Source organism: Lepisosteus platostomus, chromosome 4, assembly GCF_059453375.1.
Source record: "Lepisosteus platostomus isolate fLepPlt1 chromosome 4, fLepPlt1.hap1, whole genome shotgun sequence".
Taxonomy (NCBI): Eukaryota; Metazoa; Chordata; class Actinopteri; order Semionotiformes; family Lepisosteidae; genus Lepisosteus; species Lepisosteus platostomus.
This window is the reverse complement of record NC_142614.1, coordinates 33,814,731-33,958,909: the sequence shown is the minus strand read 5'-3', so window position 1 is coordinate 33,958,909 and position 144,179 is coordinate 33,814,731. Positions and strand designations below refer to the sequence as shown.

The following is a 144,179-nucleotide window of genomic DNA, read 5'->3' as shown; positions in this document are numbered from 1 at the left end:
TAATAGTATTAATAATGGATGACTTTGGACAAGCTGTATACTCAAAGTATAATTTCTTTAGCACATTTGTACAAGCACTTGGAATCTGTCCAAGCCATACTTTGTCAGGCATTTTGTTTTATTTCAACGGGCATAAAAACTTCCTTGCTTTTAACAGGGCGTTTCATAATTTCTAACTACGAAAATGATTTAAAATGAGACACTTATCATTCAACTAGAGCTTAAAATATCACAAGGATCCTCAAGAGCACAGCAAAGAGTGTATTAAAAGACACTTGTATTTATCAACGCTTTCTTTTCCGTATACCAGATTTTATGGAACCACTTCAGAGGGGTGTCAGCCAGTCAGATTCCAGGAATCGGCACTTTAAAGGAAAAATACACACCGGTATTCCATTTTTCCCTAACGATTTTAAGCATCGAAGTATTTAACTAGCATGTGAAATAGCGTGTGAAAAAGTGGTAGTTTTAAGCTTTTCTGCTAATATAATATGGAATCGCGTATCTAAAGAATTAAATAACGGTATGATTATATCCGTGTGCTGCGACAGGGCTGTGTAGGGCTGTTTCGCCTGCCTGTTCATGCGAGCTGTCTTGTAGCCTACTGGTCTAGGTGCGTGACTAACAACGCACAGGTTGTGTGTTCGAATCCAGCTGGTGCTGGGCTTTTCTTTTAACAAACATTTCTTCGAAAAAATAGAATAGCGATATTATGGACAATCAATTGACTTTTATATTTCAAAATATCGCAACATGATCGATTCTGGGATCAAACGTGGAAGGATTAGGTTGTAATCGTTTTTATTTGTCAAATACGTGATTGTATTTCTGAATGTTATGTGACACCTACAGTAGTTCACTGCTTTAAATACATCGAATTAAGAAAGTTATGTGTAGCACTTTAGATCTTTTTTCTGAACCAGGGAAAATCTGATCATGTTTCTCGATAACAATAATAAAAAACTTTATTTTACATATCGCCTTTAAAAGTGGCATCTCAAAGCAATACAGTAGATCGAAAAACAGTTAAAAGGGACCAAATTAAATACCAGAAAATCGCAAACGCGTTTTCAATAAAATTATTTTATTCATTCACCAGTTTGTGAGAGGGACATCCAGCAGAGAGAGACACACACACCGGTTTTCATTGACAAAATTGTTTTTTTTTTCAATTCCTCTTGTCTAACAGGAATGTTTTGTTTGTGGACAGACTGTTAGACTAGAGGAAAAGAGCGCCTCCTCCTACGAAGCATTAATCGCGTATCTAAGGAAAATTGCAGTATACCTTTGTTCATGCACATCATTATACATTATCTCATTTTGTATTTCGATAAAAAAAATCGTTTGCCCAGCCACTACTGTTGTTATTGTTTTTATCCTGTAAAGCGTTTCCTTTTTCTGCGTTTTCCATTTCCTTTTTCTGATCACTCGCTTTCTGGATACACATCTCATCTGTCCTGTTCTTTGTTTTCCTGGTTTGCTGATTATGCCTGCTGCAGTCCACTCCTACCCTCACACCTAAAGAATACTATTTTAAATTTCTTGGCGCAGTTCATTAACCCTTGTATGTGCTGTCCGCGCCCAAAATGCAATTTAAAAAAAGTCAAAAACCACGCTCAAAATGCAATTTAGAGCTTAATAAGATACACTCCACAGGCAAAATTAAAGACGATTAAAATCTGTAATCTTTCCACTTGTACTGTGAGTCATCGGAAAGTTTCTGCTTTGTGTAAGGATGGTGAGAAAGCTGTGCTCAATGTATTTAAGGGACTTAAAAGTAAAAGGAGATGCTTCATATTGCTTGACTAATTTTAAAAACTAAGTTATAAATACAGACGCTCCCTCGGTGCCGCGCCGGGTATAAATATCAAAGTATACATTCCCAACAAGAATTGTACCCATCTGTCATGCAAATAAAACACCTTGAATTGATTTGAATTGAGGGAGAGAGGGGGTAGGGGACAGAGATACTGTAGACAGGACTCAAGGCAAATAAGATACTTATGGGTACGCAGGCATTCACGACAGCAACATACGAAACGTTTGCACGTACTGTATAGTTAAGTTATTACTTGGTTTTCAAAGTGCAATGAAATACAATATTGTTGTTGCTGCTGTTCTGGTTGTTTTTATCCCGTAAAGCGTTTTGAAAGCCACCTTTAAAGGCGATATATACTGTAAAACCGCTGATTCTTATGGAATGTGTTCCGCAGAAGATTAAAATTTTTATTTATTTATTTTTTACTCGCATATCTAAGGAAATCTCAGTATAACTTTGTTCATGAACAAACAGTGGCATGTTACATTATCATTAGTTTTTTTAACAAGGCTCGCCAGCTAATGTGAATCGAAACCTGTCTTGCTAGCTTTAAAAGTCGTGCATGTGTAAACTGTACTAGAGGGCATGCAAGTTACTCTGCCCCTTTCAGCTGCAGGGAGTCCCTCTGCTGCAACACACAGCAGACAGAACGGGAGACTATTGCCTTTCATATCTGACACCAGTGAAGTAAAAGGGGTGTCTAAAGGGGTGATTTCAGACCACATTTTAGTTACTTTATTTTGTACATTTCTGTAATTTACAGTAGATGTCACAATAGAACCCCGAAGCCTATTATACTCAGTCTAGCCTTGGATCCTCTGAGTCCCATGACTCAGTCTTGTCTGCTTTCCTAGAATAAAACCAGTTAAGTCTTGTGTACTATGCAATTTATATTTTCCGATTCCATGCATTCCCTTAATGTTTAGAGTTTACTATATTCTCCAGACTCAAACACATAAGTACTAATAGCTCTGTCCCTTTAGGAGACTCTTTGCAGTACTGTGTCCCACTACCCCCATGAATTCTTTAGGTTGGGTCTAATATTTTCCAGTAATATACAGAATGGCATACAAAATGCTGTCAGGCAGGTAACAGAAAAGAGAAAAATATAAATATTTTCATTTTACAGACGTTCACACATTTATAACATTTTGGCTCAATAAAAAGCTAACCCAATAATTAAATGTGATAAAGTATAGTTTGGATGTTTATACATTCATGTTAATCATATTCTTGATTTATTTCAATAAGTGTTCATGTTTCATTTGCTAACTTAGAGCATATTGTGCAATGAAGAATAAAATAGCTGCATGACAAGTGACTTCCTTCTCTCAGTGGAAATTAAAAGGTAGCCTGATAAATTATAAGACAGTAAGAAAGGTTCCAATCAGGAGGAGACAATTCTTTCCATTTTTTTTGTTTGATTGCTGGTAGCAAACTGATCTGAGGATCTACTCCAGCTCTTTCTCTTTTTATCATACAGTAAATTTATTTTCTTGCTTTCTGAAACACAATATAACAAAAAATAACCTCACAAACTCAAAGAAAAAATCCTTGCTCCCCCCCTTCCCCTTGGCAGTACTTCCTCCCATGCTTTTAACTAAGGACATCTAAACTACTGTCAAACAGTTACAATGGTATCTCTGTACAAGGCTTTGACTGTGTCAATCACAGCACCTACCGTTCCCTTACCAGCGACAACATGGATTCTAACACTCAGACATTAAAAAAGTCAGGCCAAGAGAGAAAATACTGAGCTTTACAACATGCGGTACCAGTAACATTTTACCCACAGTAGACTCACCAACCAGATGTGTTTCAGTTTCTGTGATAAGCCTAGATTAATCATATCCTCTCCTCTAGTAGGAGTACCAAGTGTAAACATGTAACGTCCCAATTAAAAATAATGGCAAAACAGAAGTTCACTCTTTCTAGAACATACCTTCCTATGGACACTCCTAAAATGTATAAAATAGTGTCCACAGCATCTCATAATAGAGGCAAATGGGGAACTACAAACTCATTTCATACAATGCCATCCATGAGGGGTTAAATACACCCTGAGAGAAATTAATTTCTGGATAATTCAACGGCTGTGATTTCTGGAATATGTATTATCCCAAATATTTTCAAAAGAAATTGAATCATTTCAATGAATCTGTGCCATTCAAGTACCTACTCCAGACAATAACCACTGCTAAGGGTTTATATGAAGCTTGCATTAAAAGACTTTAAAAAAATGTCATGTTCCCATAAAAAAGTCATGCCTTGGAGTATAGACCCCCAAAGGAATGCCATAGACTCAAACTGCAAAATAAACACATACAGAAAGAAAGTATTTGTATTGTAATTGCAAATCCTGGTATGAGTGATTGGTATGACTTTCCTCATTACAAATCTCTTATTAGAATTTAAATTTCTCTGTAACTCCAGGTCAGAACAGAGAAAATGTAACTGCCTTACGGAGTTTACGATTATGAAAAATAGAAGGATAAGCATGATACGTATGTCTTCTGTCATTTTCTAAGTCATGTTACTGAGCACCAAATCTTATTGAGAATATGAATCCATTTAAGGTTTATACCATTAAAGTAAAGGTTTATTCCATGCTGAAAATGTTTGTACCAGACTTTTTTGAGGCCTGTTTAATTGTGTCTGAAGTCTGATGTTGTAAATTGTATTGTTAAAAAGATCCATGAAAATGTCACTACTAAAGTTAGCTGGTACTGTTGGTATTGTAAGTGGCAAGTAGAGCTCATATTTTAGATTTTGTGTAGTTGCTAGCGTTGAACTGTGTGTTGGATGCACATGAATTGAAGGAATGGGCAAACATAGCTGATGCGGATCTACAGAGCCAGCATATTAAGATGTTTATAATTAGAGGCAATTTGTTTAAATAACTAGGTATGGATACTGATGTGCAAGAGAGGTGGAAAGGCTGTTTCCTTAAGCCAGCACTATAAAATATTTTATTCTCAGTGAGATGCTGCCATTTCATGGTGGGTTTCTAACACTGTGTATAGTTCCATCCACACAGTGCCTTTACTTCCATCCATTTCTAATCTCTTTATCCAGTACAGAGGATTTGGAGCCTATCCCAGTAAGCGACGGACACAAGGCAGAATACACCCTGGACATAGCGCCAGTCCATCACAAGACAGACAGACACAAAAACACACACCAGGGCCAGTTTAAATCTAACCTCAGAACCTTTCTTTTCAGAAGACTTAGTGTCTGTATCTGCTTCATTTTCTAATTTTGGTAGCACCTCTAACTGCTTGTCTTTCTTATATGCATTTACTTTGTAATCTGTGGTCCTTTTATCTGTTTTTACATCTACTGTATTGCTTTGAGATGCCACCTTTAATGGTGATATATCAAATAAAGTTTTTTATTATTGTTATAGGGAAACGATCAGATTTTCCCTGGTTCAGAAAAAAAGATCTAAAGTATACTAGTTTGTCACTCTTCTCATTCCCTTTGCTAAATGACTTTTCATACTAATCTGATCAATCTAACTGCCAGTTTTCTGTGCTTTCTCTATCCTGCTAGATTTGCAATTATTCTGAAAATTTTCATCTTGAAATAACTCATTTTCTAAATACCTTTTTCACTGTTAACATCTTGCAGCAACTCTGCGACAAAATATACACTCAGCTCAACCTGACAGTTCATCCTGCTACCAACATTAAATAAAACAAATCTTAACATTTCTATATTTATGTCTTTATTTAGTGGTTTCATTAGTGACAAAGGCTAAACTTTCTTGGAAAAATGTCTTTTATGTGTTGCGGAAAAAACTGACTTGCTTTAACAAAATATGTTTACAAATCCTTTCACCTGGCATTTTCGTAGTTAGAAATTATGGAACGCTCTGTTAAAAGCAAGGGAGTTTTTATGTCCGTTGCAGTTCTTTTGCAACATGAATATAATTATATCGTTATTAATTTCTTGAGATACGCGATTCCATATTATATTCCCTTTTAATCAAATTCTAAAAGTATGCTTGTTGACTCCGGTATCGCGTTAGTTAAAGACTTCGATGCTTAAAATGTTTAGGGAGAAATGGAATACTGGTGTGTATGTTTTCTTTAAAGTACCGAGACCAGCCATATACTGTATGTTTAAGTTCCAAAATTAATATCGTTTATGGACTTCACACGCGTTGCAGTATGCTCCTATTCTTTTTATGCTCAGGCACTAAGATTTCCCTTCTGCTTTGTGTAAGGATGGTATCAAAAGCAATCTTAAGTGGTGAGAAAGCTGTGCTCAATGTATTTAAGGGACTTAAAAGTAAAAGGAGATGCTTCATATTGCTTGACTAATTTTAAAAACTAAGTTATAAATACAGACGCTCCCTCGGTGCCGCGCCAGGTATAAATATCAAAGTATACATTCCCAACAAGAATTGTACCCATCTGTCATGCAAATAAAACACCTTGAATTGAATTGAATTGAGGGGAGAGGGGGGGGGAATACTAAAGTCAATACTGGCTCAATACCCTCAATGGGCTTTGACGTGCTAATGCGTTGGTTTAACAGTCAGGGTGTGGCAGGCTTCCAATGTCAACTCGACTCGATTGGAAGACAATGAACGTATTTTAGCCCTAAATGAATTAATAGCAAACATGGTTTACATAAAATACATTTTTCCAAGAAAGTTTATAATAATACAATCTATAGTTGAAATCTGAGCCTACTGTAAAAATAAAGGAAAAGCATTTTCAGAGAGCAATCACGCTGTGTTTATGTAGAAAAAGCGATTAGGTTTATGAGCAATCTAATTACCTATTCGCTTAAAACGCTATATAAAATAAAGTTTATTTAGAGATGAATGATCAGTGTCGCAGTTTAAATAATTTTTGTAGGAGGGCTTGAACAGATTCCAAGTGCATTTTTGCAATTTACGTTGCATTGTCCAATGTTCTGTTGTAATACAGGCTAGAATACAGTTACAGTAGTCTAAGCTTTATCAGCCTATTTAAAATATTTTTTTTGAATCCCCGACGGAACACACTCCATAGGAATCAGCGCTTTTATACAGTATATCGCCTTTAGACACATATATTTGAACACGCGTTTACGATTTAAATCAAAACGCGATTCAAATCAATATAAATGTATATTTTGTAACGCATAGGTGACTATTCATTGTTATTAAAAAGACTTAAATTCGATCATGTCGTGATATTTAGAAATATAAATTTGTTTGGTGCGAGTGAGGTTTTATTTAATCTCTGACCAAGGGAAACGTTTCATTTTTTCAAAGAAATGTTTGTTAAAAAATAAAGTCATAGTTCCATGGGATTCAATCACAGACCATGTGACATGGGAGTCAGGAAACTAACACACAGCGCCACCGGATTTAATAACACAATAAAAACGCTATAAAATAATGTGACTAGGCACAGAAAAAGTTTACAGCACAGTACAATAATAAATGCTGACCATGACTTTAGAAGCATCAATTACCTTACACTCAATTTAAACACAAGCTGTCTTTCTGTATGAACCTCTAAGCTGGTTCATACAGAAAATGTAGAAATGCATTAGCCTGATTATGATTAAAAAACACATAATTAAACACGCGTTTGCGATTTAAATCAGAACACGATTTAAATCAATATAAATGTTTATATTGTAACGCATACTGTCCAGCCTCCATTTCTCTATAAAAATTTACTCTGTTGCACACACACACACAATACAAGCAGGAACCGCTGTCAGAAGGGAAGATATGTTCAAAATATCGCAAATATCGATCATGTTGCGATATTTTGAAATATAAAAGTCAATTGATTGTCCATATTATCGCTATTCTATTTTTTCGAAGAAATGTTTGTTAAAAGAAAAGTCCAGCACCAGCTGGATTCGAACACACAACCTGTGCGTTGTTAGTCATGCACCTAGACCAGTAGGCTACAAGACAACTCGCATGAACAGGGAGGCGAAACAGCCTTACACAGCCCTGTCGCAGTACACGAATATAATCATACCGTTATTAAATTCTTTAGATACGCGATTCCATATTATATTCCCTTTTAATCAAATTCTAAAAGTATGCTTGTTGACTCCGGTATCACGTTAGTTAAAGACTTCGAAGCTTAAAATGTTTAGGGAGAAATGGAATACTGGTGTGTATTTTCTTCTTTAACGTACCAAGACCAGCTATATACTGTATGTTTATGTTCCAAAATTAATATCGTTTATGGCCTTCACACGCGTTACAGTATGCTCCTCTTCTTTTTATGCTCAGCTACTAAGATTTCCCTTCAGTGGTAAAATTCAATATCTACAACGGGCACAGTAAAGACGTTTACAGTAAGTCTTTCTACGACAGACCAACAGACCACGAGTGCCCCTGTCGGTCAACCAATCACGCACCGCGTCATATTGCGTCATGATACGCGATACTGCAGCCAATTACCTGCGGTACGTGTCTGTACCAAGCACTTTGAATGGCTGCATCTGTATGTGGCCTTTCTGGACTTGGAGAAGGCATATGACCGTGTGCCCAGAGAGGTGGTGTATTGGTGCTTGAGGAAGAAAGGAGTACCAGAAAGCATGGTGAAGTTAGTTCAAGCAACCTATAGAGATGCAACTACGAAGGTGGTCACACAATGGGGAGAGACAAAAGAGTTTGAAATCACAGTTGGAATACACCAAGGATCAGCACTGTCCTTTCCTTTTTATAAACATTATTGACACACTGACAGAGGAGGTAAGAACAGAAGTGCCTTGGGAACTCATCTTTGTTGATGATGTGGCACTGATGGTAGATTAAGAAGTAGAACTAGAGGAGAAAGTGTTCAAATGGCAGAGGAGTCTGGAAAATGAAACTGAAAATGAATGCAGAAAAATCTGAAATAATGGTAATGGAGAGAAGAGGAGATACTATGACCAATGTTGAGGAGACAAATGGAGGAAAACTGAAACAGGTTGATGGCTTTAAATACCTTGGATCAAAAATGGTAAAGGGAGGAGAAACACTGGAGGCAGTAAAACAAAGAGTGAAAGCTGGATGGAACAAGTGGAGAGAAATAATTGGAATAATCTGTGACAGGAAAATTCCTAGAAAGTTAAAGTGCAAAATGTACAAGACTGTGATTAGACCTGTACTACTATATGGAGCTGAACACTTGGCAGTTGGAAAGAGGGAAGAGAACTTGATGAGAATAACTGAAATGAGGATGTTGAGATGGATTCTGCAGATTTCAATGAAGGATAAGATCAGAAATGAAGAAATGAGGAGGGACGTTGAGGAAGTAACAAAGAGGGCAATGGAAATTGAGGTGGAAGGTAACAGGGGAAGAGGCAGGCCTAGAAAGAGATGGATAGATTGTGTGAGAAAAGATATGGAGGTGTGTGAAGTGAGTGAGGAAGATGTGCTCGACAGAGACAAGTGGAGAAGAGCAACCAAAGCAGTTGACCCCAGGACAGTTTGGGACTAAGGCTGTGAAAAAGAAGAAGAAGAAGAAGAAGCAGGAAAGACTGTTTTTAATTTTCTTAATTAAGGGATTCCTTACTCAGAAACTCTAAAGTTCTCTAAAACCTACAGAATAGCAGGCTCTCTTGACAAGGTTCAAATACTTAGCTCCAATCAGGTCTTTTTGGATGATGTTAAAGAAAAGACCCTCCTGGCACAAGTTCCAAGTTCTCTTCTCCTCCCTTCTCTTCTCTCTTTTCTTGTCTGTTCTTCCCTTTTTCTCTCTTTATCTTATCATATATGGTGTCTTTCTGGACTGTTGATCGACATTTCATCATTTACCCAGAACTTATTTAACTGAGGTAAACCAAGATAAACTTTATTTCCTTGATTTCTTTGATCACAGAATCTTGACATCCTGAATCTCAACAAACATCCCCTTTGCTTTGAAGCTGGAAATGTTCATACTGCCAGGCATTACCTATTGTTTCAAGACACACATCCATTGTCACCTACAACTGTACAATATTACAACAAATCATACTTTATATTCATCACAGTAATTTTAAGAGATTGTAAGTTCTGGAAGACCTTTTACCTTAACTGTGTTCCAGTGTAGAAAATATATAGAGTATATGGTTGCATTTGAGCAAAATTTTTTTTAGTTCAGTCTCTGCATCCACTCTACGTTCTTTATTCTTGGGTTGTTCGACAAAATGTATGCTCATTTAAATTTTAATATGGAAATTAATTTGGCAAGTCTAACATGTTTCAATTTTTCTTCTGATGAACTCCTTGGTTGCATTGGCTGTTTGTTTTAGGGCATTGTCATACTACATGCCGAAGAGCCACTCAATAAGTTGTATTGGTAAGGCATACAGTATTATCATAGAAATTAATTTCTATAATAATACTGTATGCCTTATGAAATGGAAATATAATAAGTAAATTGATTCTTAAAATGTAAATAGCCTTAAGAAAAAATATAACAAAAATGTAACTGCTGTGCTATATGCAGATTGTCAGAAGACAGTTTGTCAAGGCAGAACATACTGTCTAGATTACCAAATTAGCCGAATGCAATTGCTGAGCTTTGCAAAAATATGTACTGGCACTTCCTTTTTGTCTCTATGATTGTTTATATGTTGTAATCTTTCTCATCCTAAGGAAAGAGGAAGTATTAGAAAGGGACTAAGTGCTGTATTTTTCCACTGCATTACAACATCTTTATAAAAAGCCTGTGCTGCCTTTAGCAAGTTGAGTCTCTGACGGACTCTGCAGAGTGACAGCAGGGCTCCCAGTATTGCAATATTGAAATAAAGACCTTACTCAGGTTAGAACTCTCTTTCATGGCTTCCTTGACAGGTATATTTCCATGACAATTTTGGGGGCTCGTCCGGGATCACAAACCTGAACGGGACTCAAGTAAAAAAAAGTTGAGAGAACCGTATTTCCTGTGGTTTTGTTGCAGAGAAATAGGAGGCCGGTGAGGGTGTTCTCATGCGGGTTTGATGAGTCTGGGACTCATATAAAGAACTTATCTTAACACAGACGTGTGGTTAGTGCCCTGCGGGGTAGTTAATGTGGTAAGGTTCGGTAAAAAATTCAAAAAATGAAAACGGGACCGAGCGATCCAGCAAAATACATGTATGATAAGTTTGGAGAAATGGGAATAAAGTGTCTTCCATTATGGAGTAAGTTAGGTTTTCCAGAAAATGGTAGTTTTAGTACCAGACAGATACAACAACTAAAAGAACAGTTAAAAGAAAAGGGAACCAAGAAAGTCGACTGGAAGTGTTTGGAGCTGTGGAAAACTGAAGCACAAGTTAGAGAGAGACAAAGTAAACTGGGCAATAGTGGGAAGAAAACAGAAACACCCATGAACATAGTGGGAAGAGAATATAGATGAATATACTGTCAACCTTTTACTGATAATATGTCAGGGTGGACAAGTGAAAGATGGCCCCATGATGGTAGTTTTCAGCCATGGGCCATACAATTATTATACCAAATGACAGACCCAGGGTGGGATTATGAGTATATGTGTAAGTGTGTGGGATGAATGTGCTAAAAGGCATGAACTAAAATGGGGTAAGAAATTCCAACTCGAACAGATGATGTTGAGCACTACTAAAGTGTACCCCGAACTGGATTGTCCTACAGCAGCTACTGCTCCTGTGATTGACCCTCCGTCATCTCCACCATATAGGGGAGATAGGCGACCGACGTCGCCATATAATTGGCGACGGGAAGGAGGAAGGGGTGACCTTAGAGGGGCGCTCTTGCCATCCTGCACCAGAAGAGGGGTGCTGTATGATGGGGGTTGCTCCGCCGTTCCGCATCCCCAGTCCTCGGATGGGGAGGAGGGGGTGCCCAATATGCCAATGATTGAATGTCCTAATCCCTAATCACTGGTGAGGATGAGGAACCTACTGTCCTCGTTTACCGCCCATGGAAATTAACTGAGTTGGCGACAGTTATTGGGGAGCTGCCAAACCCCAAAACCAATGGACACAAGTACACAACAGCCCTGAGACGGCTGGTAGCAAAAAGCAGACCCACAGGCGGAGAGCTAGAGACTATTTTTATAAAGACTTTGAACCATGATTCCAGCTACCTCTCTCAATACACCAATACACTTAATTTTTATTAAATATTTCTAATAATACTTCTGATAAACAGCATGTCCTAAATCTGTAACACAGACTGAGACATTATAAACTGGGTCAGTTTTCAATCTCCTTAATGATGAGTTGTCTAACAGGTTGCCTCTCAGTGTGATACCCATGAAGGGACACCCTCGTTACTAACCATGGAGCATTGGTCACAGTCAATCACCCAAATGATAACGAATGTGCCATGTGGAAAGAAAGACTATACCTGAAGATGTCATAACCAATCACCAACCTGCAAAGCACACTTCTTTGCTCACCCAATCCTCTTCTCTGACTCCATTGAACTTTGCAATCTAACAACAATGCCAATCAGGTGATTGCAGCCATTGCCATCTGAGTCAGGACTTGAACATTAATTCATGGTACCATACTGAAGGATTGAGTCTCTACATGAACAGAATGCTACCCAGGTTTCCCTCTGCAACAAAGGAAATCTTGTGGCCTGCAAACCAATTGTTATTTTGCTTGATCAACAAAATCAATACCTTTCTGTCAACAACTTGAATATCTGAGAGCAAAGCACTATAGTCAGGACAAACTGAGCAAACCTTATCCAGCTCACTTGCACTTCCAGACCTAATTCAGACACTGAGGACAGGCTGTTTTTAATAATCGAAGTTCAGTATGATGCTAACTTTCTAAAGAGCCGTCCTCAGCAGCAGCTAAGCTCTCTCTCTCCATTTATAAAGTTTAATTCACAACAGGAACAGAATATTGTCTTTAGGAATATTAATCTGATTAACTATATGAGGTCAATATTACTTACTGTACAAGGTAACAAATGTTATAGTCGACATATTTTAACTCTGTTATTAACTCCTATGTATGTAATCCCTGGGTGAATAATCAACCATTTGCATCATGGCAGATCATTTAAATATTATTACTCTTGCTGAATTACTATGTATGTTTTGGTGTAAACAGGGATTACAGTCAATCACAGGCTACAAGGGCTGCAGCCAGGAGATTGACACGAACAACGCATCCCTGCCTGACGAGCTGAACCACTTTTATGCCCGCTTTGATGCTCTGAACACGGGCAATGCTGAGAAGACCTCAAGTGTGCAGGGCGAGTTTGTTCTGAAACTCTCAGAGCAGGACGTGCAGAAGACTCTGAGCAGGGTGAAAATCCGTAAGGCTGCAGGGCCTGATGGGATACCACCCCGAGTCCTAAGGACATATGCAGCCCAGCTGACCACAGTGTTTACGGACATCTTTAACTCCTCCCTGTCACAGTCCATGGTCCCCACCTGCTTTAAAAAAACCACTATTGTTCCAACCAGCAAAAAGACAAAAGTGACATGCCTGAATGATTACCGCCCAGTAGCATTAACATCTGTGGTGATGAAATGCCTGGAGAAGCTGGTGTTGTCACACATCAACTCCTCCATCACAGAGTCCCTGGACCCCTTGCAGTTCCAGATCAGTGGATGATGCTCTCTCCCTGGCTCTGCATACAGCCTTGGAACACCTGGACACTGAGAACTCATATGTGAGAATGCTGTTTGTTGACTACAGTTCAGCATTCAATTCCATCATACCCAGTCAACTGGTGACAAAACTCAGGGGATTAGGTCTGTGCAACTCTGTCTGCAACTGGCTGGTGGACTTTCTTATCGAGAGACCACAGGTGGTGCGGATAGGCAATAAAACATCAACACCACTCACCCTGAGCACTGGAACCCCACAAGGCTGCTGTCTGAGTCCAAGGTTGTACTCCCTATTTACTCACGACTGCACAGCAAGACACAGCAACAACCGCATCATTAAGTTTGCCGATGACACCACTATAATAGGACTGATCAGTGATGATGACGAGTCCACTTACATGGATGAAGTTGTACAGCTGCTTAGGTGGTGTCATAGCAATAACCTGGACTTGAACATAAAGAAAACGAAAGAGCTAATAGTGGACTTTCGGAGACATAGGCCATACACTCACAGCCCACTCAGTATTGATGGAACCGAAGTGGAAACAGTCACCAGCTTTAGGTTTTTGGGAATTCACATCTCTAAAGATCTAACCTGGACTGTGAACACTGACTCTATCATGAAGAAGGCTCAGCAGCGCCTTTATTTCTTGAGATGCCTCAAGCAATGGGGGATGCCAATACATGTGTTGGTGAACTTCTACCGCTGCACCATCGAGAGCGTCCTCACCAACGGGATCACCGTGTGTTATGGCAACACCTCTTCGCAAGAAAGAAAGGCACTGCAGAGAATGGTCAATATGGCCTAGAAGATCATCGGCTGCGATCTCACTGAGATTAAACAGCTCTATGAGGACCGCTGCCGTGGTAGAATTCTGGCCATCACAGAGGACAGTCACCACCCCGGGCATGAGCTCTTCACACCACTGCCCTCAGACAAGAAATATAAGAGCATACGGACACTTACCACTAGATTCTTCGATAGCTGCTATCCACAAGCAGTGACACTGGTGAACACATTTAGCCATCCCCCTCGGACCACACCTACACCATCACCATCTACCTCTTTATGATTTCTTATCTATTGCACATCTCCAGTCATTGTTTACACTTCTGTATTGTTTACATTCAAACTGTCTACATGTTTACTTGCACATTGTCTATTGTTTGTTTATACATTGTCTTGATGCACTGTTTGCACTTTGTCTTGTTTTTTACACTTGTTTTACAATCCAGAGACTTTCTGTAAGTAAGAATTCCATTGTACCGGTACCGGTTACATATGGCAATAAAGTTCAAGTTCAAGTTCAAGTGTTGTACTAACAAATTGTAGATTGACTATCTAGAATCTGTGTGACATCTTATTGTGCTTGATTGACACCATTTTAAAATACTCTTGCAAATTACTGTTCCAATATCTAATTGTTTCAGAAAATTAAAAACACTCTCACCACTACAAAGATTAGAAGAATTTTCAGACAAAATGTATCTCTAAACTTCAGAATTCATTTTGCAGCTGCAATTATTAATTATATTATAAAAACTCGAGTGAGCAAATTCTACAGACAAACAAGCCTACCACTATTTGGGCTTTAATTTGGATGTTGTAATTAGTGGAGTACCATAGGGATCTATAATACAACCACTGTGACCAGTGGTTTTCTTCATTTATTTAGCCAACAGTCATATCACCCTGCACCTGACAACCTAGTGAAGCTAAGCAGGTGTGAGCCTGATCAGTACATGGATGAGAGACCTCCTGGGAAAAACTATGTTTGCTGCTGGAAGAGGTATTAGTGGGGCCAGTAGGAGGCCACTCATCCTGTAGTCTATGTGAGTCCCAATACCCTTGTATAGTGATGGGGACACTATACTCTAAAAAGGCACTGTTTTTCGGATAAGACATAAAACCGAGGTCCTGACTCTTTGTGGTAATTAAAAAACGTCATCACTCACAAACACTAAGTTTGTTAGAAGCAATCTATGACAACATTTTGAGGTACATGTTTAGATAGATAAGACTTTATTGATCCCGAAAGGAAACTGATGTGTTACAGCAGTCTAGCCCAAGACAAGCAAAAACAGACATCAGAATAGATGAAAAATTTAAATACGTATAGTAATACAAAATAAATATAAAATAAATACATAGGTGTGTGCAAAATATGCTCATAGTCACTGTAAAAACAATAAAATATGTGAAAAATGTGCATAGGTATACACAGATTGAGTGTCCAAAAAAGTACAATGGAGCAACATGCTGCCCATAGACGAGCAAATGAAGGGCTAACAGTCCTAGCCTAGGGCAGAGTTATACGCCCTGACAACCACCGGGAGGAAAGACCTGCGGAAACGTTCCCTTGAACACCGTAGCTGGAGCAGTCTGTTGCTAAAAGTGCTCCGCTGTCTTATAACAGTCCCATGAAGTGGATGAGAGGCGTTGTTCATGATGGCCATGAGCTTCGTCAGCAATCATCTCTCAGCCACCACCTCCAGGGGGTCAAGGCTCAGCCCCAACACAGAGCCAGCCTTCTTGAAAAGTTTATTTAGCCTATTTGCATCTCTTGTCATGATGCTGCTGCCCCAGCACACAACAGCATAGAAGATGGCCGCTGCCACCACTGATTCATAAAAAATGTGTGGCAGTGAGACCTGAGCCTCCTAAGAAAATAGAGTCGGCTGACCTTTCTTGTACAGGGCGTCAGTGTTACCAGACCACTCCAACTTATCATCCAGGTGTACCCCTAAGTACTTGTAGGACTGCACCCCCTCTATGTCCTCACCCTAGATGGAAACAGGGTTCAGCGGAGACTTATTCCTTCGAAAGTCCATGACCACTTCTTTAGTCTTGCTGGTGTTTAGCTGGAGATGGTTAAGATGATACCACTCCACAAAGTTGGTAATCAAGCTCCTATATTGCTCCTTCCTCCCCTCACTAATACATGTGTTTACGTTGACACATCATTTTCCTCTATTAGGCAATGTAGGTAAGCAATACTTAGGATGTTAATATATGAAGTTAACTGTCTTATTTTGAATAATGCAATTTAAGTGAAAATAATGGTTATTGAGTTAAATTATGGATATTATTGGTATTGTGTTAAAATTGTACAATGCACCAGTAAGGCCTTTGTTAAAATACTGTGTACAATTTTGTTCATGATTAATAGAGAATATTGCTGCCCTGGAATCTGTCTAGAGAAGAGAAAACAGATACTTCTCTTGGGTTAAAAGACTGTACTTTCTACATTGAGAGGCTTAAATAGAGAGGCTTTTGACTCTTAAATAGAGAAGATTATGAAGGGGTGTGATTAAAATATTGAAAACGGTCAATGGAATTGAACTTCAGAATCCACAGTGAAGATACAAGTCAAATAACACAAATGGATACTGTGTGTGTTTCCAAAGCTTTAGAACAGGAAGCACTGTTTAACATAAGGAGTTGTGGGAATCTGGACAACCATGTTTTTTAAACTGATATCTTGGCCTCATTCATGAAATGGATGGATAAGAAAAAAAACAATTGGTCACTAACAATGAAACCAACTGGATGGGCCAAATTGCTTCCTTGTGTTTGGTAACATTTTTATGTTCTTAATAGAACACCAGAAATGAATTGTTAGAAGCACAATCTACAGATAAATGGGTGTACTTCTGCTTTTATAGAGAGCTAGTTCCTAAACACCCTAATGATGCATGGATGGCATGGATGACAAATGAACTTCCAGCTATTTCTCCAATTAATTGTTATATAACTTCTAGTACTCTTACTTTTCTGGGCATAAACCTCACTATTAACTAGCCAGGACTGAAAATGTCTGTATATTTTATTGCCACACTTAATCAACTGTTATCTCTTTTACAGCCCCTTTCATCCCAAAAACTGTAAAAATTATTTTCCTTTCTCATACTCCTTTTTTCAGACTTTGTAGATTATGCATTGATTATAAAAAAACAAGCCTCTTAAAGGCAATCTTTTTCAATTTGATGCAAAATCTCACACTTCTTTGTCAGGGCCCTCACCTCAGCAAAGAAACAGAATAAGGTTATCCAAAACATTTTCTCCATTTAACACAATTACTGTCAGTAAAAGAGTAGTAGATAGAATCATTCTTCTTGTCTGACATACATTCCTCAGAAACCTGTGGGGAATAACCTACCCTCCTCTCTCACCTGACCAATTGATGGAAGGCAAGATGTTGGATGACAGTTAAAACCAAGAAGTGTAGACCTTCAGTGGTTAATCTGTATCTGATATCTAAGAAAGACATGTGAACATCTGTGTCACGAATCGCACTTGCCCATGTAAGCACTCCCACATTCCCACGAGCTCTGTTCTCCCTAAATGTTCACACACCAATCTTCCTTTCCTTGCTCACGATTGAGGTCTCCTCCCTGAGCTCCGTACTTGTACGTTCCCTACCCGCAATACTTGTAATTAGACTCCCGGCATTTCGACTTGACTATTCGACTATGCCTTCGGCTCCCGATTTGGTACCGACAAACCCTCTTACCCTTCCCAGATTTTGACCCCAGCACTAGTATTCGACCATGTCTTCGCATCCTGTCTCTACTCCTAACCTTCCTAATCTGAAGAGCCTCGCATAGCATCCCAATCCTCTGAACTCCGGTCCTCCCTGACAATTTGTTATACACCTCACCAGAGGGAAAGAGGGAAGGAAGTAACCAATCAGTCATATACCTTTATGGGTTAATAATTTTATAGGTAAAATATTTTTTTCATGTGCTACTCCAGAGGGAGAAGGGAAAGAGAAAATGACAGGGTGATTATTCCAGGGATATCATATTGATTTTTTTTTACTTCAAAATATATTTTTACTTTCAGTTTTGATGCTTTCCTGCCTAGCTGTATTGATAGAAAGTATATTTGAGGAGAGCTACAAGAAGAACATAAAAAATAAGAATGTTATGACGTTCTACTGAAGAGTGATTTGTAGCATCCAGGAATGTGAAAGAAACTATTGGATAGGAAAGAGGCAGCCAAGCCAAGGGAACCTAAAAGCAGCATGTAGGGAATAGTCCAGGACTGCCCTTTACTGGAACCAGAGGGAGCAGGGAACATGCAGCCTGGGTATAAGTAGCAGCAGGCTGCTTGCTGACAGGCATGCTGATTTACCACACATGCAGCCAAATGGGGTTTCTTTATGGCTATGTACGGATTACAACCAAATTCAGGAATTATTTTACTATGTAGAAGACTATGCCATCTAGCCATTATAACGGGTGCTAGGAAACTTCTTCCCTAGCCACGGGTTCTATTCTTCTACCAGAATCACCAGTGCATGCACAGACCAATAATGGACACTAGTACTGTATAGTTAAAGTGCCCTTTTATTTTCTAGTGGTGAACAACAGTCAATACTGCCTGTTCAACACCTAGAGCTCCATTCCAAATCAACATAAGTATCCAAAAGGTACCAAACAGATATCTCAAATGGTTATATCATAGCTCTTAAAAGGTATGTTTACAGATAAACTAGGAAAAAACGAACCAGCAAATTTGACTTTTACTAATGGTTCCATTTTATAACTACAGATTTAGAGATATCTCATAAAAAGTACAGTGTCAGGTTCTGTAATTTAACATTCTCCACCTGGTTCTGAACAGCCCATTATCCCTCTTTCAGAATTCCATTAATGTTTTCTATTAGAGACTGAAATTCATATTAATTTTAATTAATTAAGCTAATATGGCCAAAATCAATATTGGAGAACACTGAAAGACCCTTTTGTTCTCCAGGATCGGAACTGGAGACCCCTGATAAACTAAATGGTTCGCAAAATTAACTGGAATTTTTAACAAATTCAGAAGGAAGTCCCCAATTAGCAACAATTATAGATTCTAGGGTATAAATATGGTGCATACTCCAATGACAGAGTTTGTTACACTAACACTAAATCACTAAATCAGTCAATTTTCACATTTCTCCACCTTTCAAGAAACTACAGTACAATGCAGATTACCTTTCAGTAGGAGACACAATGTCAAGGAGAGTTCTTTCTGGACCCAATGCAGACGACACGATCCAGGGTTGAGTGAGAAAACACGAGGAAAAAAGGCATGTAGGATACAGGGATGAAAACAGGGGGGCGTGTCCATGGAGTGCTGGTGGTCGGGGAACGTGTGGTGAAGCCAAACAATCCAGGGATGAGACAGGAAATCCAAAAACAGGGCAAAAGTCCAAGGCCAGGCGATCCATCCGAGACAGACGATTAAAATCCAGAACCGGGTTGGGACCGACAGGGGGCACGGGAACGGGAACAAGAAACAGAAACTAAAACCATAATGGAGCCAGGCGCATCCAGGTCGCAGGCTCGCATGATGCGGGAACCAATGCAGACCCCGGAATAGCGTCAGTATCTGGCTTTTAAGGGGGAACTGAAAAGGGGCTGGAGCAGGGAACAGGTGCAGGAGATGAAACAAACAAGGAAGGGGTGGAGTGCCCTTAAGAGGAGGGGTTGCGATCGTGATCCACAGTCCCTAGTCTTTATACCAAAAACTGATTTACAACTGATCTATGAACAAACCAATTTAACCACCTATTCTTTATTCAGATGACCTGTAGTACTGTACTGTATGCGTCAGTTTTGGGCAGAATATCAGAACAAAACACAATTAATAATATTTATTCACCTTCTGACCTACTGGGAATATAAACATGCTTTTAATCTTGAAAGAGTTGACAATAAACATGTATCATAACATCATGCTTACATCTGTACAAAGATATATTCTTTTCTTTATCAATGCAAATTGCCCATTGATGACAGATGAGAAATAAGCTGAGTCACTAATTAGATGAGGTGACAATTAGTGACACCTAGCCATGATTACTTCTACTCCTACTCAATTTTTAAAAGCACATCAGATCTAAATTCAGTACAATATATTGGAAGAAGTGATTGGCAAGCTTGGTTCTAGAAATCATAACAACTGTGGTACTGTACGTCAGTACTCTAATGTTATGACATGTACAATATATCAGCTAAGCCTTACAAACAAGCTGTTTATCTCCCTGAGTTGTATGAAGCCACCTTTATTTATTGTAGCTTTCCACTACCTGCTGTAGGATCAGAAACTGGAGTCACTACAGTACAGATTCTAGTCACAACCCAGTATTATTCGTATAGTCCTGCAGAAACTTCCTGCACTTTGGACCCTGCTCAAAGGAGAACAAAAAATTCTGCATATTTGTTCAGATTTGGGATTTGCTCTCACCAGAAAAAAGTAAATTTATGCATTAAATTTTTGTATTTTCTCTTGCCATTGACAGACCTTATCTTTCCACTCTGTGTGGCTACTTTTCTTGTTCTGAAAATATCCTCTTTCTCTGTTACACTACATTCACCTCAGGTACTAATGCATGGTTCCTCTTTTTTCATTCCACCATTTGCTCACTTAAGGTTGGTACCTCTATGTACTGTATAGTCACTGGCATGTATTCTGGTTAATCACACCATATCAATCTCTCTTTTTCATAGTCTCCCTGTTCATTCATTTTCTGTCTTTAGGTTTCATTGTGAATTAGTTTTATGGGGTCTCTCTCAGTTCTTTTGATGGTTTCAACAACTTTTAAAGGATTCCAAAAATCATTACATATACAGTACATTGTTGTATAGAACAAACGTGTTTGGTAAAGGACATCACAAAAATTCCACTTCATTTGCAAGACAGGATCACTAATGTTAGTATTCTATATTATGTACTGAAGCAATTTGTATTGAAGCCTATTAAATTAACGCCGAGCTCAGACAGATTGTTTGCCGGTGGAACTCATTCAGTTGGCAGCACATTAAAATATTTTGAATAGTTGCTAAAGCGATCACTAACTCCTTGCAATACTGCCCCACAAACTTTGAGCAGAAAGAAGAGAAAGTACATAAAAATACAGAAAGTACAGAAAAAATTGGGCAGTGGCAGTAACTGAAAAGCAAGCAGTTAGAAACTAAAGCTGTAGTCTTCTAGTTCAGACTTTGACATCATTCACATATTTAACAGCATCTCTGTATCGCACATCGACCTGAGACATGTGAGGATGTTCAGAACAAACTGATCTGTATACCTTCTCAGGTTGTCATTGAGGAGTTCACGTGAGAATTATTATTGTTATTAAAATTCATATTTTAGCACTATAATAAGCCTAAAATTAGCTTCTTGTACTCTGAGTTAATTATTTTGTCAAAGACTAAATACGTTTTCAATTGGTAGTTTGGTTATTGGTTGGTTAACTCATAAGAATGTCTCTCAGCAGTTTTAATTGTAAAATTAGGGTTAATTTCATTTGAAATATCATATTAAAATTAATTTATTACTAATGTATTAAATATAAACAAGACTGTGCATATACAATCTATATACTGTGTAATGTTTCATAGCCGTTCAGGGACGCCAAATATGTAATCATAGCCATAGCAAAATTAAATGTAGTGGCTCTCTGAAGGCACCAGTTCTGTAGGGTTTGGGCATTTACTGAGACAATTATTAATTGTAGCAGTAAATCACAAAGTTGATTCTTTTGATGGCGTTAGAGTCCAACCATGCGACATAACTCAAACAACGCACACACACAGGTGCTAATACACGAGGATACATTTATTAATACATAAAATATGCATGTAAACCTAACAGATCTTATCGAGAGGGTTATCAGAATACAAAAGATATATATTCAATCAGTTACGAAGTGTTACACATATCAAGAGGACATACGTTCAGTATATCATTCATTTAGACCGTTTCATAAATGAACTTGGTTATAACTTCTACATTCGATACTCAAAACAAGTACATAACTCTTAGGAATGAAATTGATATCAACTGGTTGGGATAACAATTGAATTCTCGAGCTGTAATGCATTGAAGTTGAATACTCATCCAATCTCTGGGGATTCAGATCTCCTGCGGGCACAAAGAAACAGTTGCAGGCTTGTTGCTGTCCAATCCGAGCTCTCTGGCTCCGTGCCAGGCTGTGCTGTGCGGTTTGCGACGGTGCGCTGCAGATGCTCACTGACCGGCTAGTTAGTGTTGGCTTTAACTAGCAAAGTTTGTGCACAGGAGAAAAGATGACTGTGGGTCCCAGCAAGTCAGGAAGAGAACCGGTTCGTTCCTGATGAAGAGCTAGTTCTGAATAGCGATTCAGCTGTCCACAGTTCCGACCTGTTCACGAGGCCTGCTGCTGGTGCTAACCTCGGGTGGATCCTCTAGTTACTCTCTGGCAACCTCCGCTCTAGACTCTTAGAACAAAGGAAAGTTCTGGCACTCAGACACACTGGCCGTTCCGTGGTTGTCCGGGCTGAGTCTCAGGATGGTCAGGAGGCGCGCTGCGAGAATGTCCTGCCCTTGGGAGCCTTCTGCTCCTGGGCCCTCCTGCCCTGGAATTCTCCTTTGAATTCCCTTTAGAATTGTCCACAGAATTCTCCACTGAATCTTACTGAATCTCTCAGGCTCTCTGTGTTGCCTGTTTTTACCTGGAGGAACTTCAGCTCGTTGATTGGCTGAAAGTTCCATGGGCATCAGAGTCCCACGTGGGTTACTCGGCCCTACCAGTCCCTGATTGGTTGATCAAGGTGAGATATGAGTCACTTACTCCTGACACTTAGGAATGCAGTCCAGATGTCCATCTGGCACTCCCTAGACAGAAAGGCGCCAATGGATGACCATTGATCATGATAGCCAGGCTTAGCTAAGTGCATCCCCCTTTGGGAGCTTGTTTCTTATCAAAAGAAAACATCTTAAATCAGCCTGCATGAATAGTTTCTCTGTACCACAGATGAGAGATGAGGCCTAATTTGGGAAAGCTCAGAAACACTTAATTCTGCCTTATTAATAAGCCTCACCGCTACAACTGTATGTAGAAACTGATCATCCCCACGTTTGCCACCAAAGCTTATAGTATGTTTGGGTTACTACTACTACAATTACTACTACTTTGGTGTTACTACCACACTGTGACTGTGATTTCCCATTATTGGTGTACAATAGGTTAATCCGAATAAATATTGAAACATTTTGTTTAAAAAATCAGCTAAAATTACTGAACTGATTTTTACAGACTTAACAAAATGTTATCAGACAGATGTACACCAATCATGCTAAAAACAACCTTGACACATTTGCAAATTGCCAAGGGAATGTAAATTTCTTTATTTGAAAGAACAAGTAAAGGTTTATTCCATGCTGAAAAGAGAAGAAAAGAAACACAACGTTTCAGCTGTGGAGCCTTTTTTGGGTGTGAGGAAGAGAGGAAAGTAGATAACCAATAAAACATAGGAGAACAAAAGCTGGGAGTGGAGAGGAGGCGGGAGCAGGAGAGAGGCAGATTGGGCACTCAGGTGGTGTGAAGTTCAGAGAGTTGAAGAGAGGTATGAAGTCAAAACCTGCAAATTAATTGAGAAGGTAGAAAGAAATTAGTCATTGAGAGAAGGGGGAAGGTGTGATCCTAGTTTCAGGATAATGTTATTCAGGTTTGAATATGTTTTTGCAATAATAGTTGAGAAACCCCTCTTTGAGAACACAGGTTTCTCTTTGAGACTGAGAGATCAGTATGATCATGGTCATTAGAGTTGAAATGAGAAACTACAATGTGGGCTTGGAGAGATCTTTGATCCTCACAACCCAGACATGATCCCTGAAGAGGTCTCCCAGTCTCCTTCCTGTTTTCCCAATGTAGAGAGCTTGGTATTTTCTGCAAGTTATGCAGTAAATAAGGTTGCTGGAGATACAAGATGTCATCTGAGTAATCCGGAATTGTCCAGAGGTGCCTTAAATAAATGTGGTTTTGGATATACTGTATATTTACAGGTGATGCAGGGGAAAGTGCCTGCTGTGGATGATTGCTGAGGGCAGTCAAGGGAGCTGTGAACAAGGTTTTGCAGATTAAGTGGTCAGTGATATGAGTTGACGTGGCGGTCAGAAAAAAGGTTACCAATGGAGGGATAATGCTGTTAAATGGGGAAGTTGTCGTTGATGGTCCTGGGGATACAAAGGTTGTTAGGGTGGTAGGGAAACACCATTGGAATGCAGTTGTGAGTGTTTCAAATTGAGTTGATGATCCAAGGGCTTGGGAGAGGGCCCTGTCAATTACATGGGTAATTGACAAGGTCCTCTGTTGATGTGCATTTAAGTGCATTTTGAGGGCTTGGATTTGGAAATCCATGTCTTCACTGCAAAGTCATCAGAGCCTGAGAAACTCCCAATGTTTTCCCAATGTAGAGAGCTTGGTATTTTCTGCAAGATATGCAGTAAATAAGGTTGCTGGAGATACAAGATGTCATCTGAGTAATCCGGAATTGTCCAGAGGTGCCTTAAATAAATGTGGTTTTGGATATACTGTATATTTACAGGTGATGCAGGGGAAAGTGCCTGCTGTGGATGATTGCTGAGGGCAGTCAAGGGAGCTGTGAACAAGGTTTTGCAGATTAAGTGGTCAGTGATATGAGTTGACGTGGCGGTCAGAAAAAAGGTTACCAATGGAGGGATAATGCTGTTAAATGGGGAAGTTGTCGTTGATGGTCCTGGGGATACAAAGGTTGTTAGGGTGGTAGGGAAACACCATTGGAATGCAGTTGTGAGTGTTTCAAATTGAGTTGATGATCCAAGGGCTTGGGAGAGGGCCCTGTCAATTACATGGGTAATTGACAAGGTCCTCTGTTGATGTGCATTTAAGTGCATTTTGAGGGCTTGGATTTGGAAATCCATGTCTTCACTGCAAAGTCATCAGAGCCTGAGAAACTCTGAATAAGGGTGCGGGATTAAATGGGCTGTAAATTGTATATGTGTGGGGTGAAATGAGCCTTCCTGGGAGTCAGCTCTGGCATGCTCACCCCGACACCCGCGGCTCCGACAGGCCCAGGCGACGCCCGCCGCTGCCACCTCCGCTTCCCACTCCGGTCATCCCACACATCCCTGACACCTCCCGCCCCGCTTACCGCGAAACTGATTAGTTCCCCCTGCCCCACCAACTCTCGCCGGCCCAAGTCAAGGCAACCACCCACCTGCTGCAACCAGTCCAACCCCAGGATACTGTCCTCACGGACTGGGGCAAGGTACTGTAGAAGGGGTGTTTCACCCTCGCAGCCCCAAAGTGCACGGTGAGCGCCCTGGGGGTCCGGCTGCCTCGGTGCCCGGCAGGATACCAGGCCGCAGCAGGGTGATGGTCGAATCGGTGTCGACGAGGGCCTGGCAGGGTCTGCCCTCGATGAGGCAGGGAAGAAATAAGCGCCGGCTGTGGCCAACCCTTCCCACGGCAGCAGGCTGGGTGAAGCGCTCCTTCTGGCTTTCCGGAGTGGTGGTAGCGTCGCTCAAGGGCGGCCTTCCCCTCTTTAGGCCACCCCGCTCCCGTTTCCTGATGGCCTCCGGAGTCCCCGGGGCTCCAGCACCCGGTACTCCCTTTCGATGTGTCCCCTCTCCCCACAGCGGTGGCAGATGACCAGCCGTCGTCGCTCCCCCAGCATCGCCGCGCTGGGCGTCTCCTCCTCCCCATCTGATTCCCCTAGCGCCCCTCCGTTGGTGCCCACCGGTATCCTCGAATACGGCATCAGCCTGCTCAGCCAGAGCCAGGGCCTGCTCCAAGAGGACTGGTGCGGCCAGCATCACATGGCACTGCACCTCAGTCGGCGCCAGAGCCCAGAGGAGCACCTGGAGCGCTATCTCCCGGTAGGCCTCCTCTGGGAGAGTAGGGTAACCCTGGCGGGCTAAGTAGGCCACGTCTGCGGCTGTTACCTTCACTGTTACCTGGATACCTCTTTATTTAGAACTCACTCTTCCCCCTGCCTGTCTGGCAGAAAAAAAGAGAAATTAAAAAAAGAGAAATTTCACCAGAGCCCCTTCTCGTGTCTAATTTTTAGTTTAGAAGGATTCAAGCAGGATTTTGGATGAAAGGCAGCGACCTTTATCAAGCCCAAATCATAATTGAACCCATTCAGAGCCTACATTACATTTTAGCGTTTCATTCTGAGCAGAAGACCCTCACACCTGAAGAAGGCTTGTGTTTTCTCCTCTTTTAAGCATGTGTACAATGCTGTAATACAATTTAAAATAATTAAAAGTTTAAACAGTGTCAACTAAACTCCATTAATATAAGTATCGAGTGGTATTAAATAAATACAGCTTTTTAGTATAGATTACACTTTTCTAAAATGTATTTAAAAAATAAAAACGATTACTAATCTAATCTTTCCACGTTTGATCCCAAAATCCCAAGAAAAATAAATCTAAACGGGGAGAAAGCTATGCTGAAAGTTTATTAATATACTTAGAAGACAAAGATAACAATTTATGTTGCATTTGTCTTATTGTGAATCAAAAAATAAATTTAATTAACTGCTCTCAGTGACAGCTGACAATCCTCCATACACTCAAGTGAAAAATTAGTAATGCCAATGTAAACGTCGTATTTACAATTTGTTGGTAATAGAAATGTTAAGTTCTCTAAAGCTTTGTGAGGCAGCAAAAGGCAGCAAACGATTCGAACACCCTATATTGTAATGAGCTGCTGAGCTGAGAATGGGTTATGTTCCTGCTGTCAGAGGGGGTGGAAAGTGCCCGCGGTCATTTAATTAGTATTACAATTCGCACTGATTCCCTTGCGAAGATATGGACATAAGAATATTCCTGCGTGGTCAAAAAATGGCATTAAGCACTTAAAATTAATATGGTTAATAAGAGTAAACTGTAACATGCTGTAACAAGATCAGCTAAACTGGGATCTATCGCTTATGCCTGAAATTGGAGTTGCTCGCCGCGCAGTGAATAGCGACTAATAAGTCTGTTCTGTGGGGGGAAGGGAATCTGATCTGATCTGCAAACCTCCAACAGAGCTGTTCAACTGGTTTTTGTCGGGCACCTCAAGTGTCAGGTGTAAGCGATAAATATATTTAACTGAAAAGCTGTACAATGGAAGACATTTCGTTACTTTAGGTTTCGTGAAAAGCACATTGTGCTGCTGTAATACAGTTTAAAATAATTAAAAGTCTAAACAGTATCAGCTTTTGTATGGGCTGTAATTTAAAAAAAGTCAAAAACCGCACTCAAAATGCAATTTAGCGCTTTCTGGCAAGAGGTGACACCCAAATTAAGAATGTAACATGCTACTGTTTGTGCATGGATATAGTTATACTGCTATTTCCTTAGACACGTGATTCCATGTTTTATTTTGAATCCCCTGCAGAACCGGGCATCCATAAGAATCAAGTACTGTAATAGGTTTATTCCATGCTGAAAAAAAAGAAGAAAGAAAACACATTCCATAAGAATCAGCGCCTGTATATAGCGCCCTTAAAGGTGGCTTCTCAAAATGCTTTACAGGATAAAAACAACAATAACAACAACAACAATATTGTGTTTCATTGCACTTTGACAGATCGTCTTTAAATCAACTGTTGATTTAAAGTTTGACAGTAAATGTTTATATTGTAACGCATACAGCCTCCATTTCTTAATAAAAATGTAGCCTAAGAGGGGGGGTCTGCTCTCACAATCCTCCATATACTCAAGTGAAAAATTAATAACGCCAATGTAAACGTCGTATTTACAATTTGTTGATAATAAAAAAGTTCTCTAAAGCTTTGTGATAGTTTACCCAGTTTACCCATTGTTATTAAAAATGACTTGGATTCGAACATGTTGTGATATTTAGAAATATAAAATTCAATTAATTGTCCATTTCTATATTTAGTGGTTTCATTAGTAACAAAGGCTAAACTTTCTTGGAAAAATGTCTTTGCTGTCTTGCTGATAGGTTAAGCTTTCGAAACTCAGCCCCAAAGTCATGTGACTGATTTTTTGCCCTGTTTCGTTGGTTAAACGCAATGATCACAAGCGCCACCATGGTAACTGGGATGTGTAGTTTTTAATTCAGTTTGAATTATAACTGTACGTACTGTCTTCATATTTGGCCAGGGCTTTAAAGAGAGGGCGCACCAAAAATATCCGGTGCCGTCGTCTCCGCTTTAAAGGTACTCCCGTGCTGGAAGAATTTCCCCTCGAAACGTTTGCCCAGTGTACATATAGGCACATCCCGGAATTTTGACTTCACTGTGTAATGAAGAAATTTTAAAGACTACTTACGTGGATAAAAAAGCTTGGATTCCCATGGACAGTATCTTATACAGTACACATATCTTTTTCTATTGTCTTTGTTGATCTCTTGAGGATCCTTGTGATATTTTGAACTCTCGTTGAATTATAAAAGTGTCGCAGTTTAAATAATTTTCGTTGTTAGAAATTATGAAACGCTCTGTTAAAAGCAAGGGAGTTTTTATATCTGTTAGAGTAAAAGAAAATGCCTGACGAACTAGGGATTGAACAGTTTTTCAGTGCTTGTACAATCGATGGAAATGTTCAAATAAATGTGCTAAAGAAATAAACAAAAAAGTTATTCCTTTATCATATTGGCTAGCTAATGTCCCATCCTTGTTAGTTCGATCAACGGAATGCTGTGACGGGTGTTACTTTTTGTCGATGAAAAAATAAAGTCGTTACAAATAGTGTGGACCAGCGTAATACTTTGAGTTTTACTGGTGGAGCTCATACAGCTGTGTCTGGATATCTTGGTCAAATATTCGGCTAGTGTGTATTGCCTGTTTGGGGTTCTGTAGCATTCCACACAGCTGGGCAGCTTGTTCCCCCCTCCCGCTGTTTAGGGAGAAATTGAGTATTGGTGTGTATTTTTTCTTTAAAATACCAATAACAGCAACATACAGTTTACATAATATGTTTAAGTTCCTAAGTTAATATCGTTTATGACCTTTATGACCTTCGTTATGCTCCTCTGCGTTTTATGCTTAGCTACTAAAATTTCCCTTTTTTGACCGTGGCGGGGGACATTCGGGAATGTGAGTCTGATTTAGAATGAATAAAAGCATTTTATTAAAAACGCGTTTGTCTGCGTGCTGACAAAGTAAAAAACAATTACTTTTTGACAATGAAAAACTGTGTGTGTGTGTCTCTCTCTCCGCTGGCATTTGTAATCGTTTTTATTTTTAAATACATTTTAGCAAAGTCATGTACCATAAAAGTATGGTGATTAAAAACCATTCCCAGTGGGCAGTGATTCATCAAATATATGTATATTCACGGCGAAAATACGGCTATACGTATATATACGTCGCCGCGACATATAATCAACATCGAATTGCAACCGTAAAATCGACAACATTAATAAAAGCATAAATAACGTCGAAAACACATCTAACACAGTGCTTGAGGCTTTTTACTGTATATATTGTGTGTGCCGCAACTAGGAGTAAACCTTGGAGTTACATTTATGAGCAATCTTATTTCTTATTTCTGAACATTATTACGCAGAAGACAAAGGTAGCGATTTACGTTGCATTGTGCATTGTGCTGCTGTAATACAGTTTTAAAATAATTAAAAGTCTAAACAGTATCAGCTTATGTATGGGTTGTAATTTAAAAAAAGTCAAAAACCGCACTCAAAATGCAATTTAGCGCTTTCTGGCAAGAGGAGACACCCAAATTAATAATGTAACATGCTTATGTTTGTGCATGAACATAGTTACTGTATACTGTTATTTCTTTAGATAAGCGATTCCATGTTTTTCTTTAATCCCTGGCGGGACCAAGCGTCCATAAGAATCAAGTTATAGGTTTCATTGCAATTCATTGCTACCACTTTTTATACACGTTATTTCACGTTAGTTAAAGACTGCGATGCTTAAAATGTTTAGGGAGAAATGGAATACTGGTGTGTATTTTTTCTTTAAAGTACCGAGACCAGCCATATACAGTTTACATACTGTATGTTTATGTTCCAAAACTAATATTGTTTATGGATTTCACACACGTTATGGTAAAATTCCATATAAATATTCAATACTTAAATGGGCACAGTAAAGACATTAAATATACATATACATACTGTATACAGTACAGTATACATGTTCCTAAATCAATATCTTCTACGAGCATGTGAAAGGTATGGTGAATCGGAGATTCTCAAAAATTACTGTACTTTGCATGTTTGGAAACAAATGCGTGATTGGATCAACAAAATGCTGTGGTGTTACTTTTACAAAGGTGAATGAAAAAAAGACTGTGGACCAGGGCAATACATTGAGTTTACAGCTTGTCCAAGGTCATTCATTATACTGTAAATACTATTAGTAATATCTTCGGTAAAGACTTTGATGGCGACAGCTCAAACATGAAAGGTTGAGCTTTATTAGCTCCACCTTGCGGAAATTCGGGATACTATTATTTTATTTGCGGTATCATGCGGTTTCATGCGGCGCTATGTGAGAATATACGGTATTAATACCGTAACTTGCAGTATACTGCGTGAAGCGCACCGGAAAATAATGCGGTATTGCCCGCTTGTTTTGAATGGCTGCATCTGTAGAAATCGCTAGGTAGAGCTGTCAAGGAGTTTACTCAATACCAAGCAGCAACATGCGGGTTGGAGACGCTTAAATAGTGCAGCCTGCCGCACGGTAGGGTGTCTGATGTTGAGTTAACACGTGCGGCAGCGTTTGTAATTATCGCCCTGTTGCTGTTACGGATTGGTTCTCTTGGGGGTTGGTTTGGGCAGGTTGGTGGTCGTGACAAGGCTGCCTATTCTTTTAGTTTAAATCTATATCCAAAGGCATGCCACTAGTACAAGGTTAATGTAACTCAGCAACGGTCTAGTTGGCAAGACTTTAGCAGTAATGCAAGATCACTTAACAAACAGTATTTACTTTAGGAGAGAAAGCATACCACGACACACATTATCACCCCACATAATTATCTCAAGCAAGTTGATAACACAAAAGCTAGCTTGTAAAGACTATTCCTTTTTAGGTTCTTGAGGTTGTATGACCAGATTTGCTTTACAAAATAATTGCCACATTGCTAGCTACTGATATTGTCACTAAGAACAGTTTATCAGAAAATAAGAAAGCCTAACTTAAGCTTGGAAAAATACATGATTTTCATGATTGATGTTCATCCATAATTGACATTATGGACATTGACATAAGAGCTATCTTCTAAATGCAATTTGAATACAAGGACAACAAGTTAGGTAAAATAATTTCCAGAAAATTATTGATTATTCAAATGAGCTCAAGGAAATGCTATAGTATGTGGCCCAGATATTAGCTTTTTCTTCTAGACTTTTATTAATGTAAAATAAAGCCTTTTAAGTTCTTGCTTCCAAAATAGTATTAATCCTTTAATCACAAATGCATTGTAACAGTTTTAAAAGCCAATTAGTATCTTATATTAGCTTTATCGATGTACAAATGTAGGATTGTACTTAATTGCTGATTAAGTCATTTTGGAACAAGGCTTATTTTCCAATATTTGCACCTTTACTTAAAAAAGTAAAATATAACAGACAAAACCTTTTGACAACATTGCTGGATTTGAAGCCTAATTTTGTTAATAGCCTCAAAAATCAATTTAGCCATCGTTTTCTGTTTAATATGCATTGCATTTAAAATTTGCTACTGTATGTGGACCCACAGAATGGCTTTTCCATGGAAATCTTGAGCAGTCGTTTTATCTTTGGCTGCAGTGTGTTTAAAGCTGTCTGGCAAGAAAAGCAGGAAAATTAATAAGAACGAAGCAGGCAGTGGGACATGAAATTATATCCCATCTATCAATTTCCTAATTTCAGATCTTCAGATTTATTCCAATGAAAAGCCTGATTCAAAACCATGCATACACCACAGTTCTGTTATCAATGGTATTCTATTTTGAAATGAACAAATTCTGTTTTCTATCATCTATGTAAAAAATATTAGTTACCACTTTCTAGCCTGATCACATCTGATCTCAGAAACTAGGCAAGATGAGCCTTGTCAGTAACGGAATGGTAATGGGATAGTAGATCTCAATGGAAAATTAGGTTACTGCCATAAGTGGTTTTGGTGGTCCACTAGGCAGCACTATTACATCTCTGATCAGAATACCCAAACCATTGCCATGGTATGGGACTATGCAGTAGAGGGTGCTGTCCTTCAGATGAGAAAGGTTGATAAAGATCATTAAAGATCCTGTGCCACTATAAATTAGAGTAGGGGTGTTAATCCTGATGCTCTGATTATATTCCACTTTGGGGTTTGTAGAATTTGTTTTACCTAAATTTTCCTAGGTAATTGAATTGCTGAAGTACATATATTCTTCTGTATCTGATAGTGGGGCTGCAGGTACAAAATTGCCGCTGTGTGTCACTGAAGTAGATACTGGACGTCAGTGGTGGTTGGAGTGGTACACCTTCACATCTAAAGTTCTTTGGTTTTCTTTAGGAAAATTAATTACTATTAACTACTATTAATAAAACTGACTAAAATACTCAAATGGAACTGGACAAACTATAAACAACTAACCATCTTTTTAAGACAAAAAGCCTTTTAATGTGGAAATTAAATCATTGCCAGGATTAAGTAATGGTTCTGCAGAAACACTTTCCCATAAGATCCAAGCCAAATCATTTAAAACAGAAACATTTTATTTAGATCTTGACACCATCTATAAAAACTAAAGCGTATTATTTTTCTAACCAAAGCGTATTGTTTTTCTCACTTTACGATACTAGACCAAGCTCATGTCTTGGAGGATAAGTACAATCATGTGTTATTTAGCCAGATGCACCATAGCTGTAGAAAGCAGTGAGAACTGTTTAATTTTACAATTATGGTGACTATTCTAACTTATTTTATAAAAATAAGACTAGCAACACGATGTTTGCTGATGATCAAAATGGTACAACAAATAAAGTACGAGTACAACCAATACATGTTTTTATTTTCAATTATCTATATTTTACTAAAAACATTTTTATGTAAATTATGTTTCCAAAAATTTCCAATTTGAATTTTACTTTTTGCTATTTCTTAGTCCTTGAATATATTATGTGAAGCAAATATCCATCCATTCATTTTCTAACAGCTTTATCCAGTACAAGCTCAAAAGTAGCCTAATCCCTGCAAGCAACAGGAGCAATGCGTGATTATCCATGGATGGGAAACCTGTCCATCACAGGGAGCACACAGATACAGACATGCACATACAGTACTCATACCAGGGACATACCAGTACATATTTGGACAGTAAAAGGAAAGCAGAGCACCTGGAGAAAACCCACATGAACATGGGGAGAACATACAAATTTAGATAGTATCCCAAGTCCAGAATTGAACTCAGGGTCCTACTGTGCCACCCTGAAACAAATATTTGAAGTACACTGTAATTCAGTTCTAATAGTATACTTTCCTCAAAAGTTTATGTTCCACATTATAGTTTTGAGTGACAACTTTCAGGTAAAAAGAAACCAATTGTTGTCATAATAAATACTTGTTCAGAACAATATTTTAGTATTTGGTGATAGGTATTTAATATCTGTAGGTCTCGCAAAATTATTCACCCACTTCCAGTGTTTGTTCAAACTGAGCATTTAATGAACACTTTCATGGACAAAAGAAATTAAAAATCAAAACTAAAATATTTTGAATTGTTCATTCCCCTGAGTTAATACTTGATGGGAAGACCTACAGTATGGCAAGAACTGTTGAGTCTTTCTAGTTAAATCATTACCAACTTTGCACACAAGGAAGAGCAATTTATAACATATTATGTTCTGATGGTAATATTTGATATTGTACTTAATTGTAATATTGTAATTGTAATATTTGTTATTGTAGTTAATCTCATACGAATCAGTCTCACACGAACACATCATCATTCATGCTACTGTAAATATTCACTCGTTTTGCAATCTTTATCAAACATCATACTTGTATTGAATAATAGCTCTGTTCTCATAGCTATAAGCTATGAAATGCTTTGCCAGATTAGGTTTTTCAAAGTTCTGCAGGGAAAGTAGTGCTGGATCCAGTTGCAGCTTGTCCAATCTTTTGTCCCCTGGTCCTGTGACATAGGATGTCCAATTGGTTCAGAAAACGTATATGCGTTCTGCTTAGTCACTCGTCACAAATTGAACAATCATGAAGTCTTCAGGACTTGAGACCAACCTTGAGTTGAAGCAGATGGGGAGAAACATAATTAGTCTGCTAACCCATATTTTGTAGCCGCTACTTTGAATATTCTGTGATATTCAGTTGTGTCAACAAATGTTCAGCTGTATTATTTCTGTGACAAAATTACAATTTGGAGCTCATCATGAAACTTTTCTTATTGCAGAGGAATTATTGGGCAGAATTCTCTATGGTCTCACATCTTTCACACCTGAACTAATTTAGGTTTGACATAACAAAGGGCTTAAAATTTAATCAATCAACATAATTTACCCTTTTATTTTATTTTGTATTTTTTTAACATTCAAGTTTTGATTAAAATTGCTAACTTTAAAATTGTGTACAGTATACATAATTTGAAATTCAACAACATTATATTGGATGGATACTTTTCCAAGGCAATTTGCATTATTACACAGTGCTTTTGTGAAATGAAACATGGATCATTTTTAAATCAATGGCAGACATACTATATTTAATAGGTCACATACAGTATGGATAACTAGTACATGTGTAATTTTCAACAATAGAAATACAGCAGATATAGCAGAGTATACATTTCCCTCTCTGCAATTAACATAACTTTTATTTCAGAGAACAACTAGGATGTATTAACAGGGCACTAACATTGTCATGAATGTGAGTAACAGTACAGTAACAACCACTATCATTTCCAAATTACTATCCTCCCTCTCATTGTCAGATTAATTAATCAAATTAATCAGCCTGCTGTACACAATATTGTGGCTAGGATGCAAGTATTATGTTAATTTAGACAGTATGTATAGGGTTAAGGTCTTTCATGTTTACTGTATCTGTACTGTATTGTTATGTATTGTAACACAACCTGTATTTTTGGTTGCTGTGTTTAAATTCTCCCTGAGGTTTTCCATGACAAAATTGATCAGTACTTGGATTGAAACTTTGGTTCCCCGTATTTGTGGCTGCAAGGTTTATTATTATAATTAAGTGTAATTAAACATTTATAATAATATTTCTGTTACCATGAGAAAGTAAATTAGGCCTGTCTGTAAAAGCAGATGAATTAAGCTACAAAGGAACCAATCCGATAAGAAAAATCTTCCATATGTGGGCCATGGACCAGGATGTAATAAAGCTGTGTCCATTGTGAAACACCCTAATGATATATGGCACAGCATGACTCCCCTCAGTCTGGTATACTTCTTGTGTCAGCACAAGGGATCTTCAGTCTCTGTCCATCACACACCGACCAATCTGTCAATGAGGAACTGGCAGGGTTGATATCAGGATTATACCTGACAACATCCTTACCAATCATCAGGTGTGTTGTAGAACCTTAAAAGTTAGCATCCAACTTTAATTGACTAACTCACTGACTCCTCTTTTCTCTCCAAATTAATCCAGCACTCTGACTTTTCCAACCACATGACCAATGTGCAAATTGTCCTCAACAGCTCTTGACAAAGCTTTCTCTCTCTTTTCTCTCTGCACCAGGACAGTCTTAGCACAGAGCAAGAGGATCAACCCAGTCCAAGTTTAAGGTCATCAAGGAACTAGCCAATGGATTGTTGAGTATTTCTACTGTAGTGGTTCAGGTGGGTAGTTGCATCAGCATGCGTACTCTGCAAAGGAACAAGTAATAGGTTTATTCCATGCTGAAAAGAGAAGAGAGAAAACAATGTTTCGGCTGTGAAGCCTTCTTCAGGTGTGAGAAAGACAGGGCAGACAGCAAAGATTAAATAGCACAGAAAAACAAAAGCTGGTAGAGGGGAGGAGGGGAGGAGGCGGGAGAGGTTGAGAGGCCACTCAGGTGGTGCAAAAAGGAGAGGGGTGAAGAAAGGTGTGAAGTTAAAATCTGCATTAGAGTAGAAAAGATTACACAAAAATAAGTCTGTCACTGAGAGAAGGGGAAGGTGTAAACCTAGTTTCAGGATGAGTTTCGTTTCTGTTGTCTTTCTGCTATTGAAGTTGAGAAACCCTGCTTTGAGAACAGTGACAGAGAGATCAGTGTGATCATGGCTGTCTGAGGTGAAATGAGAAACTCACAGCCCTGACATGATCCCTGAACAGTCTCCTTCCTGTTTCCCCAACGTAGATAGTTGGGCATTTTTTGCAAGAGATACAGTAAATGAGGTTGCTGGAGGTACAAGATGTCGTCTGGGTGATCTGGAATTGACCTGAGGGGCCCTGAATGAGCATGTTGTTAGATATGTATTTGCAGGTGATGCAGCGAGTTCTGTTGCAGGGGAAGGCGCCTGGTGGGGATGATTGCTGAGTGCGGTCAAGGGAGCAGTGAACAAGTAGTTTACGTAGATTGAATGGTCGGCGGTAAGAGATAATTGGGCGGTCAGAAAAAAGTGTACCGATGGACGGATCGTCCTGTAAAATGGAGTAGTTATTAATAATGGTCCTGGGGATAGAAAGTGTGTTAGGGTGGTAGGGAAGCACCAAAGGAATGCAGATGTGAGACCAGGAGTTCCTGATCGAGGTGATGATCAGAGGGCTGTTTTTGGCCCGGGTGAGGGCCCTATCGATAACATGGGTGGGATATCCTCTGTTGATGAAAAAAGGATGCATTTTAAATGCGTGGTTCTGGAAATCAATGTTGTCACTGCAGAGTCGACATAGCCTGAGAAACTGTGAAAAGGGGAGAGAGTTTTTGGTGTGAGTGGGGTGAAACAGGCTATACAGGAGATAGCTGTGTAAATCTTTGGGTTTGTAATAGACCGAGGTAGGAAGTCGGGGATGGTTAATAGATAAATTTATGGAATTAAATGAAAGAGTGGTGGAAGATATATTAACTGTATATTTGAGGAACGGGTGAGAGTTAGTGAATTGATGCAGGAAGTGCTCTAGCTGGTCATTAGAGCATGTAGTGCCAACGACGCAGTCATCGATGTATCGTTTGTAGGTCAGGGACAAAGCCAGAATAGGAAGAAAAGAAGCGTTCTTCTACCCAGCCGACAACAATATTGGCATAGCTAGGTCCCATTGCCCATGGCGACTCCACTTACCTGCTGATAAAAAAGGTTATTAAATGAGAAGGCATTGAGTGTGAGAACCAATTCCGCAAAATGCACTAGAGTGTGGGTGGGTGGATCAAGCACTGTGCGTTGGTCTAGCATGTGCTTGAGGCCTTTAAGAGCGTCATTGTGGGGAATGACAGTGTAATTTTATTTCTACTGTATATGTTTACCATGGTGGCACTTTCATGCTCTTTTCACCTGAATTTAAATATAATGAATATAATGAACATATTCTGCTCTGCACCACTGTGGAAATACTAAGTTTAACAAAGAAATACAATTAAAAGTATGTTGTGTACAGTACATTTTTGGCAAGCACAGCAAGTTTTGGTGAAACTCACAATCAAAAAGAAGATTTTGAAGAATTTAAGATGCTAGGGTTAGTCAATCATCTGTGGTGACTGCGTTTTGAGATAGCTTCTTTATATTACTTTGAAAAAGCAACATAAAAGTCTGTCTCTAGTGAGAATAAGGGTGAAGCAAGGACTTCAGCCTTTCATAGCAAATAGCTTCTGCAGGGAGCTACTGCTAGCTTTCACAAGAGATGAAGCTAACATGTACAAAAGGCTTTTGAAAGAACCAGTTATAAGGAAAAACTCAAATAATGAGAAAATTGCTTTTTTGAAGAGCCGAAAATACAGATTTTTAGGCTGCTTTCTAAAGCAATATATTGAACATAAAAAAGATCTGGCAAATACTCCTATTTGTTTTAGAAAAGTCAATATGTAAAATTTATAAGTAGTCTATTGGAATGTTTAATTTAGAAATAAGAACATTCAGTACTTATGTTGAGAACCCTTGTAGCATGAACCTTTAATGGACAAGGTGTTCTTCCTTTTTCTATCCATCCATTTGCTAATTTTTTAACTAAACTGAGTGTGTCTGATGTATCTGTGTATGTGATAGACTGTCCCATCTGGGTGTACCCCATTTTGTACCTTTCTAAGCAGCAGTTAGAAAATAGATGAATGGATTTATCATCAATTGAACATCTTGACTGAGCATCTAGAATAAGTTTATATTTATCTTGGATTCTGTTCAGATATTTCAGAGCTGATCAACAATTAGTTAATGCCAAGCAGACCAAAAAAAAGGTACCATAAGATTACGCACTCATTGTCAACTATTTCATATGATATACTCAATGACAATACAGCCCTGACTAGCTCAGTTGGTAGAGCATGAGACTCATAATCTCAGGGTAGTGGGTTTGTGTCCCATGTCGGGTCCAAGGTTCTCTAATAACCCATACTGGGCAGCAGCAGTATGGGGAGGTGTTTGCGGTGGAGGGACAACATCAACAACACTTGCACTATCTGCATGAAAGAACGCCCTAGCAATCTACTTCTGTATTGTGCCAAAAAAACTCTACGGTGGACTGTCCATAGGGTTGCCATGAGTTTATATTGACTCGATGGCACACAACCACCACCACTCAATGACATCAGTGGGGAAAAAAGAGAAACTCCCAAAAATACTGAGCTCTTAAAATTAAAGACAAAACTGTTATATAAAGTTCAAGTGAGAAAGTAGCTTTTATTATGTCAAAAAAAATTTCAAAGCATTCATATACTGTAGATCTGAAAAACTTGATTCATGTTTTAGAAATAATATGAAACCTTGCATGGATTATAATAAAACTTTTTTCAATAATAAAATCATATCCATCATAGTTTAACAAAACTACACAGTAAAAAGTACCCAGAAACATAGTTATATTTTTAAACACATTTTCATCATAATACCTCAAAAATGTATTGCATTCTGATATAAACAATGTTTATAAACAATGTTTTTACACCTAAGTATTGTTTTATTTACATATAAGAAAATAAATCTCAGCTTATATTAAATCACGTCAAGGTTTTGTAAAAGATTTAAAAAATAAGAAGACACAGGACATTTTATTGGTCTTAATCAGTTTTCTTGTTGCACGTTTTTATGGACACTGTGTCACCATTGTCATTTGAATCAGTACTATTTTCATTTGTTTCATGAACACATGAAATGTTGCCATTTGTATCATGGACTGCTGAACCATTGTGGCTCTTGGCTGATTTGACCTTCAGATCTGAGCAGGCAGCTGTAGAATTCCTTTTGGCAGCTCCCTTTGCTTCAGTTACTGTAGACTGCCTTGCAAAAAACAAGTGATACAATACAGCCTCCAGTGGAGCAAATGGGGATTCAGTGGAGTGTATGAGCATCATTCTCACCTGGGGGAAAGAAAGAAAGCAAAAGAAACTCAGTTAAACAAATAAGAAAAGGTTATTTTTCTCACATGTGGCTCATACTGGTTCAGTATATACTCTGTAGAAGAACACATTTCACAATTATTGCCATGATATATAAGGAGCTGCAGGGGTTGGAAGGAAGAGATATTTTGTTTATTGGTCTCTCCTTGTCAGAGGACAAGAACTCTTCTGTTCTTGGATGAATTTGTGAAAGTGCATTGTTATTAATATTAGTATTTTATATTACTAACACCTAACACAGCAATACAAGAGGACTTAACTATCAGTACTTTTCTTATTAGAGCTCCTTATGTCAAATCCCAAAAAATCTACTGTCATCTCTAAATGTTTCACGTCCTTATACAGATGCAGCCATTCAAAACGCGTGGGGTATTTTGCGGTACACCACGGTGGGCATGTCGCATGAAAACGCAGTATCACGCGGTATATCGCGTCATATGACATCATGCTGGAAAGTATCCGGAATCACCTTGTAAAACCGGCAGGAGGAGCCAATAAAGCTTAACCTCTCATGTACATCATTTGAGCTTTTAAATTTAAACTGTGTATTATCATATTCACATATCACCCCCCTCTCTCTCTCTCTCGCCCTACCCCCTGTGTATTGTCTGTTTAGGGCAAGCGAGAGAGAGTGTGCTGTCCTTTGACAAAACAAGGCTCACCAGATAATGTGAATCGAAACCTGTTTTTTTAGCTTTTAAAGTCGTGCGATGTGTAAGCAGGAACACATCATTATATCTTACATATGAAAAATACATAATATAGCTCCCAAACAAACGCAAACGTGTTTTTAATAAAATGCTTTTATTCACTCATAATCTGACAATTTCAGGAAGACCAAGGAAGGACTAAGGAAATTGTCATTTGTTGTTGAAGCTCTGTGAGCTCGGTGACTTTGAGACCACTTGTTATCCCAAGTTGTTTGAATCACCACAATTCAAATAGAGAAAAAAGAGCTGACTGACAAGATTTAAGATGTGGCTGTCATTCTTGGATTAAAAAAAACCCATTGCCCGATGTTAGTTGCATTGCTTGAAAAATATGTTTATTTCGAGAGACTGGATAAGTAATTCAAGTGTTTTTTTAACTTCCTGAAAAACAAATAATAATTTAACAATATGTGCAAATGTTTTATGATATGTCGCTGTTGTGAATGTCTTTGGAGTGTATCTTATTTGCCTGTCCTGGCTGTGCTCTCTCGCTCGCCCTCCCCCCCCCCCCTCTCTCTCAATTCAATTCAATTCAAGGTGCTTTATTAGCATGACAGATGGGTACAATCAATGTTGGGTATTTACTTTGTAATCTGTGGTCCTTTTAACTGTTTTTACATCTACTGTATTGCTTTGAGATGCCACTTTTAAAGGTGATATATAAAATCAAGGCTTTAACTTGCTTTAACTCCGCAAGTCTGAGTTCTTGTGTCCGTCCTTTCCAAACCCGAAAGTATTACAATATGTATCTTTATAGCAGGTGGTGTACAGCTTTTTAGTTTAGATTACACTTTTCTAAAATGTATTTAAAAAATACAGTGATACAGTGATACAGTGATACGATTACAATCTAATCTTTCCACGTTTGATCCCAAGATCCCAAGAAAAATACATCTAAATGGTGAGAAAGCTATGATGAAAGTTTATTAAGATACTTAGAAGACAAAGATATCAATTTATGTTGCATTTGTCTGATTGTGAATCAAAAAACACATATTTAAACACGCGTTTGCGATTTAAAACAAAACGCAATTTAAATCAATATAAATGTTTATATTGTAACGCATAGGTGACTATTCTTTATTAAAATGACTTAAATTCGATCATGTTGTGATATTTAGAAATATAAATTTGTTTGGTGCGAGTTAAGTTTTATTTAATCTCTGACCCAGGGAAAAGTTTTATTTTTTCAAAGAAATGTTTGTAAAAAAAAAGTCATGGCTCCGGCTGGATTCGAACACCCAACGTGTGATGTGTGAGTCGGGAACCTAACCCACAGTGCCACTGGCAAGGTACATGAGGAGTGTTGAAAAAGCCCTACAGAAACATTATCAACAGACAATGTACAGCGTGTACTATTCTTGTGTTGCGGTACATGAATATTATTATATCGTTATTAATTTCTTCAGATACGCGATTCCATATTATATTCCCTTTTAATCAAATTCTAAAAGAATGCTTGTTGATTCCAGTACCACCTTAGTTAAAGACTTCGATGCTTAAAATGTTTAGGGAGAAATGGAATACTGGTGTGTATTTTTTCTTTAAAGTACTGAGACCAGCCATATACTGTATGTTTATGTTCCAAAATTAATATCGTTTATGGCCTTCACACGCGTTACAGTATGCTCCTATTCTTTTTATGCTCAGCTACTAAGATTTCCCTTCAGTGGTAAAATTCCATATAAATATTCAATACTAAAACGGGCACAGTAAAGACATTTAAATCTTTCTACGACCGACCAACGCACCACGAGTGCCCCTGTCGGTCAACCAATCACGTACCGCAGTATTTTGCGTCACGATGCACGAGGCCGTAGCCAATTACCCGCGGTACGTGTCTGTGCCGCGTACTTTGAATGGCTGCATCTGTACGTGATCAGAATATAACCCCATTTTTCAATTACTCTTTATGAAGAGAAAATTAATCTATGTAAAAACAATAACAAACTGACATCAAATCTGTCAGCCTACTGATGCTTCAATGCAAACTGCTGAAATATTTGCAAAATAAGGCAGAAAGTTCAAATGTTATATTTTTGCTTCAGGTTCAGAAAGAAGAAAACTGGTCTCCTTTTTATAATTAGTTAACTGGTACATTTTTCTTGGAATCACCAAAACATTTCTCAATCAACTGTGTCAATAGGAGTTTTGCTGTGAGCTAGGAGATATATACTGATTGAAAAAAGAAACTCAACACTTCATCCACACTCTGGCCCTCTCGTCTGCGTGGAATAGGCTGAAGAGTGACTCATCCGTGAAGAGGGCCTGATGCCACTGCTGACGAGTCCTTTGCAGCCTCTGTCTGGCCGAAGCCAGTCGGGTGTGACGTCTAGGAGGTGTAAGCAGAGGGCCTCTGACAGATCGCCTTGCTCTAAGGCAGGGGTGGGGAACGTCCGGCCCGCGGGCCTTATCATTTGGTCTGGCCCTGCCAAGGCAACCGCAGGCATAGAGCTGGGCGATAATTCAATAACGATAATTATCGCGATTTTAATTTTCCTCGATATAATTTTAACAAAAGTTTGATAAATGTTGGATATATATGTTTATGCTTTGCGCGCGTGCATGTTGCAGACCGGGCAGATTTATTTAATGTTTCTGCTGTTTGGCAAGTGATTGTTGTGTTCTTAAAATAAAAAGTTGTTTGATTTACCAATTAACTGTCTGGTTTCTTCAACTTTCACTCACGAGAAAAAATCTGCCTTTAAACTTGAAAGAAATAATGATTTGACATTTATCGTGATAATTATCTATATCGACTGATATGAAATTTTTTATTATGATAATGTTTTTGGCCATATCGCCCAGCCCTACGCAGGCGGGACTCGAAATTCAATAAATCTAGGAGCTTTTTTCATAGCAACATAAATGTATATTAAGTGAATCATAATAATAACGTACATTTTGAGGGACAAGCAAGGAACGTCCATTACGGGATAGACGGGACACATATGAGTACATGACGGGATAGACACGATAACTCCAATCCAACCTTTATCCACACGTCAACGATCAACAATCCTCGCAAAAACTGAATCTCAGATGAAGATTAAGGAAATTACAGTACACAGAAAAGACCTCAAGAGTCGATGATACGAACGTTGGATATGTTCCAAATCCAGGATGCAGGATTAGAACAGCGATCAAAGCAAAATAATTGCGTCGCTGGCGACACACACACTGGATAGTTATTAAAACGTAAGTGGTGTGACATCCTACAAATGGCGACTACAAAGAAAAGAAAAGTTGATGCAGAGTGTCAATCTTTCCAAGAGAAATGGACAAATGATTATTTTTTTGTTGAAGTCAAAGGCAAACCTGTGTGCGTAGTTTGTGGCGATGCGTTAGCAGTAATGAAAAAAGCCAATCTGGAGCATCATTACAGCTCAAAACATGCTAAACGAAATGAATTGGGAGGCCAAATGCGTCTGGATGAAATCAATACTCTTCAGCGGAGTTTGGAATCACAACAACCGCTTTCACTAGGCCTCGTTGTGACAGAGACAACGTTATTCAGACGAGTTATGTAGTGAGCGAGCTAATCGCAAAGAACCTGAGGCCTAATGTAGAGGGAGAGTTTGTGAAAGAGTGCATGGTGGCTGCTGCGGAGTTGTTAGCACCAGACAAAGTAAAATTGTTTCAGAGTGTTAGTTTGTCTCGGAGAACCGTCTCAGATCGGATTACTGACTTAGCACAAGATATTGAAAAAACACTGAAGGATTCTGCAGGAGATTTCCAGTTTTTCTCTCTGGCTTGTGATGAGACAATGGACATAAGAAATACTGCCCAACTGGCTGTTTTGGTTCGTGGGATAACTGCAGAGTTTGACACGCAAGAGGAACTGCTGTCACTGGAAGCCATGCATGGCACTACAAGAGGTGGGGACTTGTTTGAGAGACTTGTTTTATCAATCAAAAAGCTTGAGCTAACATTTGAAAAGTTAAGTGGCCTTACTACAGATGGAGCTCCAGCCATGGTTGGCTCGCAAAAAGGGTTAATTGCATTTGTCATTTGTAATTTCATCATTTCCGGTTCCGGTCGAGAGGGAACGCTGGCGCACTTGGCTGCCGCTCCTCTCACCAGTTTTTCATTTTTATCTACTTATTTATGTTTTTTTTCCTTTTTCTCCTCGATTACACTGATTTCTAATTTATCTATTTTCATCCGCTTCACGCTATCCGCTCCACGTTACAAATTCACAAATGCGACTTCCACTGCATTATGAACTTACTCAACTGAAGACCTTCACCACTTGCTACCGCCTTATCTGGATTTCCTTCCCGTCTCGATTCATCGATCATGTCTCTGAGGCACACTGCACTGCAACTTCTTCAACTAAAACAAAGTTCCTTCCTGGTCAAAGACACATTCGATTACTGCCGTTTTACTGGGATTTTACGACCGACTCGCTACATCCATCGCAGCACAGGACGCCGTTTTTTTTCGTTCCTCTGCCTGCGGAGTTTCTATCCCTGCCTTTCGGCGCACATCTGTTAGTCCATCACGTACCGGCGCCGATCTAAAAAATCTCCTCTCACTACCGCACCTGGACCGCACTCCGCTTCCCCCTGCATCCCCGAGACTGGCCAGATCAGCGCTACTCAACACCCGCTCCGTTAACAGCAAGGCTCTTCTTTTATGTGACATTATCAAAGAAAAACAACTTGACCATCTGTGTTTTACCGAAACATGGCACAAACAAAACGATGGACTCCTGTTCAACCAACTAGTTCCTCCTGGATATGGTTTGTTTGACCTCCCGCGTCTTTCAGGCAGAGGCGGGGGCGTCATTGTTATTTACAACCTTCTTTACAGTCTAAGTCCTATAACTATACCTCCTCCCTCTTCTTTTGAGTGTCTTGTTTTAAATCTCTCTATTCCCCAATCTACTATTATTGCCACAGTTTACAGACCACCCAAACCCAGTGGAGTCTTCTTAGGTGAGTTTGCTGATTTTCTCTCATTCTTATCCCTTAAATTTAAAAGGATCCTTATTCTAGGGGACTTTAATATACACATTGATTCAACCTCTTCCAGTCTGGCTAAAGACATCCTTTCTCTTTTGGGATGCTTTGACCTTACTCAGTTTGTTTGTACCCCTACACATAACAAAGGACACACCTTAGATCTAATTATTGCAAATGACTCCTTTGTCTCCCACTGCTCTCCCCTTGATCTAGGCCTCTCTGACCACTTAGCCATTCTCTTCAATCTGGAATTACCTGTTTCTAACACTTCCCCCTCACGCTCTGTAAATTTCCGCAACTGGCGATCAATTGATCACCCAAGGTTTGCAAATTCTGTTCTGTCCTCCTTATCCTGTTTCTCTTCCTCTGACCCTCTAGAGGACAAAATACAGTTACTTGACAATGCTCTTTTATCTACCCTCGACACCTTTGCTCCTTTAAAAACTCGAACCATCTCCTTCTCTCGCCCTGCCCCCTGGTACAATGACCATCTGCGATTCATGAAGGCAGCCTCTCGCAAACTTGAGCGTAGGTGGCGTCTTTCCGGCCTAAATGTACATTATCAGGCCTGGAGAGATTACTTATCTGATTATAAGGTTACTATAGAGTCTGCTAGATCCACCTACTTCTCTCACATCATTGAAAATCACCAAAACAACCCCAGACATCTTTTCTCCACCATCAACAGACTGCTCAAGCCAAACTGCCCTACCACATTACCTGCCTCATCACAAATTTGCAACACATTCTTAGATTTCTTTAGTTCTAAGATTGACAACATCCGGCATCACATTCTCTCCACTACGGATATAATTTCCATACCTCCTCATCCAACTTCTCTGGTTCCCGTCTCTCCAGCTTCTCTCTTCTTGACTCAGCATCCCTAAACAAACTAGTTACGCGCATGAAACCCACCACATCTATTTTAGATCCCATTCCCACCACTTTATTTCAGTCCTGTTTCTCTTCTCTCTGTCCCATTGTCCTCAATATAACACATGAATCCTCAAGCACCGGCATTGTACCAACGGTCCTCAAAACTGCTGCTATTACCCCCGTGCCATAGAAGCCTAACATGGCTCTCGGCAATCTTAACAACTTTCGCCCCATCTCCAACTTACCCTTTCTCTCTAAAATTCTAGAACGTGCTGTCACACTTCAGTTACATAACCACCTCATGACAAACAACCTTTTCGAACCCCTCCAATCTGGTTTCCGTCAACTTCACAGCACAGAAACCACCCTAGTCAAAGTCACCAACGATCTCCTAATAGCTTCTGATTCTGGTTCTCTTTCCATACTCATCCTTCTTGATCTCAGTGCTGCCTTTGACACTGTTGACCATAACATCTTACCTTCTCGTCTCGAGACTGTGTTTGGAGTCTCTGACACTGCCCTAAAATCGTTTAAGTCTTACCTCACTGATTGCTGTCACTTTGTCTCTCTCAATGGGTACAGGTCTGAAATTGGTCTTGTCAAGTCTGGTGTCCCCCATGGCTCAATACTGGGCCCCTTGCTCTTCAGCATTTACATGTTCCCACTTGGTAAGCTTTAAGATCACATGGCCTCAGCTTTCATTTTTACCCTGACGATACTCAAATATACATCCATACCAAACCCGACACTGATGTGGCTGTCTCTATTCTATCTAATTGCATCTCTGACATAACAATTTGGATGACTCAAAACTTCCTTCATTTTAACTGTGACAAGACTGAAGTCATGCTTATTGGTACCTCCCATCAACTTCGTAAAGCCAGTCCTGTAACCCTATCTGTAGATGGCTCTGTACTTGAGCTTCAATCAAAAATTGAAAAACCTTGGGGTTATATTCGATTCTGGCTTAACATTCGACCCACATGTACGGCATACTGTCAAAACATCTTTTTTTCACCTTAGAAATATCGCAAGACTACGCCCTATGCTATCATTAACTGTGGCTGAAAAGCTGATCAACATATTTGTATTCTCTCGAATTGACTACTGCAATGCTCTACTCCCTGGGGTATCTAAATCTACTCTGAACAAGCTGCAGTATGTCCAAAATTCAGCAGCCAGAATCCTGACCAGGTCTAGTGCAAGTGTTCACATTACTCCTATCCTGGAGTCCTTGCACTGGCTTCCGGTCAAATTCCACGTAGACTTTAAAATCCTCATGCTCACCTATAAGGGTTTACATGGCTTGGCACCTCAATACCTGTCTGAACTTTTATCGCCCTATTCCCTACCTCGCAACCTCCGCTCTTCAAATTCTGCCCTCCTTACTGTCCCCCAAGCCCGTCTACATTGTATGGGCGACAGGGCCTTCTCCTGCTATGCCCCCAAGCTCCGCAACTCTTTGCCCAAGGATATCAGAGAGTCACTTTCTCTAAACTCCTTCAAATCCAGACTCAAAACCTTCTTCTTCAGAAAAGCCTTTACTTAACTGGTTCCATTCTTCACCCCTCTGCTCTTCTTAATACCACCTTCCTAGGTCTCCTCTATTTTTATTGTTGTATTGTTGTAATTATAATTGTGTCCTATCTTGTGAAATCTTCTTATTTATTGTTGTAGTCTTCTTATTTATTGTTATTGTAATCCTGTAAAGCGCTTTGAGAAGCCACCTTTAAAGGCGCTATATAAAATAAAGTTTTTTATTATTATTATTATTATTATTATTTGTCAAGAAAGAACTGAATCGTCTCAGTCTTGATCCAAGTGATTTAATTATATGCCACTGCATCATACACCAAGAAAGTCTCTGTGCACAGTTGTTGCGGCTCAACAATGTGATGTCAACAGTAGTGTCATGCATAAATTTTGTCAAAAGCAGGGGGTTTAACAGCCGCCAGTTTAAGGAGTTACTGAATGATCTTGACTCTGAGTACAGTGATCTTGTTTATCGCTGTGAAGTGCGGTGGCTGAGTCGCGGGAACATGCTCATGAGATTTTACAAACTGCGTGATGAAGTCAAGCAGTTCATGGAGATAAAGGGAAAACTTGTCAGGGAATTCGATGATAGCAAGTGGCTGTGTGATCTAGCGTTCATGGTGGACATTACCAAGTACCTCTCAGAGCTGAATGTCAAGCTGCAGGGCCCCAACCAGATTCTCAGCTCCCTGCTTTCAAATGTGAAATCATTTGAAGCTAAATTAAGGCTGTGGAAAGTGCAACTTGAAAGGAATAACACGGTGCATTTCCCCACTCTGGAAGGACAAAAGCCTTCTACGACACTTGAATATGCTGGTGAATGTGCAAAACTAATTGAGGCATTTAATGAAAGATTCAAGGACATGAAAAGTAAACAAATGGAATTGAACATCTTTGCTACACCATTTAATGTGGAACCAGCTGATGTGCCTGATAACCTACAACACGAAATCATTCAGCTGCAAAGCGATGATGAGCTGAAAGCTAGGTACAACAACCTCCCACTGCTTGAGTTCTATAAACGTTACATAAGCAATGATGAATTTCCCACTTTGAGGAGACATGCATTGAAATATGCATCTGTGTTCGGAACAACTTACTGCTGCGAGCAGTTCTTTTCAAAACTTACCATCGCTAAGAGTCGACTGCGCTCCAGACTGACCGACGCTAAGCTAGAAAAGCAGTTGCGAGTAGCAACATCATCAATACCAGCTAACATCACACACCTCACCAAAAAGAAGCAGCTCCAGCCAACACATTAGGGGTGAGTTAATTAAATTAATTAATTTGACCAAATATAGCAGGCTAATTTTTAAATTGATAATTATGTATGGCCCGCGAAGGATGTTATAAATATCCAAATGGCCCTTGGCAGAAAAAAGGTTCCCCACCCCTGCTCTAAGGCCAGCAGCATGGAGCCTCACTGTCCTGTCACTGATGCAGGCATTGTGTCTGCTGGCAGTTTCAGCAGCAGTACGGGTGGCAGATCTGATACGATCTCTCAGACGGACCAGTCTGATGTGTCGGTCCTGCTCTGGTGTGGTCACTCAAGGGCGACCAGATATTGGATGGTCATCTGTTCTGCTGGTCTGCTGAAACCTTTCAGTCGGGACACAGTGGAGTGGCTTACTCCATAGTGTCTGGCAATGCAGGTACATGACATGCCTGCCTGCAGCATGCCAGTGGCCTCTTCCATTTCGAGGCATTATGGAATGCACAGAAAACTGACTTAGTGTGGCCTTTTTCTTGCAGTGACCTAAACTTTGAATTAAGGCCTTTTTAAAAGTGACCTAATCCACCTAGATTGTTCCACCTGCACCTTGTTGGGTATAAGCGCACCTAACGAGCTTTCGTGTGATTGGCAAGTTGTGATGTCTTACTGCACAAACTGTATTGCTGATCAGAGAGCTTAAAACAAATTGACAACTTTTTGTGAAAGTACATAAGCTATAACTATAGTATTCTCATTACAGAAAATGTTGTGTTTCTTTTTTCCATCAGTATATGGAAAGCAGCCATATCACCATATCATATCATATCAGCAGCCATATCACCCTGCAACTCACAACTGGCAACCCACTGAAGCTAAGCAGGTGTGAGCCTGGTCAGTACCTGGATGGGAGACCTCCTGGGAAAAACTAAGGTTGCTGCTGGAAGAGGCGTTAGGGGGGCCAGCAGGGGGCGCTCACCCTGCGGCTCATGTGGGTCCTAATGCCCCAGTGTAGTGACGGGGACACTATACTGTAAAAACAGGCGCCGTCCTTCGGATGAGACGTAAAACCGAGGTCCTGACTCTCTGTGGTCATTAAAAATCCCAGGGTGTTTCTCGAAAAGAGTAGGGGTGTAACCCCGGCATCCTGGCCAAATTTCCCCATCGGCTGTTATCAATCATGGCCTCCTAACAATCCCCCTCTGTGAATTGGCTTCATTACTCTGCTCTCCTCCCCACTGATAGCTGATGTGTGGTGAGCGTTCTGGCGCACTATGGCTGCCGTCGCATCATCCAGGTGGATGCTGCACATTGGTGGTGGTGGTGGAGGGTGGAGGGGAGTCCCTGTCATTACCTGTAAAGCGCTTTGAGTGGAGTGTCCAGAAAAGCGCTATTTAAGTGTAAGCTATTATTATTATTATTATTACCACTTTGTTAATCACATTGCTAATGATGCCTGTCATTCACATTTTCAACAAAACCAGAGAATACAAAGAGTTGCTCTCTTCTCGGTTACATCTTTTGTCTGCAAATATAGAGAAAGATTTTGATGCATTTATTTTTCCACCAGCTCAATAATAATTTATCTTATCTCATTAATGACTTTGTTTTATGTTTTAGGACCAGTTTGCATTGGTTTATTTGACTTACTTGAAAATTCAGGAGGACAGTGAATCCCCCTGTACTACAGTATATTTCTACAAAGTATCTGAAGTTTACAGTATCTGAAGTTTCAATCATTATAATCTGATAACCTTACAGTCTTAGTTTCTGCACGGAGCATTTTTCTGTAAACTTAAACTGGCAATCACAGAGCATATCTACCCCTTTTTTGGTGATGTGTTTGAGTTGTTTCAATACTGGCTAGTAGGCCCAGAGCATGGCTAGTGACAAGCTGGTGTTGGCATGCCTGAGTAATGACTGGATCAAGGGAAAGATGATTCTGAACTTGCTAGTAGATAATTCATGAGATGATTTTGTGTTTTAGTTGTACAATTTTAAAAAAATTACTGTTGAAACGAGCATGAAAAAAATAAAGACTTTTTCAACTCTCTAAAGTAAATCATCCAATCAGAAAGAATTACTTCTTGCTTATTGGCCAGAAATAGCCCAATAATGAAAATAAAGGCAACTATCAAAAGCCAACTTTTAAGAAAAAATGTCTAAAACAAGCCAGTGTGCTATAAGGTATTGATACAGTATATTCAATAATGTTTTTTTATTTTAATTTGAAGAAAATCTGTCATTACAGCAAATATATTTGTGTGAGAGGGTTAAGCCCATGAAACCACAACCCTGCTGCACATTTTCCCTAAAGTTATGCCTTTGTAATCCTAGCACAGTGTGGGGCTTATTATCATACTGATATTTTATCATAACTCAAATACCAAAAACAATGAAATCACAAGATCTGAGACCAGTACTTTATACAAAAAAACAATAATCCCCTGTTCACAAACTTTTACTAAAAAAGGAATACTTAGCTAACTAGGCCTGAGTCATGCACAAGCAAGGGTATAAAAAAAACACATAAATTAGAGAAGCAAAATATACATCTAAAATCAGAAGTACTTCTTTAATGCTTAGAACTTTAGACAAGAAATGTGGTTATCTTCATATTAGAGTTGTTCATGCCATTTCTTAATTAAATATATTCATTATGTATTAAAGCTGTCATAAATGCGATTAAAACCAACTTCTACTGTACTTAGATACTCCAATGTTACCAGTAAAACCTAAATTCAGATCAATACCCTATACACTACCACAACACAATCCCCCTGTGCAATTATGTTTTATAACTGTTTAGAACATCACTAATAACATGTTAATAAATGTTGTTAGGCTATTATTACAAATAACTAATCTTAAGCATTAGTGAAATGTGAACAGTCAAACTACAACAGACACTTTAGACCAGGGGTGGGTAAACTTTTTTGTCTCAGGGGCCACATAAAATTTTGAAACTGTATAGCGGGCCACTTCAGGCTGCTGTTATGGATAGCCTATGCCCTTTATAAGTTTAAAATCCAACATAGGCTTATCAGATCAAGGTTAACAATAACCTGAAAGAAAAACATATTTTAAATATAAAAATAAAATTGAATAAAACTCACAAGCCAAGTCTTCACCGATTACCTCGACCCAATGAGTAACTGTTCTGCGTGATAAACTTATTTTCTAAACTTTGCTCTTGCTCTTTGGACAAAGAATATCTGTGGTTTCTATCACACACTCCTTTAAAAGCTCCCCTTCAGAGAGCGGCTTGCTTTGTTTAGAAATTTTATATGCAAGCAGGTATTGTAGCTTGCCTGTGCTGGCCTCTTGGATAGTAGTAGGGTGCAAAAATACATTTTGATGAGCCTGTAAACTAGCGGCTAGTTTGGAAGCTCTATTAGCCCGCTCCTCGCATAGCTGATAGCATATTTAGCATGTTTGGTAGAAAAATGCCAACTGAGATTGTATTCTTTGAATACTGCGACACTTTCCTTATAAATTAAACATATAGCTTTTGTTCCAACCTCTGAGAAAAAGTATTTTGCAGCCTATTCTTTGTTGAACACTCTGCATTCACTGTCAACTTTCTGCTTCTTCAATCCACTCATTTTGGCGCAGGTTCCCTCACAGTACGATGGACCCACTCTCACTGGTGAATCAAATTGGTAAAGCAGGGATTCCCAAACATTTTTGGGTCTATGCATCCCTTGACATGTCAAATTTCCACATACCTCCCCTGTGTCAAAAATAAGTTCTATGGCAGTGCGATATTTTACAAAAGATTATAAATTGGAAAAGTAAAACAAAGTTGATCCAAATTTTATTATTTTTTATTATTATTTATTACAGCATTTGAGCCTTTAATTTTGAACTGTGTATTACAGCATGTTAATCATCTGTCATTAAAATGTTGGTATATTTTATGAAAGCAAGATTGCTCAGTTGGACAAAAGTACACAACCTACCTTTATCAGAAATATTTATGCATCAAAGCCTTTACTGAAGATATTACTAATAGTATTAATAATGGATGACTTTGGACAAGCTGTATACTTGGAAAAATACACACCGGTATTCCATTTCTCCCTAAACATTGTAAGCTTCGAAGTCTTTAACTAACGTGATACCGGAGTCAACAAGCATACTTTTAGAATTTGATTAAAAGGGAATATAATATGGAATCGCGTATCTAAAGAATTTAATAACGGTATGATTATATCCGTGTACTGCGACAGGGCTGTGTAGGGCTGTTTCGCCTGCCTGTTCATGCGAGCTGTCTTGTAGCCTACTGGTCTAGGTGCGTGACTACCAACTGGCAGGTTGTGTGTTCAAATCCAGCTGGTGCTGGACTTTTCATTTTTATTTATTTATTTTTTAATCGCGTAACATAAACATATTACCGTATGCAAACTGTACTGTATACAGTATGTATATGTATATTTAGTGTCTTAACTGTGCCCGTTTAAGTATTGAATATTCATATCTAATTTTACCACTGAAGGGAAATCTTAGTAGCTGAGCATAAAAAAATAGGAGCATACTGTAACGCGTGTGAAGGCCATAAACGATATTAATTTTGGAACATAAACATACAGTATATGGCTGGTCTCGGTACTTTAAAGAAAAAAATACACACCAGTATTCCATTTCTCCCTAAACATTGTAAGCTTCGAAGTCTTTAACTAACGTGATACCGGAGTCAACAAGCATACTTTTAGAATTTGATTAAAAGGGAATATAATATGGAATCGCGTATCTCAAGAAATTAATAACGATATAATTATATTCATGTTGCAAAAGAACTGCAATGGACATAAAAACTCCCTTGCTTTTAACAGAGCGTTCCATAATTTCTAACTACGAAAATGCCAGGTGAAAGGATTTGTAAACATATTTTGTTAAAGCAAGTCAGTTTTTTCTGCAACACATAAAATACATTTTTCCAAGAAAGTTTAGCCTTTGTCACTAATGAAACCACTAAATAAAGACATAAATATAGAAATCTTAAGATTTGTTTTATTTAATGTTGGTAGCAGGATGAACTGTCAAGAGTGTATATTTTGTTGCAGAGTTGCTGCAAGATGTTAACAGTGAAAAAGGTATTTAGAAATGAGTTATTTCAAGATGAGAAAGAAAACATACACGAAACATGGTTTCATTATGACCAGAATCGGTCTTGAGATATTTTTAACTTGATTTACAGTATTTGAGAGGTATGTCTTAACACTGATACTACAGTGCTTAAGTACTGCTCACGTATATGTTTCTAGGTTTATATTATGCATTTCATACGGTCAAATTACTTTTGAGCAACTAATAAGAAGCGCGAAACGGTATGCGTTCTAGTTTCGTTTTGTGCTGGGACCCGTGGATTGATTAGAGATATCAAGTACATACAAGTCATTTTTTAAATGTTGTAGTTCGTCTTGAAAAAATGTTACGAGTACATCATCTATCAACAATTACACAGGTTCTGTTTCCATATTGCGGATTTTGGTTACGTAATATTATTTTCTAGATTTCACGTTGTGAATATATGATTTGGGCAAACAGAGCCGCAAAGAAGTACATTATTGGTGGTTGTTTTTTTTTTGCAGTTTTATCTAGAACAAGCGATGCTTAAACCTTTGTCTGATTCTTGTGAAACTATCCACACGACAGTTACAGTACCTAGGAGTTGACTTCAGTGATGTCACTGATGGGATGTTTCTAAAAATCCATCCTCTGTAAAACGTCTTCTCTAGTTGTCCTGCATATGTATTCGCTAATGAAGCTGTGTGTTCTGAGCCTGGATCTCTACATTTCTGTATGAACCAGCTTAGAGGGCTAAAGACAGCTTGTGTTTAAATTGAGTGTAAGGCAATTACACTCAAAAGTCACTTCTAAAGTCATGGTCAGCATTTATTTTTGTACTGTGCTGTAAACTTGTTCTGTGCCAAGTCACATTATTTTATAGCGTTTTTATAGCGTTATCAAATCCGGTGGCGCTGTGTGTTACTGTAGTTTCCTGACTCCCATGTCACATGGTCTGTGATTGAAACCTGTAAAACCTGTTTAATTCGTCACAGCCAGCACTCTTCAGGTGATGCAGCTGGCAGCTGGGTGATGCAGTGGTGGCCTGGCACGGTGAGGTGCGCTGGCAGCTGTGTGGTGTGACGCAGTGGTGGAAATGTTCACCATGTTTCACCATGCTGAAAATGTTTGTACCAGACTTTTTTGAGGCCTGTTTAATTGTGTCTGAAGTCTGATGTTGTAAATTTTATTGTTAAAAAGATCCATGAAAATGTCACTACTAAAGTTAGCTGGTACTGTTGGTATTGTAAGTGGCAAGTAGAGCTCATATTTTAGATTTTGTGTAGTTGCTAGCGTTGAACTGTGTGTTGGATGCACATGAATATATTCATTTTATGCCAGCGCACCTCACCGTGCCAGGCCACCACTGCGTCACAACACACAGCTGCCAGTGCACCTCTACATACCCGACCACCACTGCATCACACAGCTGCCAGGGCACCTCACCGTGCCAGGCCACCACTGCGTCACATAGCTGCAAGCGCACCTCACCGTGCCAGGCCACCACTGCATCATACAGCTGCCAGGGCACCTCACCGTGTCAGGCCACCACTGCGTAACACCACATAGCTGCCAGCGCACCTCACCATGCCAGGCCATCACTGCGTCACACCACACAGCTGCCAGCGCATGTAACCGTGCCAGGCCACCACAGCGTCACACCACAAAGCTGCCAGCGCACCTCACCGTACCAGGCCACCACTGCGTCACACCACACAGCTGCCAGCGCACTTCACCATGCCAGGCCACCACTGCGTCACACCACACAGCTGCCAGCGCACCTCACCGTACCAGGCCACCACTGCGTCACACCACACAGCTGCCAGCGCACTACACCGTGCCAGGCCACCACTGTATCACACCACACAGCTGCCAGCGCACTTCACCGTGCCAGGCCACCACTGGGTCACACCACACAGCTGCCAGCGCACCTCACGGTGCCAGGCCACCACTGCATCACACAGCTGCCAGCGCACTTCACCGTGCCAGGCCACAACTGCGCCACACCACACAGCTGTCAGCGCACCTCACCGTGCCAGGCCACCACTGCATCACACAGCTGCCAGCGCACCTCACCGTGCCAGGCCACCACTGCGTCACAACACACAGCTGCCAGTGCACCTCTACATACCCGACCACCACTGCATCACACAGCTGCCAGCGCACCTCACCGTGCCAGGCCACCACTGCGTCACATAGCTGCAAGAGCACCTCACCGTGCCAGGCCACCACTGCATCATACAGCTGCCAGGGCACCTCACCGTGTCAGGCCACCACTGCGTAACACCACATAGCTGCCAGCGCACCTCACCATGCCAGGCCATCACTGAGTCAGAGATTAAATAAAACCTCACTCGCACCAAACAAATTTATATTTCTAAATATCACAACATGATCGAATTTAAGTAATTTTAATAACAATGAATAGTCACCTAGGCGTTACAATATAAACATTTATATTGATTTAAATAACGTTTTGATTTAAATCGCAAATGCGGGTTTAAATATATGTGTTTTTTGATTCACAATCAGACAAATGCAACATAAATTGATATCTTTGTCTTCTAAGTATCTTAATAAACTTTCAGCATAGCTTTCTCCCCGTTTAGATTTATTTTGGGATCAAACGTGGAAAGATTAGATTGTAATCTTTTTTATTTTTTAAATACATTTTAGAAAAGTGTAATCTATACTAAAAAGCTGTACACCACCTGCTATAAAGATACATATTGTAATACTTTCGGGTTCGGATAGGACAGACACAAGAACTCAGACTTGCGGAGTTAAAGCAAGTTAAAGCCTTGATTTTATATATCACCTTTAAAAGTGGCATCTCAAAGCAAAGTAAATACCCAACACTGATTGTACCCATCTGTCATGCTAATAAAGCAGCTTGAATTGAATTGAGAGGGGGGGGGGGGGGTATATTTGCTTTGTGTATAAAGTACATTGTGAATGTTTTCACAGCCTTCACTTTGTCGTTTTTATGCCATTTTTTGACCACGCACGAATATTCCTATGTCCGTATCTTCGCAAGGGAATCAGTGCGAATTTTAGTACTAATTAAATGACCGCGGGCACTTTCCACCCCCTCTACATTCTCAGAGTAGAACAGACTAACCTTCTAATGAAAGACGGTCCACCCCCCACGGACAGGAAAAGTGCCCACAGGCACTTAAACTTAATATGGTCAGTAACAGTAAACAGTAACATGGTCAGAAGGAGCACGTACAAACGTTTCCGAAATAACCACATGTAAGACTCTGATGCTTAAAATGTTTAGGGAGAAAGTGGAATACTGGTGTGTATTTTTTCTTTAAACTACCAATACCAGCCATATACAGTCTGTAACGTAGGGATTTCTATATGTCTTTATTTAGTGGTAACATTAGTGACAAAGGCTAAACTTTTAGCTTCAGTAACATGTACATATCTCACCTTTTTATAAAACGACATGGTTGAAAACTGTTCCAGAGCCACTGTTGTTTCATCAGTGAAAAGTACATCATGAAATGCCTCTCCCTGTTCAATCCACTGGAAAAAAGAAAAGGAGCATAAAGCTTCTGATGGTCATAAACGATATTCATTTAGGAGCAGCATCAGAGGTATGTTTTTAACTGCACTGCATTGGAGAGAATACCATAGTGTGTTTTTTTTTTTACTCCCTGGCGGAAACTGGCTTCCAGAAGAATCAGTATGGCTCAGAGATTAAATAAAACTTCACTCGCACCAAACAAATGTATATTTCTAAATATCACAACATGATCGAATTTAAGTCATTTTAATAACAATGAATAGTCACCTATGCGTTACAATATAAACATTTATATTGATTTAAATCGCGTTTAAATCACCTTTATTTAAAACCCATAAATAAAGCTGATACTGTTTAGACTTTTAATTATTTAAAACTGTATTAAAGCAGCACGATACACAATGCAACGTAAATCGCTATCTTTGTCTTCTGTGTAATAATGTTCACCTCTCTGTCCAGCAAATTTACAATAGTAATAATAATGAACTTTATTGTATATGGCGCCTTTAAAGGTGGCTCCTCAAAGCGCTTTACAGGTTAAAAACAATACTGTTAGGCTGGGAAAACGATTTTTTTTTAAGAAATACAAAATGAGATATAATGATATGTTCCGGCTTAGACATTAACGAAGAGCATAACGCGTGTACTGTATACACTGCAAGTACAACCCCCCTCTCTGCAGGAGTGCTGGCTGTGACGAATTGAACCGGTTTCACGGGTATTTTCAAAGTAGGAGGCGAGATTTCCAGCGAGAGACACCTCGTTAAAGGCTAGGCTCCTCAATGAAATCGCTTTAACATGCTAATGCGTTGGTGTAACAGTCCGGGCGTGGCAAGCTTCTAATTTCAACCCGACTACGGCGAAAGGAACCCTTCTTTCATTAGAAGACAATGAACATATTTTAGCCCTGAATGAATTAATAGCAAACATGGTTTACATAAAAGACATTTTTCCAAGAAAGTTTAGCCTTTGTCACTAATGAAACCACTAAATAAAGACATAAATATAAAAATCTTAAGATTTTTAAAATACATGACTTTGCTAAAATTTATTTGAAAATAAAAACAATTACAACCGCCAGGGGAGAGAGAGAACAGGGGAGGGATGTTGGTTTTGCATAAGGGGCGGGGCTATGGAAATTAGGTCTGTTTGGGAATGTGTAGTTACATGTTCTGGCTATTTGTGAATTATCGTTGTTGAGTATGGAGTGTTGAGGTATTGATTTTGTGTAATGCTTTATGTTGAAAATTGAGGTGGATTTTGTTTATGATAAACAGGATAAACTGGGATGGGAGGAAGGTTTGGTTTTGCATAAGGGGCGGGATTATGATAATTGGAGGATTTTGCGAGAGTAAAATGGTTTGATATATTTGATTTTGTATTGTGGTTGTTATCTATTTTTTTGGTTGGTATTATGTTTATATGGTTGTTTTTGTTGGTTGGTTGTTATTATGGTTATTAATAATACGATCTATAGTTGAAATCTGAGCCTAAATAAAAAGAAAAAGCAAGTGATTAGGTTTATGAGCAATCTAATTACTTATTCATTTAAAACGCTATATAAAATAAAGTTTATTATTAATTTGCTGGACAGAGCGGTGAACATTATTATGCATAAGACAAAGATAACGATCCTGATCAGTTTAGAAATCTGTGTACGCTGTAAGGTTTTTACTTCTTTAACTTTTAAAATACACGTTTTGAATAGAAAGAAATTCTCTTCCTGGTACAGTATGTATAGCAAACCAGCACGTCTTTTTTCTCCAATCAGAGGGGTGTCAGATGGTGTCAGCCAATCACCATTCTGAAGCCCTACCATAATCTCTGGTATGGGGAGACCCCAGAATTCTGTCCCATAGTTTAGACAGATGATAGATACTTTTATTGATCCCGTGAGGGAAATAAAGTAAATCATTTTCATTTTAGGAAATTATTAAACGCTCGGTTAAAAGCAAAGGAGATTGTCTGTTATAGTGGACATAAAAACAAGAGTTCGCTGGCATTATATCCTGGAAGACACAGACCGGCGCCAGACCGGTAAAATGCCTGATGAACTAGGGATTGGACAGTTTCCAAGTGCTTGTACAATCGATGGAAATGTTCAAATAAATGTCCAAAAGAAATAAACAAAATAATCATTTATTTCTTTATCATATTGGGTAGCTAATGTCCTCTCTTTGCTAGTTAGTGGCTGTGTTTCTGCGTTGGGTAGCAACGGGTGACTGTTCTCAGGCGGAAGATTAATGTTCGTGTTAAATAATTTTTTTAAATTAAAATTCATTCTATACAGCAATCACATATTTGGGTACCGTTTCATAAAACTTTCATGCTTAAAATGTTTAGGGAGAAATGGAAGACTGGTGTGTATTTTTTCTTTAAACTACCAAGACCAGCCATACACAGTACAGTTTACATACATACAGTAATGTTTATGTTCCTAAATTAATATCGTTTATGACCTTCAGATGCGTTATGCTCCTCTTCTTTTTATGCTCAGCTACTAAAATTTCCCTTTAGTGGTAAAATCCATATAAATATTCAAAACTAAGCGGATTAAAATGTGCACAGTAAAGACATTAAATGATTAAATCTTTGCACTACCAACCAATGCACCACGAGTGCCCCTGTCGGTCATTTTGGCCAGCCAATCACTTACCGCGGTGCCCTGCGGTGGCTTGTGGGTAGGTTACTGTACCGCGGGTTTTTACCGCGCATTTTGAATGGCTGCATCTGTACTCCAACGGTGTGAGGTTTTTTGCATTGTGCTATTCGGTACGCAACTTGGTATGATGAAAAAATAAATTTGCTGGTGACTGTAGTTTGGTTAGAAAAAGCAGCTTTGCTTTGCACGAAAGTTGCACGGAAAATACTCACTAGGCTTACTTAACAAAACTACCGTGAACAGTTTCCAAATGACATTTCAATTTATTGGAGAGCATGCTCTCAGCAGCAAACACTTTAAGGTAGACAACACAGTGAGGACATTCTTCAGTGTCCACAATTGTGCATGTGAAACCAAAATTCAAGAAACTGTCATCATACTTTCTGTATTTGCATTTCCGTTTCATTTCCTTCACCTTTTTTACTCATATTTAAAAACCTCTCAATTGCGATCATGTAACAAAAAACTCACAGAATGACCACTCATAGAAACATGAAACACCGAAGCTGCGGTCAACTGGTATGCTGCTTACAGACTGCCGACTCTTGTGGCCAGTGTCATGTGACACAATCTACCTCGGTAATGCACGACGAGTACATTCTGTGTGCACAAACAGTGGGTTTTGCTCGTAATAAAAATGTTTTTTGAATAGCAATACCTGAGATGCCCCTGACGAACAATTGCGCCTCCCCAAGGTGGCGCGATGCACAGTTTGGAATCACCGTGGTAAAACGTTTGTGTGGCATCTAACGGCACGAATAATGAAAAGTAAGAAAAAATAGCACTAAACAAAGTGTAATATGGCGAATATTGACTCATTTATTTTTTACTTCAAGGGCCGGGTTAAAACTGGCTGGCGGGCCGGATGCGGCCTGCTGGCCGTAGTTTGCCCACAGATGCTTTAGACACTAAGAAATAGACATAATGTACCTTATTGATGACAACAAAGATGGTGTAGAAGAACATCAGGTGATGTCTGGCCAGTGGAAAATATTGACTCTCTTGCAGAGTGAAGAGCACAGCTCCAATCAGAGTGACTTTGGTTGGACTGCAAAACAAAGATTAGATTATATCATAGAACATAATCAATTTTTGCGTGAATTCAATAGCAGAAGTACAGCATTGGAAGACTTTTAGATACAGTATATTGTATTTTTTCTGTAACATGATTAACTTTTACAGTTTACTGTGGAGTATGTAGACTACCCTTCCTCACAGTGGTTTCTAAAGACTTGGTCCTTAGAAAAAGGAACTTTTTTTATCAAAAGGTTTTACACGTTTAAAACACATTCAAAGGTCTATTGTATCTCATCCAGCCATTTTAGTCTGTTAGTGTGTATCATTTCTTTGAACCTAGGTGTGTATCTTCTGATACCTAGGTGTGTAACATTCTGTTAGCCATTTTCCTGTTTTTCCAAATGTGTCAGTAAGATGAAAATTATTTGACTACATTAACACCTAAAACTTATTTCTTAAGAAGCTTCTTCAGTTCTTCAAACACAGCATTTCACCTTTTATATTTAGGTTTTATTTTCCTTTTTATCTGCATCAACATTAAATATCATCTGCCCAATGCTGAATATTTTTTACAGTTTTGCAATCCTACTTTGTTATCACACTTGTTGTTTGTATCCTTTAACTAGTTCTTAATCTAAGTACATATTAACCATTTTTCATGGCTGGGAACTATTGTACGTTTCAGTTTTTCAGTCAATAGTATTACCCCGTCTCCAGAGAAAGCTTGAATGTTAAAAGCTTTTGTTAATAGCTTCTCTTGTTTCTTTAAGTAAAACTGTAAAAATAATATTGGGCCCTGAAAATCTATCTTAAATAATTCTAGTACCTGTATTAAATAAATACTTATGGGATAAATCTTGGTAAATCCTGAAAAGTGCAGCACTCACATGCTTTATGAAATGTTGAGACTCTGCGTACAGGTCTAACGTTAGGCTGAAAACTATTAATCAAATCATGGAGTGTAGGCAACAAGTCGAGATTATATGAGTGGAAAGAAAAAGAAGAAGGCAAAAGGAGACATCCTTTTGAAGGAGAATCAATCACTGCCATCAATATTTTCGATAAGACAACAAGTTTGATGGCGGAGGGTGAGGGCAATGAAGTGAACATCACCTCTGGTGACACCAGAGATTAGCTAGATTCATAATTAGAGCAAATATATATTCACGGTGGAGCTGTGGTTAGCATTGCTGCCTTGCAGCGCTGGGATCCTGGGCTCAGTTCCAGATTTAGGGTGCTTCTGCATGGAGTTTGTATCTTCCCCACATATTTGGGTGCATTTTCTCTAGTTGGGCACATTTCCTCTAGTTTTCCTCCCACAATCTAAAAACAAACTGGTAGGTTATTTGGCTTCTGGGAAAATTAGTCCTGGTGTGAGAGTGTGTGTGTCTGTGTCTGTTTTCCACCCATCCAGGCTGTACCCTGCTCCTGTTTTGTTTCTGTTGCTTGCTGAAATAGTATTGGATAAAGCGGTTAGAAAATTGATTCATGGTCAGAAGTGTACTTATTGTCAAAGTACAGAGGAATGCTCCTTTACAGTGTATAGCTAGGTATTTTCAGGTATAATTTCATTTCTGTCCCTCAATGTCTTATATGTTCTTTGGGTTAACCAAAAAGATGCTAAAATAGGCAGGAGGCTGTATTTGAATAAATGGACACATTATGTCTGCAATTCAAATCCAATATATATTGGAAAGAGCTGGAACAGGATGTGCAAAGTAAAAATTGTAAGAGAAATGTATATACTGTTAGTTACATTTGTTGCATGGAGTTCTTTTTATCAGAATAATTATCACCAGACATATACAGTAAATTGAACCTGCACCTGAAGTTTATCTAATAATAATGATAATAATTGCTTACACTTATATAGCGCTTTTCTGGACAGTCCACTCAAAGTGCTTTACAGATAAAGATAACGGGGACTCCCCTCCACCACCAACAATGTGCAGCATCCACCTGGATGATGTGATGGCAGCCTTAGTGCGCCAGAACGCTCACCACACATCAGCTATCAGTGGGGAGGAGAGCAGAGTAATGAAGCCAATTCATAGATGGGGATTATTAGGAGGCCATGATTGGTAAGGGCCAATGGGAAATTTGGCCAGGAGGCCGTGGTTACACCCCTACTCTTTTTTGAGAAACGCCCTAGGTTTTTAATGACCACAGAGAGTCAGGACCTCGGTTTACATCTCATCCGAAGGACGGTGCCTGTTTAGAGTATAGTGTCCCTGTCACTATACTGGGGCATTAAGACCCACATGGACCACAGTGTGAGCACCCCCTGCTGGCCCCACTAACACCTCTTCTAGGTAGACTATCTCATTTAACTTTATTGTATTGAAAATAACACACTGTACATCTTTCTCCAGATATTTCATTAAACAATTCTACCAAATTAAAGATTTCACCAGAATTTCTACAAACAATACAAAAATCAGAGCTTCTAATTATAGTACAGAATAGCACGTTGATTTAGTCCCTAAAATACTTACTACGACATCTTTAAAAGCTCATTGGTTTCTGGCTTCCAGACTCCTCTGACAAGCTGCTCGAAGTTACTCATCAGCCCTCCCCCAGCTCCTGCAAAAGACATAAAAGGGTAATAACATTGACATAGTATGTAATAACATAGTATGAGGCTTTCCCCCACTAGTTGCAGAAAGTCTTAATCCAAGTACAAATATGACAATTTTAATTGGGAAAAAATAGAACCAAAATGAAACTGGAATAATATATCCTAAAAAATTGTTATTTTTTTAGTAGAATGACGAATCTCTCTCTTAGCTCTACTACCCTGTTGATCCAGATGCATGGGAGTAGGGTCATCACAGTGTACAGATCTACTGATTACAGCACAGCAAATGCAGTATGCCCTCAGACAGAGTCATGTACATGTTGCTGATGTGACACCATGTGTCATATCATGTGATACCATGTGTCATGTTGCTGATGTGACACCATGTGTCATAGATCATTTGTTAATGTAGGAAACAATGTGATGATGGAAGTTGTACATTAAGAATACCTACGTCTAGGTAACACCAATTGTAGGCACGAATGTTTAAAAACTTATTTGATGGAAATGATTGATAGTTTTTATTGTCTTTTTGTGTAACTAATTCATATTTTTTAGGCTAGAATTTTATTTTTTAACTGTACATTGATGAGAAAAAAATCAGCCTTATTTGGCCTGTGGGGGCTATAATGATGATGTCTGTACAGTCAAGAGTACCCATTATACTAGGAAATACTAATATTTATATTATATATAAAATGTAAACTGGTATTTCATTAAATCCCTGTTTAATGGTATTTACTAATGTATGGCAGAGAAACACTATAAATGCATGCAAATACTGATTTAGTGCAAACACCACTTTCCTTACTGCATGACACACTGTCGTTTTACTGAAGTGCTCAGAGTCACAAGCACAGTAAAAAACTGCACCAGTCACAAGGATTCTCAGCCCTATGAACAAAGTTTTTTCTTTTAACGCTGAGCTATGATGAGTAGTATTAACAATATTTGGGCTAAAGAGATAGGGTATACTTTACCTTTACCATCTGCTGAATAAAAATTATCACTGAACTGTAAAAGGCTTTGATAACCTCTAAGCTTTCATTCTCTCTGCAACTGGGTCCCTGAAGAAATGTGACCTAATTGTTTTTAGGTCTGTAAGTCGAATCAAAGTCAGGCTAAATTTGACTTAACCTGCCCAGGTGCAATTTAAAAATAGAGGATATGTTCTATAGTTTCTTAACCAGAAAAAATTCAATCTTTCATGAAACTGAAAATCCAAACTTTCTGTATGTCGAAATGTTTTCTAATGTTATCCTCATGGTCTCATAAAAATTCCAGTTTTTCACTGCACATGTTAACCATTCCTTCCTACAACACGAGTCTGAAAAAGACCTTCAGAGACCCATACAGTACATCTTTCGTCTCACACCCTGGTCCTGGTCTAGTCTTATAGACTTATAGGTCACCGTATTCCCAAAATGATCTGATTTTCAACAAGTGTAACCAATCTTTAGTTTAAAAAAAAATAGTTGAGTAATTTGTTTACCCATTCAATCTAATACATTCCTCTTATACGTAATCAGTCAATCAGTTTGATTGAATCCAATATCACTATCATAATAAATGTATACACTATTGCCTGTGATTTAGATTGTGGATACTAATGGAAAATAAAATTTGACATATGCCTATAATGTGGTTTCAAACAATTTATATGGATTTTTCTGAATTATAGTTATAAGCTAATGGTATGTTTTTGATTCTATTTACAACTATTTGCAACTGATATTAAATGATTCAGAAGTAATTTATTTGTTAATTGTATTTACACATTTTGGATTAGATTTATATAATTCTACCAAATTAAAATTTCATTCAGTAAGTTATTTAAATTAAACCCAAGGAAAAAAGTAATAATTTATCTTATAATGCTGTTGTTTACACTTCAATAATATAGATGAGTGCTGAAAACATTTGTATTGACAAAGAGGTAAAAGTTGCCTAATAAGATATTTTGATTTTGCCTGTAGCTGTAAGCATCTATCTTTATGATAGATGATTAATCCGCACCTTATGGCCAATGGAGCATTGTGACTTCCCACAACTTCCCCATTTCACATGGAAAAGTGCAAACTGTCAGTATTTTGAACATCAAAATGTGACAAACCTGCTGTATAATTTAACCATTTGTTTTTTATATAACCACAGTAAAAAGAGAAAATATATTATTTTAAACTTGTTTAATTTTTTCTCTATCAATTTTAACTTTGTTTACCTAATTCACCAAAACAAGATCCACAGAAAGCCCTGGGAGAGATGAGAAAAAAATACTAATATTCTCTGAGACATGCGCCATGAGAGATCCACTTGTTCAGCACTGCGGAGCCCAGTATGTGAACAGCTGGTCTTCAAATGAAAGCTTTAAAAACATCTCTAACTAACAGCACAGACTCCCACAGGCAGCAGGATAATCACAATGACCTTGACCCTTAGTTTCACAGACAGTGAAAACTGGATAAAACCTTTATGTTCTGTAAGGGGTTTGTAAAACAGTGCCATCATTTTTGTGTTTTGTGCTTTTTAACATATGCTTTAGGCTGTGTACAATATAAATATAAATATAAACAATATACAATATACAATATAAATCCCTCACTTTCTTATAGTGACATACATATAGTGAAATACACTGAACTGAGGCTGTGCTTTATGTGTCTATATTCAAGTGTGCAATGGTATGACATGCTGATAACCAAAGGGACTGTAATAACACAGCTCCATAAAGCCTTTGCCATTAAATAGGCACATTGGGTCTCTATTATTTAATAATGCAATATTTAATGAAAGGTTTACAAGCCACATTCACACATGGGTGTCAATTAGTGTTGTGTAAGTATATAAAGTAGTTCAAAGTGTTAGTCTAGGTTGGGAGTTATGATGTAGTCATGGGAGACTGCTACTGTATACTGTATGTGCTCATTTCCCTGGAGCTACCTTGTATAAGGATGGGGGGTCTGTAACAAAGTTATGCATACTTGTAACACATTGCCCCTTTTACCGGTATTGCTGTAGGAAATCTGCATATAAACTGTCCCTAATATAGAGGAGCCTGGACAGAAAATAGCAAACATCAATATATTGTAGCCTTCCCACAGTAATGAAGGTCCCAAAGAAGTCTCGCCTGAGTAGGTCCTTGTTTTAATCGATAGCAACCTAGTCAAACCTGTTTAGCCAGACCCCAAAAGTCTTCTTTTTACCAGCGGCTGACATTGTTAGTTATTTTAACCTGGACTTGTTTTCTTTCTAAATACAGCATGTGTGAAAAGATCTATGTATTGATGGAGCCTGCTAACAGCTTTTACATGCAGAACTGTAACCATCACGCCTGCTTGATCACAGAGGCTTCCCCCCCTGTACTTACCACCACCCCAAATGGTGAATGTTTACCCAAATGGTGAATGTTTACACTAAACTCCTGATGACAAAGGAAGGTTTCTATTTCCTTCAGTTACATCAAAGACAGGAGGTGGGAGGAGGAGGAGGAGGAGGAGGAGGAGGAGGGGGGGGGATGTATATTTAAGTTCTGTAGGACCATATCCCCTTGGAGCTACGATAGCTACGATGCTACCTTGTACGCATACAATAAAGCTTGGCTGAACGAATGAACGCTTCAGGCTCGAATTGCTTGGTTTCTATAATTTCATGCTGCAAGCAGGGTACTCCAACCACACGAGACTTTCCCATCCAGCACCCAAGACGGCATTCTGTGCACAAAATCGGAAGTAAGGACTCCTCTTTCCAAAAGTCCTGACTCTCTTGTGCTGTAGTGGGGAGGCTCCCTTGTCTAGCAATGTACAGCCTAAGTGTAAGTTTGCCGAGCCAGCAGGAATTCCCCTGGCCCAAGGGAGGCACCGGTGCAGTTGTGGGTAAGTGCTGTAAGGCCCGATTCTGTCCCGGGCAGGCATTTTCTGTTTGGTGCTGTAAGGCCCGATTCTGTCCTGGGCAGGCATTCTCTATCTAGGTACTGTAAGGCCCGATTCTGTCCTGGGCAGCCATTCTCTATCTAGGTGCTGTAAGGCCCGATTCTGTCCCAGGCAGGCATTTTCTATCTGGTGCTGTAAGTTCCGTTTCTCTCCCGGCGAGTGTCCGTGTTATTTGGTGGGAAGCCCAGGTGCGCTTCGGTGTTTTATTGTTTCATTGTTGTTCCATTGTTGTTCTCAGAATGGCTAAAAAGTGGTGTGATGAGACGATAGTACAGCTATCAGATTATGTGAGTAAGGAGAAGAGGTTGAAGGAAACTGAAGAAAAATTGAGGAAAAAGTTAGGTCTGCCAGAGGGTGTGTGGGATGTTGCAGCTTATAGAAAAGTGTTTGAATACTGGGAGAAAGGTCAGGATGTGAGAGAAGCGCTGTTGTTAGGAAGGCATCTGTGATACTATACAGGAACTAAAGAGCGATCAGACTGGGAGGTTGGAAAAAGAGAATTGCAAGAAAAATTAGCAACACTAAACAAAAGATGTGTTGTAAGGACAGAGAGATCAGTTAGAAGAAAAGGTAAAGAGATTAGCTGAAGAAGTTGATAAAGTACGGGTTTATGCACGGACAGAGAGAGGGGAGCTGGCCACCCCCTTGACTCCAGCCTTAGCTAAATTATATCCTACCATACTGCAAGACAATAGCAGGGATCCCTACCGAGACTGGTGGGAACAGTTTTCTCGATTGACTGATGATAGCCCTGACCCTCGAGATCCCCAGGAGGATCTCCGGGTAAAATACAAAAGGGGGAAGCACAGCTTTATCCGATACCCCTTATACCCGTGGAGAGCAATCTGGTATAACTGTAACACTGAGTGGGGACCAGGATTCTGACGAAGATGATCCTCTAACCTCCACTAGTATTAGAACGTGGCGATTCAGGTGTGGTGGGAATAGAAAACAGACTACTTCCCCAAAACCCGAAGATATAGATTGGTGGGCAAAAGAGGTCCCACACCCTAAAAACGGTATGCAACAAATTTGGAGAGCTTTGATGGAGCTCAAAGATACTTTCGGTATTACCCCTCTTACTGCGACAATGATTTTAAGGAGAGCTGGGGGAAAGAAGGCTGAAACTATTATAGATTTATTCGAAAATAGAGGAGGGAGAGATTGGGAATATTTGAAAAATTGGCTGCGCGGTCAGTATCCGCCCAAAACTGATTGGAGAAAAATGTCTGCCTGCAAACAAAAAGAATCTGACAATGTGTCAGATTATATTGAAAGATTTACAAATGCATGGGTGGAATTTTCGGGACTAGAAGATGAAGAGAACGATTTTATGGAACAAAGAGCGTCAGTAATTAAACAGCTGTTCTTGAATGGTTTAAAACCTGATATAGCTAAAGCATTGCAGCTTCGGTACCCTGATCTCTCTACTGATAACAGTAAACCGTTTAAAGAGATTGCTGACGAGGAAAGAAAAATTGAGAGAACTATGTATGCAAAAGTACGCACAGTTCAAATGGGAATGTCCTTTAATCCCAAACCAAGTGCTCCCCCAAAGGGGAAGGATTACAAATCGCCTAAGCCCACCGGGGACAATAGTCGAACACAATATAAGCAATGTAATTATTGTCTAAAGTATGGGCATGTTCAGGTAAAATGTCATAAAAGGTATCAAGACATGAGAGACCAAAATCCTCCCTATAATCCAATGGATAGCGAAGGGCAGAAAAGTCTTCTCTCACAATTAAAAGATTTAACTGAGGAGCAAAAGCAACAGCTCAGGGATCTTTTAAACTAGAAGAAACTAGAACCCCTAGTAGCCTCCTTACGCCTCACTCAAAAATTAGGGGAAAAAGAATTGAAACTGAAATGTAAAATAAATAGTGAGGATGTTTCTTTGTTATGGGATACAGGAGCTCAAATTTCATGCTTATCTGAAAAAAATGCTCAACGATGTGAAGTTCAATATACAGGGAGGCTGCTGGAGGCTACTGGTGTAGGGGGGAAAGTTACTCTCAAAGAAACTAAACCACTTAGAGTGGAAATTAATGGTGACGAAGGGGGACAGGTCTCTATTTCCATGGCAATGTGGGTTGGTCCAACACCAGATATTTTGGGATGTGATGCCCTCAAACATTTACAGGGCGTCACTCTGACGGTCCAAGAAGGGCAGGTCAATATTAACATCTGGTCTCTTCAGAAATACGAAGTAAAAAATCATCCAATTTGGACTAAAGATAAGGATGAGTGTGGCCTTTTGGATAAGGAACTAGCTAAGTTTATGGGAAAACCACCCCCATACACTAAACCATATGTAGCGGCAATGCTTGTTAATAAGACAGAATTAAGTGTTGCTGTGCTTTCCCAAATGAGGCCTCTCTCTTCTCTCTTCATCTCTGTGGTGCAGCCACAGAGAAGCTATTCATGCAGGCTGATTTAAAGATGTTTACTTTTGATAAGGGACAGCTCCCAAATGGGGATGCACTTAGCTAAGCCTGGCTATCTTGATCCATGGTCATCCATTGGCACCTATCTGTCTAGGGAGTGCCAGATGGACATCTGGAGTGCATTCCTAAGTGTCAGGAGTAAGTGACTCATATCTCACCTTGATCAACCAATCAGGGACTGGTAGGGCCGAGTAACCCACGTGGGTCTTTGATGCCCATGAAACTTTCAGCCAATGAACGAGCTGAAGTTCCTCCAGGTAAAAACAGGCAACACAGAGCGCCTGTAGGACTATTCCAGTAGGAGAATTCTAAGGAGAATTCCAGGGGTGTGAGACTATTCTAAACAATTCCAGAGCAGGACAACCCAGGAGCAGAAATGCTCCCAAGGGCAGGACAATCTCACAGCGCGCCTCCTGACCATCCTGAGACTCAGCCCGGACAACCACATAACGGCCAGTGTGTCCGAGTGCCAGAACTTTCCTTTGTTCTAAGAGTCGAGAGCGGAGGTTCCCACGAGTAACCAAAAGATCCACCCGAGGTTAGCATCAGCAGCAAGCCTCGTGAACAGGTCGGAACTGTGGACAGCTGAATCACTATTCAGAACTAGCGCTTCATCAGGAACAAACCGGTCCTCTTCCTGACCTGCTGGGACCCACAGTCATCTTTTCTCCAGTGCACAAACTTTGCTAGTTAAAGCCAACACTAACTAGCCAGTTAGTGAGCATCAGCAGCGCACCGTCGCAAGCCGCACAGCACAGCCTGGCACCGAGCCAGAGAGCGTGGATTGGACAGCAACAAGCCTGCAACTGTTTCTTTGTGCCCGCAGGAGATCTGAATCCCCAGAGATTGGATGAGTATTCAACTTCACTGCAATACTGCTCGAGAATTCAATTGTTATCCCAACCAGTTGATATCAATTTAATTCCTAAGAGTTATGTACTTGTTTTGAGTATCTAATGTAGAAGTTATAACCAAGTTCATTTACGAAACGGTCTAAATGAATGATATACCGAACGTATGTCCTCTTGATACGTGTAACTCTTTGTAACTGAATGAATATATACCTTTTGTATTCTGATAACCCTCACGATAAGATCTGTTAGGTTTACATGCATATTCTATGTATTAATAAATGTATCCTCTTGTATTAGTACCTGTGTGTGTGCGTTGTTTGAGTTATACCGCAAGGTTGGATTCTAAAGCCATTAAAAGAATCATTTTGTGATTTACTGCCACAATTAATAATTGTCCCAGTAAATGCCCAAACCCCTACAGAACTGGTGCCTCGTGAGAGTACACTACATATTTGGCGTCCCTGGGTGGGCGAAGCAAGACTGAAATGAGTCAACCAAGCAGAATAATTCATATAAAACACCGCGGGTTTCATACACGACAATACAGTGTGCTGAAAGCCGAAAGAAAGAAAAAAGTTCTCCTTGCTCTTTAAGCAGTGTTTGATTGTTTTGTGATCTTTTGCGATCTACCGGGTTGATTGCATACATGATCTTGTGGTTTTCTGTGGTAAAACCGTTATTTCGTACTTAAAAGTAATACTCTTTAAGTTTAACGATGGTTGCTAAAAGGTCTGAATTCGAGTCCCTAGTAAGCATTCTCTCTAGCAGCGACAAGTCTGACCACAATCTCCGCCATATCTCCGCCAGCAGAGAAGCTAGAAGAATAAACCTCCATTCTCTGAGAGAGCTAGCGAAGGACATAGAGAGATTTGACCCCGCAGTGTCAGAGAATAATATCACGAGTTATATTCAGGACCTAAGGTATACCCTGCAGTACCTGCCAAACGCCACAGAACAGGAGAAAGTGTTTCTGGTCAGGAAAACTACCAGCAGAGCTGTACATGAGTGGATGGCTAGGCAGATGAAGAAAGTCTGTAATGACTTTGAAGAGCTGTGTCAAGCACTTATCCAAGAATACAGTGCGTTTATTGACCCGTCTGCCGCGATAGCCGCCGCCCTTAACATTAAGCACGAGAGAGCCGATTCCCCTCGCGAATATTACGAGAGACTTAGACGAACTTATTTTGCAGGGCAAAATTAAGAGAGTTGCAAAGAGAACACAAATTTCAAGGGTTTATTTATTGCAAATCTCCACCCGTCAGTCAGAAAGATGATCGTAATGCATACAGATGCACAGATCATGAAAATGACTGATATTAGGAGGTTCGCGCAAAAAGCCTGGGAGTATGATGTCCAAAGTCACTCTGAGCAAAAAGCTGTTAAAGCGACTGCGTTCGCCGTCAGAGCCAGCAGGGTGAATCCCCTCCTGCTCAAAGGAACACAGGCTCCTGTGCTTGCTAAGCCCCGTTCCAAAGCAGGCACACAGGACCGCACCCAGCGTCCTAAATGCTGTGAGAACACCGGGGAAGAGAAAGGGCTAGAAAAGGCTGAACAAAAGGATTCAGTAGCCGCCCGCCTGACCAGGCTTGAACAAGCTTTTTTAGGACAGGGACAACCGCTCCACAAGGCTGCCGGAAGCGTGAATGAGCTGATACTCTCCACTGGAGGAGGCGGAGACCCGCCCCCTCTCCCTCCCTCAGTCTATCTGATTGAGCGGAAGGGTTCCTGCCTAGATGAATTCAGCCACTCCCAAGCGAGTGCTGACCCCACCCCTGAAGTCACAGAGCAGGCAGTAAAACCCAGAGGAAAAGCAAGAAGCTTTTACCTCAAGGCTGCCATGGGAGATGTCTTACACAGTGAGACACTGATTGACACTGAGGTTGAAAGGTGTTTGAAGTCACACGGCAAGCTCAAACAGGTAGAAAAAGAAAAGGGCATGCGACTCAGAGTGGAACCTTTGGTGAATCACCAGAAAGGCAAAGTGTGGAAACAGGTCAAGGCTCCTAAGCCTTCTGTACAGAAGGAAAGGGGGGCCAAGAGGCAGACTGTGCTCATACAGTGCCCACCAAACACAGAAGCCTATGCGGAGATCCCTTCTGTTCCCTCTGGACAAGAAATAAAAATATTATCTTGTTTCCTCAATCAGGAAGTGTGCAGGGTGGACCTGAACAGTGAGATCACTCAGGTACTCTAGATGACCACTCAGCCGAGGGTCAGGCATGCTCCACCACTGCACCGCCCCCTGCAGGGTTCCTAGAGAACAGGCATGAACGAATCGAAAAAGCAGATGCCCTGGAAATGGAGGAGCAGCATCAGCAGCTGTGTCAGATCTCCTCGTGTATTAGTACCTGTGTGTGTGCGTTGTTTGAGTTATACCGCAAGGTTGGATTCTAAAGCCATTAAAAGAATCATTTCGTGATTTACTGCCACAATTAATAATTGTCCCAGTAAATGCCCAAACCCCTACAGAACTGGTGCCTCGTGAGAGCACACTACACATATAAGATAAGGAAAGGAGCTGAAGAGGGAATTCGGCCCATTGTGCAAAAACTGTTAAAACAGGGAATCATTAGGCGCACTCATAGCTCCAGCAACAGTCCTATTTGGCCAGTAAAGAAAGCCAGCGGGGCCTGGCGCTTCACTGTGGACTATTCTGAAGCTAACAGATATATTAACAGACTGGCACCCCTGGTAGCAGACCCATCCACAATTTTTCAGCTGTTAAACCCTGATCATAAGAAATATTCAGTGATTGACATGGCTAACGGGTTCTGGTCAGTGCCCCTGCACCAAGAGGTGCAGGACTGGTTCGCATTTGTAGTGGACGGCGGCAAAAAGCAATTAAAAGCAATTATAACTCACCCCCCCAGAGACTGTCAAGGAGCTGCGCTCCTTCTTGGGCCTGTGCAATTTCAATCGGAATTGGGTGGATGCTTTTGCTGAAAGAGCTAAACCATTAACTGATTTGTTGAAGGGGGCAGGGAAACCTAATGACCCCATTCCATGGCCTAGCGAGGCTAAAGAGGCTTATAAGGATTTAAAGAAAGCTCTCTTGCAGTGAGCTCCTGCACTGGGGTTCCCTCAGACGGATCAGGCTTTTTACCTGTATGTAAGTGAGAAAAATGGGTATTGGACTGCTATTCTAACTCAGGAACATGGGGGCAGATATAGACAGGTAGGTTATTACTCAGGCCCCCTTGATGATGTAGCTAAGGGATGGGGACCTTGCTTGCGAGCAGTTCAGGCTGTCTGCTTCGCAGTGCAAGCTGTAAATGGTATAGTACTAGATCAACAATTAATAGTGAGATGTCCTCATGCTGTATATACATTGTTATCTCTCAACCTTGTAAGTCAAGTTACTGCTGCTAGATGGAGTAAGTGGCAGCTCATACTGGAGGCCCCTAATCTGCCAATAGAATGAGAAGGAGCTCTGAATCCAGCTTCCCTCCTGCCTGAACCATCTGAGGAATATTTGTTAGAACACGATTGTGAGGTCTGGGCAGATCAGGAAAATCAGAGCATGGATATTTTTGAACACTCCTTTGGAAATGAGGATTAAATATTATTTACAGATGGTACCTCATTTAAAAGATCAGGATGGAATGAAGAGAGCAGGATGGGCCGTAGTGACAGATCATAATATTAAGTGTGCTGGGAGATTTGGTATCCCCACATCTGCGCAGTGCGCAGAACTGAAGGCCCTTATTGAAGCCTGTAAGGTGGATAACAAAAAGACGGCTACTATATACACTGACTCACGTTACGCATGTCATGATTCGGGGTATGTCATGATTTTGGAAGAATGTGGAATCAAAGAAATGTTGTTACAGCAGTTGGGTCACCAGTCAAGAATGCCGACTAGTAACTGAGCTGTTGGCCATTGTCCAGCTCCCGGAAAAGCTGGCGGTGGTAAAGTGTAAGGGATACAATAAAGAAAACACTCCTGAAGCTAGGGGAAACAACCTGGCCGACTGGACTACTCAACAAGCTGGCTTAGGAGAATGGAAGGAGTGGTATATAGACACCACTGAAATTAATCACATCCATGTTCATGCCCTGAATTCCACTCACTTGAAGGAAGTACAGGCTCAGGCCTCTAAGACTGAGAAATGGACCTGGATTGAGCGAGGAGTGGGCATCCAGGAGGATGGCACCTGGAGATGTAAAAAAACTGGCTGACCGGCATGTCCTAGGGATCTGATGCCATTTGTTGCTCATCAAATTCATTCTATGGGGCACCCAGGTGTGTCTCAAATGTGTCAACGGTTTTCACAAAACTGGGTGGGTGTGGGATTTAAAAGGTATTCAGAAGATGTGGTTCAGCGATGTGATGTGTGTCAAAAGAACTCTAATGCCACGGCTGTGGCAGTGCCAGAGCTTAGACCACCAGTCCCTGAGGGCCCTTCTATGCACTGTCAAATAGACTACTGCTCACTGCCCCAGTGCAAGGGAAAGAATGGGCTATTAGTAATGGTGGATCATTTCTCGAGATGGGTTGAGGCCTTTCCTGTAAAAAATGAAACAGCCCATAATACAGCAAAACATCTATTGACTGAAATAATTTGGCGATGGGGACTGCCTTGCCGCATTGATTCAGACCAAGGCACACACTTTACTGGAAGAGTGTGTCAAGCAGTTGCTACAGTGTTTGGGATATACTGGGGCCTACACTGCCCCCATCATCCTCAGTCTTCAGGAAAAGTGGAGAGGGTTAATCAAACCCTCAAGGAGAGACTCACCAAGTATTCTGTGGGAGGGGTCTCTTGGATGGATGCCCTCCCCACTGTGCTATCTAGTTTGAGAGCTGGGACCACAGGACTAAGCCCTTTTGAAGTGGTCACCGGAAGGCCCATGCTTCTCACTGATACTTTTGTAGCCCATCGTCATGATCTAAGTCAATTAACTGATTATTTGCTGCAGTTTTGTCGTTTGCTTTCACAGGCCAATGACATCACCACCCACCAAGTGAAAGCAGCCTGGGGAAAGACCATTCCTGGAGGTCATGACTAGAGAGATTGGAGTGTGGATTAAAAAGATACCATCCCAGACGCTTCAGCCTAAGTGGGAGGGGCCGTACCAAGTGCTGCTGACAACAGACTCCGCTGTGAAAGTCCAAGGGAAGAACCGGTGGATTCACGCCTCTTTCTGTCGATGTGCCCAACCCCCGGTGGAAAAGGAAAAGTCTGCAACATGAAGACTATTCCAATTTTGTTTTCTGTTATCAGATTGTGTATCTGTATCCAGAATGAACATGAACACCAGTCCCGTAAAGGTGAACATGGAGTTAATACCTTTTTGGCCCGGTCTTATCTGACAGCTGAAAAGACAAACTAGAGCGCCTGTTGGGTATGCACTGCACTACCATGGGGGCCGTCCCGTGGCGCCTTGAAGAAGTTATAGGCATGATCATATGGAGAGAACGTACAGGGGATTTTAACATGACTGAGTATGGCGGCTGTAACGATACTGCTGTAAACTGCACCACGCTGCAGTATTGTAGGGAACGGGGGCTAGAACCCACCAGGTTTGCTGGGTCTTATGGCCCACAATACAACCTAAGTCAGAATCTCCCATATATCACCCTAAACAATAAGCAGAGGGGGGGATTTGTTTTGAGAACCATGAAGGTCACCGTATAATGGGTTGGAGTAAATGCAATCTCACCTCCTATACTGGTCTACTCTTCAGATCCCTGGGTGGGATAAGAGCAGTCCTAAGTTTAGTGCAGCTTTCTTGTTTTCTGCTGGATTAGGAGTGCCTAATGGAATGTATTTTATTTGTGGGAACGTGCATACCCATGGTAACCAACTAATTGGGGTGGATCATGTTATTTAGGATATGTAGCTCACCATGTCCGGGTTCAGCTTCACAGTCCTTTTGGATCCAACCACAGACCTCGAAGGAAAGTGTCAGACTGGGAATATTACCTAGGTATAGTGCTTCCTGGAGCCGGTATTAGTTTCTTAAACAGAGAACTAGTACAAATGGCTTCCACCCTGGAAGAATTGGCAAATGTTACCTCCTCCGGACTAAAAGCAATGCATGACAAAATGGTAGCACTAAGGATAGTAGCAATGCAAAATAGGTTAGCATTGGACTACTTGTTAGCCTCTCAAGGCGGCACTTGTGGAGTAATTGGTGCAGAGTGCTGTACTTATTTACCTGATAACTCTGAGCATATCTCAGAGTTGGCCAGAAATATCATAGCTATTATCAAGAAAGTGAACTTACAGTATGGCTAAGGTCTGTGTTTGGGGCCTGGGGTGGAGCTATGGTTCAATATTTGTTTTTAGGAGTAGTGTTGTTTGTATGTATAATTGTTATAATCACACTTTTTAATCAAAAGTATAATCACTGCTATATGTCACCACATCACCTCCAGTAGTAATGTTAGGATAGTACACAAGTATGAAGTAAAGACAGCAGACTCCGCATTTGTGTAGAAAATGGAAGATGTATGTTTCTATTTTCCAAGGGGGGATTGATGGAGCCTGCTAACAGCTTTTACATGCTGAACTGTAACCATCATGCCTGCTTGATCACAGAGGCTTCCCCCCCTGTACTTACCCCAAAATAGTGAATGTTTACCCAAATGGTGAATGTTTACACTAAACTCCTGATGACAAAGGTTTCTATTTCCTTCGGTTACATCAAAGACAGGAGGGGGGGGGGGATGTATATTTAAGTTCTGTAGGACCATATCCCCTTGGAGCTACGATAGGTACTATAACTATTATGGTCCTTATTTGTACGCATTGTAGAGCACAAACAGACATACACACAATAACACCTGTGCCAAAAAATAAGAACAAAAGAAAAGGTTAAAAATAAGCAGAGGGCATTTTACAATCTAGCTAGTTTGATTAATAAGAATCTAAGCTTTCCTTCCAGCTAATTCTGTAGTAAAGTCAAACTGCAATATCGGCATGGAGGAGGCCAGGGTATTATCTTCAACAACATGGCTAGATAACTTGTTCCACGGCCTGACAACACAGACAAAAAAAATGTCTGCTGCTCTCAGTTTTAAATGTAGTGACATGTACAGATGCAGCCATTCAAAGTGTGTGGTACAAACCCGTACTGCACGCAACTACTGTACCTAAGTCATACCGCGGTACGTGATTAGCTGGCCAAAGTGACCGACAGGGGCACTTGTGGTGCACTGGTCAGTACTATAACTATTATGGTCCTTATTGTGATTCCTTGTATGCATACAACAAAGCTTGGCTGGATGAACGAACACTTCAGGCTCGAATTTCTTGGTTTCTACAGTGTCTTAATCTTCAAATGAATCATAGGGGTCTAAACAGACACCACCTTTCCTTTCCATATGTCTTTTATATGTGTGGCTGTAACTCATGTGACTGCAGCGTATGGAATGTATAACCACCACCTTGTAGCAGCTCCATCCCTTTTCCACCTCCCAAACCCAGCTGTCTTGTTACAATACTTTTATACAGATTTCATACTCAAAACCACATGCAAGGAGTTTGGAATTATAAAACTGGAGTGCAAGGTAGAAGGAAAATAAATGGCAGATGAAGAGCAAAGGGAGAAGTTATTACCTTTGGCCCAGCCAACAGCAATCATCACAAACCATCCTTCGTTGTAATGTTTTCGTGCCTGAGTAACTCCTCCGAGCACTTTCCAGGTTCTGGTCACTTCTTTCATTGATGCCAGAACCAGTCTGAGGGGCAAAAAAGCAGCACACTTGTAGAAGACGTCTTGGGGACAGTAGAACACGAAGTACCTGAAAAACATAAAGTTAGTTAATCAAACAGGTATTCCAATGATAGCAGCCAATCCACTGGAAAATTTTGAAAATTACTGAAATAGGAATTTATCGGGTGGCTCACAAGCAATGTTACTCGTGAGGGTTTGAGTTCATCCCTCAAAATGAGCATGGTAAAATAAAAAAGAAAAGTAATGTTACCCTCATGTCATGTTTTACATGCTTTCTAAACCATATTCCTAAAAAAGAACTGCAAATGCAATTAGGGGGTGAGTCCTTTTGACAGTACATATGTAAAGATGTATGTAAAATTTTGGAAATGGGTATAATTATTAGCAATAAAAAGCATAATAGAAAGTCTGTAGAAAGCAAAAATGTAGTAAAACCTTACCATCTGCAAAGGCTCTGTTTTTGGAAATGTAATGCAAATAAAAAAAATGTGGAAAAAATGGCTGGTATTCTAAGAACATATTTTTTTATATGGGAAAGAAATATTACTTGTTATATACATGTAAAGCATGTAACAAAGTCTTTTTGATACAGACCCAGAACAAAACTGAAAAATTACAGTAAACTTAACATTAACTGAAGCCTTGTATAGGATTAACACAGTTGTTAATTTTTACTTTTCAAAGCATGCTGTGCCCCAAAGCCCTGGAATTCTATCCCCAAAGATATCAGACATTCACCTTCTCTCAACGCCTTCAAAACCATAATCAAAACCTTTTGCTTTAGAATGCATTTTATTTAATCAATGTTTGTTTGCCCCCTTGCATCTTCTATTACATTACAAACTCTTCTGTTTCTTTGTGCTAATTGTATCTCCTATCTTTGTTGCTTTTGTTGTTGTTTTTTAGTTTACTGTAAAGAGCTTTGAGAAGTTGCTTTTAAAGACACTACTTAAAATAAGTTTATTATTAATATAATTTAACAATAAGTAGCTTTAAGAAGAATAATTTCACAAACATATTAGTAGGACAAAATATTATTGTATCAAGTGATATTACATTCAATACACATGACATAAGTACATTCATTTGTCATCAGCAGGGAAGATCAACAAGGGGTTTAAAGCGAAACTCTCAGGCTGGATCACTAGGCAACTGTGACCAGGACTCCTCAATAATGGCACACTATTGGCTGAGCACCACAAAGGGCAATGTGATATTAGTCAGCATGGGCTCTTTCGGCAAACACAGCAACCTCTGCAGATTCCTGGGCACTTGCACATTTGCAGTGCTGTAGGTCAGAGAGATGCCTCCACTCCAATAGGCCCTGAACCTTCAATATGTGTAAGGGTGGCCTGTGACATAATAAAAGATGAGTGTCTCATATATGAGCAACACGGAGGAGTGTCTACACTTCCTTATTCTCTCATAACCATGAGCTACGACATGAAAAACTCAAAATTGAAGATTTAAAAAAAATGGATGGCTTCCTTTCTTCCTATTCTTCCTTGACTTTCAGCAATCCTGTGATATTTAACAGGTTACATTACCTCATCAATTGTGCCAAGTTAGCTCTCTTACTAATAAAGTAATTTATTGCTTATAAAACCATTAAATATCTGTGTATAAGGTCAATCATAAATGGTCAATAAATCAAAATTATTTTAGAAACATTCAACCAATATTGAAAATCTATATTAATTTTCTATTTTCTCATTATAGTGCACTGTTAATCATGACATCTTACTTTCTCATCTAGAGACTGTGTTTAGAGATTTTCACGTACTCTAAATTGGTTCTTACTGATTGCCGACACTTTCTCTGGGGGGTTTCAGTTCTGAAGTTCAGTTAATTAAGTCTGGTGTTCCCCAAGGCTCTATACTAAGTCTAATACTATTCTGCATTTACATAGTCCCACATGGTCAGCAGATATTAAAATCACAAGGTGATACTTGTGATTGGTATTGAACGTGGTACTGAATTATCATTTGTATGCTTATGATACTCAAATCTATGTCCATACACAGAAGTAGCTGTTTCTGAATTTTCTAATTGCATCCAGGCTCTTATATCAGGCATGACTCAAAATCTGCTTCACTACATTCATGCTACTGGGCACCTCCCACCACCTACAAAACACCAATGCAGTAACACAATCTGTGGATTGCACTGTGTGTGAATTTCAGAATTTCAAAATTGAAGAATACAGTATAAGGGTGATATCTGATTCTTGCTTGACTTTTGACCCTAATGTGCAGAATACTGTTAATATATAATTCTCAGAAACCTCACCAGACTACATCCTATGTTGCCTTCTCTGTGGCAGAAAAGCTGGTCAAATTCTAAAAGTATGCTTTTGTTTACTCCGATAATGAGCGTATTTGCAGAAAAGCTTAAAACTATCACTTTTCTCACAAAGTATATAAACGTACAGTCATATGGTCAGAAGGAGCACGTAAAAATGTTTCCAAAATAACCACATGTAAGACTTTGATGCCTAAAATGTTTAGGGAGAAATGGAATACTGGTGTGTATTTTTTCTTTAAACTACCAAGACCAGTCATATACAGTACAGTTTACATACAGTAATATGTTTATGTTCCTAAATTAATATTTTTTATGAGCATGTGAAAGCCATGGTGAATCAGAGATTCTCAAGACTTACTTTGTATGATTGGAAACGAATGCCTGATCAGATCAACGAAATGCTGTGGTGTTACTTTTTGTCAATGAAAAACTAAAGTATTTTAGTTTACAAAGATGGTTACAAAGAATGTGGACCAGGGTAATACTTTGAGTTTACAGCTTGTCCAAGGTCATTCATTATTAGTACTATTAGTAATATCTCGGTAAAGACTTTGATGCATAAAATATTTCTGCATAATTAAAATATTTATGAAAAGGGTGGTAGGTTATCCAACTGAGCAATCTTGCTTTCATATAATAAGCCAACTTTTTAATGTATAATGATTTACATGCTGTAATATACAGTTTAAATTTAAAAGTCTAAAGAGTATCGTTTTAAATTCTTAATTGAATAAAGATTGTCCCTCAGCAGTGATTGGGATTCGAAACCGGGTGTTTTCTGGTGACAGCTCAAATGCTGTATATGAGAGGTTAAGCTTTATTAGCTCCACCTGGCGGTTTTACAAGATGATACTATTAACATAATCTAATCTGCATACGGTAAATTGCGGTACACCCAGGTGTTGGAGTGCTGTAGCAAGTAATCCTTTAAAAAAATGGGTCTCAGGAAAACAGACACAAACAGACTAAATTTACAAAACCAGTGGTTTTTAATTACACTGGTAGAAAAAACACACAAACTAACAAAAGCTAAAGCTCCTTTTTGAGATCCTAATTTAACACCTTCAACAATTCTCTCTGATAACAAAGGCAGCTAAAGTGCTTACTGGCTTCCCAAAACGTAAGTCTCTCTCTGAGGCTTCTCCCAAACCACACATCATACAGACTCCAAGTTTCACACTTGGATTCAACAACAGCATCATCCAACATCTCACACAGGCCCATTTTAATCTATTAATGCATTAATTAATGTGTTTATCAAATTGCAATATGAAAATAACTTAACATGTAGAATCCTGCTTAGGTTATTCCTTGTGCTGCGCTTTCCTCGGGTTTAGAGTTGTTCTCTAAACCTGAACAGTTGCAGAAGGTAAATTGACACTGTATCTAGTCAATATGTTGTGTATTTACTCCTCACCTTCTTTTAGGAAATGTGGGCTTGTAGGGTCAATTGTAACTAACTGAAAGTAGCGTACTAACAGGAGTTCAACCCGTGCTTAGTACGCAGCTGCAGTTTAAACTTGTGCCCCACCTTAAGACCAATTGCAACTAACCTTGCCACTGTGCTTAGTCCGCAGCACCGTACTAAACCTATTCTCAATTGCAACGAACACAAGGTAATAGCTGCTGCCCTCTAGAGGTGACTTAAGCAGCGGACTAACTTAAACCACGTCTTTATATGGTTTAAGCCAGTGGTTCTCAAACTATGGTACGTGTACCAGGAGTGGTACGCGGAGCGCCGCCAGCTGGTACGCCATATGACCCTGGAACTTTGTTGTATGCGCTGAAAAATCAGGACAGGTTTTCATATTTTCTATTTGAATACGTGTCGAATACGCAGCCTACGTACTACGATACAGCACGCGCTAATACTTGAGTGGACATAGAGCTACAATGTAATTCTATACCATTCTATAGGAATGTGTGCTATGAACGTAAGTGACCAATTGTATTTTAAAAAACTTATCTCCAGCAAATAGAAAAGCAGGAGAAATATTTAAGAATTGAAAAAATTAATTTGAAAAAAAATTTAAAAAGTTAATTTGAGAAAAATACACCAAGTGTCTCTGTTTCCTCCCATGTGCATGAAATAAAAACTTCTTTTAACTTCTGAGACAGAGTAATGAAACGGAAATGGGGAAAAATGCAAGCTTGCAGATTGCTAAAGCAGGTAAGCCCCACACTATTTTTGAAGAACCTTATTTACCGTTGGCAAAAAAGCTGACACGTATTATGTGTGGAGAAAAATTGCTAAACAGCTCGACCTGCTGCCCCCTCTGAAAGACATAACCACTCATAGAATTATTGAAATGGTGGATGATATCAAAAGTATGCTGATAGAGTATGTTAAGATGAGCAGATGTTTTTCACTGCAATTAGATGAGTCTTTAGTCGATTTGGCCAATTTGCTCGTTTACTTTAGATACAAGTTTGAGGGTATGTCCCATGAGGACTTTCCGTTCTGTAAGCCAACTGGAACTACAGGAGAGTACATATTTCAGCTTCTGAATGAATTTATCAAAGAGAATATCATCGGCTGGATAAAATGCGTCGGAATTTGTACAGATGGTGCTAGAGCAATGACAAGCCGACACAGCGGTGTAGTTGCACGAATTAGAGAGGTTGCTCCAGAAACGAATGGACGCATTGCAGCATCCACCGCGAGATCTTTGCTGTCAAGAAAATGCCTAATGATTTAAAATCTGTTAGACTCTGTTGTAAATTGTATCAAGGCTCGAAAAATGAATTCACATCTGCTTTGCTCGACTAAACAGGTGCACCTCTCTCATTGAAATGGTGCTTTTTTATTGTATATTTTTATTTGTTGTTGTTCTGGTTTTTTCTGTAAAGCACTTTGAGAAGCCACCTTTAAAGGTGCTATATCAAATAAAGTTTATTATAATATTTATTATATGTGTATAGGAGTGTGTGCATATGTGCGTACTCATGTTGCTCATTGAGATTTTTTGGGGTTCCTATGAGAAGATGACTTGTAGGTGGTACTTGGATGCTTTGATCAGGGGTGGTACTTGGTCCAAAAAGTTTGAGAACCACTGGTTTAAGCAACTTAGTACCGTACTTGGCATAATGCTAGATTGCATTAGAAGGCTCCCAAATGTAGTGGAAATAATATTAATATTTTTATAATAATTATTATTACAATGAAATAAAATATAATAATTAATGCATCCATCGCTTAGAAAATTATTGCAATAATTAACTCAAATTGCTTAACACTCATACCACATTTATTAATAATGAAGTTTATTAATACGTGTGTATTAACAAAAGTGTCATTTACTATTAATTATGTTCAATGGCAATCATTATTACTAGCTGTGAATTTTAAGATATCCTAGGGAGTGAAGAGAACAGTTATTTACATGGAGCGTGAGCTTTAATGTGTTATTTAAAATCTAGGAGTCAACTGAATAGATCTGTTTAATACTTTATTGTGATGGGTCTCCATATTTATGGTTATCAGAGGAAAGAAGGGATAATGAGGAAATGGGTGGCACCCAAGCATACGCTAAAAACAACTTGGCATCTTAAAAGTGATTTATGATAGTTCACTGTCCCTTCTTTGTCCTGTGGCTGTGGTCCAATAATGACTGTGTTGAAACAGCCAGAGTGTGCTGAATGCCTTGGAGATGGAAGAGATGGCTTCATCCCAGTCAATCGCAACATTGTGTAGGACTGACGTGATGATGGTGCTAGCTCTTGATGGACTGGTACACAAACCAAATGACAGACAAGAAAAGCGTTGATTTACAATTCCAAAACCTCGTTCAATGTGGCTTCTTGCGTTTTCATGACTCCTGTTATAGCGTTACTCTTGTAATGTTGAAGGATTATGCACAGGTTGTCATTGTTGTAAATGACAACAACAACTTAGCAAAACAAGTTCTGTTATAACTTTACTGGTCATTAGTTGGCGTCTTTTGTAACGATTTAGCAATAGTGATGTGTCTGCTTGTTCATCTGGAGTGTCTCAAACTAAATTAAAGCCACAATAATACAGTAGCATTCTGTTTCAAATGCGCAGCTGCGGTTCTCATTTGTTTCATGACTAATAGCAATTGAGTATCTCATTAATAACTACTTACCCTCATCCGGTGTATGTGTGAACCTGCTAATCAGATTAATTGAAATGTTCTGATGCACAGTCCCCTGCAGTTCTGGCTAATTAGTATAACAACAACGCCGAGTCCTGGGAACCGGATTAAGCAGATTACGCAGCTGCGTACTAACTCGGGAAGCTCGTTGCAATTGACCCATTATGTTCCTCGTTTGTCTACACTCTAGGCATGACAGGCCCCATAGCTCTAGTATGCTATGTATGTAAAAAAAAAATACATTGGATGTTTTTAATTCTAGCCTAAAATCCTACTATTAAAATAATTTGTTATTCCTATATCCTACTATTAAAATAATTTGTTATTCCTATATCTACCATGTTTTTGACTTTGTAATTTTCTTTAACTATCTTGTGTGTAATGTGATTTTTACATATTACAAAGCACTTGTGCTTTGGGATGAAATGTGTTATTAAATCCGTCCGTCCACTTTCTATCCAATCCTTCCAATTCAGATTCATGGAGGAGGCGGAGCCTGCAAGGCAGGGTACACTCTGAACAGGACATTAGTCCGTAGCAGGGCAGACACGCAGATACAAACATAAAGTACATATACTCACACCAGGGCTAATTTTCCCAGAAGCTGATTAATCAACCAGTATGGTTGGACTGTGGAGGAAGACCACACCAGGAGGAAACTCAAAATACACAAACTCAATACATATAATGGCCCATTTAACCCAGAGCCCCAGCACTATACAGCAGCAATATTATCCACTGCACCACCACGCTGTCTGTGTTATATAAAATAAAGTTCATTATCAGGAGGTAATAATAAGGGTTGAAATGGATGAGAGGAATGAAATAATAAGGGATGAATAATAATAGAGGATGAAATGAAAGGGCTGAAATTTTTTACTTTTATGTATAATGAATGAATGTAGCAAAGAAGCATCATATTGTTGAGATATTTCAGATTTACGTAAATAAATTGAGATCTCAGAAGCTGAAATTCATATGGTTGATATATTTAATGATTGCTTCTTAACTAATTTGGAAAGGTACCTATTAGGGATAATGTTCTAATTTACCACTTTTTAAAACAAAAGATAGAATTGAGGGAATAGTTGTGATAGAACCACTAGGAAACGGTGACTATAATATGGGAACCTTTGATGCATACTTTAAAATAGTTTTCCTAAATAGTTCATAATAATAATAATAAACTTTATTTTATATAGCGCCTTTAAAGGTGGCTTCTCAAAGCGCTTTACAGGATGACAATAACAATAAATAAGAAGACTACAACAATAAATAAGAAAATTTCACAAGATAGGACACAATTATAATTACAACAATACAACAATAACAATAGAGGAGACCGTGGAAGATGGTATTAAGAAGAGCAGAGGGGTGAAGAATGGAACCAGTTAAGTAAAGGCTTTTCTGAAGAAGAAGGTTTTGAGTCTGGATTTGAAGGAGTTTAGAGAAGGTGACTCTCTAATATCCTTGGGCAAAGAGTTCCAGAGCTTGGGGGCATAGCAGGAGAAGGCCCTGTCGCCCATACAATGTAGACGGGCTTGGGGGACAGTAAGGAGGGCAGAATTTGAAGAGCGGAGGTTGCGAGGTGGGGAGTAGGGAGATAAAAGTTCAGACAGGTATTGAGGTGCCAAGCCATGTAAAGCCTTGTAGGTGAGCATGACGATTTTAAAGTCTACGCGGAATTTGACCGGAAGCCAGTGCAAGGACTCCAGGATAGGAGTAATGTGAACACTTGCACTAGTTCAATGGTGGAATTCAGAAAACTCAAAAGGTATTTTAATATCTTGTGTAAAAGGGACAATATTCAAATATATAGTAAATGTCATTGAAAAACACATATTGAAGACAAAATATACTGCATTTTATTTCCAGAAAAGCAACAGTGAAAATCTACAAACATTGAAGTTCGTTATTTATGAGTTAAACAGATATTAATGATGGAAGTTGAAAAAAAATATTACACATGCTAAATTAATATTTTGTGCTGGATTTTACAACAGTTAACATTGATGTTACAGCACAATATCCATCAGTATTGTGTAATTTTAATATAACTGACATTGAGTTACAGGGGCTAACGGGGCTTAAAACTAATAAATCACCTCAGCTTGATTATATTTTCCCCCTAAAAGAAATAAGGGATACTATGTATAGACCCTTAAAAAGTATATTTCACCTCTTATTTAATATGGGGCTGGTACCCACTGATTGGATAATTGCAAATGTAACACCATTTCATAACAATCAGGAAACTTGTGAAACAGTGCTTGACCACCTTAAAGTTTGGTCAGCATTTTTCAGTCCCCTATTCACACTTGATACAGCATGTAAGGCTGTCTAATGCATTCATACTGTACTTGCAACTGAAAAACACAAAATTCTTATCAAATTAAAACATAACACTTAAACCATAACGTGAAAATACTGAATATTAAAGTAACTTCACAGGAAAGTTAACAAGATGAATATTTAATTTCTTGCAACACGTATTTTATTTACATGCTTTTCCAGAGTTCTATAGAATCTTTGATTCCTTTTAATTTATCCTATCTAATGACTGATGCTGAATGATTGATGAAAACTTGAAATGGATATAAAAAACTAAAAAATATTTGATGAGATCAAAAACTTTTATGATAAGGCATTCTTTTCACTTTGGGAATCAGAACCATTACAACAACAAATAACACCTTCATGATTTGAATGATATTTGAAGCCTGTACATATTTTCTGTGCGCAACACTGAATACATTACATAATAGACTAAGTATGTTTTACTAGTTTTATCTTGCATTATTACATGGGTCTTCTGACAATATAAACAAATATTGAAGGATTTTTACATCATTATTGTGGACTGGACAATGCGTTTCATAAAGCTACAAAGATATTTTCAAATTTTAAAAACATAAGCAATAACTGTTAAGTAAAATATAAATTGTCAAAGCTAACTGCCATACACAAAATAAAACAAATGTTACTTTCTTTGTGACCTGATCAAAAGACATTTTGATATAAAAGTTAATTGAATTATTCAGACTATTAACACCCACAGCTGCAAGTACAACAATTGCCATTATGTGGGAAACATTAGATTTTTACTTCCAAAGTTCTACTGCCAATCTACAATTTAATTTTGAGAAGATAACTTGGGTTTCCCCAATGTGGAGGGAGTTAGTGGAACACAGAGTGGAAATTATCCTAGAATACTTTGTTGCAGGCTTTGTATTCTTGCTTAGGGATGTGAAAGGGGTCTAACTTACTAGAATGCTTTGAACACTTAACACAGACAGTTGATAACACAGATTGGACAATGCCATTGTTTATTTAGATAACCCCAAAGTAACTTTAAAGTGTCATTAAAGATTAATTCTTAAATTGAAAGCTATAGGAGGCCATTATACAGTATGCCAGGAACAACACCACACAGTAGACCAGGTCAAAAAGTGAGAAATTACTTTACCAATTTAAATAATGGTAGGAACACACACTATGAATTTAGCTGAGCTACAGGAAGCTACATATAAAAGATCAAGTTTTGGAATGCATTAAGAAAACAGACAGAATGTTTGGGTATATAAGCAGGTGTTGAATATATAGTATATATTAGGGAACTTATACTCAAGCTTTACAAAGCAATAGTGAGACCTTACTTTTGGTCACCATACAACAAAAAAGATATTATAGCCTTAAAGTTCAAGAATGATTCCCCATCTCTGTGGACTGTCACATAAAGACAGGATACAGGAACTAAATCACTTCAGAAGGAGAATAAGATATTTGATCTAAATATGAAAACTAAAAAGTAACTAAATATATAAACTAACTCTAACTACTTGATATTCAGTATTGAAACAAGAACAAAGGGCAACCACTGGAAACTTATTCAATTAGGACAGAGCATTGGAAAAGCTTCTTTACACAACAAATTGTGAATATCTGGATCCGGATTCCAAGTCAGGCAGTTGTGTACCGAACTATGGGCTCAAGAAAAAGGCTGGACAACATTTTAGATTCACTAGAATACTAAAATATCGAATAAGCAAGATAGGTCTCATTTGCTGCTATCTTATGTTTTGATGGTCTAACCCTTGACAACTGAAGGTCACCCAACCCCCGAAGGCTCAAACTGCTCTTTCAATACACAACTGTTTCCCAGTTGTCTTTTATTAGCTGTTTTGATACACAGAAGAGAAACATATGAATCATGATAAGAAGATTAATTATTCTTATAAATGATAAAATCCTGCAAAAGATCCAAAAATGGAATACGGAATGTAGAATTTAATATGGAATGGTAAAAAGCACATTGTCAAAATCCAGTTGATGATAACTAAATTTATGATTTATGATTTATGATTATGATCTCCTTCACATAATCTCATACAGTTTGCTAATTAAAGATAATACAAGTTCCTCTGTCCAGTATATGTTCTTTTTTAAATTGAAAAATGTATTAAATGAATATCTTTCCTTAAAACAACTGCCACTAAAATTTTGAATTAATTAAGTGTTGAATAAATGACTTATTCCACTTAAGTGTTTAATAAAATCCAGATTTGGGACAATTTACAGAACATTAACAAGACTTATTTTAAGACAACCTGTAGCTGATTTTATAAAGTAGAGCCATCCATTATGCTTTCGTTATTTTAAAAAATAACACAAAACAATAAGAAGGAACATGCGTCAATTTTGAAAGGCCTGAGTACCAGAAGCCTGAGTACCTGACCCCTAGCCTGTCAGTTTCACAGACCCACTTCCCCTTTTCCCCTTCCTCTATGAATAAGGGACCCCTTTCCCTCTAACCCATATTCTTGCACCAGGGCCCTAGCAGAGCAGTTCTCTGTACCCCTTTGCCACTTTCCTCTCCTTGTCTGACTAACAACTATACCCCTGTATTCTGTATTTGCTCTAAAAGAGCCATAAACTTGTGAGCTGCAGTTCCAGTCTCCTGCCTGTCTTCTTACACCACCAACCGTGGAACTGAGGGAGGACCACTGCATTGGTGTCAAATAAATGCAAGTTGAGATGTGGCTGCATACAGCAGAGAAAATAAACGGAAAGCAGCCTTCAAGCAGCAAGCAAACGGAAGATGGAAGGGGACAGCAGTGTCATTGACTGGAGTGCAAGGTAGGATTGTAATCGCCAAGTCAACAAAGGTACTCGATGCAAAAGCGAAAGGGGAGAAAAGAAGCAATAAAATAGAAGTAAGGGAGGTGTTCAGATTGTTGACAACTGAGGGCTTAACTGAACATGCGAGAGTAACTGAAGCAGGGAAAGAGGTTGATCTGGTACCACTCCAACATGAGCATGGCAGCGAGGGCCACAGCAAAAAGTACCAGTCTTTAATGTAGGGGCAGGGAAGCAAACCGTGACCCCAGGGCTCTCGAGTGATGGTTGAAACCGCAGCATAGCTGAGGGTCATTACTAAGACAAGCATAGAAAGGCATAGAAGGAGACCCAGGGGCTCCTAGATTTGTCACCCAAAGAGATCACGGATTATCAGGCAGCATTGGACCAGTAGTTTGAAGGCACATCTCCTGTGTTGATGATCCAGGAGCAGCTAGAAAGCCGTGTTTGTCAACCAGGGAAGAGAGTAGGTGGTTTTGCAGCTGACCTCCATTACCTCATCCTAAGAGGTTATCCTCGTTTCCCTAAAGAAGCGCAGGAAGAGTTAGTAAACCACCCGTTTATGTACGCCAACCAAATTTCAAGGAGGACCTCTCATCACCCTTCACATTGATGGGACTGCCCAAGACCTTACACCTGTGCCAGCTTCACCCAAGCTGGGCACCACAGACCATCATCTCCCTGCACCCCAGGCTGCAAGAGATGGAGCTGCCAGCCCTGAGCACAGGCAGTGAAGAAGACGCGGAACCCCGGTGATCAGTTGGGTAAGGCCCCCCAGGTAGCTGACTGAATCCAGTTCAATAAAGAAAGCCATCACTGGGAGAAAAGAACACTGAGGGTTTGATTCTGGAGCAAAGTAAGCAGGTGTGGGAGCTTATCTGACTGAGACCTCGCCACCTGATGCCAGCAAAGCGAGCAACTGCAGAGCATGCCATGGATGAGACGCAAGAGGCTGTGATCATAGAACTGTCTGACAGTCCATGGAAGTTGCCAGTAGTGCTGGCTCCTAAGAAAGATGGCAGTTGGATGTTCTGTATGGACTATCGAAAGCTGGACACTGTGATCAAGCCTTGAATTGATGAGTCCTTGGATCTGTTGTCTGGGTCGTCTTGGTTCCCCTCCTTTGATCTGAAAAGTGGCTACTGGTAGGTGGATCTGATGCCAAAACAGCTTTCTCACCTCTCAGGGGGCTGTAGCAATTCAACGTTATGCTGATCGGCCTATGCAATGCACCAGCCACCTTCGAATGCCTGATGGAGGGGGTCCTGGCACTGACACGGCTTCACCTAGTGTTTAGTCTACCTTGATGATCTACTGATCCATGGGTGCTTGTTTGATGATGCTCTCTGCACCCTCCACCTGGTCCTGAAGATGACAGCAGCTTCCAGGCTCAAGTTGCATCCTGGGAAGCTCCCCAATGAACCTAACAGCCACAGTGCATGCCATGCTCACCTGCTCCTCTGCGAGACCTTTTTCCTGGGTCATCATGTGAGTGGAGCTGGTGTGGCCACTGAAAAAGATAAGGTGAGCGCCATGCGAAACTGGCAAACACCCACTAACGTGAAGCCACTTATTTGAGCTATTTTTTCCTATGGAGTAAAGTTCTAAAAATCACCCCATCACTGCATGAAAGTACTTATATTAAAGCAGTTATATAGAAAATTACTAAAGTTGAAAAAGGAAAGGTTTTATTTTTACAACATACAATAAAATATAAAAACATGCAGTAAAAAAATGGAAATTGTCTCAAGCTAGACACCACATGATGAATTTGTGTAAAACACACTGTGTTTAATTAAAACACTACAGTTTTGTGCACCAAGTCCTGACGAGAAATATCAATAAATATTCCACCACTATGTACATTTCTACATTAACAAGTTCAACACTACATGGGGCAGGGTGTAATACAGGTGGGCCCATGATGCACACAACTTTCCTAATTTTTTTTCTCCTGTTATACAGTACATAGTCTCCCCCAAGAGTAGTACTGAATTTGACTCCCTCATTACAGATTTTTTAGTGGAAAATATAATGACCCAAAGCACCCAAATCCTAATTCTAGGATTTATTAAAGGTTTTATGAAATATTATTTCCATCTTAAATTTATATAAATAAAAGGTAAGCATAAATATTAAACTAGCGACAAACCTTCAATAATTGATCACTCACTTTTTGACATGATGCAATTATATGTAAAAAGTACGTCTGTTTAAAAAAACAAAAAGGCAACAAGTATAACTGAACATTCTCTTCCAAAGCAGGTAAAAAAATCATATGTACAAGAGAATGAACCATTAAAATGCCCTGTAAAAAGAAACACAAAACTCAAAACTTACCATATAACTGTAGCCAGTACAACATTACTGGTGTTTGAGAAGGGTGCTAAAGTAGGCTCTGCGAGAAGCACGCCTGAAAGTATTGCTCCACCAAAACAGTACAGCATAGAGCTAAACCAGCATGCAAAGGGACTGCGAAAGGCCACATCTACAGCTCCTGCAAACAAAGAACAATAAAACCAGATAAAGAAGAATGCACCTCCCAATTTACATGAGTAATATTTTCAAACATATTAAGAAGCTTTTTATTTTCAAACACAATCCTCCTCTGTAGTTATCAAATACAGCAAGAACGCCAAGCCACAGTGTGTACAGGCTGTAACATTTTCACAATTTCCTGACACAATTGTGGGTACGAGAGAATACGAGATAATATAATGAAACAGATTAAAAAGATTTCATCCCTTAGACAATATAACCTCAAGAGAAGTTAAAGAAGATGGATGAAATACACAAGAAGTAACATTTGAAAAAATAAAACTATTTTATGGTTTATGTTTTTATATAACATACTGTATACATCACCATATAAGAAGAGTATGCTTTATAGTTATTCCCGAAATTAAGATGCTATTATTAAAAATATTCACACCAGAGAGGAGCCATTGCTGTTGTACACTTAAGAAGGTATTACCCTTAATAAGATTTGCTCTTAAGCAATACATTTCACTCAGTAAAATGCCAAGCTGTATAAAATAGATGCAAACTTTAGCAGCTTTGATATCATCAGCCAAATAAATTATTAACCAAGAGGCTAATAATTAGGCTGAATGGCTGAACATGAAACAAATGGTTTTCTAATTATTCAGGCACACTAATTCAATGGCAGGCTTCTTTGCTATCATGTTTTAAAGTGTGTTTTCGAACCCTATTTAATGTTAATGGCAGGTTTTTACATTTCTTTAAATGAATTAAATCCCAGATTACCCAAGAATATAATTTTATACTGAAACAAAATTATCTCCCAGGTCCATCGCAGGCCACATACAGACATAAACACAAACTCACACCTGTTGCCAATTAACCCACCAGTATGTGGAACCTGGAGGAAACCCACACATACAAACTCCATGCTTATAGCATCCCAGGTGAAGAATTGAACCCAGGGCCCCAGCATTGTGAGGCTAACTAGTACTATCTCACCATGCTGCCCTCTTTTAGAATCTCTGAAGCAAAATCTTCACAATATACAGTATAATGCTTTGTTTTCCATATTTATATAGGAGTTTGGAGTCATGGCTGCAAGTAATACATGGCAGGGTTTAAACTTTAACTCCTCTTAACATCCACTCACTAAAGAATAACCACAGACTTGAAGCCACATGAAAAAACTTTTATAATGCATCATAGAGAATCAAATAAAGGCAAAAATGTTCCAAAGGCTGTTTAGCTATTGGTATTTTAAAATACAACAATTAATCACATTTATGCTGCTTATACAGTATGTAGCAAATAATGTTAAGGGTTTGTGACACTGGCAGCATTCAAAATGTTTGGGAGACTAGATTGAAAAGGTTGAAAAGATTGCCAAAGCAATATTGTTTCACGTGGCTAAAATGAAATTGAAATTATGCTGAGTAGTGCTCTCTTGAGCTCTCAGGCCAGATACTTAATCTCGATACTAGATGTTTCAAGATTGTTGGCATGAAATTTGTGCTTAGGGATTTTGTATTCTAAATAAAGATTTGGGTAATAATAACCTTCTTAATGCCAGACTCTGGGCATTGATTGTTCAGCATTCACACTTAGCACATGTCAGTTTAAGGAAGCCATAAGCTGCTGTGTTGTGTAAGCCAACTGCTGTATTTACACATAAATAGCTCATGTGTTTCTGCAAAAAGTCAGCAAATAGCACAACAAATCCTACAAAGGCTACTTTGGTAATCTCTAGATTTTCAACACCATTTACATTTTAGATGTGTATGGTAAAGGCTTATACTGTATGTCAAGGCCGATGTCACAATAAAATCAGTCTGTTATTGTTCAATTTCAGAATAACAAAGCCAGTAATATTTTCTAACACTCACAGTCAGCTTTTGAAGCCATTTATCATGCCAGCCTGGAGTATCTCAGAGGAAAACAGACATGGGTATCAATTTGCATAGCTAAATGTGTGAAGAAGTTATGCGTTTCATCTAGGAATTATATTTATTTCGCCACTTCCTGAGACAGGAGCCATATGAGTAAAACCCTATACAAATATTGAACAAGTATATTCTACTTATATAATATATAAGTAATATTTGAAATATCTAGTCTTCGGCATTCTCATGTAAATAACCCCAACTTTATATAGTTCCCTTGGGACAATATATAATGCTTTTTTTGCCATAATTACAGGTATATAGGACTCAGCCAAGGAGCTTTAAAAAAGGCAAGCTCAGACACTGTTTACATAAAATTCTGTACATTGGAGTTTGGAGTCATGGCTCCAAGTAATACATGGCAGGGTTTAAACATTAACTCCTGTTAACATCTGCGCACTAAAGAATAACCACAGACTTGATCACATGAAGCCACAGGAAAAAAACTGTCTTTTATAATGTATCACAGACAATAACACCCCAAAAGCTGTTAAGCTATTGGTATTTTAAAATACAACAACGAATCACATTTATGCTGCTTATACAGTATGTAGCAAATAATGTTAAGGGTATTTAGAGGTTTTATTCTGAATGAAGCTTTTTGTGAAAACACATGAAAGATTGGTTTGTGACACTGGCAGCATTCAAAATGTTTGGGAAACTAGATTGAAAAGGCTGCTACGAGACTAAGAATACAGTATATTACTTTTTGCTTGGTGAAGGTGACTCTAATACTAAGAAAATAAAGTTAAATAGTCAGAAAAGATGTTCAGTGAGATAGAAAATGTTTAATTTAATTTAAATGTAATATATTTCATTTCAGGAATGGGGTTTTATTTGAAATAAACGATGACTAAACCACATTTTAAAAATAAAATCAACAAAATCGAATTAATTATACTAAATTTCGCAAGTTCCATTGAAAAAAAAGGAATGATCATATGTTTTGTTTAAAAAACTTTTTAAATTCCATATTTTGGATATTTTGTAAGGAGATATTTTTATAAACAGCAGCAAAATCCACACAGAAAGAAAAGTATTTACTTTTTCTTACAGTGAGATTAAGTATAATAATACACAAAAACATACTTACTTCTATTGACTTAAAATCAGCAATCAAAGGAACAGAAATAAATGCAAAGATTGTATATCTGAAAAAGCTTAAATGAATTGCATATAGCTTTCAAAGTATTTAATCCTAATCATAATATTTTGCTAATTCTATGGCCTTGGAGGAACAATCGCTTTTCTGTGTGAGGCACTACACTTTTAAAGCCTGGTGCTCCTTACTTATTCTTGTAAGGTTTTTAAAATTACACAATCATTTCAAGTTTTCACCAGGACCCGATCTTTTAAACTACCCTTGAGACAACGCAATCTACCTGGCAACTGCCTTCAGAATTGATATTTAACTCTATTGATAATTGGGTCATGTAATTACTTGCATGGAGCAGCCAGTTATTGGCCAAGCTACAGACTAGATAAGCCACAAACAATTTCGATAGTGTTTCTTTGTCTGTTCAGAGGTGATGGTACTGTCCCACATGCTGGTACCAAATCTGTCTCCATAGGTCTCTGAAATAAAAAGGTCTTATTTATTTTACAATAACCTTATCAATAAATACCTACTGTAGATAGCCACTAAATGGGGGTATGTTCACCATCCATTAAGTTTTAATATATCATGCATACATACCTATCAAATGCTCTACAAGTCACTCCAACTCTAAAGTTAGACCAAATTTTCTTAAAATATTCAATAGGAATTGATTAACTTAAAAGTATATACTGTATATATTTCACTGTGTCATTAATGAAAATGTAGATAAAAATAAAAGGTATATTTAAGTAAGAAAACTAACAAAGTGAAAATGATAGGTAGGGCAATAAAAGGACTGCAATGAGGGGAAAATAAAAATGTTTTCTACAGTGTACAGTGTAATGTTTCATAGCCGTTCAGGGACGCCAAATATGTAATCATAGCCACTCAGGGACGCCATAAATGTAACGTTGCCATAGCCAAAATGTAAATATAGTGGCTCTCTGAAGGCACCAGTTCTGTAGGGTTTGGGCATTTACTGAGGCAATTATTAATTGTAGCAGTAAATTACAAAGTTGATTCTTTTGATGGCTTTAGAGTCCAACCATGCGACATAACTCAAACAACGCACACACACAGGTACAGATGCAGCCATTCAAAATGGGTGAGGTATTTCGCGGCATACCCCGGTGGGCGTGTCACAGTATCACGCGGTATCACGCGGTGTCACGTGTGTCACGTGTGTCACGTGACTAACTATCCGGCGTCGCCTTGTAAAACGGCCAGGGGGAGCTTAACCTCTCATGTACAGCATTTGAGCCTTTAATTTTGAACTGTGTATTACAGCATGTTAATCATCAGTCATTAAAATGTTGGTATATATTATGAAAGCAAGATTGCTCAGTTGGACAGAAGTACACAACCTACCTTTATCAGAAATATTTATGCATCAAAGCCTTTACTGAAGATATTACTAATAGTATTAATAATGGATGACTTTGGACAAGCTATATACTCAAAGTATAATTTCTTTAGCACATTTGTACAAGCACGTGGAATCTGTCCAAGCCATACTTTGTCAGGCATCTTGTTTTACTTCAACGGGGCATAAAAACGTCCTTGCTTTTAACAGGGCGTTTCATAATTTCTAGCTACGAAAATGATTTAAAATGCGACACCTATCATTCAACTAGAGCTTAAAATATCACAAGGAAAAATACACACCGGTATTCCATTTCTCCCTAAACATTGTAAGCTTCGAAGTCTTTAACTAACGTGATACCGGAGTCAACAAGCATACTTTTAGAATTTGATTAAAAGGGAATATAATATGGAATCGCGTATCTAAAGAATTTAATAACGGTATGATTATATCCGTGTACTGCGGCAGGTCTGTGTAGGGCTGTTTCGCCTGCCTGATCATGCGAGCTGTCTTGTAGCCTACTGGTCTAGGTGCGTGACTACCAACTGGCAGGTTGTGTGTTCGAATCCAGCTGGTGCTGGACTTTTATTTTAACAAACATTTCTTCGAAAAAATAGGTAAGCGATATTATGGACAATCAATTGACTTTTATATTTCAAAATATCGCAACATGATCGATATTTGCGATATTTTGAACATATCTTCCCTTCTGACAGCGGCTGCTGCTTCTATTGTGTGTGTGTGTGCAACAGTAAATTTTTATAGAGAAATGGAGGCTGGACAGTATGCGTTACAATATAAACATTTATATTGATTTAAATCGTGTTCTGATTTAAATCGCAAACGCGTGTTTAATTATGTGTTTTTTAATCATGATCAGGCTAATGCATTTCTACATTTTCTGTATGAACCAGCTTAGAGGTTCATACAGAAAGACAGCTTGTGTTTAAATTGAGTGTAAGGTAATTTATGCTTCTAAAGTCATGGTCAGTATTGTTGTACTGTGCTGTACTGTGTCACATTATTTTATAGCGTTTTTATTGCGTTATTAAATCCGGTGGCGCTGTGTTAGTTTCCTGACTCACATTATTTAAACTGCGACACTGATCATTCATCTCTAAATAAACTTTATTTTATATAGCGTTTTAAGCGAATAGGTAATTAGATTGCTCATAAACCTAATCACTTTTTCTACATAAACACAGCGTGATTGCTCTCTGAAAATGCTTTTCCTTTATTTTTAAAGTAGGCTCAGATTTCAACTATAGATCGTATTATTATAAACTTTCTTGGAAAAATGTATTTTATGTAAACCATGTTTGCTATTAATTCATTTAGGGCTAAAATACGTTCATTGTCTTCTAATCGAGTCGAGTTGACATTGGAAGCCTGCCACACCCGGACCGTTAAACCAACGCATTAGCACGTCAAAGCCCATTGAGCCAGTATTGGCTTTAGTATCCCCCCCTTCTCCCCTCAATTCAATTCAATTCAAGGTGTTTTATTTGCATGACAGATGGGTACAAGCAGTGTTGGGTACTGTATGTATATTGTAACGCTTACGGCAGACAGGCACTGTGTAGGAGCCGACGCACCAGAGCAGCGCCTGCAATTTTTATATTTATAACTTAGTTTTTAAAATTAGTCAAGCAATACGAAGCATCTCCTTTTACTTAGTGCCTGAGCATACTGCAACGCGTGTGAAGCCCATAAACGATATTAATTTTGGAACTTAAACATACAGTATATGGCTGGTCTCGGTACTTTAAAGAAAACATACACACCAGTATTCCATTTCTCCCTAAACATTTTAAGCATCGAAGTCTTTAACTAACGCGATACCGGAGTCAACAAGCATACTTTTAGAATTTGATTAAAAGGGAATATAATATGGAATCGCGTATCTCCAGAATTTAAAGACCAGACAATCGCAAACTCGTTTTCAATAAAATTATTTTATTCATTCAGCAGTTTGTGAGAGGGACATCCAGCAGGGAGAGACACACACACCGGTTTTCATTGACAACATTGTTTTTTTTTCAATTCCTCTTGTCTAACAGGAATGTTTTGTTTGTGGACAGACTGTTAGACAAGAGGAAAAGACCGCCTCCTCCTACGAAGCATTTCGTTGATCCGATCACGAATTCTTTTCCAGTCGTACGCAGCAAGGGTTGAGAATCTCCGATTCACCATCGTACTAATGGTTTCCCGGAGATTGGGTTAAAAAAAAACAAAAAACATACTAACAACTGTGCCATCCTACTCCTTAGTTAATACATTTTATTATTCATAAACAGTTAACATTGTTAGCAAAATATTTTGAATTGTATTTAACCCTATTTTTTCTTTAGTTTTGTATTTAACTTATTATATGATAGTCAGACTTAATGTATATTTGAACAATGAAAATATATTTTTACAAGATTTTACATTAAGCACTTAAAATTAATATGGTTAATAATAGTAAACTGTTACATGCTGTAACAAGATCGGTTACAAGAAGAAAATGCTTTCAGAGAAAATGTTTCAACCAAACCTGTTCCCACACACCCCGCCCCCACTACCATTAGAATATACACAAACATTTTAGCGTTTCATTCTGAGCAGAAGACCCTCACACCTGAAGAGTGCTGGCTGTGACGAATTAAACCGGTTTTACAGGTTTCAATCACAGACCATGTGACATGGGACTCAGTAAACTACAGTAACACCGTATTTGATAACGCTTTAAAAACGCTTTAAAATAATGTGACTTGGCACAGAACAAGTTTACAGCACAGTACAAAGATAAATGCTGACCATGACTTTAGAAGCATAAATTGCCTTACACTCAATTTAAACACAAGCTGTCTTTAGCCCTCTAAGCTGGTTCATACAGAAATGTAGAGATCTAGGCTCAGAACACACAGCTTCATTAGCGAATACATATGCAGGACAACTAGAGAAGACGTTTTACAGAGGATGGATTTTTAGAAACATCCCATCAGACATCCCATCATATTCACAACGTGAAATCTAGAAAATAATATTACGTAACCAAAATCCGCAATATGGAAACAGAACCTGTGTAATTGTTGATAGATGATGTACACGTAACATTTTTTCAAGACGAACTACAACATTTAAAAAATGACTTGTATGTACTTGATATCTCTAATCAATCCACGGGTCCCAGCACAAAACGAAAGTAAAACGCATACCGTTTCTCGCTTCTTATTGCTCAAAAGTAATTTGACCGTATGAAATGCATAATATAAACCTAGAAACATATACGTGAGCAGTACTTAAGCACTGTAGTATCGGTGTTAAGACATACCTCTCAAATACTGTAAATCAAGTTAAAAATATCTCAAGACCGATTCTGGTCGTAATGAAACCATGCAAGGGAGTTTTTATGTCCGTTGCAGTTCTTTTGCAACATGAATATAATTATATCGTTATTAATTTCTTGAGATACGCGATTCCATATTATATTCCCTTTTAATCAAATTCTAAAAGTATGCTTGTTGACTCCGGTATCACGTTAGTTAAAGACTTCGAAGCTTACAATGTTTAGGGAGAAATGGAATACCGGTGTGTATTTTTTTCTTTAAAGTACCGAGACCAGCCATATACTGTATGTTTATGTTAACATTTCCCTTCAGTGGTAAAATTAGATATGAATATTCAATACTTAAACGGGCACAGTTAAGACATTAAATATACATATACATATTGTATACAGTACAGTTTGCATACGGTAATATGTTAATGTTACGCGATTAAAAAATAAATAAATAAAACTGGAAGGTCCAGCACCACCATTATGTTTATATGGTTGTTTTTGTTGGTTGGTTGTTATTATGGTTATTAATAATACGATCTATAGTTGAAATCTGAGCCTAAATAAAAAGAAAAAGCAAGTGATTAGGTTTATGAGCAATCTAATTACTTATTCGTTTAAAACGCTATATAAAATAAAGTTTATTATTAATTTGCTGGACAGAGCGGTGAACATTATTATGCATAAGACAAAGATAACGATCCTGATCAGTTTAGAAATCTGTGTACGCTGTAAGGTTTTTACTTCTTAAACTTTTAAAATACACGTTTTGAATAGAAAGAAATCCTCTTCCTGGTAGTGTGTATAGCACGCCAGCACGTCTTTTTTCTCCAATCAGAGGGGTGTCAGATAGTGTCAGCCAATCACCATTCTGCGTTGGGTAGCAACGGGTGACTGTTCTCAGGCGGAAGATGTAAACAGCTTAATGTTCGTGTTAAATAATTTTTTTTTAATTCAATTAAACGGGCACAGTTAAGACATCAAATATACATATACATACTGTATACAGTACAGTTTGCATACGGTAATATGTTTATGTTACGCGATTAAAAAATAAATAAATAAAAATGAAAAGTCAAACACCAGCTGGATTCGAACACCCAACCAGCCAGTTGGTAGTCACGCACCTAGACCAGTAGGCTACAAGACAGCTCGCATGATCAGGCAGGCGAAACAGCCTTACACAGTCCTGCTGCAGTACACGGATATAATCATACCGTTATTAAATTCTTTAGATACGCGATTCCATATTATATTCCCTTTTAATCAAATTCTAAAAGTATGCTTGTTGACTCCGGTATCACGTTAGTTAAAGACTTCGTAGCTTACAATGTTTAGGGAGAAATGGAATACTGGTGTGTATTTTTTTCTTTAAAGTACCGAGACCAGCCATATACTGTATGTTTATGTTAAGATTTCCCTTCAGTGGTAAAATTAGATATGAATATTCAATACTTAAACGGGCACAGTTAAGACATTAAATATACATATACATATTGTATACAGTACGGTTTGCATATGGTAATATGTTTATGTTACGCGATTAAAAAATAAATAAATAAAACTGGAAGGTCCAGCACCACCATTATGTTTATATGGTTGTTTTTGTTGGTTGGTTGTTATTATGGTTATTAATAATACGATCTATAGTTGAAATCTGAGCCTAAATAAAAAGAAAAAGCAAGTGATTAGGTTTATGAGCAATCTAATTACTTATTCGTTTAAAACGCTATATAAAATAAAGTTTATTATTAATTTGCTGGACAGAGCGGTGAACATTTTTATGCATAAGACAAAGATAACGATCCTGATCAGTTTAGAAATCTGTGTACGCTGTAAGGTTTTTACTTCTTAAACTTTTAAAATACACGTTTTGAATAGAAAGAAATCCTCTTCCTGGCAGTGTGTATAGCACGCCAGCACGTCTTTTTTCTCCAATCAGAGGGGTGTCAGATAGTGTCAGCCAATCACCATTCTGCGTTGGGTAGCAACGGGTGACTGTTCTCAGGCGGAAGATGTAAACAGCTTAATGTTCGTGTTAAATATTTTTTTTTTAATTCAATTAAACGGGCACAGTTAAGACATAAAATATACATATACATACTGTATACAGTACAGTTTGCATATGGTAATATGTTTATGTTACGCGATTAAAAAATAAATAAATAAAAATGAAAAGTCCAACACCAGCTGGATTCGAACACACAACCAGCCAGTTGGTAGTCACGCACCTAGACCAGTAGGCTACAAGACAGCTCGCATGATCAGGTAGGCGAAACAGCCTTACACAGTCCTGCCGCAGTACACGGATATAATCATACCGTTATTAAATTCTTTAGATACGCGATTCCATATTATATTCCCTTTTAATCAAATTCTAAAAGTATGCTTGTTGACTCCGGTATCACGTTAGTTAAAGACTTCGAAGCTTACAATGTTTAGGGAGAAATGGAATACTGGTGTGTATTTTTTTCTTTAAAGTACCAAGACCAGCCATATACTGTATGTTTACGTTCCAAAATTAATATCGTTTATGGCCTTCACACGCGTTACAGTATGCTCCTATTCTTTTTATGCTCAGCTACTAAGATTTCCCTTCAGTGGTAAAATTCAATATCTACAACGGGCACAGTAAAGGCGTTTACAGTAAGTCTTTCTACGACAGACCAACGGACCACGAGTGCCCCTGTCGGTCAACCAATCACGCACCGCGGTATTGCGTGTCATCTTACCTGCGGTATCTGTACTGCGGTGTCTGTACCGCGCACTTTGAATGGCTGCATCTGTACTAATACACGAGGATACATTTATTAATACATAGAATATGCATGTAAACCTAACAGATCTTATCGAGAGGGTTATCAGAATACAAAAGGTATATATTCAGTCAGTTACAAAGAGTTACACGTATCAAGAGGACATACGTTCAGTATATCATTCATTAAGACCGTTTCGTAAATGAACTTGGTTATAACTTCTACATTAGATACTCAAAACAAGTACATAACTCTTAGGAATTAAATTGATATCAACTGGTTGGGATAACAATTGAATTCTCAAGCTGTAATGCATTGAAGTTGAATACTCATCCAATCTCTGGGGATTCAGATCTCCTGCGGGCACAAAGAAACAGTTGCAGGCTGTTGCTGTCCAATCCGTGCTCTCTGGCTGCGTGCCAGGCTGTGCTGTGCGGCTTGCGACGGTGCGCTGCTGATGTTCACTGACCGGCTAGTTAGTGTTGGCTTTAACTAGCACAGTTTGTGCACAGGAGAAAAGATGACTGTGGGTCCCAGCAAGTCAGGAAGAGGACTGGTTCGTTCCTGATGAAGAGCTAGTTCTGAATAGTGATTCAGCTGTCCACAGTTCTGACCTGTTCATGAGGCCTGCTGCTGTTGCTAGCCTCGGGTGGATCCTCTGGTTACTCTCTGGCAACTTCCGCTCTAGACTCTTAGAACAAAGGAAAGTTCTGGCACTCGGACACACTGGCCGTTCCGTGGTTGTCCGGGCTGAGTCTCAGGATGGTCAGGAGGCGCGCTGCGAGAATGTCCTGCCCTTGGGAGCCTTCTGCTCCTGGGCCATCCTGCCCTGGAATTCTCCTTTGAATTCCCTTTAGAATTGTCCACAGAATTCTCCTGGATCTTACTGAATCTTACTGAATCTCTCAGGCTCTCTGTGTTGCCTGTTTTTACCTGGAGGAACTTCAGCTCGTTGATTGGCTGAAAGTTCCATGGGCATCAGAGTCCCACGTGGGTTACTCGGCCCTACCAGTCCCTGATTGGTTGATCAAGGTGAGATATGAGTCACTTACTCCTGACACTTAGGAATGCAGTGCAGATGTCCAACTGGCACTCCCTAGACAGATAGGCGCCAATGGATGACCATTGATCATGATAGCCAGGCTTAGCTAAGTGCATCCCCCTTTGGGAGCTGTCCTTATCAAAGGAACCCTAAATCAGCCTGCATTAATAGTTTCTCTGTGGCTGCACCACAGAGATGAACAGAGAAATGGGGCCTCATTTGGGAAGGCTCAGAACACTTAATTCTTTCTTATTAATAAGCCTCGCCGCTACAACAGTATCAATGATGAAATACAAAATAAAATGAGAACAACAAAAAAAGTATTAGAGGACAAATTCAAACCAGTTGACATATTCAGAACCAACAATGATACACAAACCAATGGACACAAGTCAAAACAAAGTGACATTTAAATGCATGAACAGGAGACACTTTTTTTGCCAAAGTCTGAAATAAACTAAGCTGTTGAAGCACAATTCTACTTTCTATTTCAAGAAATGACTGAATGAGATCCTCAAAACAATTAGCACCTAAAAACTAGCCTAATGGCCAAATGGCCTCTTTTATTTAATGTTCATATTTATTTCATGTGAAACTACATACTAATACTAGTCCCTACTGAAGCAAAGGAGTCCAGTAATATAATGTTGCCACCACAATATTTTCTGAAATCACAGCTATTCAACTCTATCTCTTCTTGTCAAAGTTATTAATAATAATTAATAATTGCTTACACTTATATAGCGCTTTTCTGGACACTCCACTCAAAGCGCTTTACAGGTAATGGGGACTCCCCTCCACCACCAATGTGCAGCATCCACCTTGATGATGTGACTGCAGCCATAGTGCACCAGAACGCTCACCGAACAGGGAGGAGAGCAGGGTAATGAAGCCAATTCATAGATGGGGATTATTAGGAAGCCATGATTGGTAAAGGCCAATGGTTACACCCCTACTCTTTTTCGAGAAACACCCTGGGATTTTTAATGACCACAGAGAGTCAGGACCTCGGTTTACGTCTCATCTGAAGGACGGCGCCTGTTTACAGTATAGTGTCCCCTTCACTATACTGGGGCATTAGGACCCACATGGACCACAGGGTGAACGCCCCCTGCTGGCCCCACTAACACCTTTTCCAGGAGCAACCTTAGTTTTTTATCCCAGGAGGTGTCCCATCCAGGTACTGACCAGGCTCACACCTGCTTAGCTTTAGGGGAATGCCAGTTGTGAGTTGCAGAGTGATATGGCTGCTGGCTATTGTTGTTGACCACATGCACCTTACCTAAATTAGGTTTGGCAAAGTGAGGTGAATATTTATGCAATCATCGTATTTAGTTTTTTTTTTTGGCAGTAGGTTTTGCTGACATTTAACTTCTTTCACCCTCAAAAAACCTGGAGCATTCAAGTTTTTGTTAAATATACAGCATTGCATATACATTTGTAATGGAACATCATTGGAAGTGAGTGAAGACTTTTGCAAGGCACTGTATGCAGAACAGTGGATGATGATGCTGGATGCATCAGTACCGATCTGAAATATTTTTACAACCATGTGCTTAATTTTTAACAACCATTTTACAGACACATGCAATACCATCAGTTGAAAGTGTGGGTTATTTATAAAAGGCGATTAATCCCAAAGAAAAATAAGAATACACAATGCCTTTACCATTAGCAATGGGCAGTAAAATAGAATTCTGTGATGATTAATGAAGTTTATAATTTTGCTGAAACTTCATGATATACTGCAACACCACAGAAACACAAACTACAGTCACAAATTCACATGCACCAGTTTCAAGCAAAAGTGATGTTTAGCAAGGTTATAAATAAGACCGTGGCAGTAAAAGCATGAAACACAGAGTGGGAGAAAGGGGATTTTAGTAACATACCTGTCTACTTGAAGGGATAACCTGAAATACCATCAAAAGGAATTGATTAATAATTACCGTATTATTAATAAAACATTACTTGCAGTATTGATGTTACAATATCAGTTTTATTAAAGTAAAGTAATCACACGTTGCACATAAGACATGAGAATGTATACTCCAAGTGTACTTCAGGACCCGTTGTCCCATTTAGAAATATAGTGCAACAATTAGAATACACGTTTTGTTATTATGTCTGTACACAATCTTAATAAAGTTAGCTGACATGCTCATACAACTATAACAAAACATTTATTCTCTATGAAGCAATGTAATACACATACTATAAAATAGGTAGGTGACAATACACATCTGAAGTACATTTGTTCATTATGATCATCATGTCCATGATGGCTTTTACATGTGGAAGGACATGGAGCACAGTTAAAGGAAGGTATACAGTGTCCAGTCATTGCCCATGTAAGCATATTCCCAATAGTCTTATTAATATTCAATTCAATTTATTTTTATATAGCGCCTTTCACAACAAGGTTGCCCCAAGGCACTTAACAATGCAAGTAACCATACATTTTGTGAATACAGAACAGAAGACCAAAAACTCCTTAGTAAGGAGAAAAAAAACCTCTAGGGGTCCAAGGTCAACTGGCTGGCCAACCCCTTTGGGCATGCTTACATTATATCATTAAAAAAAGGGAAATAAATGAATGAGGGTATTAATCCATCCATCCCTCATGTCTTCTGTATGTCAGTACTCCATGCAGATCTCTGCAGACCAGCAAAATCCTCCTAAACAATCGCTATGTCCACGATGTAATATAGTTCAAAATCCACAAATTTAAGAACAAAATAGCAAAAGAGATGGCTATTCAGACCATCTAGCTCATTTGGTCTGTGTGAAACTACCTGATCTGAGGCTCATGAAAGTAGTATGGCTTTGACATTAGATGCATGAAAACTTGTTTTAATAGGGCAACCTGCTTAGAATAAATGCATTTTAAATGCAAAATGTCGACATTGAAAGTTTAATCAAAATTTGTGCATTGTTGAGTACTTTAAAACAATGTATGGCTCATTAGCTAAGCGTGCTCCCCAAACACTCTAAAATAAAATAAGCATCTTAAGAGCATATTCTATCACAAAAAAGCATAAGGTGGATTTAAGAATGAATACTGAAATCATTAAATTGTCATACTATTTAGTATAAGTAATAAGTAATACGTATACAATTGAATTTGATGTAAAATTGCACAATTTTATCTATAACAAACTCTTAAGTAAAGAATAACAAAACATACTGTAGGAGTACTGAAGCAACTGAAGTAGAGAGTCATGAGAACCTTCACCAGAAAACAGCACAATTCTACTTTCTACTACTGTATATACTGTATTTGACAGTACAGAGCAAAGCAGTTAAAACTGTGAAAGTGTAGACTAATGCCTAGTTTAATGTACTGTATCAACATATCCTTTTTCCAAATAATCAATGCACTACATGTATTAATCGCATATACTCAATCACACATGGAGTTATAGAGACAGATTCTCCAAGTAAGTTCTTTCCTCAGACAGAATTATCATGGCTTAAAAGTATAACACAAAAACAATTATATACATTTTTGTCTATCAATAGTGAATAAATAATACAATATACTGATGGATATATTACCTCAGACTTTGAAAATATTCATTTCAGACATGAAAAACACAAAACAATTCTAACAAACTTGGCTAGGTATGTAGTTCTAAAATTTGCATACTGTATCTGGCACAAAACTTACAATGGGGAAAACTGTTCTACCTTGCCACTTCATTTATTTCAGTATCTCTTTTAGAATTTTCAATTTCTTCAAACAATATTGTATATTTTGTGATTGTACTCACCATGTCTTAAATCTGCTCATGTAATTAAAACTGCTGAAAGCAAGTAATGGTACAAGCCTGCATGTGAAATAATAAAGTCACTGAACATTTTTAGGTTCTTAATTCTGGTACAAAGTGTAAGACACATTTTTCCTTTGTCAGTAGAATTTTTACTAGATCTGGGCATTTTGGGCAATATATATTTTTCCAGCACTGTTATTTATGTATTAGGATGCTGTTAAGTGAAAGAAATATAAACTCAAATAAACAACAGAATTTAAACTGAGTAACACAACAAATTAATATAATAAGCATTCAGTTATGCCAGTCTTTCAAAAATCTTTCAAGATTCAGTGAAGGTTAAAGCAAGATTTTCACACTCCACCTGTTTCCTGTTTTCAGAATTGACAAACCAATGCTGATGCACAAGAGTCAGTTTTTTGGGCAATTTAGAAAGGATCTTACCATATCAGTATATACAATGCTGCTTGAATGTTTCTGAACCCATTGTAATTCTTCAAATGTTACATTTTTACTATAAAATCCTTGTCTAATCAGAACTAGCTCTTTTCTAAAATTAATATACTATGTACTGTTTAGAAAACTTGATGCATGCAATAAAAAATGACATAAGCAAATAAGAATTAGTGCACGTGCTAAGAGAACCACAGGGTTCATTAACTCAGTCAATGAGGTAAGTGAGGACCTCAAGGTAATTATTACCAGGACAACATTTGGGAGGCCCTCTATTGTATAAAGGCAAGAAACCTAGTCAATTTGGTCTTAGCCATACAGGTTAGTGTAATACAGCATGCTATGATCTAAAGAGACCTCCCGTGACCTTAGGAAATGTTGTAAGTACTCATCAGTCTGCAGCAGCCATAGCAAAACATTTTGTCTAAAGTAAGACAGTCAGTCACTGTAGCGTAAGACTAATAGTCTACAAATTGAGAAAATAAGACAATGGTGACTCTAGCAAGATGTAGATGTCATTCAAAAATTATCTGACAGAGCAATAAGAAAACCCATACAGGATGTCCAAAAGAACCCCAGGAACACATCCAAGGATCTCCAGGCCTCTATTGCTAAAGCTGATGTCCACATTCATGCTTCAACAATAACAACGCAAGCTGAATAGCAATGGCATGCATGGGAGGGTAGCCAGGAGAAAACCATTGCTCTTAAAAAAGAACACCACTGCTTGTATTGTCTGCAAAAGACCTTGTGGATGATCCTGTACATTGTTTTGAAAAATTGTTCCCTGGATGAACATAAGTTTAAAAGCGATCTTTCTGGCAAAAACAAAAAAATTCCATGTTTGGAAATAACCTAACACTGTCTCTACCACCAAAATACCCTTATCCCCACTGTCAAGCATGGTGATGGGATCGTCTTGGTTTGGGGCAGCTTTTCTGCCCATGGACCTTAAAGGAACTATAAATTCAGAGACATTCTAAAATATTCTGGAAGACAATGTCAGGCTTTCTGTCGGTGAGCTGAAGTTGAGTCAAGAATAGGTCCTCCAGCTTTACAATGACCCTGAACATTCCAGCAAATCTACCAAAGAATGGATCAAGAGATGTGTTTTTTTGTTTCTGATTGCCCAACCCAATAGAAATGTTGCAGTGAGACCAGAAGAGGGTTGTTCATGCAAGATGGCCAACTGTTCTGGAGCAGTCAAAGCAGTTTTGTAAGGAAGAATGGGCAAACATTCCTCAAAGAAGATGTGAGAGACTGATTAGTAACTATAGGAAATGTTTGATCTCTGGGCATTGCTGCTAAGGGATGTCACTGTTTATTGAATTCACTTACTTTTACACACAGGCATCATATTTTCTAATACTTTCACTTACTTGTTCCAATAAAAACAGCTTTTTTAAAATAAATAATGAAATAATATATCATTTTTGTATACGTGTCCATCATTTGGATTAGATTAATTGAATATGGGAGTACAGATAAAATATTTTTTTACAATTATTTGTCATATAAAAGATGAAGGGTTCACATATTCAATTAGCACTGTACAGTGTATGAATTAATTATAAGAATTAGACCTTGAGTTATGTGCCCCATGATCCTAACTATTAATTTCTTTACAGCTTCAATTAACTTACTGAATCACAGTTTTTGTGTGCATGTTTATATATATAATTCATCACAAAGTGGTAAATTTCCAAATAGGATAGCTACAAGATGCGAAAAAGAGAACAGACAGCAATATTTACATTGCACTTTAAGTTTTTTATGCTTTTCCTTGACAGCTCTGAGAAGTTTTCTGTCATCAATGGCAGATATTTTTGTTGGCCAACCTGGTCTTGGCTTAGTGTTAATCTGAGGGATCTTTGGTAACCAATGGTTTGTTTTTTGTTCTGTATATTACAAACTTTTGGAATTTACAATGTCTGTGCTACCGTTCTGTGTTTTTTTCTTTCAGCTTCAGAATTTCAACAACAGAAAGTTTAACAAAAAGTTCTTTAGTTTTCTGTATTATTTTTTTCAAAGCAGGACAGTTAAAAGATGGCCAGAGCTCTTTTATAAGTGCCTAAATACCCAACAGCAAAAATCTGACCAGTATGAGGAATCTGTAAGCCAACGGTTCCAGTACTTTTGTTCCTTCAAAATAAAGAATAATATATTTCTAAAGTATTATAAAAATTAAATTTCTTACTTTTTCATTATATAGTTATTGTTTTTTTTAACTTGTCTGTAAGATGTATACTTTTTTCTTTTCTTTGAATTAAACTGTAAGAGTAAAAATAATCTTTTTTTGTGATTTCTGTGTTGATGAAAGCACCAATCATCAATCCTTCCTCTAATAATTACAAAGTTGGTTCTGTGTCAGATAAAAAAGGAACAGTACAGGAACAGGTGTTGATGAACAACCTTTGATATTTTGGTAACAGGGGGGTTAAGGAATACCAGTCAGGCTTACTAGCAGAAGTGCAGCAAATGAATAACAAAGGGAAAAAAGTTCACATCAGAAAAGCCAAACAAGGACAGTAATTCAGGGCACTTTAAGATAGCTTGCTATTAAAAGAACAATAAGAAACTAATAAAAGGTCAAGGCTCTCACAAAGAAGGCCCACCTATCTCTATGATCAAATATGTAATCCTGGCTAAACTCTGTGATTTGAGCAATATGCACAAATATACAGTATGCAGAGCAATATAAAGAGCATTGGATGAAAATTGAATCATAATTGTTCTTTGCAACCTTTCCCAGGTAGATCAAATAATCTGCAGTAAAATATATTTTATAAATTGCAGTGGTTCAAAACCAGTTTATTAATGACTTTACAACAAAGCTGAAATGTGTTTTATTTTAATACTTAAAATGACAACAAATATACCCTGTTTAGCATTTACATCTTGAAATGTGTCATTACTACATTTCATTCAACTGTACTATGTCCAGTACCTTAAAAGTCATTTTTCTATTTCTGTATTTTAGCTTTTCACTGCACAATAGGCCTAAGGCTAGATAATAAAGCTATTTTAAGCAGGCATTTGCAATCAGAGATGTCTTCCACATGGAGCTCAGATTACAGAGACAAACAAAACTGTAAGAAACGTAAGCCACAAAGGTTAAGTTTTTGTGTGCCTCTATGATAACACTGGTCAGAAAGTACAACATCCAGAAGAACTTAGTGGACAAGTGAGGAGCAAGTAAAGGTTTATTTCATGCTGAAACGAGAAGGAAACAACATTTCGGCAGTGAAGCCTTCTTCGAGCACGATCTCAAACCCGAAGGCCCCACAGTCAAAATGTTGTTTCCTTTCTTCTCGTTCCAGCATGGAATAAACCTTTACTTGCTCCTCATTAGTGGGAATGGTTTGATTTTGAAGAATAATGCAGGAAAGCATTTACCAAGAAACTACACACTGTTGTAGCTAAATTTGATATTTTAAATAATCTGAAATTCAGGTAGAAAACAGCAATAGGACTGTGCTATGAACTAATATGCCAAGAAATGCAGGAAATAGGATTGTATGATGCAGAATACTGTGATATATTGGAAGGTATTTAACTGTTGTCTTACGAATGCTGCACTACAGTCCTATTAATGGTTCTGAACTAAAACTAGGCTTTATTTTGTATTAAATTTTTATTACAATTATCCTAAAGTTTGTTGTGTTTTTCAATAATCATTCTTCCTGAAGAAATCGGAATTCCATGTCTCCAGTGATCTTTCCAAAGAAAGATCTTAGGATTTAACACAGATATTACAGACCACATTATGTACTGCTATTATTTCCTTATTTTTTCAAACACCATTGATTTTCTTCAATGTCTACAACTGCAAATAGAAACAGTCTTATTATGATAATGTTTTATGCCCACATGAAAATGATGCAAATCCAATGTTTCATACAAATTTGCTCTAAAGTCCTTAACATATGTCTATTTTCAAGCAAAAAAAGAAACCACTTATCATCTCCTCACATTTCTTAAAATAGTACACTATTTTTCTGACGTCTAATCAAAGCATATAATATTAACAATCATTAATAGCAGTTTTTACAATCTTTATTTTCGTATATGGTCTTAGCAATAATAGCTATGCTGAACAATAACTAGCTTAAGTGTGCTTGTACCACAAACGCGTTCTCTATATTCACGATGCTGTGCGCAATACGCTTTGGTATATTTAGACCAAAACCATTTCAGCGTAAACGGATCTTTTCAAACCAGATTTCAATAGGAATTAAGGCTAGAAAAAAAAGGAATTTAGGCTAGATATTTTAGATCTTAGTGATGGCACATCTGTAGCTTTTCATGCATGTCTCTTCGTGTAAGGGTCATATTGGCAGTTACTTTCTTCCTATCTGTGTAGTCAATCTACCAACGGTTTAAAAAGTAATGTAGTTTATGACCTGTGGACCTGCTGGTATGCATACCTGGAAATGATTTTAAAGTATATTTTCCGACTTGTAATATTTACTTACTTATGCTATACATTTCATATCCAAATAATTATATTGTTTATAACTAAAAAGTTCGTTTTATTACATTAACCAATACTGCTTCCATGCCAGTTTATGCTTATTTACATATGCTTTCAAGAATGTTGTAATATGGAGAATTTGAATACGAAACAGGAAAGGAAATCCTTGTATTCCAAGTCCAGATCATACTGGAAAAAATTAAGCGATTTATTCATTTATATAACTAAAAAGTGTGGATTTTTAACCTACACCCAGGTGGATGCTGCACATTGGTGGTGGTGGAGGGGAGTCCCCATTACCTGTAAAGCGCTTTGAGTGGAGTGTCCAGAAAAGCGCTATATAAGTGTAAGCAATTATTATTATTATTATTATTATTATTATTATTATTAAACGAGTTAACATCAAAACCAGCCGATATACATATTTTGATATTTATATTATATATTTTCAAATGTTTACCTGGCTGCTCCTTAAGTGCCATTGCTGAGACAATGTAATGTGCCATATCGAAAAGGGGATACATAGAGAGCTGAGACATCCGCAGGGACAGCTCGTCCAGACTCATTAAAACGAATAAATCCATCCTTCTTGTTCTGCCTCCAGTGTTCTCTTCCTTTTAATGTGAGATCGAGTTTCACTGCAGCCGTTCGCATCAGCTGAGAAGAAGGACACGTTAATCCAAGACCACGTACTCCCTATGCAGCGGCAGGATCTGGTGACAAACCACCAACAGCTGTGTTTGTACTCCTCTTCCTTGTTTCACATCGGCCTGTCCAAGCGCTTCCGCACACTTCGAATGCTTTGCTGCTTTCGTAAGCAGAGCATGAGCCACTGGGTGCGTGGCGGATCACGTGTTTTTTGTGGGGGGGAGCATCTTTCCCAGGAAGAGACAAAGGGCTGTGTGATGTGTAATGTGCAATGTGTATTCATATTCTAGAGGTGCGTTTTGTTTCCATAGATATTAAGGTCTAATGAAACAGACGCTTGCTGTTAAAGAATACGTGGCATGATAGCATGCTGATAAAGAGTATACATTTTAATAAGTTTTGCGCTTTTAACCATTTTAAAGATTAATGTCAGCAAATCAGAAAATTAAGGGGATTGGTATCCAGGGGAAAAAAAATACTAATCCACCGATACCTCAGGTTACCAAGAGAACATTGTTAAAACCTGTCTAGCAGTAACTTGATCTTATGAGGAGGCTTACTTTTAGATTTGCACCCCACCTCCGTTGTACAAGAAAAAAAAACACGAGAGAGGTGTCACAGTGCCACTACAGGTTTAAGAGGAGGTGCTGCAAACTGATTTGTCATATGTCTTGGCGGTGGCTCTCTGGTCTCTACTCGTATTGAAGAGATTAAGGTGCTCTGTAACATTCTTTTTCTATTTGTAGGTAAGGTTATTTTGTTCCACGAGAAGGTGCAGAAATATTGAAAATACAGACTTCAAAGAGCTCTGTAATGGATCCTTTACTGAAGATTACTGCATATGTACATGATAAGGGGTGAATTCTCAAATTGAGATGATGCAGTAAGTGGGTATGTATTAGGATCACTTTTCTTTCTGATTCGTATTAATGATCTTGATTCTTGTATACTTAGTAAAGCACTGTAGTGAGGTTCACAGAAAATAGGGCAAAGAGCAAACACTGTAGAAACAACAAATGAAATTCAAAAAGATTAAGACAAAATTCAAGACTGGGAAAGCACCTGGAAGATGATATTAACTATAAAAAAGTGGAGGTGTTGCATGCAGGTAATAAAAACAAGATGGTAAATGCTGAGCTTGCAGAAACTACTTTCAGAAAATACATTTTTGTTGATTTATTATTTATGCCTTCTAGACAATGTGGGGAAGCTATAAAATGGGCAAATAAAATGTTAAAAGATTAAGTTAAAAATGTTGAATTAAAATTAAGGAATGTTCTGTTAAAATTGTATAATGCACTTATAAGACCACATTTAGAATATTGTACAGTATACAATTGTTTTGCCTTATTTCAGAAAGATATGGCTGTTGAGGAATTCAAAAGAAGAGAAACAAGATACATTCACTGACTTGAAGGAATGTTTTACACTGTGTTAAAAAACTGAAACTTTTTAGTCTTAAGAAGGGAAGACTATGAGAAGATCTGATCCAAGTATTCAAAATCCTAAACTGACAAAGTAACGCCATTGAACCTTGAAACTACTCTCCAAAAAAAAACATTGCTGCCCGTCTCAAATTTGCTAAAAACCACCTGGATGTTCCACAGCACTACTGGAACAATTTTCTGTGGACAGATGAGACAAAAGTTTAACTTGGAGAAAACAAAACAATGCATACCAACACCAAAACCTTATCCTAACTGTGAAGCATGGTGGAGGGAGTATAATGGTGTAGGGCTGCTGTGCTGCCTCAGGGCCTGGATGGCTTGCAATCATTGAGGGACCAATTAATTCCAAGTTGTATCAGAAAATTCTACAGCAGAATGTCAGGGCGTCTGTCTTTGATCTAAAACTCAAAAGAAGTTGGGTCATGCAACAGGACAATGATCCAAAAACACAGGGGTAAATCAACAACAGAGTGGCTGAAACAGAAGAAATTCCATATTTTAGAATCACCAAGTCAGAGTCCTGACCTCAATCCCATTGAAATGCTGTGGCATGATTTGAAGCAGGCTGTTCAAGCGAGACATCCCAAAAATATACATGAAATGAAACAGTTTTGTATAGCGGTGTAGCGGCGAGGCTTATTAATAAGAAAGAATTAAGTGTTCTGAGCCTTCCCAAATGAGGCCCCATCTCACCCTCCATCTCTGTGGTGCAGCTAACCCTAACCCTAGGACAACTCCCAAAGGGGGATGCACTTAGCTAAGCCTGGCTATCATGATCAATGGTCATCCATTGGCGCCTATCTGTCTAGGGAGTGCCAGATGGACATCTGGACTGCATTCCTAAGTGTCAGGAGTAAGTGACTCATATCTCACCTTGATCAACCAATCAGGGACTGGTAGGGCCGAGTAACCCACGTGGGACTCTGATGCCCATGGAACTTTCAGCCAATGAACGAGCTGAAGTTCCTCCAGGTAAAAACAGGCAGCACAGAGAGCCTGAGAGATTTCAGGAGAGGATTCTGCGGACAATTCTAAAGGGAATTCAAAGGAGAATTCCAGGGCAGGACGGCCCAGGAGCAGAAGGCTCCCAAGGGCAGGACATTCTCGCAGCGCGCCTCCTGACCATCCTGAGACTCAGCCCGGACAACCACGGAACGGCCAGTGTGTCCGAGTGCCAGAACTTTCCTTTGTTCTAAGAGTCTAGAGCGGAGGTTGCCAGAGAGTAACCAGAGGATCCACCCGAGGTTAGCACCAGCAGTAGGCCTCGTGAACAGGTCAGAACTGTGGACAGCTGAATCACTATTCAGAACTAGCTCTTCATCAGGAATGAACCAGTCCTCTTCCTGACTTGCTGGGACCCACAGTCATCTTTTCTCCTGTGCGCAAACTTTGCTAGTTAAAGCCAACACTAACTAGCCGGTCAGTGAGCATCAGCAGCACACCGTCGCAAGCCGCACAGCACAGCCTGGCACACAGCCAGAGAGCGCGGATTGGACAGCAACAGCCTGCAACTGTTTCTTTGTGCCCGCAGGAGATCTGAATCCCCAGAGATTGGATGAGTATTCAACTTCAATGCATTACAGCTCGAGAATTCAATTGTTATCCCAACCAGTTGATATCAATTTAATTCCTAAGAGTTATGTACTTGTTTTGAGTATCTAATGTAGAAGTTATAACCAAGTTCATTTATGAAACGGTCTTAATGAATGATATACTGAACGTATGTCCTCTTGATATGTGTAACACTTTGTAACTGACTGAATATATACCTTTTGTATTCTGATAACCCTCTCAATTAAGATCTGTTAGGTTTATATGCATATTCTATGTATTAATAAATGTATCCTCGTGTATTAGTACCTGTGTGTGTGCGTTGTTTGAGCTATATCGCATGGTTGGATTCTAAAGCCATCAAAAGAATCAATTTTGTGATTTACTGCTACAATTAATAATTGTCCCAGTAAATGCCCAAACCCTACAGAACTGGTGCCTTCAGAGAGCACACTACATTACAGAGAAATGGGCCAAAATACCTCCTAGCCACTGCGCAGGTCTGATCAGCAGCTACAGAAAGTGTTTTGTTGAGGTTATTGTCAATAAAGGAGGTTCCACTTGTTCCTAAATATAAGGGTTCACATACATTTTCCATCAATTACCTTGATTGTTTAAACCATTTGTTCAATAAAGATATGGCAATGTAAAATTCTGTGTATGATAAATAATGTTTTTTATTTATTATTAGATAAAGATCAGATCACATTTAGGGGCATTTCATGCAAAAATCCATATAATTCCAGAGGGTTCAAAAACTCTCACAACTAAATTTCTTTTAACACTATATTAAGGTTGCTGCTGGAAGAGGTGTTAGTGGGGCCAGCAGGGGGCACTCACCCTGTGGTCCACGTGGGTCCTAATGCCCCAGTATAGTGATGAGGACACTATACTGTAAAACAGGTGCCGTCCTTCGGGTGAGACATAAAACTGAGGTCCTGACTCTCTGTGGTAATTAAAAATCCCAGGGTGTTTCTCGAAAAGAGTAGGGGTGTAACCCAGGCGTCCTGGCCAAATTTCCCATTGGCCCTTACCAATCATGGCCTCCTAATAATCCCCCTCTATGAATTGGCTTCATTTCTCTCTGCTCTCCTCCCCACTAATAGCTGATGTGTGGTGAGCGTTCTGGCGCACTATGGCTGCTGTCGCATCATCCAGGTGGATGCTGCACATTGGTGGTGGTGGAGGGGAGACCCCATTACCTGTAAAGCGCTTTGAGTGGAGTGTCCAGAAAAGCGCTATATAAGTGTAAGCAATTATTATTATTATTGCTAATGTATGAACCATTGTTGAATAAGCACTTAAATGGCACTTTATCATATAATGGAAACCATGTACAGTATGTTGTGCCTTGCAAAAGTATGGAGACCCTTGCAGAGTTTTCACATGCTGTTGTTTAAGCTAGCAGTCACTTTGAAGTAGCAATTAATAGGTTAGATATACAACCCATTCCACACATTCAAGAACAAAAACAAGGATTGAAATAAATAGTATGACATTTGGAATAACATTTAAAGTCTTGAATCTTTTAATTAAAAACAGTCTCTGATTTGCTTTCTTAAAAATTCTCTATATTCTCTGTGTAACTCAGCTTCTGATCAATGTGTTGTCAGATATTTAAAACTCTCCACATCCTCTGCAGACTATAGTACTCAATGGTCAGTCTGTAAAGATTGCCCTCCATCGGTTTTAGCATTGAAAAAAAGCTCTTTAGTGTTGGTCACATTGATTTCCAATGGGCTGGATTGGCACCAGTTTTCAAGGATACTAATGTTTTCAAACTAAGTTTACTCACCTAGAGGTTGGTCCTTTAAACAGAGTCCCACAAGAATCATGCTATCTGTATATTTAGATATGGCTGTGCTACTCTGCATCTCATCAGTATATACTGAGAGCAGAAGAGGTGGCGATACACATCCCTGTGGAGCACGTTTATTGAAAACCAGTACACTGATGATAATAATATAAAAATAATTCCACTATGCATATCATTTCCATACCTCCTCCCTCCTTATCCAACTTTTCTGGTTCCCTTCTCTCCAACCTCTCTCTTCTTGACTCAGCATCCCCCAATAAATTAGTTACACACATTGTGGTGCCTCCGGGGAAAAGGTTTATGTAATAGGTACAAAAGTACTCACACCACACACTCTTCTTTTAATTTTCGTGAAGTTTTCTCCCTTTCTCCCATCTTCCAAGCCAGTCCGCAATCCGTTCTCTCTATCCTTAATCAGTCCAAGTTCCAAAAGCCCGTAAAGTCCCACAAATCCGCGCCGTATCCAAATCACAAACCGTACACCGTAATCCTTTATTTATTCCGTAAATCCGTTATCCTTAAATCTGTATCCACACCAACCGAACTCCATCATCTCCTCCAAAACGCATTAACCAACTGGCTTCCGTGCCGGTTCACTGTTTCCAGGGCATATATATTTTGTTTCCTGATGAGACACACCTGTGTCTCGTTGTCTTTCAGACTAAGCCCTTTCCATCTGCGGGTCAGCTGGTTTCTCTTAGCGGCCATCTTGGTCAGGTCTAAGTCAAGTATAGTGAGCAGATCGTTCCTAAAATACCTGTCCTGGATGACTCTTCCTCTGGTCCTCTTACAACATGAAACCCACCACATCTATTTTAGATCCCATTCCCACCATTTTATTTCAGTCTTGTTTCTCTTCTCTCTATCCCATTGTCCTCAATATTATAAATGAATCCTTGAGCACTGGCAAAACTGCTGCCATTACCCCTGTGCCAAAAAAGCCTAACATGGCTCTCGACAATCTTCGCCCCATCTCCAACTTACCCTTTCTTGCAAAAAGTCTAGAACGTGCTGTCACATTTCAGTTACATAACCACCTCATGACAAAAAACCTTTTCGAACCCCTCTAATCTGGCTTCCATCAACTTCACAGCACAGAAACTTCCCTGATTCTGGTTCTCTTTCTATACTTATCCTTCTTGATCTCAGTGCTGCTTTTGACACTGTTGACCATGACATCTTACTTTCTTATCTTGAGACTGTGTTTGGAGTTTCTGACACTGCTCTCAAATGGTCTTACCTCACTGATCACTGTCACTTTGTCTCTCTTAATGAGTATAGGTCTGAAATTAGTCTTGTTAAGTCTGGTGTTCCTCAGGGCTCAATACTGGGCCCCTTGCTGTTCAGCATTTACATGTTTCCATTTGGTCAGCTTTTAAGATAACATGGCTTCAGCTATCATTTCTACACTGATGATACTCAAATATACAGCCATACCAAACCTGACACTGGCTTTCTCTATTCTATCTGATTGCATCTCTGACATAAAAAATTGGATTACTCAAAATTTCCTTGATCTTAACTGTGATGATCTGAACTTCTGAACTTCATGCTTATTGGCACCCCCCATCAACTTCATAAAGCCAGTCCTGTAACCCTATCTGTAGATAGTTCTGTACTTGAGCTTCAGTCTAAATTGAAAAACCTTGAGGTGATATTAGATTCTGGCTTAACATTCGACCCACATGTGTAACATATTGTCAAACCATATTTTTTTCACCTCAGAAATATTGTTAGACTACGCCCTATGCTATCACTAACTGTGGCTGAAAAGCTGATCAACAAATTTGTGTTCTCTCAAATTGACTACTGTAATGCTCTACTCTCTGGGGTATCTACATCTATTTTGAACAAACCGCAGTATGTCCAAAATTCAGCAGCCAGAATCCTGACCAGGTCTAGTGCAAGTGATCACATTACTCCTATCCTGGAGTCCTTGCACTGGCTTCCTGTCAAATCCCGTGTGGACTGCTCACCTATAAGCCTCTGCATGGCTTGGCACCTCAGTACCTGTCTGAACTAATATTGCCCTACTCCCCACGTCAGAAACCTTTGCTCTTCTAATTCTGGCCTTCTCCCGTTATGCCCCCAAGCTCTGGAACTCTCTGCCCAAGGATATCAGAGAGTCACCTTCTCTAAACTCCTTCAAATCCAGACTCAAAGCCTTTACTTAACTGGTTCCAATCTTCACCCCTCTGCTTTTCTTAGTACCAGCATCCAGTACGGTCTCCACTGTATATTGTAATTGTGTTTTATCTTGTGTATTCTTTTTACTTATTGTTGTTTGTCATTCTGTAAAGCACTTTGAGAAGCCACCTTTAAAGGAGCTATCTAAAATAAAGTTTATTATTATTATTATTATTATTATTAAATAGTGCTTTTCTGGACACTCCACTCAAAGTACTTTACAAGTAATGGGAACTCCCCTCCACTACCACCAATGTGCAGCCAAAGTGCACCAGAATGCTCACCACACATAAGCTATCAGTGGGAAGGAGAACAGAGTGATTAAGCCAATTCATAGATGGGGATTACTAGGAGGCCATGTTTGATGAAGGCCAATGGGAAGTTTGGCTAGGATGTCGGGGTTACACCCCTACTGTTTTCGATAAACACCCTGGAATTTGTAATGACCACAGAGTGTCAGGAACTCGGTTCTAATCTGAAGGATAGCTTATTTTTACAGTATAGTGTCCCCATCAATACACTAGGGGCATTAGGACCCAAACATACTGCAGGGTGAGCGCCCTCTACTGAACACACTAACACCTTTTCCAGCAGCAACCTTTGTTTTTTCCAGGTCTCACATCCAGGTACTGACCAGGCTCACATCTCCTTAGTTTCAGTGGATTACCAGTTATAAGTTGCAGGGTGATATGGCTGCTGAAGAGTAGTGAATTTTAAGCAAAGATTCAATTATGAAGATCAAGGAGCTTTAAAAACAATGGAGGGATAAAGTTTTAAAGACACAGATGATATCTGAATATGGTAAAATCAAACAATTGTGCAGCCAGGCAAGAAAGAAACTGGTAAGGATTCCATTCTGAGGCCAATTGTGAGTTTAAGTTATGGAGTTTAGTGGCTAAGATGGGAGAAAATGTCCATGGGTCAACAGTATCCTGGTTGGTGCACAAAGGAGGATTTCAAGGAACTAAAACAAAAACAACTCAAATCTCACATATGATTTGCAGCAAAGCACTGCAACAAAGTGATACTACAAGCACATGGCAGAAGGTTTTGTGATATCCAGGTGGGAAGCTGCATCTGCATGCATTGGCTTCTAAGGAACAAGTCACAGTTAATTTCATGCTGAAAGATAGAAAGGAGAAACCCAGTGTGTTGGCTGTTGGCCTTATTCAAGTGTGAGAGAGAGTAATGTTGTGAGAATGTAAAGCACAGGAGAGCAAAACATAGAGTACAGTAGTTAAGAATGGACGTACAGGTAAAAAAAATGTATGGACAGGAAAGGTGATCAGGGGGAGAGGTGTCAAATAAAGGTGTTAAAATATGTAATTGAATGGAGAGGTTTACAGAGAGCAAGAAATTAGGCTGTTAATGAGAGAAGGGAGATGCTAGTGTAAAATCCTGGGTTCGGTAAAATGTTTCAGGCATTCATGTGAAGGACAACAGAGCTTTCACTGGCTGATTATCAATCTTTATTGATAAAACAAAATAAAATAAACTAGCCGACCAAGCCAGAACAAGACAAAGAATCGAAATAACGGACACAGCGCGAGCCTGCATTCTCTCCTCAACCGTCCACACCACACTTTTCCCTTGGTCAGAGATTAAATAAAACTTCACTCGCACCAAACAAATTACCACACACTGAACACTGAACATGCTAACCCAAATATGTCTCACACTATGTTTAAAGATAATTTTGGCTTCTGATGTTTTTCTTGAATAGGTATCCTGAAATCCCTGTAAAAGGATTGGCCAGAAAATGTACTTTTCAGTAGGACAATGATCCAAAGCGTAGGGGTGCATGGTGTCAGAGTGCAATTTAGCAAACTTTGAAAATGTGTTTTAATAAATGACTAAAAAGTGCAATTTCCTGTCATGCATCCAAACATTTACAAGCAGCATTTATACTTAAGACCGTCTCTCAGTTACCATGAATATTTTGAGAGAAATGTATTAGATATGTGTTAGAACCCACATAATAGAATAGTATTTTTGACAATGGTTTTCCATGCCTTCCAGTTTCTCTGAAATGTCACATATTATCTCTGTAAACATTCCACACAACAGGTATGTATTTGTCTTCCTAAGTATGCTGATTACACTGGATTGGTTTAAGAATAAAAAAGCGTGTCCTGACTTGAGAGAACTTGAGCAAAGTAAATGGGCAAAAATTGCACAAGTTAGTGTAACAAAGTTCAGAGAGACTTACCCAAAAGTACTTGTCGTTGTATTTGCTCCCAAAGGTGTTTCCACCAGATATTGACTTCATGGGTCTGTAATACTTATGCAATCAAGTTATTTCTTGTATCCTGTTTATCTGATGTTTACCATAGCTTATCTTTACACTTAGAATACCATAGTTTTAGCATTAAGTTTTTGAAAAAATATTACGTTTACATGTAGTGCATAATTTCCCAAAATAACCTTTCATAGGAAAGATTCCACAAAATAGCACACCTTAGGAAAGGTCTCAATACTTCTGAAGGCACTGTAAATGGCTATTCCAAGACAGTCATTACTTTCAAAGTGGCTACTCCAAATATTTCAATTTGCCTTTATGCAAAAGGCTATATTTTCATCCGTCCATATTCTAGTTTTCTGTGCAAGACAGGGTATACCCTTCACAGGAAGCCAGTCCATCACAGGGCAGACAAAAACAAACACACTCACACCTAGGGCCAATTTTCCTTGCAGCCAGTTAACCTACCACTTTCTTTTTGGACCATGGACGACACCCACAAGACCATGGGGGAAACATTCAATCTCAACACAGGATTCCAGGTCTGGAATTGAACTCAGGGCCCTAGCACTGTGAGACAGCAAAGCACAATACTTAGCCACTGTGCTACCCTCCTTTGAAGTCATATAGATTATGTCACTGGGAGATCTAAGTCCTTTTTTAGAAAAATAAAATTTTATTCCATCTTATTTTCCCCACACAACACTGTCACAGCACAAGTAAACCATGATGTCACAACTGATTCCACAAGGAGATAATGAAATTGATTTTTTTTAATACTGTACTTTCATTACTTTTTTGTAGTCAGTTTTTGTAGTCATCAGTTCTTTTTTATCGGTGATGTCCGACAGAGGGTGCACTGAACAAACCACTGTACTGGATTTCATGACTGTTTTACAATACCAGATGTATTGTGCTTTAAACTGTGCAATAGAAGTTATAATATAATATACGTATATACGTAATACTCTGAAGCGTTCTTTTTTCATTTATGTTTTAAATAAGAGTACAAAATTATTTTAAGAAATGAAAAAACAGAACCAAAGTAATGGGAAGTGTTGCTCAGGGGACCAGTAAGCAGTTACACAAAATAGGAAGAACGCAAACAGACAGTTAAATGCTTTGTATTCATTGTAAATTCAATAACTTTGGAAATAATGTATCGTTATAAAATCTGTTTGTTTTATGACTTATTTTAAAGTTTAAAAATGCTTTAAATCTACATATCGGCTGGGAATTTCTAACTTGAGAGCTTGGTTCGTGAATTTACCCAGTGAAAACTGTCGGTCAGTAAGTAACCCCCACAAAAAGCTCGTTGTTTTCAGGAATGTTGCATATGTAAAATGTAAGTTACTGTATGAAGAGAGTTAAAAAAACTTAAAGGAAGAATGTCTATTGTTTGGAAATTGCCACGAACACAAACAATTTCCCTTTCCGGATTTATTGTAGTCTTTTCGTTGGAAAATTCATTTATTTAATGCAACTGGTACATTGTTCCTTAATCTTAACCCCATTGAGTGTCAGTTATGGAATTGTCTGGGGTATCAAGTCTCCATCACAACGCATCAAATACCAAAGGGCATGTTGTATAATTTATAGCATATATTTCAATTTACTTTTATAAACATCATTATTATTATAGCAGACAATCTGCATAAAAAAGACCTGAAATTATTTGGGAAGGTATGTCTTAAAATGTAAATTACATCTAAAAGTGTGTCTATTGATTTTACATCCGTTGAGAAGCAAACTCACTGTAAATTGCAAACCTATCAGAAAATATTAATTTTGCTTATGAAGAAAGTTTTTGTAGTACATGTAAATCCATATCGGCAAATGTAAAAACGCCCAAAACGCCCCCTCCCAAAAACAGAACTCAAAACTGTTCAGAATAAATATGTCAGTTGCAGAATATAGCATCACTTTTTAATTTTTCTGGATTCTTTCAAATGTGCTGCAGAAGTGTTATTCTGATTCCTGGCAGTTAACTATAGGGTATTTTGTCCAGTAATTTTATGCACTTTACGGTTCTTGAGAATGACTACAATTTCCCAGAAGGTACTAAAGATATCTGGCTATCTCTGATCTTTGAAGCCTTTTCAGAACAACATTGAATTTCATGTCTGAGAATGACAATGAACAGAAAATGCTTAAGATGATTGTTTCATACTAGCCTGCATTGAGTTTAGATTCCATGACTGAACCCTGTGGCACACTGTAATTAACTGGGGCCATGGGGCTTTATGATGACCAAGGGAAACAAAATGCAGCCTGACAGTCAGATAAAGGCAGAACCAGTTAAATATAGTACCATTGATAGACAAGAATGTTTGCACATCGAATGATATACTGTATCAAAAGCCACATTAATATCAAGGAGCGTAAGGATGCTTATAGCCCCCGAGTCAGAGGCAATAAATTAATCATTCACAACCCTGACAAGAGCAGTCTCAGTGCTATGATTTGAGGGGACGCGAGACTGAAATGGCTCAAACAAGCCATTTCAGTCTCAAACATGTCATTAGCTATCACATGTTCCTGTAGTTGATGTCCATCTACAAATTCTTTAGATAGAAATGATAAATTAGAGATTGGTCTGTAGTTCATCATTATTGTCCAAGCCAGGTTTCTTCAGTATAGGAGTGATAGATTCTTTAAGGCATTAGGAACCCATGAAAAGGGAACTGTTGATGATGTTGACAGTTAATGGGCAGATGTCTGGGAAGCAAGTGTAACAAATATTCAATTTACAATAAATCTTTCAATAAAGAAGTACGGATGGGATCTAGGCAACAAGAAGTTGTTTTGCAGCTGTTAATGTTTGTAAGATCAACTGAATTAACTAAGCTAAATTTAGACAAATCAAGTAAAGAGGGAATGTGAATAGAAAAGCTAGGGCTCAAATACTTGTCCAAATCCGGTATAAGGCTAAGGCTTGATTCATATAATTAAAACAATATCTGTTTGAACAGTTTTTGCTCTTGCTTGTATTCATATATGTATTCTAGATCTATTTAAAAACATCCTGTATTATGATCAGAGTTTCCTAATTGTTCTCTTAACTCTTGTACTCACTCAATGTTAATGGAAAGAATCAGATAAGGTGTTTTCTGTAGCTGGTGTTCTGACATAAATTAGCAAGGAAACAGTAATTAGCAACTTTACCATTTCAAGCTACAGTGTGAGTAATATCTCCAATAAAATAATTTCGTCATTTAAATATATCCATCCCTGAATTGATTACATAATACTTCTTAATAGGCATATATTTATTCTCTTTAAGGTACAGCTTTCCTTTGTGAAGGACTGACATCATGATCTTTCTCAAATCTTCAACCCAACTAGCCCAGCTCTCCTGGAAGAGAATTTTTCCTGGATCGTGCTTCCCAAGTTTTTCAAAGCAGTGCCATTGGAGATGGAAGCAGGCAATTCCTGTGTCCTTCTCTTCATACACAGTTTATATGAATGGAGCATTTCATACACAAAGACATTGTCTAATTCTACAGTCTGAGATGCACACTCTGACAAGCTGGAGAAGACAGTTCAGCTTGTCAGCAGCTGGCATTGTGAACTCAGCACCAGTGTCTGTGCAGCCTTACCTCAGACTTATGAGGCTAGACAAACCTATTGGTGAGTGCAAATACCTTTTTACCCTTTTAAAAAATAAATTTAAATATACATAAAGCAACAATACATACACATCATCTGCAGATCTTGATCAGTAATTTATTTTAAGGAAAAATTATTCTCCACTCATTTGAGAATTTCTCAGGCTATTGTATCATTAGTGCAGCTGTTATATTACAGATATAGTATTATTTTACTATTCAGGTTTAGCTCATTTTAAGCAGCCATTACTGAAATGCCTATTTTTTTTCACAATTTGAGCACATTCTATACTCTTTTATGTTCCAGGTTATTGAGGGTTTGGGACTGGAATGTAACACTGTTTCTCTTTTATTTTTATATTTTTAATTGGGTAGTGTATTACAGTCACAATAAGGGCTCTACACTTCATAAAAGGTTATTAGTGACTCATAAGAAGTGTATGTAAGTTGTATTCCACACATCTTAGAGAACATTTTCTTTGATCGTCGACTGTTAACTCTTTTTGGATGTCTGTATATTTTGAAGAGAAAACTAGTACATAAACATGAACAGGTTTACTTACCTGTATTGGTGTGCTGGCTTAGGCTAATTGTTGGTATGTGGTATTCGATTGGGTTGTCTTGTGCAGGAACATGGCTGTTGTACCTACCTTGCACTTGGAGCATTGCGCTAGCAGCAGACCCTGGCTGTCTCCCGGACCTCTTCATGCTGGCACTGTTTGGTACTGGAGCACTTATGATGAGGGGTGCTGGCTGTACTATTAATGACATGTGGGACAAGGACTTTGATAAGAAGGTATCTTAAGATTCATATAATTTGGATCATTGGGTTTTACAAAATAATGAATTCTGAAAAAAACAGTTTTGTTATTTCAATAATTAATTGGTGCTGTTTATTACCTGACTTATTTTGTTCACTTTTGCCTAGTTAAGATGTATACTGCACCTTAACAAGTTTCAGTATACAGCAGGTAATTGGCAAATCTATGTGATCAGAAACGGCTGATACCACTCTTATGGCAGGATACCTTGGCAAATTTACCATTTTCACACATTGCTGTTGTTTTAACCATGGACTTTCCATTTAATAGTGTCCTGGTGTATAATGGTAGTCTTATCATATTATTGAAATATTGTTTTGTTTTTTTGTTCCATCTAGGAATCCAAACCAACATAATTTTAAGATACCAAGATCAAAAAGATCAGTTTTACAAATGAATAGTTTATACATAATACTGTACTGAGCATCAGATGAAAATTATCACTATTAGTCCTGGCAAATTCAGAAACTTATCAGGAAAATTACAATCTTTTTGACAAGGTGTACTGATATTTGATTGAATACATGTTACATAAGTAAATTCATCATTTTGATTGACATTTATCAATCAGCTTATAGAAGTCACAGGCTAGAGACAGGCTAGGCTCAACAACAAGTCTTATGTCAGTTTACTGGTCTCTAAGCCTTACATACCTCATTATCCTAGCTCAGCCCACAGGTGTTCAGTAGGCCTCTGGTGACCATGGCATATTTATTTTAGATTTTTTATTTTTCAATTTTTGTATAAGAAAAAAAAAATACACATTTGAGCAGCATGAGACTGTGTTACTATTATTATTGCTGGAATACTATAGCATCAGGGTTAGCATGCAGGAAGGGCAGCTAGTGAGGTCACTTGACTTGATCAAAATAGGTTGCTGTCAATCCCGATAAGTGGAGTTCCATAATAAGTAAACACTCATGCAGAATATATAGACCGTTATACTCGTTGTCATCCCAAACTGGCTGGACTAAATCAGCAACATTATGCTGATTTAGTCCAGCCACCAACATACCAATTATATGAAGCTATAATTCTTTTGTTAACACATATTGTTTCCTTCTTTCTTGTTTTCAAGAGGTTCAATAAGCTCGTCACCTGTGCCAAATTAACTCTAGCTCACCAATGAGTTGATTTAGGGCTTTTGCCGTAAACTCAAGTGTTTCATGATCAGTCATGAATGATTAAGCATAATGATGCAAAAATATTTAATCAACATCCAAAATCTGTAAGCTATGTCTAATAACACAAGTGCATAAATAGAGTGATGTATCTTTTGATGTTCAGTTTCTAGATGTATGTCCCACATTCTTTTAACATGTAGTTTATAGATTTCCCTGCTATTCGAGGTTTAAAATGCTGCAGAAATGTTGTGTATTATTCAATGTTTGTGTACTTTACACTGCTGTGTTTTTTCTAATTGTTGGATGTTAGAGTGATCCAACCTGCTGTCACTCTGTTTAGGTTTCCCGGACTGCTAGTCGCCCTATTGCCTCAGGAGAGATCACCCAGCTGCAGGCCTTCATGTTCCTGGGGGCGCAGCTCAGTGCAGCTCTAGGCATCCTTCTTTGCTTGAATTTCTACAGGTACACCTCATTCTTCATTTTAAAGGACTAACTTATAAGAGCTGCACTTTTATGCTATTTCATGTGTCATACATATCTTTTTGTGTGCTGTGTGATTCTCTGATGTTCTTTGTGCTTAGTACATTTTTCAAGCAAGACTTATTAAAGGTGAATGTGAAACAGGGAATGTGATGGGATGTTATTTAGTATAGTGCATCTTTATCTCTTCAATGTGTTACAATGTTCTTTTGCTTCCCTTGTGCCTTTCTTGATGATCAGCCTTTAAAATATATTTTTACATGGCTATTGATTTACAAATGGAAAATTCAGCTAAAACAATATACAGTCACTCATAGCACAGGGTTTTAAGCAGGTAATAAACTAATGCAAATAGAATTAAATATTCCTTTTAGCATTTTTAACCATTGTGTTTAGGTTATTGGTGAAGAATGTAGAAATACACATTCTAACATAGGTTTAATTAGTGTTTTCTTTGATTTATAAAGGGTGTACATTTTGTAAATATTTTGTTGTAAGCCAGCAGCAAAGCCTCTGGTATTACTTGCTTGCAGTTTTCATGTAAGCAAATTCTTAGGACCGCACTTTGTAAGGACAGTGTCTGAAGTAACTAAACCACTGAGCCCCAGTTACTGACAGGTCTTAATGCAGTCAAAAATTGCATTCTTGGGGGTTTGGTGGAGAGTGAAATCTATTTAATGTTATATTAAAATCTTCCATTTTAGAGCATTTAGGGAGTTAAGTGATAAGAGTTATGGATATACACAGAAACAGCCATCTAGAACTAATCTAGACTGCACAGGACTGCACTACTCTCTAAAACAGCCAGGTGGCACAGTTAATCATTAAAGTACTTTTTAAAAAAACAATATTTATGCTTAACAAAAGAACAAAAATTACAATACAAACAAGAGTACAAACAATTCAAGACAAAAATAGCATCAGGGGTACATATTACTACATAAATTCAAGTTATGAAAAAAGATTAAACAAATTAAATAAAAATAATGTCCACACTGCTTTCATATTTTTGCACTTCGAAATAGTCTGCAAATACCCCCTTACTTCCATTTTAAAATGCTCAAACACAGGGTACTTCCCAGACCACTTAATTTTATGTATATAAAAATGTGCCATTATAATAATTAAATTTATTACAAATGAAATTTTCAGTTTGTTTTCATTGGGGCTGAAACTTAACATAACATCTTTTTCATCTAAACAAATATCAATATTAGTTTCTTATGTAATATAAGTCTGCAACTTAATCCAGAAAATGTTTACCCTGGGACATAACCAAAACAAATGATGAATAGTTTCAGGGCTATTGTCACAAAAAACACATTTGTCATCTATATTAATTTTAAATCACTGGGTAAATTTGATTAATTATTTTGTATGAAACCTCCTTAACCTTATTGGTTATACAATATTTACTGGGCATCATCCACATTTTTGTCCAATCAATGCATTTTCTAAACGTGTTTGTTAAACAATGCGTTTAACAAACTGCAGTATGTCCAAAATTCAGCAGCCAGAATCCTGACCAGGTCTAGTGCAAGTATTCACATTACTCCTGTCCTGGAGTCCTTGCACTGACTTCCGGTCAAATTCCGTGTAGACTTTAAAATCCTCATGCTCACCTATAAGGCTCTGCATGGCTTGGCACCTCAGTACCTGTCTGAACTATTATCGCCCTACTCCCCACCTCGCAACCTCCACTCTTCAAATTCTGCATTCCTTACTGTCCCCCAAGCCCGTCTACATTGTATGGGTGACAGGGCCTTCTCCTGTTATGCCCCCAAGCTCTGGAACTCTTTGCCCAAGGATATCAGAGAGTCACCTTCTCTAAACTCCTTCAAATCCAGACTCAAAGCCCTCTTCTTCAGAAAAGCCTTTACTTAACTGGTTCCATTCTTCACCCCTCTGCTCTTCTTAGTACCACCATCCACGGTCTCCTCTATATATTGTAATTGTGTCTTATCTTGTGTATTCCCCTTATTTATTGTTATACTCTTCTTATTTAGTGTTATTGTCATCCTGTAAAGTGCTTTGAGAAGCCACCTTTAAAGGAGCTATATAAAATAAAGTTTATTATTATTATTATTATTATTAATATGATTATAAATGCGGAATTCCAATATATTGTAATCGCAAGTAAATTATCATTTTTTAACAGGGATCTCAAAAATTGGTTATTACGTTCACAACTCAGAATATCCTTTCCTTGTAGTCTAATGTGAGCTGTAAATTCTTCCAATGTTTCTAAAGGACTACTATTACAACTCCTTAAAAGAGTTAATATTTCCCCAGAAATCGCGTTAATTACAGTGAAATACTGATCAAAATTAATAGGAATATTGTATCTATTAACAAACTCGGTGTAATTATATATTTCACCATCAGCATTGATTAATTGTTTAATCCAAATTATACCATTCTTGACACAGTTTTAAAAAAATCAGGTTTTATTTCTAACTTTTATATATCTGTTGTTCCAAATAGTAAATCTATGAGGGGAAAAGTTATGTTTATACATAAGTGACCACGTCAGTGACAAGCTAAACAGCATACAACCCACAAGTTCCTCTATTTACAAACTAGGCTTCCCAGACACCTATGTTCTGACCAACCAGAAAAACCCTAGACTGCTACCAAGTGTTCATATCACATATAACACTTACACAGGCACACAGGAGAGATAAATCTGCCTTCCACACCAACTAGAATAAAACCTACAGTTAAATCTCTCTATATGTGAATCAGGTTGCTGCAAAGTGAATGGGAAACCTATCCCTCTATGCTAACATTCATCCACAAACCAGAAGCGGCCAGTTTTAACCTACGGATCCTTCATTCAGGATATCAAAAGTTTCCTTAACAGATCAAATAATGGATGCATTCTTAAAGGTTCAAGTACTTAAAAGACCACTGAATTTGGTCTTATGGATGATCTGGACAAGGACTCTCACCTGGCACATGCTTTGTTTTCTATTTTTCTATTTCTGACTACTAATCATTTGTCCAGAACTTAATTAACCAAGATAAACCAGACGATTCTTTTGGTCATTGAGTCTCAGATGTAAATAAACACTTAATTTGGTGCTGAGAACTACAAATGCTGACACTAGCTAGATGTTTGACTATTGTCCCTAGATTCTTGAGAGCTTTTCTTAATTCCCTCATAGCAAGATTCCCATGTTTGCTAGCTCTACACTTTGAAGGTTTGTACTTGGGAAAAAGTTTATGAGCTCTGCTTTTCACTGTAACAACATAAACATGCTTTTATCCTCACAACCTATGTTTTATTTATTATGAATGTATTAATTGAATGAAAATGTGGTGAATGTTATCCAATTATTCAAACCAATTACAATTTTAATGCAAATGGTGATTCATTTTGTTTATAATTGAGTTATTACTACATTTATTAGTGATATTTAACCTAGTATAATTTTTAAAATTAACAAAAAATTCAATATAGTATATATTATATTTATCTTATTACTGCAGAGAGAGTCTTTAATATCCCCAAGAGGCAGTTTGTCAAGGTAAGTACAGCTTGTGCATTGGCTGGAAATTGAACCTGGGCCTCCCACTTGGCAGGTTACGGTTCTGCCACTTACCCACAAATGCATCACTCTGATTGGAATATGTGGGATACTGGGAAATTTAGTTTCTTGCTTCATATATTTAGTGCAACAAGATAAATTAAAATCTATAAGCAGTGCTTAGAGATGGGTTTATATGATGAGTAGTTTCATTTTCCATTACATTGCAACGAAACAGTGTGTATTATATACTGTATAAAGAAAAATTATTGAAATTACTGATGTTATAATTGCTTGCAGAGGAAGTGAATCTAAATGAACCAGAAGTGTTTGAAAATAAAACAATATGATTAAAAACTCCTCAACTAAAACTTAAGACGAAATTACTGAGAAACACAGTATATTTCAAATCACTAAGTATTTGTTGTAATCTCTGGTGTTCATTGAAACTTTACAGCTCAGGGATAAACCCACAATAGCAGAGAGCAGACAATAACCAAACAGACTAGTATTTTCTTAAACTGGTCTATTTGTATACATTTATGATCTGCATTTACTTACTGTTTATTTAAAAACAATAACATTAGGGATCATTATGGATCTACACATCATTCTGCGTAGGACAGTGATCTGAAACACACAGCAGTTCCGCTCCTGTAAGGGTTCATCAGCATGACATACAGCAAGTTAATCTGACCAATGATGAGAGCATATACTGTATATGTAACAGAATGAACAATCTTCAACTTTACAGTGTGAGTTAAGAGCAGCATATGAAATGAATTGATAATTCATTTATATAAAGTAGTACAGCAAGAAAACATAGTTTGGGTGTAACAGTTATGTTCAGCTGCACCAAGGTTTGTATTTGGCAGATTTATCTCAATGTCCTCCCCCGCCACTTTAACTGTTTTCCTTTTCTTTCATTTGTTGTTTTTACTTTGTTGGATTTCAGTTGTCTTGTGTAATATTTTAAATAAAATGTTACAAATTCTAAACCTACAACTTAAAGCTTTTCCCTGTCATATTGAATAAGATAGGCATGGTGGCATCCATTAATAAAGGAAGCAGTGAGACAGTGTAAGAGAAGATCAGTAAAAAATGTCTTTGAAATATTACCAAGAGCTTATTGATCAAGAAGATATAAATTCTAGTACTGTTTGTTTTAAAATCTGAAGCAACACACGTAATGCAAAAAAGGTCTGCTCGGTAGTGAAATCAGTCAATGGTAAAAATCATGTGGTAAAATCTAGAGCGCCAACTTGGACAACATCTTGCTGTTTTAATTAGTCCCAGTAACACTGTTTTATCAGATATAAACAGTATTTGTGTACCAAAAGTCATTTGCTACTGATAATTAAGTGGAACAAATGATTAAAAAAAACTAATCTTAATTCTTATACATAATAATAATAATTCCTTACACTTGCATAGCGCTTTTCTGGACACTTCACTCAAAACGCTTTACAGGTAATGGGGACTCCCCTCCTCCACCTGGATGATGCGACGGCAGCCATAGTGCACCAGAACGCTCACCACACATCAGCTATCATGGGGAGGAGAACAGAGTGACTAAGCTAGTTCATAGATGTGGATTATTAGGAGGCCATGATTGGTAAAGGCCATTGGGAACTTTTCAAGAAACGCCCTGGGATTTTTAATGACCAACAGAGTCAGGACCTTGGTTTTATGTCTCATCTGAAGGATGGCGCCTATTTTTACAGTATAGTGTCCCCATCACTATACGGGGGCATTAGGACCCACACAGACTGCAGGGTGAGTGCCCCCTACTGGCCCCACTAACACCACTTCCAGCAGCATCCTTAGATTTTCCCAGGAGGTCTCTTATCCAGGTACTGACCAGGCTCACACCTGCTTAGCTTTAGTGGATTGTGGGTTGTGAGCTGCAGGGTGAAGTTAAATAATTCAAAGCCATTCTCACTCATCCCCTTTAAGTAGACATCATGCTCCTGTTGTATTTAATGTATGCTGCCATCTGTTATTAATTAACACAGTAAAGATGCACCAGACTGTTTTTCACATTATGATCTTGTTACTCATGACTTACAGTATTGCCCTTGGAGCTGCATCATTGTCTCTGGTTGTCACTTACCCTTTAATGAAGAGAATTACATATTGGCCACAGCTCGTACTGGGTAAGTCTACAAAAATAAAACCATGTACCTAGAAGAGTTAGATATATCTTTTAGATATCAGGTTGCTTCTTGTTTTTATGTTTTTGTTTTAGTCATACTCTATATGGCTATTATAAAGCTATATATCTAATGCAAGTAAAACCGTAATGATACCATTAACATTTTTCAGATTTTTATAATTTGGTAAAAGCTCATTCTCATTAGGCATCAAGAACACCTAATCTATTTGCCACTCTAGAACTAGTTTGCATGTACCAGTTGTTACACTGAAAATGTTAAAAGATTCAAAGTTTTTATTAACCCATTATATGGTGTTTCACACAGAAGTTGTTTCTGAAGCTTCACAATTAATTTTTAAAAAGCCCCTTATGTGGCATATTATACAAAGTTGTCTTTCACTGTAGTCTTAATTTATCAACAAGTTTACATTTTATACTAAACGTATACCAGGTGTGTCTGTTTCTTAAATTATGGGAAGCAAATAAATCAGACAGAGGTTATTTGAGATTCCAGGTGAGAGCTTCTAAATTTAAATTAATCTTTATGACTTACAAATAATAAGCTGTTATTTGAGGAAACATATCACAGAGGTTTACAAAGGCAGCATATTAAAGAAAAGGCAGCTGAGACTGGAACAAGGATAGGTTAGCAGTCCTTAGTAGCCATGATGATTTCAGATTTGTCTGTTAACACCCCATTGTGCAATCCAAATGCAGATATCAAGATGCAAGCTGGCTATTGTGATTTAAAAAAAAAAGATTTGACATACTCCTTGAGACTAGCTTTTAATATATATCTGCCATGCTTTTAAAACATGATGAATGGTGGAGAATAATATTAGCTAGATTTTGTTTTAGAATATTTAGTTTTTAAAGCAAGAATAGTCTATAAGAACAAAAATGCATCATAAGCCTGCTTTTAATCCAACTTTTAAAAAATAACATGCAGTGGTCACCTTTTTAAGAACCTATATATTTGTTTCCATTTGAAATATTTGCTTCTTTTTATTCTAATAATTAATGCAAGACACTTGTGAGGACAGGGAAACTAATTGAAAATCATAGCCTGGTTTTATTTGTAATTTGCCATCCTTTCTGTTTTTTGTTTCTGGGTTACTGTTTCTATGAATGCCGATGACGAGGTTGACATTGTAAACTAACAGGCTTGGGCTCCTCATAGGGATCATGGATAGAAAGAAGGCTATTGAAACAAACCCATGTGTGATACCTAACTATGTGCTGCTGCCGCTGGAATCCTAGTCAAAGTCATCTGTAGGCATAGCTGATCCCTCTATTACGGTGTAAACTGTAGGGTTCAAACTGAGCTCAGAAAGAGGCACTACTGCCTCTGCTACTGCTGCTGGGAAGACACTGTTTACTCGGGGTGTTCTATCTGTGAATACCATATTGTAAAAGCAATTTCAAGCAATAAACCCAGAGAAATGTCAGTGAAGTAATTAAAAAACAAAGAACCTTTGCCAGTATCGATAGCACTCAGTGTTACCCCCGAACATTGCAGGAGGATATTGACAGACATAAATATTACCTGAATATTGAAGGAAAATATTTGGATCATCTGGTATTCTATTATACTGGAGACCATGGGTGCTACTTGGGTTTTGATAATTTCATATATTACTTTCTGGTACAGAAAATAAAAACTGTTATGTTTGTGACATCAGCTATCTTTATATCTTCTTACATTAAAGCAAACTCATGAGTGTGAATTCATTTTGTTCTGTTTTATATGTTTTCAGGCCTTACATTTAACTGGGGAGCCCTGCTAGGGTGGGCTGCTGTGATGGGCTCCTGTGATTGGTCAGTTTGCCTACCTCTTTATGTTTCTGGAGTTATGTGGACTTTAATATACGACACTGTCTATGCCCATCAGGTATGATAATATGTGATACAGTTTTAAGAAAGCTGCAGTACAGCATTTTAACATTTTCCTTTCTTCCCCATTTTGGATTGCTTACTGAATTTGGGGCAGTAGTGTGGCAGAGTGATTAGGCTACTGGACTCCAGACCAGAGGGGTTAGGGGATCAAATCCTGAGTTGGACACTTGCTGTAACCTTGAGCAAGGTACAAAGTATCGCTGTTATCAGTTGCCTCAATATTCACTGCTTTGCATATACGTTGTCATATTAATTATGGAAACTAAATTCATTACACAATGCACAGATCCGCACTTATACCATATTTCAAGGCATAAAAAGCCATCAACATAGGACAGTTGAGTATTATGGTGGCTGGGTGGCAGGCACTGGTAATATGCCACAACATAAAACCACAATCATTTAGATCATCCTCCTTACTATCTTTCAGTTTTAAAGTGAACCCACAAATATATTTGTGTAATTCTTTAACCATGACTGGGAAATCAGATGTTGGTGCAAAGTCAAGTGATATTCGAAAGAGGCAACATGTTAGTGTGAGTCTCACTGTGAAAATAAACTTCCATCAGGAAGCACACCATACCTGTTTACAAGAATAATAACAAACTTGTCTTATTTCTATTTTTTATTGTGTTATTAGTACATCACATGAATGTGCATCTGTCTAAGCTGTGTGTGTATGAAACTAATAACATTTTTCCATGTGGATATTTATTCTCCTTTATAAGTTGTTTTGCTATACATTGCATTACATAGGAACATAACCTTTACTTATTATTGGGACCCCCTGTACCTCACTCAGATTGTTCCAATAAAAGGTTTGTTTTATGAATGGGTACTCTTCACGTCATCGTTATGAATAAGAATTCATTCTCGGTTGATTCATCTGGTTCTGTAATGGATTTAAAAGACACTATTTCCTCATTACTAGTTTACTGAAACTTAAACTTAGAAGACTGAAATACTGTACGTCCACAGTTACCTGTATGCAAGTTACTTACTAGTGTTTCTTTTTTTTAAATAAAGATCATTAACGCAGTGCCTTTACTTATATGTTAATATTTCTAATGTAGAAAATAAGCATATCTGTAAAATAAAGAATAGAAATGTTCGGATAGTATCATGGAAATAAATCATGCAGAACATGCCAAGTGCTTTTCAGAGAAAAGGACTTGGCATTGATTCTCTTGTGATTGTTAACTTGTTATACTACTAGTTTATTATCTGTAAGAGTAACTGTTTTTTGGCATTTTTTTATTCTTCAGCAATATTTTATAAATCTGATATTTATATTCATTCTTATAATTTTCCAAGATGTCAATATTAACGATAAATATATCTGTGAATTCTCTCCAGGACAAAGCTGATGATATTCTTGTGGGTGTGAAATCCACTGCCCTCTGTTTCCAAGAGCAGACAAAGCCATGGCTGACTGGGTTCTCTGTGGCCATGTTGTCAGGACTTATTCTGACTGGCATAAACTCACACCAGACCTTACCCTATTATGGAGCGCTTTCTGTGGTTGCCATTCATCTAGTGTATCAGGTAGGATTATGTTCTATAATAGACAAATGGTTAGTTTAACCAAGGGGTGTAAAGAACTAGGCCTGGAGGGCAGCATTACAAGCCAAGGTGAACATAATTAGGTAAATGAGGAAAGTGCTGGTAAGACAAAGATGCCATGAAGTACATGGTAAATGGTTTTCACTATCCACTGCTGTTGTTTTCAAGATACAAGTGTTTGAGTATGCAAGGTAGCTTTAAATGCAAGCTATACATAATTGTATGTATATTTGCAAAATGTGCAGAACAATATATTCTTTTTATAATGCCCTGCTATTTTAATTTTTCATTACACAGGTTTACTCACTGGATATCAATAAGCCCGAAGACTGCTGGGAGAAATTTGAATCTAATCGTAATCTTGGACTTCTGTTGTTTTTAGGAATAGTTCTTGGAAATCTCTGGAAAACCAAGAATAATTCAGATGAACAAGAAAAAAAACTAAAACCTGAAAATGATCCATTAAAATAAATTCAGGGATTTAAAATGTATATGTACTTATTGTACTGTCATGCTCCTTAACTGTGTAAATTAATTAACATTTGGAATGTATGTTTTATAATTTTGATCTATATATATATAGTTCTTAAATTTATAGCCTAGAACATTTGAAATAATTTGAAACATTTGAAATAATTAAAACAAATAAAATTCCAGGCTTAGTCCATAGATCAGCCTAAACTAAATATTGATAGTTAGGATTGTGATATGCATTCTGTATTTTAGAGAAGTGTGATTGCAGAGTTAATATTAAATCTTATTTTTATTTGAATTACTGTTATTTTTTCCAGTTAACTTGTCGTGGATAATTATGAATTACTTCCAGGCAACTGTAAGAAATATTGTAAAAGAATTTAGGATATTTTTATATATTATTATATTGAAAAAGAGAAGTATTGAAAAATCTAATTTGCAGCATGCTTTTTTGTTTTTAAATCACTCACTTGGGAAGATAAAGGAGTTTAATGCCATATGTACATGTACATTGGAATTACCGCTGATCTCTCGGGACATACACAGTACAGGAGACAAAACGGTACAACAGACAACACCACACAATGTACACAGTACATTACAAGCATAAAAAATAATAACAACAGAACAATCAATAAGTAGGAATGAAAAAAAACATGGTAGACTATGCAAAAAGTGCATAGTGCAGATGTGTGCATTGAGTTAGGTGTTAAGGATGAGTACTGCAGTAGGATAAAGGCACTTTCCTGCCTTAATTTACCCCTGAAATTCAACATTGCATACAGATTGATAACTTAACTTTTAATTGATGCTCTCTTTAGAGTGTATGCCTAAATCACAGATTAATTCATTACACTAACCTTTTTTAATGAGAGCTTATGTATTGTGGCAGCCGCTTGGGAGTGTTGTAATGGGATCTTTAAAATAGGCAAGTCCAGGACAATAGACACACACATACAGTGCTGTAAGGTTCAAAGGCTGACACTCTTCAAACCTTCCAAATTCTCAAAATTCACAGATTCAGTTTCAGAAACCCCGTTTTTCTATACAGGCTCGTATGATATTAAAACAGTTTCTAAATCATTAGAGAAATTTTTTAAACAATTAATTATTCAAAATTGTTCTGTGCTTTTCTCAAAACATAAAACAAAAAGGGTAATAAGGACATTTGACTTCAAGTTCAAGATGTTACAAGAATACATCCTCCCACTTGGTCCTAAAATACAGTATTGAATTTATGCAAAAAATAGCAGGATTGGAGTTTAAATAATAACATTGTGCATCAAAAGTTTTTCTTAAAATATGTAAAACAATACTTATTCCATTCTTTTGGTGAAATGAATTGCATATTGCATATATTTCCTAGGGAGATTTACATATAACGGCAACATACAGTGTTTTAATCCATGATTATTATAAAGGAAATCTCCTATGTTTTCAGATGGATCCAACAGTTACTGTATATGCAATAGCTATCAAAACTGTTACTACAATATACACTTTCTGGAAATACAATGATTAATTCCCTATGTGTTGGGACTAAATGGAATGATCAGTGGTTGTTCAGTACTTTTCTAAGGGAATTTAACTGTAATGTAAATAGAGTTTAAATAGAGTTGGGTTACATACTAAGATTTTCAAAACATATTTACAAGAGTTCCTATATCTTGAAGTATAGGGTGAATTTAAATTATCTCCTATATCTTGTCTTATGGTCACAATGAGCCAGAGCCCCAGTATGGACAGGTACAGGGTGAGACTATATCCTATAAGGAATGTCCGTCCATCACTGGGCACACTTGTTAACTAGTTGTCTTTTGTCTGAGGGAGAAAGCCCATATGGACACATGAAAAACATGCAAAACTTCACACAGAAGGCACCACAGCAACAGCACTACTCATCAGGGTATCATATTCCTAACTTTTAAATCTATAACTGTCATTCTGAGATCAGAATTTTGTTTTGAGTTGTTTCCAGATTTCTTTTAAACTAATGTCACAACATACCTGTATTTCCTTAGGTCTCTGAATCTGCTAATAGAAGGTCCATTACCATTGCTGTCTTAATTTGGTAAAGATACAGCATTTATGTATAGGCTATAGTTCAAATCTGTAGATCAAAAAACATCAGTTTGTGTTTGAGGCTTATTTTTATTTTCACTGTTTCAAGGGATGTACCATTTTCTCCTGTTGTTTTCACTGTAGTTTATAATGTTAATAGAATATGATTAAAAGTTTTAATCTAATGAATAGTAAGTTTAAGATTTTTGTTTCTTTTTTCTCTGTTGTCCACTTCCCTTTACCTAAGACCTTTAACAGTAACTTATTTAAGAAACTAGGGTTGTACCTGTTACTTTGATGGATTGACAAATATGCATTGCTTCTCATTCTAAAATTTTCACCTAGAACACAACAGACAGAAATTCAAATAATATTTCAAGTCAGAAGGTTTTCAGTGTTAGTATAAATGGAAATTTGTGTTAAACACTAGGCATGTATTTAAATGAGTGTAAATAGAATTTTACTATGTTTAATTAGTGTAGTAAAACTGTGAGTCATTTGTTGAGCACTTTGTGTGTTAAGTCTGGTTTTCCACAAAATGTATGCTAGGTGGGTGCCTGAAAAGCTTAAAGATGATCACAGATAGACTTGTGAACATACCAGTCTTCTCCAATGAATCATGAACTCTTCTCCATGAAGCAGAATGGTATGTATTTTTTACATGCCCTCCCAACTTGACAGGTTTCACACCATTTGATTTTCATCAGGTTCACCTGATCAAGGAAAGCTCTGAGAGATAAGACCTTATATGAATACCACAAGGTACAAGTGGTAGAGCAGGAATGGCACATGCACCCACCATATTATTTTATTAAGAGGGTTCTCCATAATATTGTGAAGTGGTGGCTGATGGCTGTAGATGAGTAAGACAACAATGTTGAAACGAAAGCCTTTCCTATTTGTAAAGTATATTTGGTAGATAATTCACACATTTATGTATTGACTTACCCTTATTCAAATATGAGGATTAAATGTACAACATTTACACCATTTATACTCCTTTTCACTTTCTGAAATTCATCCTCACCTGGATTGCAGTCTGGTCAATGTAAAAGATGAGCACTTAGTGACTATCTTTTTATAGTTACCTGTCGCTAATTGCATCACATTCAATTACTTGGTCTGTTATCTGTACGGTTACGGTTACGTGTTGTGCTTCGGAGGTTCTTAAAAACGTTTTATTTCAGGACTGCAGCATGGAAAAAATGGCACATTGAGGTGTAAATCTCAGAAGATGAATGGGGTTATGGTTACCTTTTGAGACCAGTGGACACATGCTAACATGGGTCATAAAAGAAGAAAATTTTTAAAATAAAAGATCCTTAAATTTTGCAACATTGCATGATTATTACAACATTAACAATAATAACAATAATAATAATAATTGCTTATATTATTATATAGGTATAGCACTTTTCTGGACACTCCACTAAAAACACTTTAAAGGTAAACATAAACTCCCCTCCACCACCACCAATTTGCAGTATCCACCTTAACTTAAAATAAGCCTAAACAAGATTTAATATGAATTCTTAATTATATCAAGACAGAACTAGCATTTCTAAAAATGAATGACAACACCAACCAACAACATAGAAGCAGTGAGTGCACGCCTTTATTAAACCATGAACTGTCAGATAAACAGGCACGTGATGGCAGTGACAGCAACCCGGATACAATTTGTCCTGGAGCAGCAGCCCATGAACACCTATTACCTCCCACAAACATTGTGATGGCATAGAAGAGTGAGATCTCACTTCTGGGGTGAGATCCCCATTCACTGCAGCTTGTTCAGGCTTCCATGAGTCCCAAAATATGAAGTGCTTCGATGTTTCTGATTATTAACACTCATAAAGTAATTTTTTCAAGATTTTGTCTTAGCTTTTAGTTTTCAAAAATGAAAAATGCAAATAATTGGCAGACTTATTTTAGATTAATAATTTGTATTTGTGATAAATTAAGCAGGGAATTAAAAATCTAGTCATCGTTTATCATTCAAAATGTATGATGCAGAACAATGAAGGAAATATTTTTTGTGTGGTGGACAGTTCACCTCCAAATTGTAATTACAGTATATTGTTTGTATCAAGAAGACAGACGTACAGACCTTTGTGGGTGACTCTTATATTGGCTTTTAATATACCAAAACCAAACTTCATGGTAAATGTTGAGCAACTACTTAATAGATATAAAACTACATAATATTGTTGTTCCACAGAAACAGGAAATTATCTTCAAGGTAGTGCAGATGCTTATATTGCGTGACATACATCTGCACTGAGTTCAACCTGGAGAGATGAATAAGTCCTATTAACACAATTCTCAAAATTTACCTTTCTTGTATAGGTTATCAACATCCTTCATTTTATACTTCATCAAAGTGGCTTCTGCAAACTCAGCACTGAAAAAAGTGTGAAAGCACACATTCCTGTAATGCTGCTCTTGATCTCCAGCCTCCAGAGAATTGAAAACATCTTTCTCTGTTTTAAGCCAATTTAGGAACACCTGAAGAATGTCTTTCATCCATGTATGTGCTGCTATCATCTTTGGGGTGGTCTCCATTATCATTACTGAGTTGAATAGCTAGTCTGATGGATTTGTTTAAATAGAAATGTGCCAATCTACTTTTGAAGGGGTAACCTCACTTGAAGTGCCTTCACTGAAGCCCAACTAAGTAGATCAAACATTGTCAAGCTTTATGTACATTGTGATTCGTAAGTATTTGGTAAATGCCTTTCGAAACAAATTTGTGATTAAGATCTCATTGAATTAATTCCAGACCTCATAACAGTCCCCGCATTCTTTAATGGATTCCATTGTCCTGTGAAAGAATTATATTCTTTCTAACATAAATTTCTAACATAAATGAAATGAAACCACCACAGCCATTTCAGCAAAGGCTGCATTACAGCCTTTACATATTTTGAAAACCTTCCCATTGAGAGAGTGAATCCAAGGATATTACCATGTATAATGTACATCCAAAAATAAAAAAATGAAAGGGGTTATTCTGTGTACACCATCTTGTCCTAATGAATTATTTTCACAATATTATTTATGTTTTTGATGTGTTTTTAAATTCTGTAGTCATGAATATCATCCATGGTTTTAAAGTGAAATAAATTTACATTCTTGCCACAGCCAATTTATGATTATACATTTTATTGTATTTTTTATTGTAAATTTTGTTTTTGGTTTTCTAATTTCAAGACTCTTTTGTAAGGGTATGACAGAAGTGAAGTGGAAATATCTTGCTGTTATTGTATCAATACTTCTTTCTTCTTATAATGATAACAGTCAGGGGAAGGTTTCCAGCCACTGCAGTTTCTGAACTTGAACTTGAACTTGAACTTGAACTTGAACTTTATTGCCATATGTAACTGGTACTGGTACAATGGAATTCTTACTTACAGAAAGTCTCTCGATTGTAAAACAAGTGTAAAAAACAAGACAAAGTGCAAACAGTGCATCAAGACAATGTACAAACAAACAATAGACAATGTGCAAGTAAACATGTAGACAGTTTGAATGTAAACAATACAGACGTGTAAACAATGACTGGAGATGTGCAATAAATAAGAAATCATAAAGAGGTAGATGGTGATGGTGTAGGTGTGGTCCGAGGGGGATGGCTAA

At 38.2% G+C, this 144,179-nt stretch overlaps 2 protein-coding genes and 3 long non-coding RNA genes across 10 annotated transcripts; 4 read left to right on the top strand and 1 right to left on the bottom strand.

Annotated features, from left to right (window-relative positions):
* The first annotated feature begins 35,504 nt into the window (after positions 1-35,504).
* LOC148673145 (uncharacterized) lies at positions 35,505-78,530 on the top strand. The gene is made up of 2 exons (XR_015935949.1): positions 35,505-35,927; positions 75,940-78,530. It is a non-coding gene; the product is annotated as an uncharacterized LOC148673145 (long non-coding RNA).
* tmem38b (transmembrane protein 38B) lies at positions 38,865-113,751 on the bottom strand. 2 transcript variants are annotated; one of them, XM_088629455.1, is made up of 7 exons: positions 113,403-113,541; positions 106,135-106,155; positions 92,577-92,733; positions 78,564-78,748; positions 63,686-63,773; positions 61,104-61,221; positions 38,865-39,571 (listed from the first exon to the last, which is right to left on the bottom strand). In XM_088629455.1, exons 3-7 carry the CDS (start codon positions 92,681-92,683, stop codon positions 39,272-39,274), a joined length of 798 nt encoding a protein of 265 aa, XP_088485581.1. In that variant the 5' UTR covers positions 92,684-92,733; positions 106,135-106,155; positions 113,403-113,541; the 3' UTR covers positions 38,865-39,271. The 2 variants fall into 2 exon arrangements, with proteins under 2 accessions (XP_088485581.1, XP_088485580.1); XM_088629454.1 differs by lacking the exon at positions 106,135-106,155 and having other exon boundaries at positions 113,403-113,751.
* A 72-nt stretch (positions 113,752-113,823) lies between these two features.
* On the top strand, positions 113,824-115,239 carry LOC148673143 (uncharacterized). Its single transcript, XR_015935947.1, has 3 exons — positions 113,824-113,882; positions 114,337-114,481; positions 114,947-115,239. It is a non-coding gene; the product is annotated as an uncharacterized LOC148673143 (long non-coding RNA).
* Positions 115,240-115,249: 10 nt separating this feature from the next.
* Positions 115,250-117,243, top strand: LOC148673142 (uncharacterized). The gene is made up of 2 exons (XR_015935948.1): positions 115,250-115,659; positions 117,056-117,243. It is a non-coding gene; the product is annotated as an uncharacterized LOC148673142 (long non-coding RNA).
* A 6,546-nt stretch (positions 117,244-123,789) lies between these two features.
* coq2 (coenzyme Q2 4-hydroxybenzoate polyprenyltransferase) lies at positions 123,790-140,728 on the top strand. Of its 5 annotated transcripts, none has more exons than XM_088629452.1 (8): positions 123,790-124,176; positions 126,121-126,461; positions 127,069-127,235; positions 128,725-128,846; positions 134,465-134,550; positions 136,307-136,440; positions 137,802-137,990; positions 138,306-140,728. In XM_088629452.1, exons 2-8 carry the CDS (start codon positions 126,146-126,148, stop codon positions 138,477-138,479), a joined length of 1,188 nt encoding a protein of 395 aa, XP_088485578.1. In that variant the 5' UTR covers positions 123,790-124,176; positions 126,121-126,145; the 3' UTR covers positions 138,480-140,728. The 5 variants fall into 5 exon arrangements, with proteins under 5 accessions (XP_088485578.1, XP_088485579.1, XP_088485577.1 ...); XM_088629453.1 differs by having other exon boundaries at positions 123,791-124,117; XM_088629451.1 differs by having other exon boundaries at positions 123,792-124,176; positions 126,115-126,461.
* The last annotated feature ends 3,451 nt before the right edge of the window (positions 140,729-144,179 follow it).

Coding starts and splice junctions, on each gene's coding strand:
- tmem38b (XM_088629454.1), bottom strand. CDS start 113,526: ATGGATTTATTCGTTTTAATGAGTCTGGACGAGCTGTCCCTGCGGATG. Junction 92,734..113,402: donor GGCACTTAAGGAGCAGCCAG/GTAAACATTTGA, acceptor CTTTGTTTGCAG/GAGCTGTAGATGTGGCCTTT. Junction 61,222..63,685: donor GAGCTTTTAAAGATGTCGTA/GTAAGTATTTTA, acceptor TTTGTTTTGCAG/TCCAACCAAAGTCACTCTGA.
- coq2 (XM_088629452.1), top strand. CDS start 126,146: ATGATCTTTCTCAAATCTTCAACCCAACTAGCCCAGCTCTCCTGGAAG. Junction 136,441..137,801: donor ACACTGTCTATGCCCATCAG/GTATGATAATAT, acceptor AATTCTCTCCAG/GACAAAGCTGATGATATTCT. Junction 137,991..138,305: donor CCATTCATCTAGTGTATCAG/GTAGGATTATGT, acceptor TTCATTACACAG/GTTTACTCACTGGATATCAA.